The 144,179-nt window shown below is 44.3% G+C and overlaps 3 protein-coding genes across 6 annotated transcripts; 2 read left to right on the top strand and 1 right to left on the bottom strand.

The window, feature by feature from the left end:
• Positions 1-36,279: 36,279 nt before the first annotated feature.
• Positions 36,280-52,679, bottom strand: ARV1 (ARV1 homolog, fatty acid homeostasis modulator). Its single transcript, XM_066595915.1, has 6 exons — positions 52,628-52,679; positions 46,308-46,434; positions 45,588-45,707; positions 38,459-38,612; positions 37,753-37,977; positions 36,280-36,589 (listed from the first exon to the last, which is right to left on the bottom strand). The coding sequence occupies exons 2-6, from the start codon at positions 46,431-46,433 to the stop codon at positions 36,495-36,497; spliced, it is 720 nt and encodes a 239-aa protein (XP_066452012.1). The 5' UTR covers position 46,434; positions 52,628-52,679; the 3' UTR covers positions 36,280-36,494.
• A 123-nt stretch (positions 52,680-52,802) lies between these two features.
• On the top strand, positions 52,803-124,086 carry TTC13 (tetratricopeptide repeat domain 13). Of its 3 annotated transcripts, none has more exons than XM_066595912.1 (23): positions 52,803-53,038; positions 66,254-66,348; positions 67,942-68,017; positions 70,313-70,383; positions 70,769-70,834; positions 72,538-72,630; positions 77,874-77,990; positions 79,733-79,843; positions 80,784-80,866; positions 82,245-82,386; positions 83,483-83,657; positions 85,511-85,667; positions 87,599-87,729; positions 98,121-98,253; positions 100,578-100,670; positions 101,547-101,630; positions 103,285-103,369; positions 106,295-106,401; positions 109,946-110,081; positions 112,779-112,858; positions 118,661-118,739; positions 119,458-119,537; positions 120,212-124,086. In XM_066595912.1, the coding sequence occupies exons 1-23, from the start codon at positions 52,831-52,833 to the stop codon at positions 120,324-120,326; spliced, it is 2,517 nt and encodes an 838-aa protein (XP_066452009.1). In that variant the 5' UTR covers positions 52,803-52,830; the 3' UTR covers positions 120,327-124,086. The 3 variants fall into 3 exon arrangements, with proteins under 3 accessions (XP_066452009.1, XP_066452008.1, XP_066452010.1); XM_066595911.1 differs by having other exon boundaries at positions 106,292-106,401; XM_066595913.1 differs by lacking the exons at positions 109,946-110,081; positions 112,779-112,858; positions 118,661-118,739; positions 119,458-119,537; positions 120,212-124,086 and adding an exon at positions 106,513-106,646 and having other exon boundaries at positions 106,292-106,401.
• On the top strand, positions 90,616-95,007 carry LOC136620872 (uncharacterized). 2 transcript variants are annotated; one of them, XM_066595914.1, is made up of 2 exons: positions 90,616-91,887; positions 94,517-95,007. In XM_066595914.1, exon 1 carries the CDS (start codon positions 90,664-90,666, stop codon positions 91,387-91,389), a length of 726 nt encoding a protein of 241 aa, XP_066452011.1. In that variant the 5' UTR covers positions 90,616-90,663; the 3' UTR covers positions 91,390-91,887; positions 94,517-95,007. The 2 variants fall into 2 exon arrangements, 1 of the variants encoding a protein (XP_066452011.1); XR_010791183.1 differs by lacking the exon at positions 90,616-91,887 and adding an exon at positions 93,276-93,820.
• Positions 124,087-144,179: the final 20,093 nt, after the last annotated feature.

The following is a 144,179-nucleotide window of genomic DNA, read 5'->3' as shown; positions in this document are numbered from 1 at the left end:
AGCCCGCCCACCACCACCCCCCTGCCACACCCCACTTAATCCTGGCCACATTCCGAAAACCAACTAAATAAAACCGCGCTACTAGGTCCGCAGTTGCCACCACATTCCCACCAACGCGGTTACTGTTAAGGTACATATTACCAGTCTGACTGGGGCATGCACTGTGGGCCGAAGCACACCTGTATTGTATGTGACGTTAGCTCTGCTGAGCAGGGCACTGCAATGGGATACATTTATGTACCGCTGATGGGTTCCAGGGAGCCACCCATGCTGTGGGTCCACAGGGACTTCACATTAGGGATTTGTACCTGCCAGTGTCTATGTATTAAAAACCCCAGTCAGACTGGGGCATGCAGTGTGGGCCGAAGCCCACCTGCATTTAATCAGACGTTACCTCAGCTGTGCTGGGCAATGCAATGGGATATATTTATGTACCGCCAGTGGCTTCCTGGGACCCACCTATGCTGTCGGTCCACACGGAGTTCTAACTGCATGTGTCTACTTATAAAGAACCCCAGTCTGACTGGGGCATGCAGTGTGGGCCGAAGCCCACCTGCATTAAACCTGACGTTACCTCAGCTGTGCTGGGCACTGCAATGGGATACATTTATGTACCGCCGGTGGGTTCCAGGGAGCCACCCATGCTGTGGGTCCACAGGGACTTCACATTAGGGATTTGTACCTGCCAGTGTCTATGTATTAAAAACCCCGGTCAGACTGGCGCATGCAGTGTGGGCCGAAGACCACCTGCATTTAATCGGACGTAACCTCAGCTGTGCTGGGCAATGCAATGGGATATATTTATGTACCGCCAGTGGCTTCCTGGGACCCACCTATGCTGTCGGTCCACACGGAGTTGTAACTGCATGTGTCTACTTATAAAGAACCCCAGTCTGACTGGGGCATGCAGTGTGGGCCGAAGCCCACCTGCATTAAACCTGACGTTACCTCAGCTGTGCTGGGCACTGCAATGGGATATATTTATGTAACGCCGGTGGCTTCCTGGGACCCACCCATGCTGTCGGTCCACACGGAGTTGTACCTGCCTGTGTCTACTTATAAAGAACCCCAGTCTGACTGGGGAATGCAGTGTGGGCCGAAGCCCACCTGTATTTAATCTGACGTTAGCTCTACTATCCGGGGCACTGCATTGGGACAAACTACAGGAGTAATACAGCGCTAATGAGACGTGCACAGCTACGCTAGCATAGGAGTCCGCTGTAGGCCCGCGATTGCTGAGGGTTTGTGCAGAGGCCTATGTCCTTGGTGCAGTGAAAGTCCGCTTCCTGCCTAGGATTGCTGAAGCTGTGGGCCGAGGCCTATGTCGTGGGCGCGGTGCAAGTCTGCCATGTTTGGCCGCTCAGATCAATTTTTTGTTCATGTCTTGGGCTTCCTAGGACCCCCCTATGCTGTTGGTGCAAAGTTAGTTCCCATCGCGGTGTTTGACCTGTCTGGCACAAAGGCACTGACTGACTTGGGTAGAGGGCAGAGCGCTGACAGCTTTTCCCTTGCAATGTGGATTGAGCTATGCGACACCTTGACAGAATGAATACTGTGTGGCACATGGATTCCCCATTGCTATGCCCACATTTGCAGCTCCTAATGGAGGTGGCACAGGATTGGAGTTCTCATTGCTTCTGTACAGAATTGTGGGCTGTCGCCCCGCCCCTTTTAAAGAGGGTCGCTGCCTCGCCCTGCCAACCCTCTGCAGTGTGTGCCTGCGGTTCCTCCTCATGGCAGACGCACTTATAAATAGACATGAGGGTGGTGTGGCTGTGAGGCCAGCGTGTGGCATGAGGGCAGCTGAAGACTGCGCAGGGACACTTTGGTGTGCGCTGTGGACACTGGGTCGTGCAAGGGGGGGGGCGGTTGGGCAGCATGTAACCCAAGAGAAGAGGCAGGGGTGTGTCCCGCAGGCAGTGATTGTGCTTTGTTGGAGGTAGTGTGGTGCTTAGCTAAGGTGTGCCTTGCTAATGAGGGTTTGTCCGAAGTAAAAATTGGTGGGGTGGGGGGCACTCTTGCCGCTATTGTGGCTGAATAGTGGGACCTGGGAACCTGAAATGCAGCCCAGCATGTTGCCCCTCGACTGCCCTATCCATTTCTGTGTCGTTTCCAGCACTTTCTTGGGTTTTGCAGATTTTCACAAATGAAAACCTTAGTGAGCATCGACGATATACAAAAATGCTCGGGTCGCCCATTGACTTCAATGGGGTTCGTTACTCGAAACGAACCCTCGAGCATCGCGAAAAGTTCGACTCGAGTAACGAGCACCCGAGCATTTTGGTGCTCGCTCATCTCTATTCATGATCTCATTTATTTGAACCACCTTGTACCCGAATAGTACAAACTGCAGCAATCTTTGTGCTTCAAAAATGTTTTTGAAGAATTTAGAACTAATCATGACAATTTATCATACTTGCTGGTGTGGCACAAAGAACTGCTGATACTAAATAAAAGGCCAAGTTCTTGGTTATTGGTAAAACATGTGATGTAAGTCTCGCCGGTTTTCACTTGCAACATCCTTCTTGTTAGATAATTAAAACTGTTAATTTATTCCCCTGCCCAGCTGACACGGTTGGCCCTTTTATTTCGTAAGGTGCGGTGTTGATACTTTTACAGCAATGATGACGAACATTACTGAATGCGTTGTGATATATCATTACATTCTTTAAGTGCATATCCTGTTTTCTAATTATCGGCTCTGCTTGTCTTTCAACACACATTGTTACATGCAGGACATACTACAAAAACCTCATGACTAAGCAGATGTCAAAACTAAGTGGCAAGGTCACATGCCTACGTTTAGCAAGGGTTATGGTCATGTTGACCGAGGTCATTGTTTACTGCAGAAGCAAATCAGGAGACCAAAGATATCTCTTTCTTGGTTGGTTTGTCCTTGTCATTTTGGTGGCATCTGCTGAGAAAATACAAGGTCAAACAAAGAATGGATTTTAAATTTTAACTTTACGGGCATATTATTGCCTAAAAGTTAAATAAGTTGTGCCTGGCTGCTTTTAAACAGGTGGTATTAACAACAGACAAAGCAGGGGCAGTGGCAGAAGCAACACCAATAAATATATATACAAATACACCAGCTAGTTATCTCCAGCACAATAGCTGCAACCTGAGGGCTCCTGCCCACTTGCGTTTTTTTTAACGCGAATGTCAATGAGGCTTTCTAATATTAAAAACGCATCACAAGTTGGTGCTTTGCGATTTTTGTGCGATGCGTTTTTAACATTAGAAAGTCCCATTGACATTTGCGTTTAAAAAACGCAGCGATATCGCAGCGTTAAAAAAACGCAAGTGGGCAGGAGCCCTCTGGGATATGGTCCAGCCAAACTTCACTAACACAAGATGAATAATCAGCACTCTGTAGGTGAATATATAACCCCCACTATAGTAGATTGGACAGCTAGGTAAAACACAAAATACCCAAGGGAATCTCCACATATGACTCCCAATGAACCTTTTTCCAACAACAGAGGAACCCTAAGGGATAACAGATATGCGAGCCTAATAGTGTCATAATGTAGCTTGGATTGACATTGTGCCACCAGTCCATCTCCACATCACGGCCATTATGCCACGACCCTATCATGGCTGTTGAGCCATGACATCTATGTTCCTAAACTTGTACAAGCCTTTCAGAGTTCTAAACCAACCAACTCTAACTTCGTGGTATGCTCAGCCAATTCAAGTGAGCCTGATTATGGAGTAGTCAGAATAGATGGCTGTTAGACAAGTGCTATCCATGGGCATCCAGCAGCTATCCCTGGGGTATGGGCATTTTATAACATGTCTGTCTTCCCTGGAAATAATTCCGTTGTTTGTGACAGTCAGTGCATGGGTGCCAAATGATACACAAATATCAGGAATCGAACCAGGGACCTCCTGCTCTCCAGTCAGTGGCTCTCACTACTGAGCCATCCAGTTTATGGACAGTACCCTCGCATTACTATCAGCCTTGTTCCATGATCCCAGTTATTTAGTTCCAGCTTCCTGGTCCTCACCCTGCCTCTGTCCCCGATTAGGCGTGTGATTAATCTGCTTCACAGCACTGTTTGAACAAGCTCCACGTTGCCTGCTCCTCCGATATTTCTGCAAGACCTCCTGATATTGACTTCTGGCTTCCGCTCTGAGTATGCCACCCGCCCCATCCATTTGCACTGCAAACCGAGACCTTCTGTTGCTGACTTCTGGGTTCCTCTCTGACTATGCTACCCACCTCATCCATTTGTTTGACAAACTAAGACTCCCTGTTGCTGACTTCTGGCTCATCCTTGACTACTCTCTGGACCTGCGGCCATTACTCTCTGGACCTGCGGCTCCAGCCTCGTGCCCGAAACCGCTACAAAAACACTACAAGGGAAATAGACCGATTCCAATAGTTTTTCTCAGCAATAACAACTGTTTAATGGGGTTCTGTCACTGACCAATTCATCTTTGGGTAGATGTAGTTTGGAAGATGGAATAATTTCACTGTGCATAAAGTTCAGCTCCAACAAACCTATGGTGTGATTTGTTCTTAACAGGAGTCAAGCTTATGGGCTAAATGTAGGTGACCCGTTGAGTCTGGGGATGTGTATACTTGCCTCCCCCATCATTTCCCTGGTGTTACTACTGTAATCTCCCACACAGTGCTATGTGGCTAAATAGTCTGCCCGTTCTAATTTTATAATTGGTGGACAACTTAGCAGCACCGTTCATTGCACTGAACTGCGTCTTTCAGCGCTGACACCGGTGGAACGACAGGAAAGGTAAGTATCACACTAAAATCCCCGGACTCAGAGGATCACCTACTTTCAGCCCATAAGCTAAGCTCATAGGGCTAAAAGTAGGTGACAGAGTCTCTTTAAAACATAGTGTAATTATTCTATATAAGGCTTTGTTCACATCTCATTTCAAAACTACAACAGCTGTATACGTCAGGAGTATCTCTCAGCGTATACATGTGACAGAAAGCTGTGAAGTATGCCTGTGTGTAATTACACAATGGAATTGTATGTCGCAAGTGGGCTCGCATTTTAAGAAAACGTATACCTCGCTGTATCTGTTTTTGCGTGTCTGCATAGGAACGTGTAGCAGATATACCAACACATTGTTTTCCCATACTCTATGTGGGCCTATAAGCCATTTGAGGCATACATCCAAGAGTACTCCCAAAGTATACCCTAGGGCTGTAGAGACAAGATGTGATCAGAGTCTTAGAATCAACACCTACACCAAAAAGTTAACGCAATATTATATTTTTAAAATATTCATATTGGATATCTCCGATTTATGCTCAAGGCCACAGCAGCTGAACCAGGGCAGTTTGATTTCTTGAGCCTTAAAAGAGCCTATAGCACTAACCTATCCCCTAATCATCTGGTCTCTTATGTTGGAGTATGTACACTCTTTGTAAGAAAAATATCCAGCACCTAGAAGGAAATGTGTTTTTTTTTGTAAAATTCAGCATGCAGTTACATCTCAGGCAGATATGCAAATGACAATAGATTTATGGGGTGATTAGATGTATAGTCTTGGCACATGGGGCCCTGAAAGTGGTTCCATCAAAAAGCTACTTGTGGGGGATGCAGAGCCAACTGATGGTGGAGCAAGCCGTGCCTTGAGAGAGCTCCCGCGGCAACAGCCAAAAATCACAGCTTACCGGCACAAAAAGCTGAGCAGACAGGCTCAATGGGGCGCAGGAGAGCACAGAGCACACCGGGGCACCCGTCGGGATGTGACAGAGGCGGCCTGGATCATTTCTTGCGGCCGCAAAGAGAGGAGTCCGCCCGCATCGGAGGATCAAAGATGGCGCCGGCGGAGGATAGCGGGAAGAGCGGCGGCGCTGAAGGAGCGAGAGGTCCGGCGGGGGCGACCTGGGAAATGAGCCCTGAGGAGGAAAGCATCGGCCAGGAGACGGAGGGGCCAGGTATGGAGCGGCACTCACTGCTTCTGAAGCCCCACAGGGAGCGGAGGAGAGAGAGCAGCGGCGAGCTTCTGGGACAGCCTCATGCAGGTCAGACCATGCCCCCTCACACAGCAGCCCCAAGCCAGGTCCCTAATGCAAACAGCCCAGGCAGCCAGAGGGAAGCTAGGGGAGAGTCACGCAGCCCTGCAGACACCCCACCGAGACATTCACACGTCCCTAGGCACAGCGCCAATCCCCAGCGTAGCCCCACTGAATTCAGCGAAACAGGAGAAGAGTGGGACTGGAGAGCCCATCTACGCTCCCTCCCCACTAAAGGAGACCTGGATGGCGCTTTACTCAAGTTAGAGGCGTGCCATAAGAGAGACATTTCAGCCTTACAGAAAGATATAGTCCACGTGGGTCAGCGCCTGACAGAGGTAGAGGATCTCCAAGACAAAATTCTTGATACTGCCGAGTCCCACAGAAAAGTTATCCAAATGCAGGCAGCACAGATTGAGGAGCTATTTGCGCATTCCAATTGCTGGTGCGGAAAGGAAATAAAAGGGTCTCCTTCAGATCACTGGGGGACTTGCCGGGATTTTTAGGTGCCCTCGGACTCCCAATGATAGCGCTCCCAGATTGGCCCCGCCAGGAGGGGGCGCTGGCTCCTGCCTTACGCTCCCCATGGCAGAAAGTCGGAGCTAAAGAAAAGCGCTGATTAATATGCTTTATTATAACCCAATGCATCGTTTTCCTGTCTGCTAGGGTTCTTGTCTGCTTTTTGTTACAGGTTCCACCTTGGCAAGAATCCTTCGTCTAAAATTTCTTGTTACATGCCGGTAATGCTTTAATGTTTTCACTATATTCCACATTGCTTCCAGTTGGCCAGAGCCGCTAGAGAGAGCGGCTTCACTGTCGGTTTCCCCGCGCCCTCATAGGGGCAATAGCCTGCGCGCTATACTGAAATGCTACTTCGCATTCTTTGCTTGTTTAGTTTGAGAGGTATTAAGCCTCACGTTTTGTTGGTCTTCCCCCTCCCCCCCCCTCCTTCCCTATATTTCCCCCTGGGGTGTGGGTCCCGGGATATAACAAGCTCTTGATCGTTCCTCCCACAGATGGCTAATGTGTCCTTGTGCACCTACAACGTAAAGGGGTTTAACACACCAGAAAAGCGTAACCAAATTCTCTATCATTTACACAGGAGGGGGATCATGGTCGCCATGTTGCAGGAAACCCATTTCAAGGCAGATGGCATTCCGTGCCTCTCTTCTAGATACTATACCACATGGTTTCATAGCCCTCACCCCACGAAGAAGGCAGGCGGGGTCTTGATGGCGCTCCACAAGTCTCTCCAGCACATTGTCCTAGACCATGAGACAGATCCAATGGGCCGTTATGTATTTGTTAAGCTGGAGGTTATGGGGGTAACGCTGACTTTTGCTAACGTCTACTTCCCCAACCAGGGACAAGTTCCGTTTGGGATATCCACCCTGAGAAAACTGGACGCCTTCGCCGCTGGATCCAGAGTGATACTGGGAGGCGACCTCAACCTGGTGATGGACCCGGAGGTGGACACGTCGGTGGGTAAGTCCCCCATCTCACACACGGCACGTAGGGCCCTAAAGAGGGAATTGGACAGGATGCACTTAGTAGACATGTGGAGGATTCTACATCCGGTTGTCAGGGACTACAGTTTCCACTCGGCGGCCCATAACAGCTATAGTCGCATCGACCATATCCTAATCTCACACAGTCTCCTTGATCATAATCCGGCGTGCTCCATGGGACATATCCTATGGTCGGATCATGCTCCAATATATGGGGAACTAACAGACATGGGTAGGCGACCGTGCTCGAGTCAGTGGAGACTCAATCAGAATCTCCTTAATGACTCCCTTTGCGTAGACGAAATCAAGAAAACAATAGCTGACTTCGAGGCGACCCACAGAAACGACACCACAGGCCCCCCGGTTAAATGGGAAGCCCTTAAGTGCATCATTAGGAGGGTATTCATTTCACATGGAGCTCGCCTCAAGAAAGACAGATCGGCCAAGATGCAAAAACTCATTGGAGAACTGGCCACAAAGGAAGCCCTTAACAAGGGACATCCTTCGGACGCAACTAAGGCGGAAATCTCCGTGATCCGACACCAAATCTTGCAAATTCTAGATCAGAGATCCATGGGAGCTAGAGAGAGACTGCGCAGAAGTGTCTTCGAATATGGAGACAAGTGCGGGAGGTGGCTATCCAGGACATTGCACCCGAGAGCTCCCATAAATCACATTCCCAAAATACAGGCACTAGGAAGAGTAGTTCACGCTACGTCTGAGATTCTGAAGGTATTCCGCACATACTACAACGACCTATACAATCTGAAACAGGACACTGAGATCGCCAACGATGCAGGGAAAGAGGACACATGAGACTACCTTAATAGTTTCGCCCCGAAACTAGCGGACTCAGCTGCGCTTGGGGACTTGGAGGAGGACTTCTCGCTCCCGGAACTTTCTGGCTTAATAAAAGAACTTAAAATGGGCAAGAGTCCAGGCCCCGATGGGTTCACCTCTAAATTCTATAAAATATTTAAAGACGAAATCTCTCTGTTGATGTTGGGGTCTTTCAACTAGGTAAATAGGGGATGCTCCTTCCCATCCCAGGCCCTACAAGCCCATATAGTGGTTCTACCCAAACCGGGAAAGGACGCGACAGTATGTAACAATTATATGCCCATCTCACTAATAAACATAGACATTAAGTTATACGCCAAACTAATTTCGACCCACCTGCAACCCCTTATCCCAAAGTTAATTCACAGGGACCAGGTGGGGTTTGTCCCGGGGAGGGAGGGCAGGGACAACGTTATTAAATCCACGTCCCTAATATCGAGGGCCCGGGGTGCGGGGACCCCGCTCTGTCTCATGGCCGTCGATGCTGAAAAGGTGCCCGCTGTCCCCCTCCCTTTATATTTTAACGATGGAGTCGCTGGCTAACGCCATCAGAGGGAATGATTCCATCAAGGGAGTCAAGGTCGGACACGCGGAATACAAGCTATCTCTGTTTGCGGATGACCTCCTGATTTATCTCACCTGCCCAAGTGTTGGCATTCCGGTCCTCTTACAGGAGTTCAATAGGTTCAGCAAAGTAAGCAACTTTAAAATCAACCTCCAGAAGACAGAACGTATCTGTTTCCCAGTCCGTGGAGCTTAGGCTAAAAAAGGCAGTTCCCATTCAAATGGTAAAGTAAAGCCATAAAATACCTGGGCATCCAACTCCCAGCTGACCCCTCACACACATTCAACCTAAACTATAAACCATTCCTTGAAAACTTGGAAAAAGATCTGAATAATTGGAACCCATTGTTCCTGTCCTGGAGTGGCAGAATTAACACAGTCAAGATGGTGTCGCTCCCAAGGTTTCTCTACCTGTGCCAGGCCCTCCCCACCCGGCTTCATAGACAATTTCTAATGCACATACGCTCCGTAATCACCAAATTTGTCTGGCGAGGGCGTAGGCCCGACTAAAACATAGCACGCTGGTTAGAGCAAAGGACAGGGGAGGTTTAAGCCTTCCGGACTTCACCCTGTACTACAAGGCCAACATAGCTAAATGAGTCCTCGACCTCCTCAAGCACAGCAAGTCCAAACTGTGGGTCATAATGGAACTAGATTCAGAACCAGGTTTGACCCAAGGGATGTTTTGGATCCCGGGGGGCCTGCTCAGAGACTCTCCCAGGGTGTCTCCTCTGCTGAGGCTACTGGGGGAGGCATGGTCGGGTTTTGCTAAAAGGGACGGGTTGGTCTCAATCCCGGGCCCCCTCACGCCAATTCTAGCCAACCCCCAATTCAAGGCCTTCGAGACGAACAGATCCTTGCTGTTGACACCTGCGATACAGGTACCACGCCTGAGAGAAGTGACACGCCAATCGGGGATTAAACCTCTAGCGGAGTTCTTTAAGGGGACTTGGGCACCGCCAGGAGCGTGGATGGTATACCTCCAACTGAGGGGTTCGCTGGACTCCCTGACATCCGATCTGAATCTATCCAGGGCCCTCACTCCCTTCGAGGAAATATGCATGTCTTCTGCTTCACCTGGGCACCTTATCTCATTACTATACAGGCTAATGCTGGACCGTGAGATGGGGGACGAATCTCCGAGGTTTACGGGAGTATGGGAGGACGAGTTGGGGAAAAGCTTCCCTGCTGCACACTGGCAGAGGGCCTTCATTTTAACACACAAGGTTACAGCCCATTCCAGGTTGCATGAGATAAACTATAAGATTCTGTCTCATTGGTATACCACCCCGGACAGATTACACAAAATGTTTCCCCAATCCTCTTCCCAGTGCTGGAGGTGCTTGAGCGGAAGGGGGAATATGGTACACATCTGGTGGGAATGCCCCCCGTGGCGGCGCTGTGGAAGGACGTGAAGGGGCTATACAATGATCTGTCGGGGGCGGGAGTGGTGTTCTCGCCTGAGATGGCCCTACTGTCTATGTTTCAGGGGTCCATTGCCCAGACGAGAAAAGGCCTACTGAGATTCTTTGTATTGGCGGTAAGGTTGATAATCCCAAGGTTCTGGCGAGCCACCTCAGGCCCCACCAGGGCTCATTGGGTCAAGGCAGTAAACGCGCTGGCCAGATTCGAGGAGATGAGGGCAGAGGATGATGCTACGTGGGGAAGTTCTTTGCAACCTGGTGGCCATGGCTGGACTTTAGATTGTCCCCAAGACTGGGGGAGTGGATCACCCGATAGACAAACGCGTCATAGGTACGCAGCACCCTGACATCGCCCCGCGAGACGAGCGGGAAGCATTATCCCTGTTCTGGCACTGAGGAGGGCGGTTACACTCAAATCGGAACCCCATATCCCTGGAGGAATCAAAATAGGCCGCAAAGCTCATGCAAACAAGTGGTCAATGTGATAGCTCAACCTTTATCCCAACCTACCCACACCCCATCCCCCCACCCTTTCCTAATTGCCTGCTGAGCTCTTCGGAGTCCTAACCTTGGTTAATTCTTCTGTCGTTTATCTCCTTGTTCTTCTCTCTACCACCTCATGGACCCCTACCTTGAGGTAGGAAAGATTCCCGTTAATAAAAAGAAAAGTTTGGGCGGAGGCGGGCCAGCTACAGTCTCCACTGCGACAGGGTAGTGGAGAGGGAAAGTGGGCGCATCACCAAGTATGTATACATTACAATTGCATTTTTGCCTGAGATGCACCCCATGTTTGTTCTTTTACATGCCTTCCAGCCTCAATAAAAACCTATTCAACAAAAAAAAAAAGCTACTTGTGTGTAGTGGACCTCTTTTTCCACATGTTACCAAAAGACATGCCTCTACAACGCAATCAAAGAGATTTTGCCCACTTAACAGAATTAGAGGAGGGGGGTGTATTTTTGTAATACAAGAAATTAGATGGTGATATCGACGAATCGCCATCACCTAGGTCAGTCTGACCAGACTATTAAGAGGTGTTGGGACTGGTGGATACATGGGGGCACACAAGTCAACAGGGGTCAGGACACCCTCGACACACCGCCTGTAGAGAGGATTGTCTGATCGTCCAATAAGCACAAGCAGCTACAACTGTTTCTTTGCCCACCCTCCAGAGACAGGTGGCACCATCGTTACAGGCCCTTGTGTCTGTCGGAACCATTTCCAGGTAGTTGGCTGACGTACATTCGGTCTGACGGCGCCCATTACATGTACTGCCTTTGACACCCACCATCACCTACGTTTGCAGTGGTGTCATGAGCAGCTAAATTGGACTGCTACGTAGTGGATCCAGGTTGTCTTTAACATTGCATTCGGGTTTACTTTTGGCACTGATGACAGCTATGCTTCTGTCTGGAAACCTTGGGGCGAGTGCCTCAATCCTGCCTTTGCTGTGCAGTGGCACACTGCCCTCACTGCTGATGTGATGATCTGGGGGGGAGGGGGGCACAGCATACAACAGTCAGTCACCCCTACTAGTTGTAAGAGGGACAATGACAGCTCAGCGATATGTTCAGGACATCCTGCAGCCACATGTGTCCCTCTCATTGCAGGGTTTCCAAGAGGCATTTTCCAGCAGGATAATGCTTGGCCACACACACAAGAGGGTCACAGGAATGCCTCCACAACATTGCACACATCTGTAGTGTTACGTTGTGCTCCTGGGACCTGTAGCTTTATGGGTTTCCAGGAGCACACTTCCACTGGTGTGGAATGATTGAGTTGACTGGGTGTGTATTGCTCCAGTCAACCAATCACCACCGCTCTTCTGCACATAAATGTCAGCCCATCTTGAGGGTGCTGGTCATTTATCTTTCTCCTCATTCCTCCCAGAACACTGGTGTATGGAGTCATGCATGTTTTGCTTGGTGTTGCTGCATGCATGAGGTTCTAGGTGAGATTCCCTTGTCTGCTGGTGTGAACAGTGTCCTGTTCTGCTTGTATGCTGTTTACCATCTAGAGTGAGCCAGGCCCCAAGGTTCCATCTCTATTGGAATGATTGCCCCGCTTGCAGGCAGGATTCCCTGGGGTTTAAGTTGTTTGGTTAGAGTAGGGACTCACGAGACAACGAGGACCCTTGTCGTGGGCTCATGAGCTTAAGTATCTTGGCAAAAATATGAACCAATACCTCGTATGTACTTTATCTATTCCATCTGCTTACGCGTGTTGGTTTCTTGGTAAGTGTTTTGGTGTTTGTCACTCATTGTTGGATGTTTACTCACAAGCCCCATTTACTGTTCAGTCTGTTTCATGTGCATTCCCCTTCTGTTCGTGTTTGTCCTAGGCGTGGTGTGCATTATGCTAAGGTCGGACCTGACGCTAAGGATGGACCTGGACGGCCTGTCCAGTCATCAGATTTATCACCAATAGAACATATATGGGAGCATCTAGGATGCCAACTTTGACAGCCTATGAGTTTGTACATATCACATCTTGCATTCAAGTTAGAGGTGGTACAACAGGGTACTAGAGCCTCGATGTCCACTTGTATCATATCTTGTATCCAAGGTAAAGGTGGTACAACAGGGTACTAGAGCCTCCATGCCTGCCCGTATCACATCCTGTATCCAAGCTAAAGATGGTACAACAGGGTACTAGAGCCACCATGCCTGTACGTATCACATCTTGTATCCAAGCTAGAGGTCGTACAACAGGGAACTAGAGCCTCCCTTCAAGGGTTCCGTTTTCCACAATAAATCATCCTTTTATTATGACATTGTAAGCACTTACTTATATCAACGTTACAATCACATTCCATTCCATAGTTTCATTCCATTTTGACAACTACTAGAGGAGTGATGGGTTTTGACAATGAGTGTATATCAGGAAATTATGAAATGAAGCAGGTGTTAGAATTCTGTGAAAACCATTAAATATTAATCATAGGTAATTCATGCATTGTGAATACAGTCATAAGCAGAGGGATAATTACACCAAGACAGATGCAAGTAAATAATAGATGACAGGAGTCTTAGTTAAATAGCATCTTGGCAGCACAGCAACTCATTCCGTAATATCAAATCTGCAGACAACAATCTTGTACTACAACTTCCTACAGGAAAGTAACAGCTTCCTCGGATACAACAATTTCCTTCAATATTAGACATGAAAGATGTCTTATATTTTATGCTGCATTCAGCTTCTACTTAACCCCTTAATAGCACAGCAATATTTTTCATTGTTTCCTCTCTGAATTCCGAAGGTCATTTTTAAAATTTTTCTGATAACATACCGGTTTGAAGGCTTATTTTAAGCAGAATGAGTTTATTTTTTACATGAATGGGACAAACATGCAGTCTCAGAACAGTCACTCTAAATAATACAGCGCTCTGAGTAGGTGTAAGCATTAAAACACTCCAGACTGCATAATGTAAATATACGTCATGTGGTCGTGAATGGTAATGGAGCGGTCTTGGCAGTGGATATACCCAAAGAATGGCACTTGGACACTGCAGCTTCTGATTATCTGCAGCGGACAGGTGATAGCTGTTCCAAAACAAAAACTGGGAGGACTTTGGGGCTGCAACAATCAATCGCTGGGGCCGAAGATGGGCAAAACATTCACCTACCATTAAAAAATCATATTGTAATGACTCCTTTAAGGCTGGGTTCACACAGGGCGGATTTGCCACGGAAATTCTGTCTGGAATTTCGCTGCGGCAAATCCGCATGAGGATTGTCAAAAATCTTGTCCACACGGGACGGCCACTCCGTCGCGGCAAAGCCAGCAGAATCTCTTTAAACAAGTGTGAAAAAGTGAATTGCAACTCAGGATAAACTGAATTTAACAGTGTCTGAAAGGATCGGAGCTCTTCAACCGTTCCTTCCCAAATCACAAATATGTCGTCTATAAATCTCCACCACGACTTTACAGATGACCAATGTGCTGAAGTATAAACAAAATCCTCTTTAAAGACCCTCATATACACGTTGGTGTAAGTTGGGACCCCATGGCTGTGCCCTGCCGTTGTCGGTAGAATACCCCCCCCCCCCCCCCCCAAAAAAACAAAATAGTTATTGATGAGGATGTACTCCAGCAGCGACAGGGCAAGCCTTGCACAATGTGTCGGGATACTTGTTCTCTCCAAATAATGACCAACAGCTTCTAAACCTTTATCATGTTTGACAGAGGTATAAAGTGCCACTACATCAAATTCACTGATGCTATGCAGGAAACAAACCACAGCATGTTCTATTTGGTTGCATGATCTCGCATCACAGACCCATTGTTTTCAAGCAGCACCGGCCCCACTGAAAGCAATGGAAGAACTCTGGGTCCTCTGCCATGGCTCCGACGGCTGCAGCGGGAAATTCCTTTAATCCCCGCAGTGATGTGAGGCTGTTTTCACATGAAAACAGCTCACATCCACTGGGCTTTCACATGGATGGCAAGTGCAATATTGGACCATGAATCACGACCCTATATCACTCACACCAGTGTGAAGGCAGCTTAACTGTAATGGCAGTAGGGAATCAATTAGGATCAAGTGTAACTAGAAATTATGGTCAGAGAATATACTGAATCAAGTGAGAATTTAGGTGGAAATGAAAAAAAAATATATTAAAACAATCTAATGCTGTAAAGAGTGGAATGGACTGTTCTTTATAGTTCATTCACAAAGTTATTTTTGGCTTATTAGAACATGCTTTTGATACTTTCATTGAAGTCATTGGGAAACAATAATTTATAGATTCAAGAGGTCTCTCTTTGCCTAGGTTTGATGAATCTATTGGAAGTGTGTAATGATATCTACTCTGTTGGGGTGACCAACGAGAATATAAAATCAGAATTATGTGCTGCAGCCAAGCATCTAGAAACACTGTGGAGGACTAACCCAATGATGACATACAACCTATGTTAATTAATGCAATTACGCAAGGTTTGTATTGTGCAATGAATGGAAATTTACATTGGCACTGTAGCAGTTAAAATACATATCCTGAACCACGGTTTAATAAATACTTCATAGAGAATGATTCCTGAGTGATTAATAATTGAAAACATTCTGCTTTGGGATAAATGTTCTGTCAGCAGAAACAACATGGGTTGCCACCGTTGAAGGAGGCACAAGCACTCTTGCGCCCTAGCTCAGTCTGCCCCTGATGCGGTGCCTCGTAGTAAGCTTGTGGCAGTAAGTTTGTGGGTTGCAAGCTTATTTTAGCCAAAATATCAACTAATACCACATAATTACTATTTTGACGGTGCAATCTGGCCTTGAAATGTTGGGGGAGCCTGGGGTGTCAGAACTTTGTGTGGTACAGTTAGAAAGCATGGACCAGCTCCCCTACTTTAATAGTATGGGCATAACTTATATGTTGCATGGCCACCAACTACAACTACTGGTGCCCTCAATTACCCTGCTCTGCCGCTAGCCGATCTCAATCTGTTGAGTGGCCAGAATCACATCATCCTTCCTGCCACTGATTTGAGATGTAGAGCATATGTCCACGATTGACCTGTTTTTTAAAGGGCCAATGTGAACACCTAACCCCAGCCTATCCCATCGATTTCTGCAACTAATCTGCCATGTGTGAAAATATGCTTCATCCTCATGCACCCTGAAATTGGAGAAAGAACTTTTCTGATTTTCGAAAAGGCTGGGAAGCTTGTAAGTAGGCTTTAACTGCTCTACGGACATCCAGATTATGTAGTCGTTGCGGTTTCTTATTACTAAAATTTTGTCAGAAGGAAGGTAGCACTATCTCCTGACCCATATGGAAGGGGGACACGACCTTTGGTAAAAAATCAGGAGTGGTTCTAAATATTACACGGTCTTCTAAAACCCTTAAATAGGGTTCTATGCACGAAAAAGCCTGCAACTCGCTGATTCTTCTTGCGGATGTAATGGGAATCAAAAAAGCAACCTTACTAGATAGATTTCTTACAGAAATTTGCTGAATGGGTTCAAAAGGAGGGTCACAGAGGCCCCCCAGAACCACATTAAGATCCCAAATGGGTGTCACCCCCCCCCCCCCCATACAAAAGGTTTTATCCTGTCTGCTCCCTTCAGAAACCTTTTTTTCCACCTATTTTCTATCAGTCTGGTGTCAAACGGCACTGAGGGTACTCGTTACGTACTGCCTCAGGTACTCGTAACGTTCTAGGGCTAAGACCCTTATCTAGCCCCACCTGAAGAAAATCTAAAATCTTAACGTAGTCTGGAACATCTGGCTTACACCATGCGCAAAATTTTTCCCAAATTTTGTAATAAATCTTTGAGGTGACTACTTTCCGACTTTTGAATAACGAGTCAATCACCTTATTGGAGAGTCCTTGTTTTCTTAGCCTCTGCCTTTCAGCAGCCAGGCCGTCAATTTTAACCAGTGGATTTTCTGAAAGAACACTGGGCCTGGGAATAACAGATCCTCCCTGAGGGGTAGTGCTATAGGGAATTGTATCGTCAAAGAGTTCAGCATGGGATACCAAGGTCTCTTTGGCCAAGCTGGAGCGATAAAGATTACCATAACACGACTCTACAGAATTTTTTGTAGACATCTGGATATTAGAGGGAGTGGGGGAAAAGCATACGCCAGAGACAGCTCCCACCCCTGGGATAGCACATCTAGTTCTAACAGGTGGTCTGTCGTATCTAGCAAAAAAAGTCCTGGCACTTGGAGTTTTTTCTGTTTGCAAATAAGTCGATTTGAGGATGACCCCACTGGTCCGTGAGATAGCGGAACACTTCCAGGTTAAGGGCCCAATTTCTGGGATCCAACCTCTCTCTGCTCAGGAAATCCGCTACTCGATTTAGTGACCCCTTTAGGTGGACTGCTGACAGAGATGGGGTGTTGTTTTTTGCCCTTTTACCCGGACAGCAAATCTAAGAAACCTCTGAGAAGCTGTATGGATAGGGATGTGAAAATACGCATCTCTTAAATCTATAGTGCACATAACATGAGCGAGACCTATTAATGGGATTGTGGAACGTATCGTCTCCATCTTAAAAGTAAAATTATTTATATAAGTATTAAGGGATTTTAGGTTCAATATAACTCTAAAGGAGCCATTTGATATGGGAACCAAAAATAACCGTGAATAATAACCCTGGCCCTCTTCTTGCACAGGGACAGGTACAATGGCTCCCAAATCAATTAAATTAACACCCTCCTCCAATCGCTCTTGGAAACCGGGAGACTGCATAGGGGTTACACAAAATTTTTCGGGGGACTTAGATGACAATGCTAATTTATAACCAGACGAGACTATCCTCAATACCCAGGGATTTTGGGTAATCCGATGCCAATTCCCTGAATACTGAAGGAGTCTACCCCTCACGGTACACTCTATCTGGGATCAAGTTTGGAAGGAAAGCCAGAGCCTTTCCCTCTGCCCCCTTTCAGGTAAGACCACCTACCCGACTTCCCCTTGTTTTTCCCTCTTGGGTAATAATCCCTCCTGAAGGGTACTGATTTTTTTGGAAGATAATCTGTCGGGAAGCCCATTTTTTTGTCCGCCGCCTTCTCCATAAATTTATCCAGGATTGGGCCGAAGAGATACTCGCCCTGGAAGAGGATTGTGCACAATTTACTTTTTCCCATCTGCTCCCCCGCCCATAACCTGAGCCACAGAGCTCTCCTGGTGGAGTTCCCTAGACCAATATGTAAAGAGATATGTCAGCAGCACACTTCAAATACCCATAAGGGATGGACTAGATATGCAAAGCCACCTGAAAGATCCTGATCCGGTCAGATCTGTGAGTTCCAAGATGAAGTAAATGTGATGGCAGCATACACGGTGCTATTTCAAAGAAGGTTTTCCCTTTATTTCTTCCACAAATGGTTACAACGTTTCGACTTGCGTCTTTATCAAGTATAAACTCCCCCCCATATAAGACACATATATATACAGAAATATACAATTACATGTCAAATCACAACTTGCTATAGTGTGGTCTCTCCTCCTCCTTCCACGCCCGCTGCATGTGATCGCTGTCATGGCGTCCCTCCGTACCAGCCCAGCGTCTCCATTCCTGTACTGCGACTGCGCAACCTCAGGGATGATTCTTGTGCCGTCCAAGATCCCGCGAGAGCCGCGATTGCACTGCGCATGCGCATCCCGTGGAACGCAACCAGCGTTCCACGCTTGTATCATTGCTATCAATCATAACTACATTATGCCTGGATGACAGTCAGCGGAACTTCCATCATATTATACTGCTCTATCAAGGAGCGATTATATCTAGATTTAACATGGATATAGTTCCATAGCATAGTCATGCATGCATAATGCAAGGGACACAATCCATATAACGGAATTCATCATATCTCATGAACATAAGTACCACATATTAACAATCAAGTCATATAAAGATGTAAGATATGCATTACGCATTATGCTCATATTATAGTACACAGTAATGAATGAAACATAATATGTGTATCATAGTCAAGGTATGATGGTACCTAATATACAAAAAGTTCCCTAGACCTGCGCTTCTCACAGCTAACCTGACAGATTTCCCTGATGCGTCAGCTAAAAAAGCTGTAGCTTTTTTGATCAACGGAACACATTTGAGGATCAAATCAGAAAAATGTCATCTACATAGCGGTGCCAGGAGACCACCCGGTGCCAGTGGGCTGACGTATACACATGCTGTTCTTCAAACATGTCCATGTATATATTCGCATACGTCGGCGCCACATTCGAGCCCATGGCGGTCCCCTGGCACTGCCTATAGAACCGATCCAAGAACACGAAGTAACTCCTAGATAGGAGAAACTCCAACAATGTCAGAATAATGTGTTCACTTTCCACTGAAAAACCTGCATGTAAGATTTTTTGTCGCACTGCATCAATGCCCTGTTCATGTGTTATACAAATATACAGGGAGCATACATCTAATAAGGCCAAGATGACACGTTCCGTGACCTTAATCTCACCTAATTTGGAGAGAAAGTCCCCAGTGTCCCTGATGTATGACCTGCCCATAGATGCAAACTTATTAAGGACCTTATCCAGAAATATTGAGATGTTGGAAAACATCGACCCTCGGCCCGATACAATCGGTCGCCCTGGGGGATTACTCAAAGTTTTATGTATTTTGGGCAGTACATAGATCGTAGGGACACTGGGGAACTCCATATATAGGAAGTCAAAGAGTGCCCGGTCAATATTCCCCTCTGCTAGGGCATCCATTAAAATTGACCGTAAAGCAGACTGGTACTGGGCAGTAGGATCACAGGGCAACAATTCGTACACTTGAGTGTCACTCAGTTGTCTAAGAATTTCATTCTCATATGCGGATGAGTCCATCACCACCACCGCCCCACCCTTATCTGCTGGCTTGATGGTGATGGACTCATCCCTAGACAAGGCCTCCAAGGCCTGACGTTCCCTTTTCTTCAAGTTTTGTGTACATGTAACATTAGACCCATGTTGGCGCAATCTCTGAACATCACGATTAACCAACTCCACAAATGTCTCGATAGCATGGTTTGTGGATGGAGGCATGAATCGACTCCTGCTGCGCAACCCCACCTCCTCCAACCTAAAGGTCTCATTAGGGGTGGATGACGCATCAGGAGTAGATACCATCTTCCCTGGTGTCCGACAAGCAAAAAATGATTTGAGCCTCAAGCGTCTAAAAAACCGCCTGAGGTCCAAATCTAGATCAAACCAGTCAACCCTTGGGGTCGGACAGAATGATAACCCTTTACTTAATACATGTTGTTCTACCTCTGTCAAATGTCGAGAGGAGATGTTCACAACCAGGTTCACCCAGGAATCAATGGTGTCCGTTTGTTGTTGGAGCGGGTCGTCCTGTTGGTCAATCCTCTTCCTCCTCCTATGATGCTTGCTTCCCCCCTTTCCGTAGGGGCTTGTTCGTTGTTCTTTCCTCCTACCACGACCTGCTGCTCCTTGACCTAAAAAAATAGCTGGTTTGTTTACATCACTATTAGCATCATCGGTGGATTAGGACCCAGCAAATGTAAACCCAAACTGGGCTGTGTCCGGGTCCTGTCTCCTTTTCACCAATCTCCTATTGCGTTTAAATCTCTGCGCCTCTGGGTTACCCTTAGAAAACTGCCAACCATACACCTTGCCTCTCTCATAATCGTCAAGGTCCCTGAACCATTTGGTCCTCTTGACTGATTCGATGTCCTTCAAAAGAGAAGTCTCTTTTTTTGATGACCAGACCCCAGTCTTCAGACGTAGTTTTCTCTTTAATCTGGTCCTCTATGTCTTTAATGGATACAAGGCATGCAGCCGCTTCAATCTGCAAATATTCAACATTTAACAGCATGAGGTCTAGTGAGAATCTGTTAGAAATGTTCTCAAATTTTTGGCAAAACAGAGCATTGTCGGGTAATAGCGTTGGTCTCAGATGTGAACGTAGACCTCGCGATATACGTTTAACCTTATAATATTCCGCCAACGTGACCATATGCAGATTCAATGAAATATAGCGTCTTTTCTCACTTTCCCATTTACGCTGTAAACCCTCTAATGATGGAGTACTCAAAAAGGTGCCATCAAAACTTGTACTAGCTAATATCCTGGTAGAATCAGCATCTGAAAACCATACCATTTGGGAAGTCTCTGGACCACCACTCTCCAGATTCAATTCCTCCATACTGTCCAAAATTGTAGGTGCACACTAACACGGATCCAATGCAGTCCAATATGTAAAGAGATATGTCAGCAGCACACTTCAAATACCCATAAGGGATGGACTAGATATGCAAGGCCACCTGAAAGATCCTGATCCGGTCAGATCTGTGAGTTCCAAGATGAAGTAAATGTGAGGGCAGCATACACGGTGCTATTTCAAAGAAGGTTTTCCCTTTATTTCTTCCACAAATGATTACAACGTTTCGACTTGTGTCTTTATCAAGTATACACTCCCCCCATATAAGACACATATATATACAGAAATATACAATTACATGTCAAATCACAACTTGCTATAGTGTGGTCTCTCCTCCTCCTTCCACGCCCGCTGCATGTGATCGCTGTCATGGCGTCCCTCTGTACCAGCCCAGCGTCTCCATTCCTGTACTGCGACTGTGCAACCTCAGGGATGATTCCCGTGCCGTCCAAGATCCTGCGAGAGCCGCGATTGCACTGCGCATGCGCATCCCGTGGAACGCAACCAGCGTTCCACGCTTGTATCATTGCTATCAATCATAACTACATTATGCCTGGATGACAGTCAGCGGAACTTCCATCATATTATACTGCTCTATCAAGGAGCGATTATATCTAGATTTAACATGGATATAGTTCCATAGCATAGCCATGCATGCATAATGCAAGGGACACAATCCATATAACGGAATTCATCATATCTCATGAACATAAGTACCACATATTAACAATCAAGTCATATAAAGATGTAAGATATGCATTACGCATTATGCTCATATTATAGTACACAGTAATGAATGAAACATAATATGTGTATCATAGTCAAGGTATGATGGTACTTAATATACAAAAAGTTCCCTAGACCTGCGCTTCTCGCAGCTAACCTGACAGATTTCCCTGATGCGTCAGCTAAAAAAGCTGTAGCTTTTTTGATCAACGGAAGACATTTGAGGATCTCTTCCCTGGGAGTCTTCAACTGAAGATGGGATTCTAACTGGTCGAGCCACAGATACAGAGCTCTTGCCACGGATGTGGTAGCTATGTTGGCTTCAACAACGGTGGTTGCAGATTCCCACACCCCTTTTAGGAAGCCCTCCATTTTCCGCTCCATCGGATCTTTAAGCTGTTAACTATCTTCAAATGGAAGCAACGTTTTCTTTGCTAATTTAGCCACTTGTACATCAACCTTTGGAATCGTATGCCAAAGGGTAGCGTCCTCTGTTGAAAACGAAAGCCTCTCTCTAAATTCTTTTTGAATGGAGGATCCCCGTTTTGGCTTATGCCACTCATCTAGAATCATTTTAAGTAGATTCTTGTTGACCGGAAAGCACTTTTTGCGCCCGGTTCTAAGACATCTCGTCTTGCACAGATCTCAACTGTGGCACTTCAATAACTTCCATCGTGTTCCGTACCGCAGTAATCAGCTCGTCTAAATCTTGGTTTGAGAAATAATATTTTTTCTCGTCCTCGGGAAGGGGTTTCGAAAACTCTGATGAATCGTCAGATTCTTCAATCTCAGAGTGTTCAGGTAATGAAACCTCGTAATCTCTAGTGCGGGGTCTTTTCCTGGATGGCCCTGGCTGGGAGTCAAAGGATTGTTCCTTCAGAACCTGAACCTCTTCTCGGATCATCTCTTGGATTCCTTGTAATAGATTTTGTTGCTCGTCTCTCACAATCTTAGATATACACTCTGAGCAAATTGGTTTCCTTCTCCCTATCTGTGCTGCCTATGGCGCCTGCCGGGAGAAAATAGAGCCTGTGGATCATGGAGGAGCTCCAGGGATTCAAATTTGGCGCTTTATTCCACTGACGCGGCGTCTGACGTCATCGCGCACGACATGTTGCCACTACAACCCCAGAATCTGGCCGCCACTAGACTCTGGGACTGAAGCGCAGAGCAGACGCACCAGACGCTTAGTCTCCTCCACTTTGCAGATGCTGCCCAACGGATAGAGCCACCACGTGACCGCCTTGACCTGACCGGATCCCCCGCGCCCCGGTGAGTACCATATGCCGGCCCGCAGCAGCCTCCATCCACAGCACGGAGAACTCCCTCCTGTGTCCGATTGGGACAGGAAGAAAAACACTGGAGTTAGTCGGTGGGAGGTGGCCTTTTAAAGAACTCTTCTTCTTCGTGTCCCAAGGAACACAGGCGTGGCAACCTCCATGTGTGCTGTCAGGATGGACGCGATGGAAATAAAGTTTTTCATCAGACTGCATAAAGCTCTTCTGAAATGGGATGTAAATTGAACTTCACAATCTGAGAAAATATGAAGTGAAAATTCATGCAACTTGAAAATATGTACCACAAACAGATGTGCCAGGCGGGAAGCAGAAAGTAGACTAGGAGGAGGAATAAAATGAGGCATCTGGGAAAATCTATCAACTTCCACCCAAATCACAGTGTGACCAGAAGAATTAAGAAGATCTGTAATAAAGTACATGGCAATATGTAACCAGGGTGACTGTCAGAGTGGCAGCAGGAGAAGTAATCAGGTGGGTGCTGTAGTAAAGGCTTTTTCCTGGCACAGATGTGGCATGCAGAGACAAGTTCTTTTATGTTTTAATCCATAGTAGTCCACCAGTAATGGTGAGAAATAAGTTCAAAAGTCCTATTATAACATGGATGTCCAGCTAGTTTAGAGTCATGGACCCAAGAAAGAATACGAGATCTCCCAGCAGCAGGAATGATGGTTTTTCTTAGGGGAATGGCATTAGCGGAAACACATTTTTCAGGATTGATGATTAATTGAGGTTGGAAGACTGTCATCTGATACATCAAAGGACCTGGACAGAACATCTGCCTTTGGATTCTTCTCAGCTAGATGGAAATGTAGGAGGAAGTTGAACCTGGCAAAGGACAAGGACAAGAGAGCTTGACGATGATTCTGATGCTGGGCTGAATACGTATATGTGAAATTCTTATGATCCATGTAAATATAAAAATTATGAGGAGATCCGTCCAGTAGGTGCTTCCGTTCTTCCAAGACAAGCTTAATCGACGATCACCAATGGGATAATTTTTCTGAGCGGAGGCAATTAAAATTCTTTTGGTACAAAAAGGCTCCTGCCCCTAGGAAAAAAAGCATTGACTTTCAGAAAAGAAAGTTTCAAGGTGTTTGAGTGGTAAAGAATGGGGCACTGGCAAAAGTCTGTGTAAGCTTGGCAAAGGTCTCTGCTGTTTCAGAAGACTTATTATAAGGGTTAGCATCCCAACAAGTCATGGCGGATAGTGGAGCAGTCAAAGAGGAAAAATGTGGCATGAAGTGGTGATAATAATTTGTAAACCACAAAAATCACTGGATGCCTTTCAGACTCTGAGGTTTAGGCCAGTTGGGAACAGCAAACAGCTTTGATTTGTGCATACGGAGGCTTTGAGCAGAAATAATGCATCCAAGGAAGGGCAAACTGGATTTTTCAAAATGGGCACTTTTCAAACTTGGCATAGAGATGGTTTTGGAGTAGACGCTGTAGGACTGTCTCAACATGTTTACAGTGTGAAAGATCAGAAGAAAATATCACTATGTCATCTCAATAGGCAATTACTGAGGAGTGTAGGAAGTCTTGGAACACATCATTCACAAATTTGTGAATCAAGGCAGGGGCACAGCAGAGACCGAAATGCATAATATCCATCTCTTGTACTGAGTGCAGTTTTCCACTCACATATTCCGATTAAGGTTATATACACTATTGAGATCAAGCTTGGTAAAAATGGTAGCCCCCTGTATTCTGTCAAACATTTCTGAAATTAAGGGTAATAGGTATTTGTTCTTTATTTTGACAGCATTCAGCCCCCTGTAATTGATGCATTGTTGCAGGAAACAATCTTTCTTTTTTACATAGAAGAACCCTGCGCTGGTGAGGAAGACTTTCAGATGAAACGTCTCTCAAGATTCTCCTTCATATTCTCAGACTTGGGTCTCCGAAAGAGTTAATAGATAAACTCAACCTTTAGGAGGTGATGCGCCTGGTAAAAGGTCAATTGCACAGTCATATGGTCTGTGCGACGGCAGGGTCTCAGCCACATTTTTACTGAACACATCTGCATACATAGCATATTGTTGAGGTAGACCTGGAAGCTCTGGAGGAAGTTGTGGTTTAAGGACTGGAGCAACAGAGCACAGACATTTATATAGCAGCAAAGAGATTTGCCCAGTATGCCAAGTTAACTGGAGAATGCAGGTGAAGCCAAGGAAGTCCCAACAAGACAGAGTTTATGGGCCTGGGTAAACCCAGCAAGGAAATCGTCCCACTACGCAGAACTCCAATTTGCAGATTGAGAGGGACAGTGACAAACCTAATGACATTAGACAGAAGCTCCCCATTAACAGAAGTGACAGAAATTTGCTTCTTCAAGGGTGGCGTAGGTATCCTGTGCTTGACCACCAAGACCTGGTGAATGAAGTTTACGGCAGCAATGGAGTACACACATGACTCTGTATAGAACTAGGAGTCACCACAGGTCAGGGATGCAGGAATCAGGAATTTTGGAAAAGACTCAGTATCACCTAGGGCAGCCTTTCCCACTGACCCTAGGTGGCTGAGCTTTATTGGGCAAGATCTCAGGTAGTGTCTATCATCACCGCAGTTTTGCGTTCACTCTCTGAGGTGTTCCTCAGATGATAGCTTGGTTTTTTCTACCTCCATAGGGTCTTTAGTGGAAAGAGCAGGAGGAGGCTGAAATGAATAAACTGGGAGCTAGATAAATTTCGTTTTTGTCACAAGAGACTTCACATAGGTGTTCTCTGAAAAAGATATCGATTCTGGAGGCCGAGATGAGGTCCTTCAGGAACAAGGGTAGATTTCTGCCATTCAGCTAATCTTTTATTCAATCAGAAAGCCCCTCCCAGAATGCTGCCTGGAGTGCCTGGCCCTTCCATTCTAGTTCTGCAGCCAGAGTACGAAATTGTATGGTATACTGGCCGACTGCCCTAGACTCTGGGTGTAAGCGCAGTAAAGCAGATGCAGTAGAAGAAACTCAGCCAGGTTTTTTTAAATACAGTACAGAATGTGGCCAAGAAATCCTGAAGATCAGTAGTTGTGGGACTCTTACACTCCAATAGTAATGTAGCCCAGACAATAAAAAGATAAGAAATGCAATTTTACTGTGATCAGTAGGAAATTGTGCAGGTTTGACTTTGAAATGGGTCTTGCAATGGTTCAAAAATCCTTAACAGGACTTGGGGCCTCCACCATAACGTGACGGTTATGGCAGCTTATGCCCAGTGGCAGGAGCGGAGACAGAAGGCAGAGATGTAGATTGGGCCACCAGATGAGTCAAACTGAGTGACTACTTTTGTAGCAATTTCAGTAGCAATGTGAATTGCAGCTTGTGTAGACTAAGCATTTTCCAAGGAATCCAGGCAGGTTGCGAGTCCGCAAAATCTGCAAAACTTTGGTTTTGGAATGCGCAACCATGCATGGCTGGATCCAGTGTTGCTGTTTGCAGTGCCAGTGAACTATGGCCTAAGCAAACGGTCAGACAGATAGATGTGGTTCCAACATGTCGCACACCAGTTTGGTTTTGGGGGGCCATCTAAGGTGACAGCACCTGGGGAACCCCAGTTTGCACGCTTGACCCCTCCAAATGGGATACAGACTGTGATGCATGGTGCCCAAGCTGTTAGACACACAGATAGTCCTAGTAATGTGGCTGCTGATACTACACTGGCCCGATGCTTGACAAAGACCTGGATACAGGTTGAAACATTGCATCTGCTTGTTATGGAGGAATAAAAAAGTGAAGATTTTTCTGCACCTGTACATGCTGCCGCAAGTTTGATTTTCTTACACTGGCCCAAGGTGTGGTACCTGTAGGTCAGAACAGGCTTGCAGTGGAGAAACAGGGTGAAATCAGGGCTAGGAGCGCAGGTACATTAACAAGGTCCAAGCCTAATGTCAGGGCAGGCAGCAAGCAATAGAAAAGTCCAATATACAGAGCCAAGGTCAATGAGCACAGAAGTCAGATTAGCCAATAAACAGGCAAGGGTCAGAAACAGAAATACGTACATATAATTACTTAGGCATCCTCCATGAGGCCTGCTTGTGAGCAGAGTAAGAGAAGCGTTGCACAACAGGTGATAATTGGCTGTATCTGCCTGCAACCCCAGTAGCTGGTGAGCAGCAGTGATGTGCCATGACAATATCCAATAGACTGCAATACTTTTGTATTGCAGTATATTGTATAAGCGATCAAACAATCACAAATTCAAGTCCCTTAAAGAGACTTAAAAAAAACAACAAAAAAAACTTCATTACTTATCTTTTAATTTGCGGTTTGTTGTACAGCTAGCCTACTATGGCAAAACACTGTAAAAATGAAACCTGTACAACAATAATGGAATTACCCTATCACAGTGGTGACTTAAAGTAAAAGGTTTATTTTTTATTTCAACGATTAAAATATACACGTAGGGGCACAACACATAAAACAAAACAAAAGTGATTAAAGGACGTGGAGTGGACCATCCAACCACACCATTAACGGTCACTCAAGGTAAGTGTCTAATCACACTGTTACGTGTGTGGGTGTTAAGATATGTGGTCCACAATGGCCACAAAGTTTCCGGTCCTGCTTGTGGCCAGTTAGGCAGGGGGCCGAAACTTGATTGTATAATAGCGCACCGGTTGTATAGAAATGAAATGTCTCCGGTTGCTATTTCTTAATATTGTGTAACCCACACGTCATAAATAGATTTGATTATAGTGACTCGAATATGCGTTTCTTCACATTCGTTACGAGAAGGAGGATTTAGAGATACTCGTCCGGCTCAAAAGTAAAGAGACGGAATTTGGTCTAAGCCAAGGGGGACATCTCTCAAGGATTCTGAAGATGTCAGATATATTACAGGATTATCGATGAGAGAGCCTCCCAAGGATATAATGTGGCCTCCCTTCTATTGAAAAGGGTCGTATTTAGAAGATACTAGACCCCGGGAATTTAAGATCCCTTTACGTATTTAATTTCTCAATAATTTGTTGCTCATCGGTTTGTTGCTCAGTTTGTTGCTCGACGCGTTTCACCACTCAAGTTGGAGTGGATCATCAGGAGCAATATAAATTGAGATTGGATATTGCTGATAATATTGGGGGGTCTAAATAGACCAGTCCGTAAAGAAACTAGTGTCCCAATCTTTGGAGGACCAGCTGTTGCAGCAGAGATAGTGAGGGCTGAATACCACCTAAAGAGAGATCCTTGATCCCCCAGTGTCTCATATAAAGTTGGACACAGATGTAAGGTTATCAAAGGTGTCTCACCTCAACGTCAAAAGAATGACATTGGGTATAAATGTATATCATAAAATTTTTTTGAAACGGAAATAGTTGAGAATGTCCACAGGATTCAAATCCTCACATGAGCATAAGACTATATAAGTATCTTATTGAAGTGAGTAGAATATACTGAGTGACAGGTCTCAGTTTCAAAATTAGACAGCCAACTGGTCGGCGTCCCATGCAATATGCGTGGTGGGGCGCCGTACCAATGTCTCAAAAGTGTTTTGTCTCCGTATCTCTCAGGGTACGTGTCTCCCAGAGGAGGGAGATGCAAACACCTTGCTTCTTGGTGGTATTCCTCCACTCAAATCTGCTTTTCCTATTTCGATTACAGGAGTGAGCTAGTCAATTTCCAGCCTCGATGTCGAGGCCCTCTATAGTTCGATCCCCCACGACATAGGTCTGAGAGCTACATCGCATTTTCTAACACAAAGAGGCCGGCATTTACAACAGCACAGTGAGTTTGTCCTGGAACTGTTGAGTTTCATCTTAACACACAATTATTTTCTCTTTAATAGAAAATTTTTCCACCAGCTCAGGGGCACCGCTATGGGGACGTCTTGTGCCCCCACTTATGCCAACTTGCTCCTGGGCTGGTGGGAAGAGAAAATTGTGTTTTCCAGTGACATGCCGTGGTCCACATATATCCTAACATGGATTAGATACATTGATGACATCTTAATACTGTGGACCGGTACCAAACGGCTTTTTGATGAGTTTGTGGTCTGGCTCAATGACAACGATCTAAACTTACATTTCACAGCCGCGATAGATAAAAACACGATGACATTCTTGGATATTAGCATCAAAATTGAAACTGACGGCAAACGCACTAGTGATTTGTATCGCAAAGAAACTGCCACTAACAGCCTCTTAGCCTGGGACAGCTATCATCCTTTTCCACTACGACGAGGTATCCCTAAGGGCCAGTTCTTAAGGGCAAGACGCAACTGCTCTGATGACAATTGTTTCAATAAAGAATGTGACAAACTCCAAAAGAGGTTTCGACAACGTAAATATCCTGTCGAAATCTTAAATGCAGCCGAACAGCATGCTCGCACATGCGATAGGAGCTCTCTCCTCATTCCAAAACAACGGTTAGACAACAAGAACGAAATGAGGATAATCGGCACTTATGATACAGGACATCAAGAGGTTTTTAACATGCTCAAGTCGTATTGGGAAATCCTCCAAAAAGATGCCGATATTAAACAGTATATTTCTGATCTTCCTAAAATCACTTATAGACGGGGCCGCAACATTCGCGACCACGTGGTCAAAAGTTATCTCAAACCAACAACCCCCTGTAAGAACTGGCTCTCTTATGCGATACCAACTGGGACCTTCAAATGCTCCAAGTGCCTGGCGTGCAAATACATTCTGAAAGGCAATTCCTTCACCGCAAGTGCTACAGGCAAGAAATATGAAATACGCGAATTCATAAATTGCCTGTCAACACATGTAGTCTACTTGATTACATGCAGTTGTAAAAAACAATACAATGGCAAAACGCGACAGCAACTGCGACGGAGAATATTGGGCCATATCGGCAATATAGAGAGGAAAGAGATCACCTCCGTAGCGTCACATGTATGGGAACAGCATAATGGAAACGCCAAATGCTTAGCATTCCAAGGAATTGAAAGAATAAGATCGGATGGCAGAGGCGGCAACCTTGATAGCCTGTTGCTCCGCAAAGAGGCTAACTGGATTTTTCGGTGTGAAACTGTACAACCAGTCGGTCTAAATGAAATCCTTTCATTTAACTGCTTCATTTGATAGATGGGATACATAGGGCCTTCCAAGTCTGACAACCGTAACTCTGAAGAAACCGTCATCCATGATCGTCATGCAATACAAATTTATAAGACCACACGTGATGGTCTATAATCTACCCCTAGTAATTTTACGGGGTGCATTCTATCGTTTATTTATACTTTCTATCTATATCAATTATCTACCACTTACCTGAAATCCTTCTGGGTCACAAATGTAAAATTAAACAAGCATCTTCAATATACACTATTGTATTATTGTAAGGACCAACTTAATACAAATAACACGTGATACGGGACTTTTTTCCACAATGACTTTAATGAGTACGTTTTCTCGTGTTTATTACTAAGCCCCCTGAGCAACATACCTATATCTTGCCGGACCTATAACCTTCCCCCATCTTAGGGACATAGGCATCCAACTACTACTGATCCGGATGGTCCCCTACCAGTGAGGGATAATCATGATGAGCTATCTAGCCCACCAAGTATAAGGGATTACATAAAATGAGGCATGATGCTATGCAAATACTGGTCCGAGAGGCAGTTTCACACATACAACATGCCCACATGAAGCAATAAGCGTGCTGACGTCGGTATAAGCGGCGTTATGACGCTTTACCACGCAAGGCTAGGACCCATGACACCGCTGGAGGTCCGTGTGCATCTCTCGGGACGTTGTACGTCATGACGTCATGACGCCGGACGCCGTGCGTCATGACGTCACTTCACACCGACGTAGCGGTGCGGCCCACGACCGGGGGCTGACCCCCCTATGCGTTCCACGGGACATCTAGTACGCCGTGATGCATACCCAATCAGCGGGGTGGCCCGCGTCATAGGTGGGCGGTCCGCATGCGTTCTCTGGGCGGCCGTACGGTGCGCTCGGACACGCGGCACGGCGATCGGGTGTGATAATTGTGGGGCTGACATGCCCCCCGGCCTGCCTCTCCCCCCCCCCTCCCTGTTACAATTGACCCCATGGGTTCATGATGTATGCTACGGGGCCGACACGCCCCCTGGTGCGGAGCCAGACCCTCATTGGTCTCTGGACACCCGGGAGGTGTGGCAGAAACGACAGGCCCTCTCTGAGGTCTCAGGTCTGTACCGATCGAGCCCTTACCGGACGATCGTATATACAACCCATTACCACTGATACATATCATACTCCCAGGACCCTGGATCCGGAACCAGACCTGAGTACTGGTTCTTATCAATAAACTACTCTCCTTCTCCCACATAAAGTGTAAACAGAAAGGTGTATCCCATTCTGATAGGTTAATAGGTCAGGTCACACCCCCTAGGGGGATGGACTTGGACAATATAAGGCAAGCACTGAGCATTCAGAGCTCATTCCCTAGCCTACCATCCGGGCTACGGACACCAGCTTTGTTATTTATTTATTTTTTTTTTTCTTGTATCCATCCTTCTCTTCTGTCAATTTTGACAATTTGGGAAAAGAAACTCGAGCGGGTATCTTTAGACTATTTCCACACGAATGGGCTGGAAATTGACTAGCTCACTCCTGTAATCGAAATAGGAAAAGCAGATTTGAGTGGAGGAATACCACCAAGAAGCAAGGTGTTTGCATCTCCCTCCTCTGGGAGACACGTACCCTGAGAGATACGGAGACAAAACACTTTTGAGACATTGGTACGGCGCCCCACCACGCATATTGCATGGGACGCCGACCAGTTGGCTGTCTAATTTTGAAACTGAGACCTGTCACTCAGTATATTCTACTCACTTCAATAAGATACTTATATAGTCTTATGCTCATGTGAGGATTTGAATCCTGTGGACATTCTCAACTATTTCCGTTTCAAAAAAATTTTATGATATACATTTATACCCAATGTCATTCTTTTGACGTTGAGGTGAGACACCTTTGATAACCTTACATCTGTGTCCAACTTTATATGAGACACTGGGGGATCAAGGATCTCTCTTTAGGTGGTATTCAGCCCTCACTATCTCTGCTGCAACAGCTGGTCCTCCAAAGATTGGGACACTAGTTTCTTTACGGACTGGTCTATTTAGACCCCCCAATATTATCAGCAATATCCAATCTCAATTTATATTGCTCCTGATGATCCACTCCAACTTGAGTGGTGAAACGCGTCGAGCAACAAAGTGAGCAACAAACCGATGAGCAACAAATTATTGAGAAATTAAATACGTAAAGGGATCTTAAATTCCCGGGGTCTAGTATCTTCTAAATACGACCCTTTTCAATAGAAGGGAGGCCACATTATATCCTTGGGAGGCTCTCTCATCGATAATCCTGTAATATATCTGACATCTTCAGAATCCTTGAGAGATGTCCCCCTTGGCTTAGACCAAATTCCGTCTCTTTACTTTTGAGCCGGACGAGTATCTCTAAATCCTCCTTCTCGTAACGAATGTGAAGAAACGCATATTCGAGTCACTATAATCAAATCTATTTATGACGTGTGGGTTACACAATATTAAGAAATAGCAACCGGAGACATTTCATTTCTATACAACCGGTGCGCTATTATACAATCAAGTTTCGGCCCCCTGCCTAACTGGCCACAAGCAGGACCGGAAACTTTGTGGCCATTGTGGACCACATATCTTAACACCCACACACGTAACAGTGTGATTAGACACTTACCTTGAGTGACCGTTTATGGTGTGGTTGGATGGTCCACACCACGTCCTTTAATCACTTTTGTTTTGTTTTATGTGTTGTGCCCCTACGTGTATATTTTAATCGTTGAAATAAAAAATAAACCTTTTACTTTAAGTCACCACTGTGATAGGGCATTTCTATTTAAATTTGGAGACTTCTACTCTGCCTCTTCTGTGAAACCCAATAATGGAATTACAGTTTTTTTCCCCATTCCCCCTCCCCCCCTTCAGAATATAATTAAGTCCCGATGTACTCATCATACACCCTCTCAGTCTAAATTGACATACCAGTATAAATTAGACCCCAAACCAAACTCCTACTTCTTACACCCCTAGAAAAATATTCCAAAGCATGTATTTTCTTAAGTAGGGTCAACTTTGGGGTTTCCACAGTGCTGGGTACCTCAGGGGGCTCCGCAAATACAACATGGTGTATGAAAATTACTTCAGCAAATTCTGAACTCCTTCCTTCTTTGCCCACCCATGAGTTTGTGTACACATATCCACATATGGGACATCCCTGAACTCGGGAGAGATTAGCTAGCACATTATGGGGTGCTTTTTCTCCAATTGTCCCTGCTGTGAAAATGCAACATTTAGGGCTAAACCTACCTATTACTGGAAAAATAGTAATTGTAACAAATACCATCAAACCCCTGTGGGGTCAAAGCACTCCTTACATCTCTTAATGAATGAACTATTTTTAGTCAATTAGTTTCCAAAATAAGTCACTTTTGGGGTGGTCCATTGTTCTGTGTACTTCAGGGGCTTGCAGATATGACATGGCATCGAAAAAAATCATCACCATTCACTGAGCCTTTGGACACAGCGATTTGATTTTCAGCAGAAAAAGCCGATATTGGCCAGTCAGATTTAACCATCCAATCACAACGATCAGCTATACGTAATACCCCCCAAACTATGGGTAAATATGGCCTGCTGTCAGGGTCTGAAGCCATCTTTACTTGGTCACTGGGTAATCAGATGCAGTGATTACTTCTGTACGGTAAATATATGGCAAGTTGCAGGAAGCCCGTTGCAACTGATGTAATCGTTCATCAGATGTCAGGAAGAGGTTAAGTATGAGTCTGCACCTCAAGTCTGCCGCTAGATATTTACTGACCACTATTTTGTGACCTTTAATTGTAGGAACTAAATAATATTGCAATTAAGCATTTTTGTGTTCAGCTGGCCATACATATAAGATTACTATTGGACGATCAGCCAGCCTACAGCTATTTTCCATGACTCCACCATAAATGCCCGTTTTGGTTGACCTAACAAGAATGTAATGTCTAAGATGAGAGCAAGGATAAGCATCCGCTAGAGATTTTTGCTACTGCTTATCTCAGAAGAAACAACAGTGTTGGATGGCTTGAAGTCAGACTTGTTCAATCCGATTTCCCTACCTATGGTCAGCCAGACACTACAAACATAAAAAGGTTAAAGTTTTAACTTGAGATTACAAAATAGCACCACTCAATGTCAAAGTCCATTGGTTAAGCTGTAGAAGGGGGCGCTACAGTAGAGTTCTCTGTCCTAGGAGCGGGAGACAGATGTTGCATTACTTGGGAGTCAGGGACCTACCTGAGCGAGGTGATGTAGCTTCCTCCGCAGAGAACTTGGCGTCCACGTCATCCGCCCAGCTCACCAACAGTTTCTCAGCCACCGATTTGTCTCCGGTTCCTGGGTACCGATTCTTTTCGGCATTCACCACTGCAGGAAGTAACCAAGCTCACTTCCATCAACTTTAAATAAGAGTTTATTTGGTGATGCGTGGCTTTTCCATGTGTGTGCTGGGGAGGCACACTCCTTGGAGTCAGGACGTTGTCCTCACCTCTCTTGCTGTTACTAGGCCTTGGGCTTACTCACGCTGTCCACACTGCACACCAACTCAGACTGGCTTACTCCTAGGGGTTGGGCACCATTCTACCTTTCATACCAAGCCCTGGTTTCCAAAATAACAGGGACTTCTGGCACATTGCACCAGACACGGGTTGTCTCACCCAGCGCCCAGAGGGTACAGTTCTTATATAAAACATTGCTTAAACCTCACTATTCAAACACACCACATATTTTTTTGTATATTCCAGCCACTTCCATCCAGTGCTTCCCTCAGTCTGATGCTTATCAGGCACCATGCTGAGGCTGAGATTTTTTACTTTCAGTTTCATCAATCCCATGATGCATCAGCAAAACAATAGTTAAGGCTATACCATTCTGATGGAGGGGAATATCATTTTTTTGATACTTGTATAGTTTTGTTGCCGGAGGGCTCATTTAGACGACTTTTTTTTTTTGCGCACCAATAGACATGCAAAAAAGAGCGCCGCTTGCATCTGCCGAAATTGTGTGACCGGGCAACTTTTTTAATGCGCATGAAATTCGCCCATTAACTGTAGCAGCTGCTCCAGAAGAGAGTGAATACGCCCAGCAGGGCTTCAGGATTTCCTCATAGTAGGGAGAGAGAGCAGAGCAATGGAGATTTCCCCATTGTAGGGAGAGACGGAGCAGGGTTATGGGAGCGTTTGTATAGGAACTAGAGATGAGCGAACGTACTCGGTTCGGGTGTTTTTGGACTCGAGCACCGCTTTTTCCAAGTAACTGACTACTCGGACAAAAAGACTCGGGGGGTGCCGGCGGTGCGCGGGGGGTTGCAAAGGGGAGTGGGTGGAGAGAGAGAGCTCCCCCCTGTTCCCCACTGCTACCCCCCGCTCCACCACGCCGCCCCCCGAATTTTTTCGTCCGAGTAGTCAGTTACTCGGAAAAAGCGGTGCTCGAGTCCAAAAACACCCGAACCGAGTACGTTCGCTCATCTCTAATAGGAACCTATTGGTTCTTTTGGAAGCGCTGTTTTTGCGCACCCAAAAACATGTGTTCTAATATTTAAAGATGGCATTTTATGGATATGGTTAGCCATAACTAAGAACGCCTGAGTGGGTTTGAAACATGTTTCTATTATTGCTGTATCCATGTGAACATTACTGTATTTTTAAAGGGGCTTTCTTAATAAAGGAGATCAATTTATTCAATATCCTGAGCTGGATTTTGTATTTTTTACATTTTTGAGCTCTGCTATAGAGATTGGGAGGTGAGCTGGCTTTTCTAATTTTGGCTTGGTGTCCTCAGTTTCGTTGACAGCAGATGTCAGGAGAAAGAAGGATCTGGCTTGTGGGATTTCAGTACGCCTGATTCTTGGCTTTTATTTTAACAGGAGATGAGCATCTGCCAGATGTGTCTGACATCGGCACATACCTCATGTGTATGGAGGAAGCTGTTGGCTTTACAAACTATCAAATGGTATGGCCTACTTTAATGGAGGACTTTACGCTGTTCCTAAGGTGTAAGCCAACTGTCATGTGACTGCTGCTACCTAAGTGTATACTAATTAATGCAGGTATATGGGAAAAACTAATAAATCAGTAAGAGTAGAGTGGGATGGGTAGGACGAAGCAGAGATTAATATTTGCACACTTATGTGTGCCAAAGTGATCAAAAACAGTTCTCCATGGACTTTAAAATGTTTGACTACAATAGGAACTAACAACTCTTAAGCACAAACCACCGCTCAAACAGGATTAAAGGCAGTAAATAGCCAAAACGTATCCACATTTATTAACTTAGTATAATACATATAAAACACTGAGAAAGCTGGCTCCGTTTTTGAATGTTTTTGACCCTAACAAAGTTTTTTGTATTTGAACATTGTTGCAGCGTGTTCCTCAGAACACAAATGTGTTTAAGTTGATCCATCACTCCAGATGGTCATGAGAATCTTTATATAGTGGCAGGAGATATTGATGTTTACTATACAGTCCAGTGAACAGAAGAAAGCGCATTTTCCAAAAGCACTCCGCAGGCAATAGCGACCAATGACAGCATTCGACTCACATTTAAGGTTACTAAGGGAAACAAACAAAAAAATATTTTTACACAATATGTCATGTGATGCTAACGTTAATATAAATGGCACTAATACTGGCAGTACATACATAAGTTTTCTTTTTTATGAAATTTTGTACTTTTACAGTACTTTTTTTTTTTTTTTAAGCATTTGAGAATTAAAAACTTCTACATTAAACATATGCAAATCTACATCTTTAGGTTTCCTATTGATCAACGTAAAAAAAAAAGAAACATATACGTCAAGCAAGTTTTGTGGAAACAGGCCCCTAACCTACGTATTGTGCCTTGTAAGTCACAACCAGCTTTGAGTGATGGTTGGGAGCCGCCACATTCAGTTCAAAAATAGGGGAAAAGAAGAAACTGTAAAATTGTTGCAAATATTTGTTGATAAATATTTCTGTGTCAATTTTGATCTTGGTACTATGGCATCTGAAGTGGCAATGTTTGGTGATTAGGATATGTCTGTAATAATGTCATATGGAAGTCCACATAATCATAACTCAGAACTCCCATAGTGAGCCACACAGCAAGGGGAGACGAGTCACATGGGACACCGAAGCCACTGGGTGGGTACCACTGGTATCATGAATGGATGAGATTGACCAAGACCTCACTGCTATATTTAAAAGGGATTATGCCATCAGATTTATGCTGCCGAACCACGGGCAGCATGGGCTCGAGACAGGGATACCTTTTACCCCATAGGTGTTTTATTCTAAAATGCTGCTTTGTTTCAGAATAAGTGCTCTTCGAAGTTTGACTCAAAGCTGAACCCCGAGTCACTGAGATGGGCCATGCTGGCCTCTTTTCACTCGCTGCATGAAGAGTGACAGCTATCTCCCCTTATGTGCATAGGGAGAGAGCTCGGTCTTCATGCAGCTGGCGGGAAGAGGATGGGACAGCCCACCCTGTGACTCGGAGCTCAACTCTGACTCAAACTTCAAATGTGCATTTATTCTGAAACGCCGCAGCTTTCGGTATAAAAGCCTCACAGGAGTAATAGCCATCTCTGTTTCGAGTTCATGCTGCCTGTAGTTTGGGCACCATGACTCTGATGGCAGAATCCCTTTGAACTAATACATTGGAGTTGAACTTTCCAATGTTCCCAGTTGAGTGTAGTTTTCAATGTGGCAAAAGAAAGAAAAAAAATATTTATTACCTCGGATTGCTTGAGTATTTGATGTAAGAACAAAAAGTGTGATGAGCCTGAGACACAACGGGGTGTAATCGTGTTCCCAAATGACAGCAGGAATCAGGAGGAGTTTCCCGTAACTGGACAGCAAAAGAGCTTTCAGAAGAAAAGCAAACTCCGAAGGGGACTTCAAAGTCTTTCCTCTCACCAGGAACAAAACAATGAAGATTCCCGAGAGGAATGCTGATTGTTCTATGGGGAAAATACAAACACGTCACATAGCTATGTGTGCATTTAAGTTTCTTCTTTCCTCTCCATTCCCTACGTGACACTGAACATTAACCCATCCATGCCCACCATCTGTGTGTGTGTATGTATGTAATTATATACCTGAAGCAACGTTTCAACCGCTACTGTGGCCTTGTTTCAAGCTCGACAAAGGCGGCAGCAGTGGCTGAAACGTTGGTACAGGTGTATGCATTGGACTACAATAAAGGAGACATATTTACTGATGTAAAGTTTACGCAATATTTTTGAATGCACCCCATATGCTGCTCTTCATCCTGACTGCTGTTTGGAGATACTTAAGATCTCGTCTAGGGAGAGCATCCAACACACATACTAATAGCCAACTTATGTGATATGAAAGTTTACATTTAGATGGAGATCAGACTGTCTGAAAATAAGTCTTGAAGGTGGGGGATGTCTGTGATGTATGATGGATTTACCGTACCCAGCGCAGCAATCCCAAACTGCTTATAGAAATCCCATTCCTTTGCATATCGGATAATGTCCTCGGGGTCTGTGTGGTTGCTGGATCCCGGCAGCTGTCGCCACCTGGTGTAGGCTTCACACAGCAGACAGAATATGCACAGCTTGCCGTGAATCTAGGGAAAAAAACAGGACGTTTTCTTATTATAACAGCTTAGTAAAGTGATGAGACCTCCATGCTGTAAAAGAGAACTCCCCCCCCCCATAATTCATATCACAGCAATATATAAACAGAGACGTGGACAGCAGAACAGAACCAGCGGGCGGTCTAGTGTGCCCACTGATCATACATGTACACATACATAGAAAGTTGCTAAATTATCGAAAATATCAAAGTATTGTAAGGTCATAAACGTACAGGGAAATATCTGCGGAATAGTTGGGGTATTAAGACCTTTTTTGTTTGCTTGGCTTTTTTTTTCTAAGGGTCCTTTCTCATTCGTTATTGGCTCGTGTTTAGACCGAACATTGTTCACTTTCACTCATCTGAATGATAATCGTTCCATCTAAAAGCACCTTAAGTCTTATGTTGGATTGTAGAGATAACACATCACACAGGCCGCTGATTTTAGGCGTATTGGCCAACTGTTGGATGTGTATGAGGGCTATGGTATAATGATATTGATAAAGTGTCCAACTGCCCATCAGCTGCCGATCAGGATACTGGGAAAGCTGAACTCCTCAATATTTCTAATCTCCCCTTCCTCCCTCACATCTGAGAGGTCTCTCATATGCATTTGGCGTCAGGAAGTTTTTGATCATGATGGCAATAAAATTAGCCAGGGACAGGGGGAAATTAATTACCCCCTGCAGGCGAGATTTGACACCAATCTTTTAATAAGAATTACTGGTTGTATGAAGGACCTAGCCCAATATGAATTATATTTTTGGAATCGGGTGGGCCAGACAATTAGAATGCATCTACACACAAGGAGGTATTGACCCGGAACACCTCCGCATAGCATATCCATGTACCTGGTTATAATTTACGTGCCATGCTTGATATAGCTGAATAGATAAAATCATGACCAGAAATATGGGGGTCATATATTCCCGATCAGAGGGTCTCCTGCAGAAATATGGCCAAAATGATTTTTCAAAGGGCGTATGCATCTAACCCACCCCTGCCTAAATTACCTCAGAGGGTGCGGGGAAGCGGGTGGAAGATGTGCTCTGAGGAGTACTTTATAACTCAAGGCTTAACAAACCCCTATGGTCAGACTTTGGAGATACACTACGGCGTAAGGCTTTCCCATTTCCTTCAGCGATTCCACACGAACAGAACCTTGGACTAAATATCCCACATCTGGTATCTTTCTAATATTTTCTCCTTGCTTTATTTTAAAATACTAGTTATTATTAGGAAACTATAGTGCCAGTGTTTCTGGTGGCACAATGCGCCACACAGCTGTGTTACATGGTACATGCATTATGATCCGCACACATCACACACACAGCTCTACTACATCCATCCTGACCCCACACATTACACACACAGCTGTAGTACATCCATCTTAATTTCCAACATAACACCCACAGCTCTGCTACATTGCACATTAATTAGGATTCCCCCACACCACACACACAGCTCTACTACATCTATCTGGATTCCCACACAGCTTTACTTACATGCATGCTGACCCAACACATGACACACACACACAGGTCTTCTACATCGTACATCCATTTACATCCATCCTGACCCCACACATCACACACACAGCACATGACACACACAGCTCTGCTACATCCTGATTCACTCACACATACAGCTCTGTTATTCCAAGCATCACCAGAAACTTGGATACAGTGATCACCCCTGGTCATGTGATTAACGACTCCACCCCACACATGAGATCACATGACAGTGACATCATCACAGGTCCTGGCAGTAGCTGCTGTCGGTTTATCCAGTATACAGTACTTACTACCAAAAACCACATAATGGCTCCTCCCACAGCAGTGACATCACAACAGGTCCTTCAGCCCACCGAATCTCTGTGGTGGTGGTAGGTCGGTGTCTTCTCTTAGGACTGCTGACTTGTGTCTAAGATAATAACGGCTTAGTTGTATTCTCATTTTGTTATTTTTGTCCTCCCTTTTTCAAGAGCCCTAACTGTGTTGTTCTTCTGTCGGTCAGACTCTGTTTTATATATGTTGCAGGACCTTCGATGATGTCACCGGGGAGGGGGTAGAGGGAGGGCGACTAATAAATCTGCAATTTATTGGTCGAACTTTGTCCAATTTAAAACGAACCATAAGTCCGAAAATTATGTTCATAATTAATAGTCTGGCTTGCAGCTTACCTTTAAAAACTGGTGGCGGCAGCAAGTGTGTGTGAGTATTGCAGAGAGCTGGAAGAGTTAGACCGGTTCAAGGGGTGATTTTAAGCTTTCGTTCTCCATGCATGAAGGAGCCTAGGAAAGCTGGGTACAAATCCACCTGTATCCCAAGGACTCGCACTTGAAATCCCACTAGAGTCATCGAATGAGGTTCTGCTGTGACAATTGGTAGCAGTGAGTGTGCTCTGATTAGTCTTTCCGTGACAAAACGGCGACAGAGGCGGATCGGTCGGGGTCTCCCTCCCCCCTTCCCATCTCTCCCTGACAGGGGCCTCCTGACTTTTCCTCAACAGATGATGTCGGGTGAAATAAGGATAATTCATGTGGAGTTTCAACACCGGATCCTGGAAATAAGCCACCACCAGAGCTGTATGGCAGTAGCTCTCTCTACTGTCTTTGTACAAAACACACAAATCACTTGGCTGATCCGAGATTTCATGTGTATGTGGAATTTATTAGAGTTAGCGGTCGGTCAAGTGAGTGTTTGGGCAACAGTTATTGAAGGTGTACATCTAAGGCCGCCTGCAGACGAGCGGGTTGGATCCGGCGGCGAGAATTCTCGCCACAGGACCCGACCTGAGCGCCTGCAGAGACGAGCGCGTACTCACCCGCGCCTGGCGGCCCCGGCTCTTTCATGTGCCGGCTGCCGGGGAGCCGGCGCATGCGCAGGCCGGAGCCGCCGGCCGGGTGAGTGACGTATCTGTGCGAGGCTCTGCGAGCCCCGCACAAAAATAGGACATGCCGCGGTTTGTTTGCCGCGCGGCCATCTGCATAGGAGTGCGTATTTTAATGCACTCCTATGCAGGCTTTGAGCGGCGGAAATCCCGCGGGAAATCCAGCCGCGGGATTTCCGCCCGTGTGCAGGCGGCCTAAGGCTTCTGGCACAGTACAGTTTTTTTTCGTCTGTGTGTAGTCCATTTAAAAAACAGACTACACATAGACAGCATATGGACCCATGTTGTTCAATATGGCAACACACATAAGCGTGTTTTTTCATACAGACACTAACTGCATAAAAAATTCATAGCATGTGCTATTCTGATCCATTTTACAGATGAGACTTGCCAAGTCAATGTGGGTAGAAAGCAAAATGGACAGCACATGGATGCCATTCATATGCGGTGTGTGTGTGCTGTCCGTTGTTTTGTTTTTTTAACATATGTATTAAAAAAATTGGGTTTGCTTCAGTTTTGCTTTTTGAAGACATAAAAAACTGATGGCACATGAAGTAACAAAAAACAAAAATGGAAACAGACTAAATATGCACCAAATACAGAAAAAACACGGAGCTGCAAATAGATGAAGACGTCTGATTTTTGCGGATGTGACAAGGACAGTTTTTTTTGTTTTACGCAAGTATGCATCTAACTTATGGGTTCCTTCAAGCAGGCGTATGCGCAAATACGAACCTTTCAGTGCAATATATTAATGCTATGAATGCAGTAGACGTGCACATTTTAATATACTTTTTGCACACGGGATACACCCACGCCCTGATTTAAACGACTATTTAGCCTAATGAGTTCCAGATGTGTTTTTTTTTTCACGAAATTGCACAGTGTATTACACTTTTACGTGCGCATTATGTGTGCATTTGTAGACTTCTATGGGGCCCTTTGGTTCGCAAATGCGCAAAACGAATATTTTTGGTATAACTTACCGTAAAATCTCTTTCTCGTCGCGTTCATTGGGGGACACAGCCAGACCATGGGGATATAGCCACTGCCACTAGGAGGCGACACTAAGCAAAAGTGTTAGCTCCTCCCACCAGGCTATATCACCCCTGCAGGCACTCAGCTAATTAGTTTGTATGCAAGCAGTAGGAACAGCCAGTGGGAGTACACAAAAATTATTCACACTTTAACGTAAACCAAGTAAAGACATACCAGTCTTCTGGAAATATATCTCGTCATCTGTGACTCGAGACCAAAGGGCTCTGCCCTGCTATAACGAAATTAATCCTTGGGAGGGTGCTGTGTCCCCCAATAAACTCGACGAGAAAGAGATTTTACGGTAAGTTATACCAAAAATATTCGTTTCTCGTCCGTATCATTGGGGGACCCAGCCAGACCATGGGACGTACAAAAGCAGTCCTGGAAATAGAAGGGTGGGAATTCCCAGAAAAAAAGGGGTCCCCAGCAGTCAGGGGACTGCCGCCTGTAGAACCCTTTCTACCCAATGCAGTGTCCGCTGACGCATATGTATGGACCCTATAGAATTTTGCAAATGTATGCAGGGACGTCCAAGTGGCTGCCTTACATACCTGTAATGCTGAGGCTCCATGCTGAACCGCCCAGGAAGCCCCCACCGCCCTTGTAGAGTGGGCCGTTATCCGGAATGGTGGTGACCTCCCCTTGGCTCGATAAGCCTCAGTCACTAGCGACCGAATCCACCTCGAGATGGTCACCTTCGAGGCCGCAGAACCCTTACGCGGCCCTTCCGGGATTATGAACAGAGTCTCTGTCTTCCGAAAGTCTTTGGTCCTTGCCACATAAATTTGTAGGGCCCTTACCAAATCCAACCGGTGCAGTGCTCTCTCTCTCGCATGTCCCGGTACCGGGCAAAACGATGGAAGTACAATATCTTCATTAAGGTGAAATGCTGATACTACCTTTGGTAGGAAACCCGGAACCGGTCTCAGCACCACCTTATCTTGGTGGAAAGTCAGGAAGGGCGGTTCGACCGATAGTGCAGCTAATTCGGATACTCTCCGTATAGACGTGATCGCCATCAAAAAGACCACTTTCCAGCATAGCAGTCTCAGGGGTACGTCCCTGAGTGGTTCAAAAGGGTGTGATAGCAAAGCATCCAGCACCAAATTCAGGTCCCATGCCGGAGTAGGTGGCCTGAACGGGGGTGACGTATGTGCGACCCCTTGAAGAAAAGTCCGCACCGCCAACCTACTAGCGATAGGTCTCTGGAACAGCACTGAAAGGGCTGATACTTGCCCTCTTAGTGAACCTAACTTCAGCCCGAATTCTAGTCCAGCCTGTAGAAATGCTAGAATGTTTGCTAGTGAGAAATGCATGGGATGTATCTGGCGGTCTTCACACCAGCTGAAGAAGCGTCTCCATACACGGTAATAAATTCTCGATGATGTCGGCTTCCTGGCTTGGACCATAGTTCGGATAACTGCTTCCGAGAATCCCCGTTTCTTTAATATCGCGGTCTCAACGGCCAGGCCGTCGAACGAAGCGACCTTAAATTCGGGTGGAAGATTGGTCCTTGTGATCGTAGGTCCTCCTGTTCTGGGAGTGGCCATGGAGCGTCGGCCAGCATTTCGATCAGGTCTGGATACCCTACTAGCCTCGGGCAATCCGGAGCCACCAGGATTGCTGGACCTCCTTACCTCTTGAGAAACAGTGACCGACCCCCCTGGATTCTCCAGAGACTTGTCCACCATCTCAGGGCAAGACGAACCCCTGGCGTTATGGGGATTCCCTGGTCCAACGTCCACTGCGACCTGTTCCAGTGTGCCAGTACATCCTGGAACCGGAAAAGCCAGCCCCCCACCCTGTGAATAGCGGGTGGGGGAAGACCCTCATGCTGATACTCCTGTCCTCGCGTCCCTAGGTGCCCTCCTGGACCTGACATGTCTGCCTCCTTGCTAGACACTAAGCTAAAAACTAATTAGCTGAGTGCCTGCAGGGGTGATATAGCCTGGTGGGAGGAGCTAACACTTTTGCTTAGTGTCGCCTCCTAGTGGCAGTGGCTATATCCCCATGGTCTGGCTGGGTCCCCCAATGATACGGACGAGAAAAATAGAGCATGTTCTATTCTTTTGCGTATGCGAGAAATGTGCGTGCAAAATACTGACAATAAACCCATTGATCCTATGTGTATTGTATACAAAAACACTCACAAATACACCCACATGAAGGAACCCTAAATTCAGTCTTACTTCCTTTTAACCAAATTGTAGACGAAAAAAAAAAAAACAGTGCGTAGGTGACTTGACTGGAGGGAAAAAAATGAAACGACTTTTCCAAACTATCTTGCTTAACCCCTTGAGGACCGCAAAACGTATAATTTACGTCACACAGTCGTGAAGGAAGTATGGAGCAGGCTCCAGAACCGAGATTGTTCCATATCTGTCGGATATTGGCTGTTTTTCATAGCTGCCAGCAACTGCCGTGATCAGAATTCGCTCTAATTGCGGCAGTTCTCAGTTTAGATACCGTGATCAAAGCTGGCCGGACATCTAAACAATCAGAGGGAGAAAGAGGGACCCCTTCCTGTGTCTCATTGAGTGATGGTCCTGCATTCCCACTACCACTCTATTCATTTTACCTATTTAATATATATTTATAGTCCTATTATATATATGGGAATATAAATATTATAACTACTGTATAATAATATAATTATTATTTATAATGGGACTATAAATATATATTAAATGGGGAAAATGAATGGAGCGGTAGTGGGAATGCAGGACCATCACTCATTACTTCATTCACACAGATAACTCGAGACCCCTGCTCTCACGATCAGTGGTGGTTGCAGCAGTCAGACACCGAGCAATCATACCTATATCACCTATCCTGTTTCTAGATGATAAACGTTAGTGGGTCGACATCTTTAAGGCCAGTTTCAGATGAACGTATCTAAATACATCTGTAGTATGCATCCATGCTGTAGTATGCAACTAATAAGCACAGATATCAACCCCCGCACCTTGAAAAAAATTATAGAATATTACTTTTACCATCTTGAAAATGAAGCATTAGTTTTAAATGTATGACTTACATTAATTGCTGTATTGAACAGGATGTGTCTGTACGCCTGCACTTTGCACAGCATGGCATTGATCAGAATAATGACCGGATCGTATTCGATGTACTTGTCCACCGGTTTCTGGCAGGATTTCTAAATGTATAACGGAATATAAACATTAAAAAGGTTAGTAATACAGTCAACTGTGCAACCAATTTTGGGAGTACTGAACCCTATCACTATACTGAGAAGTCTGAGCCTATGTTCCCTGGTCTGGCCCTTCTGAACACCCTGAATGGGATGAAGAACAGATTCCCAGAGAGATTAAATGTACTGCTTGAGAAAACGAAGGATGGTGCATAAAGCACCTGCCTGGTGACAAGTCACTGACACGGTACAACCGGTGGTCACCTGAAGTTTTGCGCACAAGTTAGGCTGCTTTCACACCTGCACTGAGGATTCAGCTTTCCTGCTCCATTCAGGGAGCAGGAAAGGAGACTTCCTGTGGCCGAATGGTTCTGTCTGTGGATGGGTGGACCCCACTGACTACAAAGGGGTCCGTCCACTTTCCGGTTTTGGGATAAAAGAAAAAGTGCTGCATGCAGAGCTTTTATTTCCTGTATTTGCAGCCGGATCTGCAATGGAACTTCCGGACGAAGGTTCCGACGCAGATGTGAGACCGGCCTTACCTTACTGGGGCCCAGAGAGAGAACACGAAGAGTAGTTTTCTACGGGCGCTCATTCACTACTCACACAGATCGTGATCTTCAACACGCCGTGCTTGTAATCTCTGTACAGTTCAGCGGACTCCTCGTTGCATTCAATGCACCTGTACAGCGGCCTTGGATTTACTTGCATGTTGTCCACATGTTCTTTCATTCTGTAATGCAATACACAATTATCAGAGACCTCATCAAGTTTCATTATATTACATAGTATGCTACTACAGCATCGCAACTTATGAAATAAACGTTAACTACAGAGACTCTCCCATGAAGGTGATGTTCCAGAATGGCCACCAAGAGACTGTCACGATGAGACAACCCCTTTAGGGACCTTTCATACGCAACAGCCTTGTGTAATATGCCGCCTCTGACGCCCCTGTGGTGTAAGCATTTCACAATGGGAGTCAATGGGTGATGTACGCAGGTCTATAGTATACTATTGCGTGTGTCAGGGCTATATACTTGTCATCAGTTTCCATGCATCTTTTTGACCTGTTAGTGACCACAATACGCCTTTTTACTGACCTCACTAATGGGCTTTAAACCTGCACATACATCTTTTTAAGGCAGTGGCTTGGATGACTACTGACAGCCCGGCTCCTGCTCTAACTGCCAGATAGAAAAATCAGTCACATAAATACACCTATTCTAAATAATGCACCCCAACTGCCAGATGTGGAGAAACCTCAGATCCTGGCTGTTAAACCCCTTACATGTCACAATCAATAGCTACTGAAGAATGTAAGTAAATTACATGGGGCTCCTTCTGTCACCCATCAGCACCCCGCAATGTGATGGCAAAGTACTATTGGGTTCCAATGGCAAACGGAAACCTGACAAAGGCCTCCATGCCGGCCCTGTAACTCAGCCTGTTAGGCCCCGTGTCCTGCAGAGTCTAATAGGCTGCTGTTATAGGTTTAGTAGAACGCACTACATAAGTAATGCAGTGTACTAGTCTAGTGATCAAACAATTGCATCTTCAAGTCCCCTTTTGGGACTAAAAAAATGTAGTGTAAAAAAAATTCAATTAAGTTTCATTTATTTATGTAAATGCATTTTCCCCACAAAAAATGTTTTAAATGGATAATATACAAAAAAATTGAAAAAACAAACAACACAGAATTAGTGTTATCGCATTCGTAACGACAAACACAATGAAAATATTTTGTTATTTATCTCGCATTGTGAACGTCGTAAAACGAGTTTCAAAAAGTAATGCGAGAATTTTTTCTTTGCCTCAAAAAATGCGATTAAAAAAACAATCTAAAAGTCACATGTACCCTAAACTGGTACCAACGAAAACTACAACTCTTCTTGCAAAAAAACAAGCCCTCACAGAGCTCCATCGTCCGTAAGATAACGTTATGGGTCTAAAGGCCCACTTAGACAGAACAATTATCGCTCAAAACCCGTCTTTTGAGCGATAATCGTTGTGTCTACCTGCACTGACATCGTGCAGTCTTCGTTAAGCCGTCGCTCATCGTTGTCTTTCTGCATGCTAAAAGACAACAATCAGCCTTAGGCCTCCTTTCCACGGACGGATTTCCGCTACGTTGCCCGCAGCTATTAGGTTCTATTGAACCTAATAACGCAGTGCTCACGGTGCGGAATTCCATCGCGGAATTCCGCACTGTGAAATCTCCCGTCCTCACCCGCGGCACTCTATTTGCCGCGCGTACAGTTGCAGTCAATGGAAGCCGTCCGCTCACGCTATCTTCCGCTGTAGCACAGCAGAAGATAGCGTGAAATCGCCTCTCCGCCCACCACCGCCGCGTGATATGACGCGGCCGGCGCGTCATGTGACGCTGTGGATGTGTCTTGTGACGTGGCCGGCGTGTCACATGACGCTGCGGCGCGTCACGCCGAAGCGTCATGCGGGACCCAGGACGCCGGATCCGCTGGTAAGTATGGGGTCTCTAGGGGGCGTCATGGCCGTGTGCAGCCGGCCTTATTAGGAGTTCACAGCACGATACAGCTGATACTATTGTTTCAGCTGTATCCCACTCCCTGAACACAGGCTGGGTATGAAGAACAGAGCTGTCCAGCTGTGTTTTGCTTACCCCGCTCGGAGCGCTCAGCTGTATAACAGTCGGACGCTCCGAGCAGACAACAGCTGGATGCAGAAGACAAGCAACTCCGCCTGTCTTCTGCGTACCCTGCTCGGAGCGCAAAGTGATCGCGCAACGATTATCGCTCAAAAGACATCTTTTGAGTGATAATCGTTGTGTCTAAATGGGCCTTTAGAATGCGGCGATGCAGAGTCAATTGTTTGTTTTTTAAATGTGTTTTTATAGTCCAAAATACATACTACAAACAGTGGGGTGACAGAAGGAAAAGGGTCTGGAGATGGGCGCAGTATGGTGAGGTGGAGAGTGTGGGATGCTGTAAACAGACAATGGTCAAATTGAGCAGTATAGTGGCTGAATCGGTATGACTGTAGGGAGCGGCTGGTTACGGTTAGCAGGGATTGCAGTCAGTAGAACAGGGAGCATGTCATCAGGCAGAGTACGGAGGGGTTTGGTGTAGGAGATATGGTATGCCTCCCTGAAGAGGTGCGTTTTTAGAGCACACCGTGATTCAAGCTGCACCACTTCATCCAGAGCATATTTGAGAGCGGTGTTGTAATGTGCGGCAGCCAGGTTGGGGCAGGAGAGGAGAGAGATAGGGGACAGAGAGGACTGTAGGGACTCAGCAAAAGCTTTGGGTGTGAACTGCCTGTACGTATGGTATGAGGAGGTGATGGTCCGAGAGCGGGAGAGGGGAGTTACTGAAGTGGGAAGCAGAGATGGAGGAAGACCAAATCAAGAGTATTGTCATCTCTGTGAGTTGTGAGAGACCAAGGGAGGAGGTGAGCGATAGAAGCTGAGAGGGAGATGGGGTCATTGGTGGGGGATGTTAAAGTTGTGTTGGTTAAGAGATTTGTGAGGGCGGCTGTTATGTCTCTCAGTGGCATTAGGGGGACTGAGGAGTTTTAAGAAAGTGAAGAGCGCGTGTGAACTGTGCATACGTGAAGAAAGGAGAGAGGGGCTGATGTGAATAGAATGCACCAGAGGTGGGCGCTGGAAGTAGGTTTGAAAGTAAAAAGTAAAGATGAGGATAGAGGCTACAGTAGTGGTGATGGTGGTGAAGTGCAAGACGTTTAGGCAACTGATGTGTCCTACCTGTCTCTTACCCTGTCTAACTACCATGTATAATTGTGTGGCCCACTTTATCCATCTCACTTTATACAGCTCACACATGTGCTTGCCACATGCGTGCCACTGAAGGTTCCACCACTTTGTAAGACTTTTGAAAAAAGTGCACATCCAGTAGAACACTGCTCCGGTCCAAATATTACAGCACCAATATTAGCACGTGCAGTCATCAATATGCCCTTTCCATCCCTCCCTCATATGCCATCCACACGACCTTTCCCATTTACAAAGTCCACGGTTTGCTTTCACCCACATCTATACCACATGTTGCCCCTTCTTCATTTCATCCATAGCCACACTGCACCTCCTCCATGTCATCCATACCACTTGCTATCCTCCATGCCATCCAGAACCATGCTGCCCCTTCCCCATGCTATTCAAAACTACACTGGCCCTTTTTTTCGGTGCCATCCAAAGCCACGCTGCCCCTCCTCCGTGCCATTCAAACCCATGCTGCCCCTTCTTCGTGCCATGCATACCACTTGTCATCCTCCGTGCCATCCATATAATCTGCAGTTCTCCTCCATGCAATTCATACTACCTGCGGTCCTCTTCCATGCCATCCATATTCCCTGTTCTACTTCATGCCATCCAGGGCCATGATGCCCCTTCACCATGCTATCCAGGGCCATGATGCCCCTTCACCATGCCATCCAGGGCCATGATGCCCCTTCACCATGCCATCCAGGGCCATGATGCCCCTTCACCATGCCATCCAGGGCCATGATGCCCCTTCTTCATTCCATCCAGAGTCATACCACCTCTTCTCTATGGCACCCATATCACCTGCTGTCCTCCTCCATTCCATCCATATCTCCTGCTGTTCTCCTACATGCCATCCAGAACCATGCTGTTTCTTCTCTATGCCACCTATACCACCTGCTGTCCTCCTCCATGCCATCCATACCACCTGCTGTCCTTTGCCCATGCCAGCCACAGTGTCCCCCTTTTAGGTCGGTAGCACACTTCTGTATTTGAGCAGCTGTTTTGCGTCCAAAATATGGAAGTGCCTGACCGCGGGTCTCCTGACCCCAACACCGAACATCATACATTCCTCCTATAATGCTCAGAGCTCAGGTCAGGAGACACGCGGTCAGGTCGGGACGCACTTCCGTATTATGGACGCAAAACGGCAGCCTAAATACAGCAGTGTGCTCCTGTCAGATGCAAAGAGCAGTTCCTCTCAGGCTCACTATCAGTTTCTCCTCTGGATATTGGCTATTACTACAGTTATCACTGCCGCAGATTATACCAGAAATGTACGCCTGTCGGACCTGGTGTCCATTTCTGAGAAGGTGCGCGGAGTTACCGGGATGCGATGAACATATGAAGAGGCATGCGCCGGGGAAAATCATACTAAGCCCAGCGTTGCAAATGCTAGGCTTAGTACATGTCCCCCAATATTAGTAAATGGAATATTTTACGCATATTTCCAGCATTATAGCGGCCGCGTCGCAGATGCTGCGTTTTGACGCTTGTATGAGCAGCCCCATTGAAATGAATGGGAGCGTTGTACAGCGTTTAGCGCAGGGCTACATGCTGTACAATAATGTCTGTGAGGGAGGCCTTACAGGGGACGTGTCGGCGAGCCTCGCGCTTCCTTACTAAGATCCGTATTCTTCATACAGTAACAATTCTGAAGCCCATTGTCTTTTCTTTCTACTTTGTTGTACCATTCCGGTTGTTCCTTCCAGTAATGTCACAGGCTCACGGCGTCTGTAATTCAATGCAGGCGGCATGCAGCAAGTACGTAATGATATTGGCGTGCATGTGCGTGTAATATGCGCCCAAACTGAACACGCTACAATCTTTCTCGTGCGCATTTTTCATGCAACATGTGAGCAATTTTATTTTTCCGGCAAAGGACCTCTGCGAGGTCTCGTCTTCGTTGGTGCCAGTTTGAGGTACATGTGACTTTTGGATTGCTTTCTATTGAGTTGTTTTAAGAGGCGGAAAAAAGAAAATTAGTAATTTTTGCGTTAGTTTTTAACCCTTTCCAATCCACTGTCCAACATCTAAGGACATTCTGATTGAAGGCTGTACAGCTCCGATGTCGGAAGACATCCGGCAGGGTATTCTTACTGTAGATTACTGGCCGCTCTGTTGTCGGGGGCCTCTCCAGCATGCCCGATACAGCAGTACTGGCTCTAGCCAGTAGATGGCACCATTGTATAATGGCAGAAAGAGAAAGCCCCCTAGAAAAACCTGAATCCAAAATCAGATTGCAAAGGGTTAATGGCTTCCATAGGAGCAATGCGAGTCTACGGATCTGCCGCGGGCTTCTTGTTTCCAGGCATACAGACGGGACTCAGAATGTAGTGAAAATTGAGACGTGAATGCTGCCCAAGACCGCACTCAGACTGACCTATTTGCATGCGCAATATGTAGAAAATAGAACGCGTTGATGTGATGGGTTCGTTAACTAGCACGAATTTGGCGTGCGCAATGCCGTCGCACACAAAGATACACAGCATGCTCTATTTTCCGGCACATTTGCGCAGAGAAATGGAACTAACCATTTCGATGTACAGGACTGTGGGGGTGGGGATTGTGTTTGTGTGCACCAATGTGCATGATTTGTGCACACAGATAGTATAGTAAAGTATGCAACTGTGTGCGCAAATACGCAGTACTCGCAAGATTGTAAGATGGCGGCATGTCTAGTTTTGGGGGGAATCCTCGCAGGGAATCTCCTGTTATTACCGATTAGATCTTTTTAAAGAAATAAAAAAAGAAAACATATAAAAAGTTGTTCTTTTTTTTAATCGCATCACATTCGCACGCCACACGAATTGTAGACATTGCGCACCTGCTGCACGCTGCTAATCGCTATGCGCTACCCTGGCGTATATGTGTGAGCGATAACATGGCTGCCTGTGGGAGATTTGGCGCTGTACCGCAGACGGGCTCCATTATAGTCAATGGCGTCTGCGCAGCGCAATCCGCTTCTGTCCTGAGGCTGAACCGTACAGCCGCAGGTCCTCATCACACACTGTAAGTAATCTCGGCCTCCTACAGCAGAGCCATGGGCTGTAATGTGTGTATGTATATATCTATGGGGTTCCCCTGCGGTAATACACGGCCTACTACCCCAGCTGTACCGGCACAACGGCCGGACGTCCTCACACCGGCGCCGGGTACACGACACACCCACCTCTCCTCCTGACAACCTGTCCCGCTCTGACAGCAAACACTTCGTCCACTACTTCCTGCTCAGTGAATGAAGCGCGGAGGCTCACGGGAGATGTAGTTTTGCTGGCAAGCCGCTGAACACACACAGCGCCCTGGAAGACTACAAGTCCCAGGCACCCCGAGGGTGCTATGTGTACACAACACACAGGCACAGTTCCTGGGACGATGAGGGTACCCGGCCTGCGTGCGCTGTGGGCTCCGCTGCTGCTGCTGGTTGCCGGGGCATCAAGGAGAGGGGTGACGGCGAGCGGTGGAGGGGAGAGCACCCTGCACCGGTCACTGCTCAGCCCGGACATAGGCAGGCATGGCGGGCCCGGGGGTTGCAGTCACAGGGACCCGGACTCTGACTCCGTGTGGGACCCGGAGGAGTGTGGTGAGTGCGGGGGACGCTGTTACTACGGGAGCCTCCTATGTGGGGCACGGGGCAGACCCGGGGCTCACCTGCTGCCCTTACAAGGACACACCTGTCTCTATGACGGGGGCTGGATCACTTACTATGGGGGAAAGTTTCAGAACTTTCTGCTGCACTTTGTTTCTGGATGTAAGAGCTCTGCTTGCTGTCATGTTCCCTGTGTGTGCGGCGGACAAGGGGCGCTCCTTGGGCTTCCCTTACATAGGGGGGCACAAAACTATCTTTAACCCCTTAGTGACCAGACCATTATTTTGCTTTAAAGGTCAAGCTGTTGTCCTAACTCGTTCACCTATTCGTATGAGGGCTTGCGGTTTTATTTTGTCTTGTGGTTTTTCTCTAACGGCACCCCTCTACGGCACTTATCATTTATTGTAGGACTTTTATTAATTTTTTTTTAAATTAAACGTTATTCTAAGGGCCGGCTCACTCCATGAAATACATGGATTTTCATTGATCTGCGCACACTAACGTTTTGTTTTTTTTAATTGCGTAGAATACGTTTGTAAAAAAGAACACAGCATGTTCTATTTTACCGCGTATTGCGCGAGATCAAGCCCAATTGTTCTCTGACCGCAAAATAAACGCTGTACGTGCACAATCACTGCATGTGAGCAGCGTTTAGACGCAATGTCGCTAAGGCCACTCTCACACATGCGCTCGGCAAAGCGCTACGATTTTGAGTGTGGTGTCGGGATTTTAGTTTCATTTTCGAACTTGTTTCCGACAGCGGGTTTTAGCGCACCCTATCGTTGTGATGGGTGATGAGAGCAGACAGCGCTGGATGGAGCATACCGATGTGTGGTTTCCTACACATCACACACGACTCGCTGTTGCCCCTGTGAATGCACCCTTAGAGCAGGAGCCTGGCTGTTGGTTGTCCCCAAAGCCATCGCCGTAAAAAGACACATGTGCAGATTAAAAGCCCATTAAAGGAGGTCGTAAAAAGGCTTATTGCTGTCACCAAGGGGTTAATGAGACTGTCGGGTACTTTGAGTCCTGCAAGATAAGCCTAAGGCCTCATGTCCACGGGGACAGGTCCGCAGCGGGTCACCCGCACGCAGGATCCGCACCCCATAGGGATGTATTGGACACCCGCAGGTAGTTAAATACCTGCGGATGTCATTTTCCCCTGAGGCGCGGATTGTGTGTGCGGGAAAACACCCGCAGCATGCTCCATTTTAGTGCCTGTCTCCCACGGGAGCGGCTCCCATACGCTTATATTGAAGCCTTTAGAAGCCGTCCGGATCCGCCGCACACCCGCAGCTGAATTCCTGCCCTCCGGCGCGGGAGAGTAGGAGTTCGGAAAAAAGAGTGTCCGGCGCATGCACGGGACACGCTGCCGGCGTGCTGAGCACCTCTGACCGGCCGAAGAAAGAAGATCCGGCCGCAACAGAGGGCAGATCCGCAGCGTCCGGACAGGTGAGTAATTCTTTTTTTTAGGCCTCATGTCCGCGGGAAAGGAGGAACCTGCTGCGGGATTCTGCATGGTGAATCCACGGCGGGCCTGATTTTCCCCGTGGACATGAGGCTTTAGAGTTCAAGAATGTACGTTTTAGGCCGGCTTCACACAAGTGTATGTAGAATTGTGCACGTCTTAGCGCAAAAACAGTTGCCCTACGGACAAAGTTTTCTCTGCGTACGGGACACAAACACACCGATTGAATTGGTTCCAGATGTTAATTTTGCAGCGGAATTCCAGTGTTTTATGCATCTCCTTGCATATTGCGCACCCCATTGCCTTCTATGGGGATCTATGGAAATTTTGTGGCACATCCGCCCCGTCTGGACCTTCCTTATACTTGCCCTCCAATGCCCCTCTCAAACCCGCTGCTGCAATCCTTTCTGCAGGGCGCTATGTAGTTGTGTCATTCATTATGCATGCCATGCAGTCTGTGAATTGCAGAGACGGGTTTGCCAGCTGACGCCGAGTGAATGGCAGGAGGGTAAGTATACGTTGTATATCCCCCGATCTGGCGTATGAACTACTTGAGCCCGGAAGCTTCCCTTTAACATTGTGCTGCTATGTATGAACAAATGCCCGCATGGCACTTCCTCTTCCAGACCCAACTGCTCTGCCACCATGTTGTGCACGCGATGCCCTCTGCTAGTAATCGTCTGTATATACTCATGCGAAATTTGAATAACACGATGCGCTTGAAGTCCCCGACACATTCATAAACATCGTCTATACAATTTTGGGCCCCCCTGTCTGTTACACTTGTTATACAAGGGGTTAATATATAGCTTAAGGTGCTTTTAAACGGAGCAATTACTGTTCAAACGAGTGAAAGTGATCGATAATCGTCCAGTCTAAATGCACGCCAACGACTAAACCATGCCCATTCACTCGTCCGTTCATTCAGTTGTTCTCAGTCACTTATACAGCCAGTGTGCGGGATTTCTTGTTGAAGGAGCCAACGATGTATCTGCCAGTATGAATGAGCCAGCGTCATTTGCTCATTCAAAGGAGAAATGGTTCTTCTAAAAGAACCCTTAGGCTGGGCTCACATGGGGTGTATTTACCATGGAATTTCTGTACGCACTCTCATGCCCCACACAGGACTATTATGGGGGGCAATGGGTTTGCATGGCAGCCATTAATTGTGAAGAGGTAGTGTGGGGTATGCCCAGTAGATATTTTGTTTAAAGGAAGGGGTTGCATTAAATTTGCAAGATAACTTTCTAATCGGTGGGGTTCTTACCGCTGAGACCCCTGCTGATTTCAGTGCCCCCCCTCCCCACGCCTCCTCCTCGCTGTGAGGTTAGCAATAGTCTATTAAAGGTGTTGTAAGAAAGAATACTCGCCTCTCTTCTGCCCTGGGGAAAGAGTTGTACTGGCCCTTGTATCGATCCAAGTCTCTGCTGACAGTGGAAGTCAGGTGGCAGCTACAGCTGATTAGAGGCCATAACATCACTGTCCTTTCTATTGTTCTTTTACACGATGAGCCAGTTGTTTACATCTTTTTTAAACTCTTAGGCCCAATGCGAACAGACGTATTTGCATTGCGGAATCTGGAGATGACGTCCGCCTCCGGATTCCGCAGCAAATGCTGCCCATAGACATGCTATGGAAAACTGCTTTTCCATGTTCACCAGTGGAAATCAGTTGCAATTTTCCACTTGCGTATGGAAAATCACAGCAAGTCCTATTCCAGCACGAATGGCTTCGATTAAAGCTGTGGGATCTGCGTCATTGCCTATCGATTGTGCAGCATTTTCTGTACTATGCCGGCCAGCACATCCGCAGTAAAGAAAAGACGACTGCGGTCTGATACGTAGGGGTCACCAGCCCGGCATCTGGTCAGATTCCACTGCGGGATCCAACCTGGCCATGTGCATTCGACCTTAGAACACCTTTAATAGACTATTGTTAAAAATATAATATACTGCAATACTGAAGTACTGCAGTATATTGTAGAAAAATTCACTGAGACAGAGGGGTTAACTGTACAACTTATAGGATTTACAGAGAAAACCCACGACTTTTTTGATTAATACTAAAAATTAACTTTTAATACAGATATTTAAAAATGTTTTTCCGATAGTCACATTACTTCAAGATAGATTAGAAAAAATCACGTTGAAAGAAAGCCCTGTTGAATTTTTATTCCTCAGGAATTTATCAGTACTCCACTTGATTGCAATTATGGCTGTGGAGAAAACTTGTACCCTTACAAAGTAACCGACTCCAATTTGGTTCATAAATCCTGGAGTACAGTGCTAAGGCTTGTGGTCATCTATATATATATATATAATTGAATGTATGTCTGCGTGTCTGTCTGTGTGCGTGTCTGTCTGTCTGTCTGTTTGTCCTTTTATGCGCTACTACACCATTCATCCGATCGCCATGAAACTTTGGGAAGTTGTTGAGTACACTCCTGGGAAGATTATAGGCATAGTACATTTATGCTATGATAAATGGCGCGCGTGCGAGCGTCGTCGACAGTTACGACCCCCCCACGTAGATCTTCGATTTCCATCATTGCCACTAATTCTCTCACTTCCCGATGTTGTAGAAACATGAAATTTGGCACGAGCATTGATTATGTCATAAATAGGAAAAGCTAATGGGTCCCAACTCAATTATTCAATTCTAAGTGCCAAAGAATTAGCGTCCAAATTTTACGTACGGAATCTAATTTTCTCGCTTCCCAATGTCATAGAAACGTGAAATTTGGCACGAGCATTGATTATGTCATAAATGGGAAAAGCTAATGGGTCCCAACTCGATTATTCAATTGTAAGCGCCAATTCAATTGTAAAACTACAAAATGATGCATCCGCCGAACGTTTCGCAAGACAATTGCTGGATATTGAGAATGCTGAGGTAACATGAAAGCTGTGCTGTGATTGGTTGCTATTTCTTATACTGCTGAGGTAAAATGAAAGCTGTGCTGTGATTGGTGGCTACTTATACTACTGAGGTTGCATGAAAGCTGCGCTGTGATTGGTTGTTATATATTATACCACTGAGGTAACATGAAAGCTGCGCTGTGATTGGTTGTTATATATTATACCACTGAGGTAACATGAAAGCTGCGCTGTGATTGGTTGCTATATATAATACCGCAGAGGTAACATGAAAGCTGTGCTGTGATTGGTGGCTACTTCTTATACTACTGAGGTTGCATGAAAGCTGCGCTGCGATTCGTTGTTATATATTATACCACTGAGGTAACATGAAAGCTGCGCTGTGATTGGTTGCTATATATAATACCGCAGAGGTAACATGAAAGCTGCGCTGTGATTGGTTGCTATTTTTTATATTGCTGAGGCAGAATAAAAGTTGCGCTGTGATTGGTTGTTATTTCTCTTACTGCTGAGGTAACATGAAAGCTGCGCTGTGATTGGTTGTTATATTTTATACTGCTAAGGTAACATGAAAGCTGCGCTGTGATTGGTTGTTATATATTATACCACTGAGGTAACATGAAAGCTGCGCTGTGATTGGTTGTTATCTAGATATATAAAAACGAATGAATGAATGTATGTCTGTCTTCGCAGCAACGCGCGACGGGTAAGCTAGTTCATTATAAAGGAAAGAACCATGGAGTGTGTGTGTCCCGATGTCACAAGGATCTATGACACTCCGTTGGATAAAGAGTTAGTCTGTCTATGCAGCAATTACTGTTCTGATACGGTATTTTCGAATGAAAATCTTGAACTTAATAACCAAAGTGTCTCAAGTGCTTTCAAGCATTTGACCAGCACCTACAAAGAATTTACACGTTCGTGGTGGGAGGTCCAGGGTCGCACCAAATACTTGGAAAACAAAATAATCCCACGTAGGTTACGTATACACACAATGCCACCACCTAGGCTACGAACTACATCGTTTATGCAAAAATGGGAAAAAGAAGCTTCTGAGTGTTCGTTTCGGTTCATGCAGCTTCTACTAGAGGAGGAAAAAACAACACATGAGAAGAATAGTAAACAACTAGAGGAAGCCATAAAAGAAACCAACAAAGTCTCGGATGAGACGGATTTTGATAAAAAAGAGAAGACGCTTAAGTTGACCATTGATAAATATACCAACTACTTAAAAGAAAGAAAGCATCATCAATTTAACCGCGACTTGCGTGATTTCTCCGAGAATAGGGTCTATGACCATCGGTCACAAACCGAATCGGAAACCAGCACCTCAGAAAGCGACCTATCTGGAAACGAATCCACATGTAAGGGACAATGCCATGAGAAATCTAGGTAGAGGTCCTCACGTGGGAAGACCAGAGGTAGAGGCAGAAATTTCAACCCCGTAGGAGATCGTTTTTTTTAGGTCCAATGTCCACCTACCTAATGAGGGAACGCAGAGGGCCACCCCAATAATATTAGAGGGAACGCAGGGGGCCACCCTAATAACAATTGAACCATCTGGACACACTGAAGGGTTGAGCCATACAGTAGTAAAAGTGATCACCAATAAGAGCACGTCATATACACAGAATCCAGGAAAAGATTTATGTATTATAAACGTATCTAAATGAACGCTATCTAAGGACGAAATTACAGTCCTAGAAAAGGCTTTATCGTTCGTGCCCACATAAATTCGATCTGTTTACCTGGGAAAAAGACTTGGCTCTCTTCCTAAGGAAATTGCGGTGGCAAAAGTATTACGCCTTACAGAATCGCAAGAGAATCTCTGAAGTAAATCTGGATCCCGTGGGTTTTCTCAGTGAATAGTATATTGTAGAAACAATTAAACTCTTGCAAGTTCAAGCCTGCCATTGGGAGAAAAAAAAGGAAAAATAAGTTGAATAAAATTTTTTTAAAATAAATAAAAAAATGAATAGTTAAAGAAACCTTTCCCCTATTTCTCATGTAAAAATAAAATATACATAATTGCTATCAACGTGTTTTATAAAAGTTCAAACTATTGATATATATAAGTATTTGTACAACATGGTGAACGTCGTATGAGAAAGGGGGGAAAAAAGCCACAATGCCCGAATTGCAGGTGTTTTGGGCAGCATATCTCTTCAAAAAACTGAATAAAAAGTTCTTAAAAGGGCCCTTGCAATAAGTGTAAAACAGAAGGGGATGAAAGTATTACATGTGGGTCTTAAGAAGTGAGCTGTGGCTTTGCCGTATAATGTGTGCATGTGATGTATATTGTGTAAGTACATATAAAGACCTCGCCGTTACAAAAACAGAAAAAAATGAAGTTGTTGATGAAAAGAAATATTTCTCTCACTTTTAAAGCCAAAATGTTTGCCTTCCTGAAGGGGTTAATTTTTCTCCACTGGTTTTGTTGATAGACCTTGTAAACTTGACTAAGTGGAGGCACGTTTTGTTTACCGGTTCTGGCTTCATATTTTATCAGTAAGTGATCATTTGAGGATTACATTTCACATTTTCACAATTTATCTTGTGATTTTAAAAATATTTAAAATCGTTCTCCCCGGCCACATTCCCTTAAATAGAAGTAACCGGCCGCGGGGCAGATGGGACGTTCCTGCTCTAATCTGTCTGGGTGAAGTCCTAACTGGCCGTGCCGGTGATGGATGTCCCCTAGTTTTATTACACATATTGCTGGTTAGGTCGGGTTTTGTTATGGCCACATCCACTTCTCTGGACTCTGTTTATAGTCAGACGAGGTGTCTTCTCACAGTGCGGCTCGGATATATCTTTAGGTTAGTCTTCCTCCTGCGGTAGGTCAGGAGTCTTGTACCATAAGCCTCCGCTCACAGTGATGCCACTACTTAAAGGGGCTCTATAGATTGGTGTAAAGGGCCTGACCCTGCTACAACTCTTCTCACAATTTGGTTAGTGCAACCTTAATGCATCCTGGGAAAACTAGGTTGTGTCTTCTTGTTCCATCCTAGGAATTGTCAACCAGGGATAGATGTGTTACATGGCATCTATGAACGGTGTTCGACAGACCTCTATTGATTATTATATAGTCTTGTTGGGTTTGTCATGGCGCCTAGCTTTTACTTGACAAAATAGCTCCGCATGCTACTCTACTTTGGGACTATTTTTCTGGATCTGCAGCAGAGGCTTCCAATAAAGCCTCTGATGGAGATGTTAACATCGCTTCATCACTAAGTAGTAATGGTGTCTGCCATTTCAGGTCCTTTAGGCCCCCAGTCAGATTCGACATGCGGAACCCCCTAGAGGAATCTGGCCCTGGCAGCAGCGGTGCCTGCGCTTATCTGCTTACCTTCGTTTTCATCTGTACTGCAGATGTTCCGTCGGTGAGCCATTGGGCATGCGCAGTACAGATTTTTTCTTTGAACTCTTGCTTTCCCTGCGTCATCACCTCACGATGACGCGGAATCAGCGACCTTTCCTCAATGACTTCAATGGAAGCCGTCCACGTGGAATATGTGAAAAATTGGAGCATGCTGCGTTTTGTTTTTTTTTGTTTTTTTGTTCCCCCCCCCCCCTCCCCCCTCCGCTCGCAGAAACCGCAATTAGTTTTCACAAGTGTTCAGGAAGAATCAATTTCCCATGGCATGCAATGGGCGCTATTTGCTGCGGATCTGCGGTGTGGACGCCCATCATTCCAAAGCAAATATCGGTCCATGGGCAGGAGCCCTTAGACTGAGGAAGACCTGGGTTGGCCAAATGCATCATCACTCAGCTTTCCCATAGATGCTGCAGGTCACAAGTAACAGTTACGTATAAAATTCAGGAGGGGTTGGAGCTTCTTTGCCCGAGACCGACGTTCTTCAGAAGGCTTAGCTAAAACTTCCCCCCCCCCCCCCTCCAAATAAATTTTGAATCGGCCCCACTGGTGTAGCCTAGTCACCGGGCCCCAGTGGTCACCGTACATGCTCTACCGCTGCTCCATTCAATCCCCTCAGTCCAGGGGGTTTAATGAGTAGCAGAGGGGGACAAGGCATCCCTATTCTTGCAATTGGTGGGGGTCTCAGCAGTGACACCCACCAATCACTTATCGATAGGTGATAGTCAATTTTGGGATAGCTTCTTTTAGACAAAGCCTTTAATTCTTGAGTGTCTCGCACTACTTGGATGTCAGTGAGGCAATGAAACAAAAGCATTCAAGGGTGGAAAATGTAGAAGTATTGGCATCCTGTCCTTTGTGGTTGGCCTATGATTTCCCTGCAGCGCTTGTTATGATAAATTTAGCAGTGAAAATGAAATCTTGTCTATGCAGACATAAGAATGCTCACCCGTCGGCAGCATGTCTCCACATGGAAATAGGGGGTGCTCTTCCTGTATCGGACGAACAGTCATAGTAATGATCAATGGTTCCCACGTTAATAGTCATCAGCCAAGTCAACAGCATAGAACGCAGGTCAACATGCTATATTGTCAATCGGTACTCTTTAAACGGGCAGAGAATTGGTCCACGTAAAGGAACCCCCCCCCCCCCCTTCCCACTCATCCACCCCAACAATTCTGAAAACTGGTGTCTCGTTTCCCCCTCTTCTGTATTTAGGTATAAGGTATTTAGCCAGTGATTGCCCTGATTGGGGCCGCGCCTTTTATAGAAGATGCCCTAGTAGGACAAATGCTTTCTTGATTCGCCTTTTTCGAATAGTAAACTGATCGTCGGCGGTTCTAGCAGCGGCTCACTGTTGACGAAGGCCAACGAGAAAGAGTTTCAGTCGTAGTTGGACGTCCTCTGAGGGCTACAATGCAGCATTTTAAAGTCCTTATTTCTGCATCCAATATTGCTTCAAACTTACTCAGTTGTGATAAGTTGACGAGGACGTCTTGAGGTCAAGCAGACAGTTCTGGGCGGACGTTAGTTTAGAACATTTGGGTCTATGATATTATACTAAAGAGCGACCTAATGTGATTACATAAGCCAGAGAACATTGACCGTGTAAGTGATCCATGGCCTTGTGAAGCAATAGAAAAAGAGATAATTAGATTTCTTGCCTCCTGTTTCCCGGCTTCGTGTCTGGTGAGAGAATCTCTACGTCCGCTGTCTTTATGACTGATACTGTCTGTCTTAAGAAACTGAGTATGTCTTGAATAAATGTACTGAAATTAATTTCTGGTCTTTGCTAACGAGCTCTGTGCGGCTGGTAATTATTGTACCCTGAATGTATAATGTCATTAACTTGGAGAACGTCTTCATGACCTTCAAGTCTTATTCACAATGCGACTTTATCTTCACATTTGTGTCCTGTCCATATTTGCAATGGTCCGCCCACGGCGCACCCACCCATTATAGTAAGTAGGCTTCACGGGTTTGTTTATTTATTCATGGACTGATGGTCTTGTTAAAGAAAACCAAACAAGACCGCTGCCGCATGTACTATTATCGTCTAATTTTTCGCATGACAGTCACCCATTCAAGTAAAAGCTAAAAAGTAACACACATTTGAAATCCGTTTCCACATTGATCCATGCTATACAATGCAACACTAGAAATGCGCAAAAGTGACACATGGAAGTAAAAAAAAGACATAAAAATACACTTAACCCATACAGATAAAAAGTTGTAAGTCATTAAAAAGACCAAAATCGCACAACAATTGTGTGTGCGATCTGCCGAAAATAGAACCCGTTGATATCCCTATTTTTCCCACACATTTCTCGCATGCTCAAAAATATAAGACATGCTCTATTTTGTGCGCCAAAGGACCCCCTCGAAGCCCTATGGGAGATGCAGAAATGTGTACACAATGCGAACAGAAATGCGCTATTCTGTGAGAAGAAAAAAAAAAAGAACCCATATGGACCTCATTTGGCTAAGTAGCCAATTAAATCCGGGTGTAAGGGGGTGTTACACGTGAATATTAAAGGCTTTGCGTGCGCAAAAAGTACAATACAATGTGCAAATCAACCTCGTTCGTAGCGCAAATGTGTTGCACTGAATCGGGCACATTTGCATATACTCCCTTCTAAAGGAGCCCTGAATTGGCCGAAAACAACCCAAAAATTAGGTGCCAGTAGAACTCTGGGATTTCTGTGTCCTTACTAGACATGGGCTTATGATTTTACTGTTGGCTTCATATAATGCAGAAGTAGAACTCGGTATGACGATAATGTCGTTGGGGCGCGTCCACGGGGGTTCTCTACACCCTGCGGAGCTGGATAGACCCAGAATACAACCTGGACTTGTACTTCATTGCACTCTGTATTAATATCTATCTATAGCGCTACCCTATTCCGTAGCGCTTTACAACTGGAGAGGCCTCTGTACATGTAAGCTTCCAATCTAGATGGCTGTATTGTCCATCCATGTGCTGTCCGTGTATTTCATGGACCACCTGTGGACCCATGAGGTTATTCACATGGGCCAGTTTTCACACGGCCCGATGATCCATGTAGGAGAGGACAAGGATCTATTCTGGTCCATATACATGGACAACCATAGCAATGTGCAATGTCCATGGAGGTCGGACCGGTATCTCTGTGTCCTCAGGTGCCAGTTGCCCCCGAGATTTTCAAGTGCAACTTGCAATATGGCCGTCTGAAGGAGACCTTAGGCTGGGGTCACACGGGACGGAATTTCAGCCGAATTCTCGCGGAATGGCTGCACCGAAAAACCGTAAGATTTTCGTGGGATAAATGCAGCTTCTAAACCCGTGGCCTTTAGTCGCGGGTTTTGGAGGGGTTTCACAGTCGGCATTCCGCTGCAGCTTTCTCTTCCCATAGAGAGGAGAGAGGCCGCTGTGGAAACGAGAAAAGAATTAACATGCTGCGGAATTAAATTCCGTGCCGCTTATCAGTTTTTCGTGCGGCTTGGCCGCAGTGTGGGGACGAGATTTTCGCAAAATCTTGTCCACTTTGCTGGCTAATCTGCCATGCAGACTTTTCAGACTGAAATTCCGCGTCAATTCCACCCTGTGTGAACCCAGCCTTACAGCAGCACAACAAGTCTTGTATGACCCGTACCAATGAGGGTCCGGTTTACACTAAATGATTAGCGTATACAGGAAAATGCGTCGTTGGCTCGCTCAACAAGAAATCGCTCAGTCGTTCACATTCGCCGTATAAGTGACTGAGAACGACTGAACGATTAGCGAACCAGGCAACAATGATTTTATGCCTGTTCATCGACTGCTTTTAGGCTGAACGATTATCGTTTACTTTAGCCTTTCTGAGCGATAATCCTTCCATCTAAAAGGGCCTTAAGCATCCTGATCTGAAGTGATTTTTTTTTTCTTTTAATTTTCCCCCCAATATCCTGGTGTTTTGTGTATGGGGCTCCTGTGTAGACTTAGCCTGGCTTGGCCGCCGTCATAGTGATGTCATGTCTGACAGTCTGGCTGTTAGGCTGTGCGTTGTCCTATATTAGACTTGTCAGATCTACATGTCTGTCTCCAATTACTAAGTATTGCCACAGAAATGAAAGCAACGAATGTGCATGGAGTTAAATTAATTAAACTATCTATATGCAAACGCTGCATTGAAGGTTTATGCATCTATATAGCACATACATATCCCTCAGCGCTGTACATCACAGTTAACCTATCATTATGCGTTAAGAGTCAGGAAGGAAAAGTGCACAAACAGGTAGGAGTTGAACCCAGGACCCCAGCACTGCAGGGCAATAGTTTTAACCACTGATCCAACATGGGGGTCTAAGTCCTGAACACCGCTGGTTTCTGCAGCAATAGCCCAAGCACTGTGCCCTCTTCACTGTTTACCAGGCACAGCCCTGTATATTTTGAATGGTAGGAGGCGCAGCGGGACCCCGACGGAGGCAGCTAGGCTGAAAATGCAGCCAAAACGTGGTTCTAAACTGCCTGTGTGAGGGAGGCCTTAGACTGATGATACATACTAATAAACAGTGTGCATTAGGTAGTCTGAGAAGCTGGTGCAGCCATCTTTGTTTCTCCATATCCGGCGGGACAGTTTAAAGTCCATGGTGCCATCTAAGGTTCTGTAGGAACACCGCTTTTGGCTATTTAAACTGAATCCCATAATGAAAATGTTACCTTTGTAAATGGGCGAGGGACTTGGATGTGTAAAACAGTATATACCCTGTTGGCATACAGAGTGTGTCTCGTGATATATTCACGTTAGAAATACACTGTGTATTTGCATGCAGAAAATTGCACTTTAGTACAGTACCAGTGAAGTGGATGGTACTCGCAACATAAATTGACCTGCAATGTGGATGTTAAATCTGCACCTTGTCCATTTCTGCTCTGGATCTTCACCACAGATTTCACCCCTTTTGATGCGCAGGGTATAATCTGTGGCATATCTGCAGCACATCAAAGTAATGGGCCCTTCTGCATAGATATATCTTTTTGCGTGCGCCTAAATACCAGCGTATTAGCATGCAAAAGGGTCAGAATACGCAGGGCATAGCCTGAATAGGCTGTATATTTAAGGACTGAAATCCGCTCACGTCCCGGTGAATGATCCCTAAATGAAAACCATGCCGCCTGCCTGCAGTCACATCTAGGGTTAACGTGGAAGATTTCCTTGGACACTGTAGAACAGGGGGAACTTGGAGCTGTGGAACAGGAAAATGAGCCTCTGTCCAGTCCAAAGTTATATTATGAAGGTAGCTGGCGCCAAACATAGAGTTATAGTTACTTTTCCATGCGTGCATTTTTGCTCTATTCTTCTGTTAATGTTTGCCAAGAGCTACTTTATGGAAAATGTAGCAAACGAATATTTTTGCATGAGATACGTGGATGTTTTCTACAATGTGTACATATATATTTCACCATTACTGAGTTCTCTGGGTAATTGTCACTACACTTCTTGTAATGAAGCACATATTTTATTTTGTAGATTCAGCGTTTTTTACCTTCCGTGAAATGGACTGCGAGCCGAGAGGATCCCCAGCTTGTGAATCCATCATTTCACGGAACACAGAAAAGATCTTGGTTTGTATTCTGCTTGTAGAGGATGTTTGCCCAGTCTAAAGCTGCACAGAAAGTAGAATAGCTTTGGGGATACTTTTACTTTGTTTTAATACAGATTGTTATTGTATAAGGGCTTATCCACACTTGTGAGAATCTCGCGCAGTGAGACGTACAACACTTGCCCGATTATGAAGTGTATTCTTTTGAATAAACTCGCTCACGTGAGCCATTCTTTGTTTATTTTTTAAATTTTCCTCTTAGCAATGCTGCGAGGAAAACCTTTTCAGCATGTTCTATCTTTTGGTGTTCCCTTGGAACATCTCGCTCGTTTTCAGTGGGACATTAAAATACACTGCATGGTGCTTGCATGCTGTGAGATGTGCATGCGAGTGCTGATTCCCATTGAAATCCATTAGAAACACACCTGAGGATCGCAATTTCACAGAAGTTATGCAAGGTGTTTTTGAATGAAAAACGTTTGGCATCTGTGTCATAAACGCAGTTGGAAAGGGCCATATCTCGGCCCAAAAGACGCGCTCGCCCCAGTGAATGTAGAATAGCTTTTCTAGTTGCCCTTCTGCTCCCATCCCAGGGTATCCCGGCTGTAACAGCGGACGGTGCCTGGAAACCCCTTTTCAAAGGTTGGCTCATCAAAAAAAGATTGTTCAGGGTCCAACATTTGCCCCCCTTCACCCATGATCAGCTGTTAAGTGGAGCTGCTGCGAAATCTATAGCTCTGTATATTCACTTGAATGGGACTGGGCCTGCAGTACCGTTCCTTCTGCTATACCTTGTGCAGAGCTGTGCTTGTTCTGGCTTGCAGCAGCTCCAGCAAACAGCCAATGATGGAGCCTAAAAAAAATGCCCAATAAGACCACCCCTATCCCCCATAGGCACTTCTAGGTCATATGAATGTCATTGCAGGGACCACCAGCTTAGGAACCTCTCTGAGTTAGAGCAACTACTATCAAGCATTCTCAAAAATCCTGAAAAATCATTTTGCATCCTCAAAAATCCTGGAAAATCATCCTAGGGCTTATTTTCAGGGAAACCGGGTACTATTCAAGCTTGTCTTCTGCTCTGGTAGACCTGGCCTTTTTTATAGTGTATGTAAGGTATTGCGTTGTATATATTTAACCATGTGAAGCCATGGACCTTCTACTGCAAAGTGTTCATAATGAGTTCCGCTCCTGAATTATTTTTGTTCATTAGTTTTTACATCTATGTCCCCCAGTAAAGGAGAAGACGGAAGCGGTTAAAAACTGCTTCTCCCTTCTCCTCCGGGTTCTCAGCTGTGACTAACAGCCAAGGACCTGACCTGCTTCTGCTTGATTGCAGGAGCAGAGGCTTTAATCCAGTATCGTACATCTATCGGCGGGGATTTAAAGCCCATGACCAAGTGTCGTATACTTACCCTGCTTGGTCTTTTAGGGGTTAAATGAATTCCTAATATAAGGAGTAGCAGGCTCTATTAGGCGGTGTACCATAGATGACCTTACTTTACAGAATTTTGCTGCGATTAACATATACCTTTTAGGGGCTTAGTCCATTGATCCTGCTGAATATTCTTAAGTCGGCGTACATAATGCAGTTATGGCTTTTCCTTTACTTCAGAGTCAGGCTAAGACTCTGGCTGAGCAGAAGAGATTGCCATTTGTCACGGAGGATGATGACACAAATGAAGAACTTGGTAAGTCGAGAGAAAATAGAAAAACTTAACTTTAAACACGCCTGGAATATGTTGGTAGCATTTATCACTAAAAACGCATGAATTTTATTGTTTTGTTTTTAATATTACACCTCGCAAACTATAAGGCTGCTTTCACATCTGCTCTGGGGATTACACCTTCCTGCTCTGTTCGGGGAGCAGGAAAGGGGAATTCCCATGGCCGAACGGTCTCTGAATGGAACCGAATAACGCCTGCTGGACCTCAATGGCTGTCATGGGGTCTGCCTGGCTTATGGACGGAAGAAAAAGCGCTTTTTCTTCCGGTATTCTCAGCCGCATCTGTGATGGAACCTCCGACTGGAGCTCCCAACGCAGATGTGAAACCGGTCTTACTTGAAGGAAAATATTACTTGTTACAAAGTTGTCCATAGCCTTCAACCGTCATGGGGTGTATTTGACCCCAGGCTTGTTCATTACTGTCCTACACTTTGAAACTGGTACCACCTAAAGGTTAGCACTCGCTAACAGCCATAGTGTTCTGGGGTTTTTTTTGTTTGTTTTGGGGTTTTATTTGAGGGGGGGTAAGGGGGGTGACTGTGCTTTCCGATGCGCTGGACATGTGGACATTGCATGTTCTACTCTCATCCATTAAACTGACCGGAATATGACATACTGCAGTTTATTTGTTTATTTTTTTATATATAGACAAGGTCCAATTAAAGATAGTCAATTTGCCACAGCACTCACAACACCTTAACTTGAAAGGAAGGATGATCTCAAATGTAAGGTGCACGCTCAACACGATCCTGGACCCTGGATCAGATGTACATCAGCCAAACGAAATAGAGAAGAGCAGCACTCCAGGGAATTAAGTTAAAGCGATGTCTTTATTGTGCCCATACAACGTTTCAACCCTAAGCACAAGGGTCTTTGTCAAGTCTTTGTCAAGGGTTGAAACGTTGTATGGGCACAAGAAAGACATCGCTTTAACTTAATTCCCTGGAAGGCTGCTCTTCTCTATTTCGTTTGGCTTATAGACAAGGTCCATGTAGAAAATGGCTTGTCTGCACCCCTATGACTTTATTGGGTCTGAGTTCTGTCTGAGTTTGCTCACTTACAAACTCGGACAGAACTCTGATGTAAAAATCACCGTTGTGAATTGGGCTGTTTTGCCGGTGGTGTGATCATGTCAGGAGGAAGGTTTGCATCCAGAAGAAACCATGTCAGAGGTCTTACAACTGCCAGAACATATCATAGAAAAATGCCCTTTAAGGGACCGTGGGGCCTTCTCTTCTGGTATATTCAGCGGTCATGATCACAGCGTCTCGTGGGAGTTCTGGGGTCTAATTTGATCATGAGTGATAACTGCATGGAGTTTGTATGGCTGTTCTTTCCTCCCAGATGCCATAAGTCTGCTAATAAGTTAATTAGTTTCACAGGAAATTGGCCTCAGTTTGTGTATGAGATGGGGAAATTTAGATTGAGCCACATTATGAGCCAGAACTAATGTGAATGGTGATACTTTCTGTACAGCGCTGCAGAATATGTTGGTGCTGTAGGCCGGGACAGAATATCGCTAGCGATATTCTGCTGCGGGGTACATGGGGGAAGCACTGTAAGGTCTCCGCGATGAGAATCGCGGCATATCGCAGCATGCTGTGATTTTATTCACGCGAGCGGAGAATTCCTATGACGTCGGGCTGCGCTTTCCATAGTTCTCCTATGGAAAGCGTGTCATGCGAGTTTCGCAAACCTTTATCGCAGCGGATCGTGCAATGACGACTCACCCGTGGACAGGCAGCCGTATAAGGAACATTAAGCTAGAAGCCCTTATAGCTGATGGCTCTCATGTTAGGATGTTGGATGTTGGGAAAATGCATGCTTTAATTAGGGGATGGGATATAATGGCCTGATTATCTGCTGCTTTCTTCACCAACAGATGGAACCTGGGCTGCAATCCAACATCTTGTGCATGGGATAAAAGTTGACGTTTGGGGTATCAGGCCAAAATTGCAATACGAGACACAAATCTAGTCAGCGATGTGTCCGCGGGGTCCTGTGCTTATAGTTGGATTAAATAGATTTCTGTAAAAATGTATTATTTATTATAATCTTATGTAAGCCTTGTTCCTTCCTCTTCCTTCTCTGTGGGGGTTTGTAAAGTGTCTTGAACAGTTCAAGCCATTTTCTAAATAGTTTTGAGATCACTTCTTACTCATAGGATTGTTTGTAATTGATTCCTGCTAGAGAACAAGATACATTTTGGTCATTTGATTGTCGGCCATTGACTGCATATTTTCTTTCCTTATGTCCCAGCTATAGGATATGTATTAATAGGCAGCGGCCTGCATGATGAAGCTATAAAGCACTTCTCCTCAATGCTTCAGGTATGTTTTGAGTTATTTCCATCTCTAAGCCAAGAGCATCTTATTATCATTTTGTATCTATTATTGCTGTATTATCGACTTGCATAGTTACTAGTATTAGGATATAGTTATCGCTATCTGCAAAGGGGTTTTCTAGGCAGTGCCTGTTGCAATACCCCAGGGTCAGAGTGGAAGCGCTGCTCCGACCCTTGTGTAATGACCGGTGCTTGTAATTGCAAGCGCCGGCCACTACACAGGGATTGGGGCAGCGCTTCCATTCTGACTCTGGTGCATCCCGGTGGGAGCTGTCTGGATAACCCCTTTAACTACTGAGTTGTTGCAACATTAGATGTTCCTAGGAAAAAGTATATTAAACAATTATCTTGGTTTTCATGTCTTGTAATAGGAGGATGCAAATCTTGTAAGTGCTATATATGGCCGAGGAATAGCTTATGGTAAAAAAGGACTTCAGGTAAGTGCTGCAATGTGTGAGGTGCATTAAGGCTGTGAAATCTGTTGAATGTAAGATATTAATATTTTAATTTGTTTTTTACGGAGTCCTCCATATAAAAGAATTGTTCTGTTTATGATGAGCCTCATTTGTCGGGAGGATCTCCATAACCTGATGGTTTTCTTCCCTGTTCTGCTGTCTTCTGTTAGATGCTCAGCTATCCACTTTCATGCCACAGCTTGCAGCATCAAGTCACTTTGAACCTGTGTAGTTGGGAATCATAAGCAATTATTAATCAATTTCACCTGCTTTGGTGCAAGTCAAAGTGACAACAGGTGGACTGGAGAAGCAACAGCACGATGCCCCCTAAAAGGCAATGGTTTTGCATCTGGTGGCCACAAATAATTACTTTTCTCCTTCCTGACTGATCCTTCTCTAGTTTTGAGATTTGCCATGTCCTTGGAGCATAAGGCTTTACCTGCAGCCCTATCGTGTTGCACAGGTAGCCCTGCTCCTCCATAAACGTCGCAAGAATGCTTGCTTTGTCTCCCATTACAGTCTCAGGAGCATGGAGCAGATTTAGGATATTGGCGTTACATGAGGAGAGTTGTAGAAGGGCATCAGTACTAGTATCTGCTCCTTTGTGCGAGGAGGAGCCCTACAAGACGACCTCCAGCAGGTTACGAGTTTGCATGTATCTGACCAAACTATCAGAAATCGGACTCCACAAAGGCCTAATGTCTTGTAGTTGGAATTTGAAGCTCAGTTAGCACTTCCCAGGGAACACCACAATTGGCAAGTCTGCCTTCAGTGCCCCCAGATGAGAGCAGGTTCACACTTAGAGCGGTGAGACAGGCGTAAGAGTCTGGAGATGCTGTGGGGAATGTTATGCTGCCTGCCACATCATCCAACATGAAAGGTTTGGTGGTGAGCATGGTGATGGTCCAGGGAGGCATGTACTTGGAGAGGCACAAACCTCCACATGATGGCCAACAGTACCTTCACTGCTGTTAGCTACCGGGATGACATCCTCGGAGCCATCATACCGTATGCTGGTGCAGGACACTGCCCGGCTTCATGTAAACTGTGTATGTAGGCAGTTCCTGGATGCCAAAGACATTGATGCCATTGACTGGCCCTCACGTTCCCCAGACCAATCCAATTTAAAACCTCTGGGACATGCTGTATCGGTGCATCTGACACCACAAAGTGTCCAGAAGCTCACTGATGCCTGATCCAAAGTTGCCATTATGAAATCTACAGACCCCACCAAAATGTGCGTGTGAAGAAAGTCTGTGCACCTATTACGAGACAGAAGGTCCCAAATAGAGAATTAACATAGTGACCTGGGGTTCAGAGGGCTGTACTAGCTTCAATTGTACTGCTCAATTGGCTAACTGGGTGATTCAGTATGAAGCCCATCCCTAGCTACCGAGGGCTTTCCACTGGTTGCCCATCACTTGCTGAACTCATGAGGCATTGAACAACTTCTAAATTAAAGTATTCTTCAGTTTCTCCACATTTGCATTAGTGGTAATAAGTGGTCACTGTCATATTTTACGCAAACCTTTCTGAGAGGGCACAAGTGTAATACTTCTAAGGTGCTGCCAGACAGCAGTGCGTGGCATTCTTGCCATCCTCTAATGCTAGTAACATGATGCTGCTCTGGATTGGGTTTTATTTGCCATTGCTCACCATTTATTTTTCTTTGCTGCCTTTTTAAGGATATAAAGAATGCAGAATTGGCGTTATTTGAGCTGAGCCGTGTTATCAGTTTGGAACCTGATCGCCCGGAAGTGTTTGAGCAGAGGGCAGAAGTGAGTGCTGTTGGAGACTTTCCCATATTTTCTAGATTTTCACACTTGTAGTGTATTAAGGAACAGTAAGGGTATGTTCACACGGGACTTATTTACTGTGTATCCTCAGTGCAGGTGTCACCCTTCACATTGCAAAGGGTGAATTCCACAATCGACTCTGTAGCAAAGCATTGACACGCTGCAGAATTTAAAATCTGCAGTCTATGTCCAATGAAGCTGTGGATTCCCCGATGACTTTTTTTCAAACTGTGTGGTCCATACTTTTTAAATCTTGTCCACACGGCTTGTACTTTAAACGCTGTGGATTTTCCTTGTGGAAATTTGACAAAAGTTTCGCCCTGTGTGAACATACCCTTGAACTTCTGAATATTGTTTTTGTAAAGAAGCAGAGCAACTTGATTGCACACAACTCTCTACCGCAGGATCTGTAACTTCCCACATGAGCTAGACACAGCCAAGGTAGATGGAATGGCGCACTCCTGAGCTTATTCACTAACTACATGCTATTGACTAGGGTACTGGGTACTTGATCAGTCTCGACAGGCATTTCCTGCAAATGTAGCACTACCATTTATTGGCATCATTCTGAATAACCAGAGACTGAAAACCTACCGTGATCATTTCCTGCTCACAGAGTTTGTTACAATGGTGTAATGGCCCATTTACATTGGACGAGTATCGTTTAGAATTCTTAAAATTCCCGTGACCTGGCGGAAATTTGAACTATAATCGTCCCGTTTTAAACACACGCAGCGACTGAAGGAGAGTTGTTCAGTTTCTGCATGCAGAAAACTGAATTTCTTACCTTTCGGTGTAAACAGCCATCGTTCACTTTCGAATGACTGTCTGCTTACAGTGAATGGAGGCGGGTGGTGGGGAAGAACACTCCCCGTTCTCCTCCGCCTCCGTGTTGGCAGCGCTGTGAGCGATGGCAGCGATACTCACCTGTGTAACTGCACAATATCACTGGGACGAGTGTCTGGTATCGTTTGCCCCACAGTTGGTCCCGTGTAAATTGCCTTAAAGGAGTTGTCCGCCGGCGAAACTGATTTTTTTTTTCCCCAATGAATGCCCTGTAGTGGAGAAGCATCACACATTACAGCTTTAACCATGAAAAACGATATTTTGCTCACCTTTTTATTCCTTTTCTTACCTTATAAAGTTTGCCTGAAGGATTTTTCAAAGATGGCGCCGCTGGGTAGTTCCCATGATGCACTGCTGCCTCTCTCTCCTCAGTGCGCGCTCCCGATGACACCGGCCACATGACTGGAGGACCGGCATCATGCACGCTTCATTGCTTTGAATGGAGCCAGCAGCCGGCTGGCCCCATTCAAAGTAATGAGAGAGCAGGGAGAGCAGTGCGATCTGCTCCTACAGCTCTGACAGCAGTAGCAGGAGATTCCTTCATCACTGGACACTGCAGTGTCACAGCCTCCAGTGATGAGGGAACATGCTGGGGAAGATGAAATAATCTACTGCTACACCTGTCAGAGCTGTAGGAGCAGATCCTGATCTCTAGCAGCACTTTCAATAGCTGACGATCGTCGGCTATTGAAAGTGAAAGTAGCACCAAGCATGCCCTACACACACATACACATGCCCTACACACACATACACATGCCCCCCCCCCCCCCCCTTCCCCCCGGACTTCTGACAGCCCGGCCGACACCAGCAGCACACACACCCTCCCCCCCCCTTCTGCGAGAGCCCGGCCGTCCACTTACCCCCCCGGGACTCCTGACAGCCCGGTCACCACCAGCAACACACACACCCCTCTCCCCCCTGCGAGAGCCCGGCCGTCCACTTACCCCCCCCCCCGGGACTCCTGACTGCCCGGTCACCACCACCAGCAGCATACACACACACACCCCTCTGCCTCCTCCCCCCCCCTGCGAGAGCCCGGCCGTCCACTTACCCCCCCCCCCCCCCCCGGGACTCCTGACTGCCCGGTCACCACCACCAGCAGCACACACACACACACACCCCTCTGCCTCCTCCCCCCCCCCTGCGAGAGCCCGGCCGTCCACTTACCTTACAGATGCCAGCAGCCGCGCGCCCCCTGGGAGAGGTTCCCAGCAGCTGAAGTTCTACTGCACATGCGCAGTAGAGAGCAGAAGTGAGAAGCGCGTCCCCGACGTCCCGTCAAGACCTGGAGCCGGCCCGACAAGAAAAGAAGATTTCTTGTCGTAACCAGGGACGACCGAGGAGCAACACAGGGGGGGGCACCCCTACAGGTAAGTCAATAACTTCTGTTTGCCTCATTTACCATGCACAATGTATATTACAAAGTGCATTGTAATGGGCAAACAGAAGTAATGAGATCTAATGTTTATGGCCGGACAACCCCTTTAAGTATTCCCAGAATACCAAGAAAGAAGACTCTTCTTGCTAATGTGATTAGCTCTAGATTGTAACAAACCCTCAGCTGTTCGAGCAGCACTAGATAACGACAGGTTTTCACCCTCTTAAAGTGCATTTAGACGGAATGATTATTGTTAAAACAAACGGTTTGATTGATTTCAATGAGTCCTCACAGGCATGCGCTCGAAAGTCTTCTAACACCGCGATTTCTGAGCGCTGTGTGCTCTATTTTGGCACATTTTAGTACACCTCATCGCAATGATGGGGTATGTTAAAAAGCGCTGTGAATGCTGTGACATACGTTTTTGAAACTGGCTGTAAAAATCGCTGTGTTTTGCCGACACTGTGTGTGAGAGTGGCCTTTAACGTACGCGAACGAGAATCGTTCACTTCTTGTTCATCGTTCAGTTTCCGCACGACTATAAATCATCGTTGGCTCGTTCACTTGTTCCATTTAAACACTTCTCATTCAGTGTTTCACATAGGGAATGAACACTGCCCGAGATTTGAACGAGTCAACGATGACTCTGCCTGTCTAAACAGGCTGCACGAGCTACTGATGATGTCCCCAGCTCGTTCGCGCATGCAAATGAGAATAATGCAGTGTAAAAGGAGCATTAGGGACCTTTCATGCATGCTGAATATTTTTGCATGACTTGCCTAATGCGCCGTTAACACGGAACGATTATAGTTCAGATAATCATTGAAACCAATGAATCTGTACGATAATCGTTCCGTTTAAACCCGAACCAACGAGAGAACATTGAGCAGGAATTGTGAGGCTCTCGCTTGTCGTTCAGTTTCAGTCAGCATGAAAATCACTGAAACACTGAAAATAAGTGCCTGAGGACTGCACGATTCTCAACGATACGCAGCTTGTGTAAAAGGACCATAAAGACGCAGACCATTCTGCAACAAAATCCGCATGTATACAATCAGGCTATGGAGCAGAAATCCACCGCAACAGATTGATCTCCATTTTAGGTGCGTCTTGAAGAAATATTCCGCATGCGTTAAAGGTTCTTTAGGGTTCTAATACATGTGTACTATTGGCTAGCGCATGCAGTATAGCACTAATTGCCGGGCTGCACTTACAAGTTCAGCTTGGGAGTTATCATGCCAACGTGAGCGCTAGTGTTGGTGTAATAACACCCTTAATGTAAGCCAAAATGTTTTCATCCATTAATTGCTAGCTGAGCTCATAGGGACAGTGAATAATTTAAGCAGAAATCAAAAGTTGCTTAACTTTTATTCTTTATTTAATGAGATTTACTTGCCTGCATCTTAACAGGCACTGTCTGCTCCACTGCACTTCTCCTCTGCAGCTTCGGCACTTGTTTGTAGTCTTCAGCCAGTGCTTCCTGGTCAGGTGTTTCAAAAACCCCGCCTCCAGGAAACGCTGGTTCTGATTGGCTGAGCCACGGCATTTGGGAACCAATCGCTGCATTGCTCGATGAACCAATCACAGCCGTTCAATAGTTTTTTGGGGTATTTTTGTTTTTTAATTGCAGCTAGGGCTTATATGTTAAGCCACCCCTCACCCTGAAAATCCTTGCTAAAGAGCGCTACAAAGCTTCACGGCTTTATAGCGACACAAAATCGCGGTATCGCCGCTAGAAAGCAATATATCGCACAGAACACAGCTGTGATATTGCTGCAATTTTCTCGCAGCGATATGTCTGTCGCCGGTGTGCAAGAGGCCTTATTTAAGGAGCCTTCACATAGGCCAATGTAAACTATATAGTGAACAAATGATTAATGAGATCAGTGCATCCCTTATTAATAGAGATTAGCGAGTATACTTGGTAAAGGCAATTGCTCGAGCGAGCATTGCCTTTATCGAGTACCTGCCCGCTCGAGATGAAAGGTTCGGGTGCCGGCGCGGGGGAGCGGTGAGTAACGGCTGTCAGCAGGAGGGAGCGGGGGGGGGGGGGGGGGAGGGGGAGAGGGAGAGAGAGAGCTCCCCTCCGTTCCGCTCCGCTCTCCCCCGGCACCCGAATCTTTCATCTCGAGTGGGCAGGTACTCTCTAAAGGCAATGCTCACTCAAGCAATTGCCTTTAGCGAGTATACTCGCTCATCTCTAATTATTAACCAAGATGTGCCGCTGGCAATGATTATTCTTGCTGCTACATAAAAGATGCAATCAGCCGTCAGACGAGTATTTGCTTGTTTGTTGGCTGTTAGCTGCCCTGCTTACTGTGGGCAGTGATCTGGAACCAGCATTATATATTTGTCTGCCTTGAGGCTACATTGCCGCGAGCATGAATCTCGCGTGAGTTTTACGTGTTGCGAAACGAACTAAACTTGCTCGAATATAAAATCCATTCTTTTGCATGAGCGGTTTTCCTCACAGCAATAAAAAAAATAAATCACTGCATGTCCTTTTTTTTTTTTTTTTTTTTCACGCCCCTCGGAACATGTTACCCATTGTTTTCAATGGGGCAGTCAAACACACTGCATGCTCTACGACGTGATATTTCCCATTGAAATCAATGGCAAACACTTGCTGATCCTCTAACTTGCGTGAAACACGCACTGGATGATCAGAAGTGATGCAAGGCGTTTTTGCACATAAAATGCACATTGACAAGCGTGATATCTGGCTTTTAGCTACCTACCCGAAGTGAAGCGAGGCATTTTTGACACAAAAAATGCCTCCCATCTACGGGGACAATGTTTGTTGGTGATGTGATATCGGGTTTCACGGCCTGACATTGCACTCGCCATGTATGAACTTGAGAGAGTTGATAGAAGAGACCGGTGTGGGTAAATATCTGTTATGCATGCAGAGAACACATATTTTTAGCTTTCATCTACATGTATGTGGGTATACCCGGTGTTACATGGGTTGTATTGGACTTTTTTTTTTTTCTTCCTGCAGATTTTGTCTCCGCTGGGTCGAATTAGTGAAGCACTCAGTGACCTCACTAGAGCCATTCAGCTGCAGCCATCAGCACGGCTATATAGGCACCGCGGTACCCTGTACTTCATATCTGAGGTAAGAGCAGGAATAGGAAGATTCTGCTGCGGATCTTAATGCTCTGGAAATATTTGATTACCGCTCACAGTAACTGTTTAAAGGGCGATCAGGGGATTTTCTCTCTCTGAGGCTGATCTCACAGGACGGGGTTTGCATTGTGGAATCCGCAATCGTTACCCGCACAGACACTCCGTGTATTCCGCATACATTCAGAAAATGGAACATTTGTTATGTCCACTTGTGGAAATTAAATCACAGCATTCTCCATTTTCTTGCGGATTCCACATGGACTGCTTTCATTGAAGTCAATGGAAACCGTCCAACATGCAGCCCTTCCACAATTGACCAAAAAAATGTGAAAAACGAAAATCTGTACTGCGCATATCTGACGGTGAGCCGCCGGATCCATTCGCAATACAAGTACGCACGAACGCCGGCCAGAGTCATGGGCTCCATAACTGCGTACAGGCAGATTGCTCTCCAAACAACTTGAGAGTTCATTTGCTACACCCCAATATTTTGACTCTTTAAAAGGCAAAAATGATGTGAGATGAAATTGTTCTCCAGTCCTACGAGGCTAGAAACAGATGTGCAGTGTAACATCATTCTTAGGCCTGTCTTGAAGATGTGTGATCAGTGGGAACCAGACTGCCAAGTCCACCATCGACATGCAGAACGCAGTGACTACAGTCTGGTTGGATGGCTACTGTACCTGACCCGTGGCCACCCATGTGTATGTGCGACTATGTCCAATCAACTTAATGGAACTGATCTGCAATACAGATAGTCCCCTACTTGCGAACATTCGATTTACGAATTTCGCAAGATGTGAACAATCTGTCCTGCACAGTATGATATAATGCTATGGCATTACATCATACTGTGCGGGGACCGGGCAGGCTTCTATCAAGCCTGATAGAAGCCTTTCCGGTCAGATCGCAGGACACTGTGCGGTTGCTAGGCAGACGGGGGGCCTTATAAAAGGCCCTAGGGCTGTCTATGCAGAGCGCCTATCAAGCCGTGCGCTTGATGGGCACTCTGCATAGCAGCCCTGGAGCCTTTCAGGAGGTCCCCGGCTGCCTAGCAACCACACAGCGTCCCGCGATCTCATCGTGTGACGCTGTACGGGCCCCCTGAATGTCGGGTGCAGGCTGTTTCTTACAGCGGGCACCCGGCGGCAGCAGTTCCAACGAGCCGCGCCGCTCGTCAGAACTGTTAACACTTTAAATACCGCTGTCAGAGCGGTATTTAAAGTGCTAACAGTTCCGACAATCGGCGGGGCTCGTCGGGACTCCTGCCGCCGGGTGCCCGCTGTAAGAACAGCCGGCAACCGTTATATGGAGCGGGATCCACCCGCGATCCCGCTCCATACAACCATTTGTTCGGACTTGCGAACAGCCTCCTGGAACGGAACCTGTTCGTAAGTCGCGGACTAACTGTACCTGACACAGCCACATGGAAGAGAGTGATGCTGTTTCAGGTAAGGGAGTAAAGTGGGCTTTGGACTTCACCAGCCTTGTTCTGTTGATCAGTGAGGTTCTTGAGGGTTAGGCCTCCACTAACTGCATGTTGACCAGCAATCCTTGGGACAAGCCGTAAATGATATCTCCCCTCTTAATGTTTTTACAATGGTTTCAAACACTGGTAATAATGAGAAGTATTTTCTTAAACATGGAGACGTCTCTGTTTTTGTTTCTGCATTTTAATGAGTTCACTAAACTTCTATGGATCATTTAATAAGCTGCATTCTTTGACTTCAGGATTACGTAACGGCGCATGAAGATTTTCAACGGTCCCTGGAATTAAATCAAAACCAGCCCATAGCCGTTTTATACAAAGGTCTGACGTTCTTCCACAGAGGCCTGCTCCAGGTAATACTATGGAAAAATCGTAATGTATGTTTCTTGCATAATTGAAACTAAGGCGGCTGCACACGACCGGGTTAGATCCTGCATGCGGGAGCCTGCAGCAGAATCCGTCCCCGTGCCCAGCTGCCATCCACTCATACCTCTCATTACTTCTTCTTTTCTGTACTGCGGATGGTCTGCATGGCGAGCCGTACAGAATTAATTTTTTTAAACCCCTGCTTTTCCCTTGTCATCACCTAGTGATGACACAGAATCCGTGACCTATCGGCAATATCAATTGCGGAAGGGCTGCAGGTCAGGCGGCTTCCATCCACTTCAATGTTAGCCGTCCGTGCGCCACTTCTGCGAGCAGAAAATCGCAATTGATTTTGGCTCGTATGCAGGAAAAAGCGTTTCTCAATTGCATGTTATAGGCAGTATTTGCCACAGAATCTAGAGGCGGCTGCCTGCTCTGGATTCTGCAATACAAATATGCCCGTGTGCAGCCGGCCTAATGCAGCGACTACATGGACACTGCATGATATCAAACAGTTTTATGTGTTACCATTTTGTACATTATTACTAATGCAAACTATTTATTTATTTTTGCAACTTCGTTACCTTAAATGGAGGGATTTTGGATTTCGAATCTGTGCAGTATTCTTGCTTGAGAAACTCCTAAACAAGTATAAAATCAGTAGGTCACATACTTCACTAAGTTGTAAATGATGGCTCCTAAACTGGGAAATTGTAAAGAGGAAGAGAAAGTGAAGCAGACCTTGCAATTCTGTGCATGTAGCTATGTGCTCTATATATTTTTAGACCCTTTACTTACAGCTGTTGCATGTCAACATCCATTATGGGATGACAAACCAGAACCAGTGAATATACAGCTGTCATGCCCCTCATACAACTACAGTGAAGAGGTTTAATAGCTTTACATTTTTGACATTCTCTTTTGCAGGAAGCTATTGAAACTTTTAAGGAAGCCTTGAAGCAGAAATCAAATTTTATTGAAGCATATAAAAGTCTGGGTCAGGCCTACAGGTAAGTGTCCCTTGCTGGATTATTCTTCATGATGCACAGTACACAGACAGATTCTTCACTCCTCAAGTTCTGTAAACCATCATCCCAGTGACACGGGCGTTCATGTTCTAGTTATTCTCTGCCTAGTTATTCTCTGCCTATCTACTGTTGTCAATTATTACCTTGGCAAATAAGGAACAGAAAGACGATGTTAATGGTCAAAAGATTAAAACACTACCAGTATGTCTTTAACCCTTTAAGAACGCGGCCCTTTTTTTCCCTTCATTTTCCATCTTCCTCCTCACTTTAAAAACAATCATAACTCTTTTATTTACCCATCAACTTAGCTGTATGACGGCTTATTATCTGTGGGACGAGTTGTAATTTTCAATGGTCTTGTGTTAAAAAAAAAAAATGACATAACTGTACTCTGTGGGTCACTATGATTACTACGATATCAAATTTTTAGATAATGTTTTATTGTTTTGGAAAAAAAAATTCTTTAGGAAAAAAATTTAAATAATGTTTGCTGCCATCTTCTGACCGCCATAACATTTTTCATTTTTGTTGTGGAGATAGTAATGCGATGGCATGTTCTTTGCAGGACATCCTGTAGTTTCCACTGGTAAGATTCCGAACTACATATGACTTTTTGATTGTTATCTATTAAATTTTTTCTTTTGAGACAGGGCGACCGAAAAAGCGCAATTCTGCAATGCATTTTTTTTTTTTGTCTGACGACTTTTACGATGTTCGGTAAATAATGCATAACATCTGTAGATTGTACTTTTACAGACGCAGCAATACCAAATATGGTTTATGGTGTTTTTATTTAGATTTAATTTTTTTTTTTTATTCTAATATGGGAAAAGTTTTGGAATTTTTTTTTGTTTTTTTGAAGATCCCCGTAGAGAACATGAACTTGTGATGTTTGCTCACTCCTTTAGTATGGTGTAATATCATAGTATTACATTATACCAAAATCTGACATGCACCCATCCTTACAAACAATTAAATGTGGGCTAAATGATCAGCAGAGCAAGTGACATGGGGAAGACAACTGCATTGTGGATAATTGCAGTTAATAAATGCACAGTAACTGTAAAGAAAGGCTGTAGTGATGTATGGACCATAGTTAAACCACTATTTAATTTGGGTGTAAATTTAATGCTGACCCTCATAAATCATGGGACTATATTTATGCATATGCTAGGACTCCCGTATTGCATTAAAGCTATTTAAAATATTGTATTTTTCACACTATTCAAATCCACATTCCCAGTGTTTCTAATGACTTACATTGTATTTTAGTTGAAAAAATGACATTCTCCTAAAGAAAGACGAGCCAAAGACCGTGTAATGACTTATCTGGTATAATTTGGTGCATGTTTGATTCTAGAGAACTTGGTAATTTTGAAGCGGCCATGGAGAACTTTCAGAAAGCATTGATGCTGAATCAGAATCACGTGCAGACCCTTCAGTTGAGGGGGATAATGCTCTACCACCATGGCAGCCTGCAGGAGGCGCTGACAAACTTCAAGGTGAGTCCTTGCGGATGTTTGTAAATTGTATAGTTGCGACATTCAGTTTATTAATGATGGGAGCATTATTGTGGGATTCATGGAGTGCAGGTCATCAATAGTTGGAGGGAGTCTGCCACTTGTGATGCCCATTTATCTGCTGGTAGCTACAGCAGCCCAGTTTGGTATTATAGGCACAGTTACCGTTGAATTCAATGGAAGTTGTGCCTGTAGTACCAAACTTGATCACTGCAATACGGACTATCTGCTTCCTGCATTGTCCACACTGACAGTGCATTGGGCAATCAGTTGATCGTCAGAAGATAGAATACTTCCTCACCATGCCCTGCCACTGTGCTACATTAGGTCCATCAGACCCAGCAGCAGATTACTGCATGGTTGTTAAACTGTCCAAGAACTATGGTAAATGCACACAAACGGCTGTAACGTAATCAGAAAGTACAGCCTACAAACGGAGTTAATCTTGTGACATTTATAGAAGAGCACAGACTAGAAGTATACGCAGAGACCCACACTAATGTGAGCATATGTATTACTGTCACACATGCTCAGTGGCACCAACCAGAAAGTTATATACTGTATACGTTGGTACATGTGATGCATATATTCATTATTTTTTTTCAAAGTGTTTAACCTTTTTCTGCCCCATAATGCATATTTATGTCATGGTGGCCTTTAACACAAAATGCTGCATATCGATAGCATGTGAACTCATCTGTGCTATCAATCCGATGATGCATCAGCACAGAATTAGCTAGAAGCTGTACCATCTCTACCTGCCGGAGGGACAGTTTAATTATCATTACCTTTTTATATTCTAAATAAGCTACAGACCATAATTATACAGTCAGGAGGATGAGCTGTGATCTCCTCTATTAGAACTGTGTGACTGGAGCTGCGTGATAATCAGTAACTTTGATAGGAGTATTTGCATCCCCCTCTAAGCAATTTATATGGTAGACTCCATGTAATAACATCACACAGATATATATATACTGGTAGTCTAGCTTTGTAGTGAATGAAAGGAAAAGGAAACCGGAGTCGCCCTTTTAAAAAAAAAAAAAACCTCAGTTGACATTTTTTTCTCTTTTTGTAGAGATGTCTTCAGCTGGAGCCATATAATGAAGTGTGCCAGTATGTGAAAGGACTCAGCCACGTCTCTATGGGACATTTTTATGAAGGAATTAAAGCTCAAACAAAAGTGATGTTAAACGATCCATTGCCTGGTCAGAAAGCAAGCCAGGAATATTTAAAGGTGAAGTACCTAAGAGGTAAGCCACAGTAGAGCAATGGTTCATTCTATCCACAAATATAATGCAGCACTCAAATATCTCTTGGATGCATTACAAGAACTTATACTGCTGAACCTCATCAATGTACTGCAATACTCAGCATTTCAAAGGGGCAGGTGACGGATTATCAAGGCAGACTAACCAACAGAAGCCCATCACAAAATAAGATGTGGAGATACAATGACAGGTATACAGATAACCACTGATTGCAGGATGCCCAAGTTCTCCATATTTGTATGAATTTTTGAGAATGTAGATGTGTTGTTTGCAGATGCTTTTTACAATATATGTTTGGTTGATAAGAGTGATCGTTTCTCCTGTGTTAGGGATGTCACTACTTTTCCAGTGTCTAAGGATAAGCAAGTTTGATGTAGAATACCATCTTCATGTGATTTTCAATAATGTTTCTACAGGAGTGCTACACTTGAGTGCTTTATGAGTCAGATAGAAGACTTGCTTCCATTCTCTGTTGCAAAATTTTTGGACCAACTCCCTTTCCCATGTTTATTTGGAAACTAGCACAATCGTGTAATAATGCATATATAGGCTTTAATCCTTTTAGTTTCTTTAGAAAATATATGCAATAGATTTAGGTTGCCCCAGAGAAGTTGAGGTTTATATGTATGAAGGAAATGCTGAATTTGTTACAATTTTGTATTAGTCACCTGGTGTCAGATGATATTGAGTATTAAATTGCTCAAAGGGAGCGAGGGATTCATTCATTAATACATGTGTGAGTGGAGAGTTGTCTAATGTTCTCCATTTTCAAATATTCAGATATGGGATGGCATACCGAAGCCGGTCTAGAGTAATCTACTCTTTCAGAGGGTCTTGTGATTTTTTATTTTTTTTTTATTTGATTTTTTTTTTGAAAAGTCGTACAATTCTTTCCATACTCTAGGATATTTGTGTTAGCAGAGGCAAAGGTAGGCTGGTAAAGGCAAGCACCACAAGGGAACTAGAAGAAAAGATGTAGTCAAAATACAGGAAGCTAAGTGATGTTCAATATGGACCCAATTTTTCTACTTTTCAGACCTCCACCATAGGGCTAATTCTGAAACAGGTGTTGCTATATAATGGTCTTGGATATCTGGGAGGCCTTGACCTTCTGCCCATCTGTCTTTACGAAGTATGGTGCTGGTCACCCGATGTTTGTTGTGCCAAGACAAATTGAGATCGGATTCATCTCATGTCTGTAAAAATCATTGTGGTTTAGGGAGGCTACGAAATAAGTATAGCAATATTGGCAGTAAAAGCATTTTTACGGTAGCGATTCCTCCTTACCATGGTATCTCGAATTTAGTCTTTGGGAGGCTTCCTGCAATTTTTTCAACATGGGATCAAAATTGTGTTGATATAGCTTTATGTAAAGCTGTTCTAGTTATTCCAAGGTATTTTATACCTTCAGTTTGCCAATCAAAAGTAATATAGCTAGTCAATCGGGATATTCATAGCTAAAATTTTGGATTTTTGTGTATTTGTTTTATAGGAGGATATCTGTCCAAGCTCTTATGTTCTCCAGTGCATTATCAGGAGATCATATGGGGTCTGGTGACATCAAAATGATAAAGCAATATTAAGTTGGGAGAGTCATCAATCCTTTGGTATTCCTTTTAATTAACTCTCCTGAGAGTTTGGGCTACATGGAGCTTCCCTTTAATAAAAATATATATGATATAATATAATTAGACATATACACACTAGTGATGCTTTATAAAAATATATATGATATAATATAATTAGACATATACACACTAGTGATGCTTTATAAAAATGAAACAATCTAGCAAAAGAATGTAGAAATTCTTCTATTTGCTTCCTTTCTCTTACAGAATACTCCCGGTACTTGCACTCCCATCTTGATACTCCAGTCACAGAATATAATATTGATGCTGATCTGCCTGGAAATTTTAAGGATCATTGGGCAAAAAATCTCCCCTTTCTTATAGAAGATTATGAGGAGCAGCCAGGACTACAGCCTCACATAAAGTAAATGCGTCATGATATGTTTTTTTTTGCATCCTTGGGCATGTTACTTTATATTAAATTGTATCCGTACATGTTCTGGACATGTATAAAATATGACTTTGCCAAAACTCCATGACTTACATCTCGTAAGGACTTATAGACTTGTAATGTAAATGTCCCATTACCATACAAGATTGATATATGATATACAGATTACATATGAATATAATTGGACATAGGGCGAGAAAAGTCTGTACTCTCTGGGCCCAAACTTTTCATACAAGGTGAACAAGTTATGGGGTGAAGTTCTTCTTTTTTATTCTTTAGTTTATGATTAATCCTGCCAAATACCCCTATGAGCAATGTTGTCTTTCCGCTACATTATTCTGTTACAAAGCCCTTATATCAGTCTTAAAGGAAGCCCGTCAGAAGTTTTATGCCCCCAAAGTAATTATATAGGTACCAGTTAGATATTGCACAGTGGTGCTGCAACTCAGAAGCAATGTCAAGCAAGGCAAACTGGGCAGGATTGGATCCAAGATCCTAGGACATTTTCCTGGTCAAATTACGCTTACATACACACACACACTCCCCAATTTTTTGATACAACTATTTTTTAAGTTTTGGGAAGTGTTACGTGTCCTTAACCCTTTATGCAGCAAGCACAGTAAATTTACTGCACTTGGTCTTGGACTTTAATCCCGGTTGATAGCAAACGTATGCTGCGGAATTAATGATCCTGCAATGTAGCAGGAGCAGATCAGGTTTTTTAACTCCTTTCCAGGCTGCATAGCACTCAATTAGTTCTATGTAGTGAAGGGAGAAAGTAGAAGTATTTACTTCCATTTTTCAACTCTGGGATCATGTGACCACGAGTTGCCTCTTGGCACAGCAGAGATGCAGGTGCCTAGCAGAGCCAAATCAGCTCTGTTAATGACTACAGTCACAACAGGGGGATGTTTTCTCCTGTAACTGGGGCTCCTCTGGTCGTGACTCCTATGGATGCCCCAGCTACAGGAAAAAAGTGTGAAATAAAAAAAGGGAGAATGTGAATGACTCCCATTGGCCTTATATGACCTCATGGGGGACATAGATGGTTAAAAAGAAAAAAAAAACAGTTACAAAAATAAGTTTAAAATAATTACAGAATAAAATATATACATATAAAGAAAATGCCAACCAAAACCGTCGCCGTATGTGCTCTGCAATCTAAGGCTATGCATGTTATATATCAGAATGTCCAAAACAAAATGAGGAACCCATTCCTGTACTTTATTTATTACAATTTAGTATATTTACGCCAAAATAAACAACTATAAATTTAAAAAAAAATCGTGTTAGCTTTTTACCTTTAATAAAACTAAAAAAACGATTTAAACAAATAGCCCCACATGTCACGGGGAAAAAATGTAGCACAAATAAATTTGGTAACTGAAAAAATCAAAATAGGGCAGTAAACTCACCACCACCAAACATCCTGGCCCTTAAGGGGTTAATACAAGTCATCTATGGACCTCAAGTAGATTTACTTATTTGCCGGAAGAATTGCTCTGCAAAGTACGGTTTTTGGACTGTATTCTGGCCACAATGGCTTACATGGCCTGAGTCTTACACAACAGTAGAGGAAGATTCAAGGAACATCAGTGACGATTGGAGAAAGTCAGCTGGAAAACGATGTTGGCAGGTTGAGGTTTGACCGTCCTCCATGCACTATTAATGTGCGGTATAAGCCAAGATGGAAATGATTGCGGTCATAAATTAATGACCATAAAGTTATTATTGATCCTTTACATTCAGATATTCCAGTAATGGGAAGATGTCAAGTCTTCCTCCACTCCTATTATAAACGGTCAGTCGGATTGGTCAAGCCGTAATGAGCGGTCCACATCTTTGCCTTTTCTCAATGTAGATAGTTGCAGAAAATAACTAACTTCATTTACACATCTTTTCAGGGATGTTTTGCCACAGAATTTTGAAAGCTACAAATTGGAAATACAAGAACTTATTTGTGTAGCGGATCGTTTAGGAGGCTTAATGCAGTATGAAACATCTGGATTTCTTGCGAACAAGAGGATCCACAGAGGTACTGTATAACAGCAGGTATATATGATGAGAAACGGAGTTTGTGGAATGGGAAGGGTCTGCGATTACCAGACAGTTGGCTATACACATAGTAAATTGTGAGCTGATTATTACAGAATTGTCCAATATCCCATTTAGATGGGACGACAGTCGCCTAGATCAGTGGTTCCAGAACTTTTTCTGACATGGAGCCCTTTTGGAAGCAAAAGTTTCTTGTGGGTCCCCAAAGCGGGACAGAGGGTGTGGTCAAGGGAGGGAATAGGGGCATGGCTTATTACAACATATTATTTTTACCTCCGTCGTTATTAAAAGGACAGGGCCATTTATATAAAAAAAAAATGAAGGAACACCGGAGCACTGGATGGGCTTTTGATATACATTATATTTAAAATTAACATGCTGTAGAATTAAATCCGGCTCCACATGTCAATATCCACATGAGTTTTGTGCAGATTTTTTCCACAGCGTGTGGATGAGATTCACAGCTACTGTGAATTCCACAGCAAATCCGCCCCGTGTAGTAATAGTGATCTCCAGTAATAATAGCGTCCCCTTTGTTGGTGGCGCAGAAGTAATAGCATCTTCTATATTTGCCCCGGTAGTAGTAGTGAACCCCCTATATTGGTAGCCCCAGTAGTAATAGCGTCCCCTATACTAGCCCTAGTAGTAATGGTGTCCCCCACAGTTGCCTCACTAGCAATGGTGACCCCAACAGTAGCTCCAATAGTAATGGCGTCCCCCATATTGGTCCCAGTTGTAGTAGGTGACCCCCTATTGCGGCTCCAGTTGTAATAGGTGACCCCACCCCCATTGCGGCCTCAGTAGTAATCTGTTACAGGGTTCCATGAAGCAGAGTTTGGGAAACGCTGGTCTAGATGATTGCACGAGCGCTGACCTCTTTGCTAAGGTCGTTAGTGCTCGTGCAGAGTGTGTTAGACAAGCGGACTTCTCGCTGGTTTATTGCTCAGTGATGAAGCACTGAGCATTTACACACTGCGAGAAACCCGCGATCCAGCAATTGTTTTTTAACGCCAAGTGCAAGTCAGTGATAACTGGAAGTGAACGAATAGTAAGCTATTTTTTTGCATTTACAAAAAACGTTCAAGTGAATGCTAATTGGTCAGTTTAAATGCAGCCTACTACTAACGAGAATCATGCACTTCTGATTCGTTGTTCAGTTTCAGCTGTTGGCTCGTTCACTTCTTGTTGCGTTTAAACACTCCTAGTTTAGTTTTTCATATAGGAATGTGAAGACTGAACAAGAAGTGAATGGGAACTGACCAATTTTCAACGAGCAGGCTTGCGTGAGCGCGAACGAACCGGTGATGACATCACCAGCTTGTTTGCTCGGGCAAAAGAGAATCATGCAGCTCTTTGTGTGTAAAAGAGCTCTAAGGGCTCCCACACACTCGCGCTTTTTAACACTACGTTAACGCTGCGTTTTTGTAACGCGAATGTCAATGGGACTCCAATGTTAAAGTGCATGGCAAGTTTGTGCTTTGCGATTTTTGTGCAATGCGTTTTTAACATTAGAAAGTCCTATTGATATTCGTGTTAAAAAAACAGAAGTGTGTGGGAGCCCTTAGTGTTCAGTTTTCTTGTAGCACCGCCACTTGGGATTTTAAGTGTTACACAGTGTCTATTCAAATTGAAAAGATGTCATTGCAAGAAGTAGACATGTTATTTCCATCTCTACCAGCTTGATCAGAACTCCCAAATGTGGCCTCTTTTAAACATTCCTTCTTTTCTCTTCTTGGCCTTCACTCCCTCACTTCTAAACTTTGTTTCCTACTTCTGTTGGAAACTACTCTAGGAAAAGAGAAATATTATTTAGCCCAACCATTGGTATTTAAAGAGACTGTTAGCTACTTTTAGCTCAGTGAGCTAAGCTTTTGGGGCTCAAAGTAGATGACCCATTGAGTTTTTAGAGATGTATGGTTTATACTCCCACTTCCTAACATTCCCCTTATGTCAGCGCTGAAATGCATTGAGCAGCATGCTAAGTAATCCGCCCGTTCTAATTTTGTAATGGGCGTATTACTTAGCAGTGCTGCTCAATGCATTCAGCGGCAGGAATGACTGGGAAGATTATTATAACACTTGCATCCCCAGACTCAGCGGGTCACTTACTTTCAGCCCATAAACTTGGCTCCTAGGGCTAAAAGTAGCTGATAGAGACTCTTTAAGGTATAATACTTATTTCCAGAGCGTCATCCCGACGGCCCCATTACATATGGAGGTTGCCCTCTGACCCAGGTAGGGACAGGAAGAGTTTAAAAGCACCTCCCTTTCCACCCGTGCTTCAGTGTCTTCCTGTCCCTACGGTGGGACAGAGGAGCAGCTCCAGAGCTGCAGGAGATAGGAAGCTGCGGAGGCAAGAAGACTTACCGCAAAGAAATACTTACCGCACGCTGTGCGGCCCCCCTGGAGGGGTAGAGGTCGGGGCCGCACACTCAAGAGTCCCTGCATCCCCGACCTGCGCCGCCGACGGAGCCGTCAGTCGCCTAGTAGCGCTGGTCTCCCTCGCGCGGATCGCATGTTCGGGCCGCCGCTGCTGTGATGGGATAGTTCCTCCTGGCAGGGGAACGGCAGCGGCGGCCTCCCTGGACCTCGGGCGCATAGCGGTGACGTCATCCGGCGTGGTGACGTCACGCGCACAACGTAGGGGGCGTGGCTACCGGCGAAAACCCGGAAATGGCGCCAAATTCGAAAATCCTCCCCATAAAAGCAGGCTAAACTCCATGGAGGTTCCTGCTGACTGCCAGACAAGTGTATGTGAGTATGTCTACCCGCGACAGCTCAGCACGTGAGGGAGAGATTGACACCCTACCAACTGTAAGTAGGCTATACGCCAAAACATGCGCAAATGGTCACTTGTACAGCGGATGCATATGTTCCCTTTCTTGTCTCCCCTCTCCCCCACTTTCATGGGTAGATGGATAAGGAGGGTCCAAAGAAAATGGACCCGAGGAAAAAATCGAAAAAATGCGTCCTCTGCAACAAAAGGCTCGAGGAGAGCTATAAAAAACCCCTATGCGAGGAATGCACGGGGAAAATTCTCGCAGAGGAGAAAGCAGCATTCAAATCCGATATCCGCTGCATGATAAGGGAAGAGCTGCAGGCTTCCATGGCGTCCCTTCCCCAGGCCCAGCCAGGTCCGTCACGGGTCCCTAAAAGACCTAGACAGACCGAGTCGGCGAGTTCGATCTCCGGTGAATCGCTGGAGCTCCTATCCGAAGGGGAATTAGAGGACCCACCGGTTCCCATACAAGACGAGAAGAAATATTACTTCTCATCAAACGACATTGCGCACCTCATCAAGGCGGTGAGGGAAACAATGCAAATTGAGGAAGATAACCCGCCGAGAACAATCCAGGATGAGATGTTTGGCGGCCTCCGATCTAGAAGAAAGATCATGTTCCCAGTCAACCAGACGCTGCAGCAAGTGATCATAGATGAATGGCAGGAACCGGAAAAAAGGATCACTGTTCCAAAAGAGATCCGAAACCGGCTCGCATTCGCTACCGAGGACGTCCGCCTGTACAGGGAAACCCCCAAGGTGGACATCCAGATCGCAAAAGTGGCCAAGAAGACCCTCTTGCCCTTCGAGGACACCTCCCAGCTATCCGATCCGATGGATAAAAAAAAATCGACGGATTAATGAAGAAAGCCTGGGAGGCAACATCCCTCACCATCGAGGCTAACATAGCCTCAACCTCAGTGGCTAGATCCATGACGCTCTGGCTAAACAGGCTAGAAGCCTCCATAAAGGATCGGGCCCCCAGAGAGGAGTTGGCCAGCTGTCTCCCCCTCTTAAAAATGGCTACCGCCTTCCTGGCTGACGCATCAGCGGAGACGGTAAGATACGGGGCAAAAACCGGAGTCCTCAGCAACTCAGCGAGAAGGGCACTATGGCTGAAGACTTGGGCCGCAGACATTACATCCAAAAATAAGCTCTGCGCCATCCCCTTCCAAGGGGAATATATGTTTGGGCCCGTCCTGGACAAAATCCTGGAAAAAGTCGGCGACAAGAGTAAAACCCTGCCTGACAGACAACCTTTCAGGAAACCATCCTTCCCGAAGAGGACGCGCCAGCCTCCTCCCGAAGTTAAAGGGAAAGGGAAGACTGGAAGATGGTCGTACCCCAAGGGAGGTCGGGGTAAGGAAGTCCAACCCTCCCCTGAACAAACAGGGGGTAGATTAGCGGGCTATCTAAGCCAGTGGCAAGGGGTAACGTCTAACCCCTGGGTACTCCGAATAATCGAAGTAGGGTACCAAATTGAATTCCACTCGCTACCCCCTAGGAGATTCCTTATAACCTCCCCGGGGTCCCTACAGGAACAAGGGAACCTCATAAAAGGCGTTCAGGAACTTAAGGACCTAGGGGTCATTGCGCAAGTCCCCGATCACGAAAGGGGTGAGGGATTCTATTCCCCCCTATTTCTAATAAAAAAACCGAATGGTTCCATTAGGACTATATTTAATCTTAAAGCCCTAAATAAATTTATCTCGTACAAAAAATTCAAGATGGAAACAGTAAGATCCATCGTCCCACTAATAGATCGAGATAGTGTAATGTGCACCATAGATCTTAAAGATGCATATTACCATGTCCCAATAACGGCAGCCCATCACAAGTACCTGAGGTTTGCTCTGCGGGAGGGAGACAAGATCCAACATTACCAATTCACGGCCCTTCCATTCGGAATCTCCACCGCCCCTCGGGTATTCACGAAAATCGTAATAGAGATGGTAGCCTACTTCAGGCGGAATCAGATCCGCATATTTCCGTATCTGGATGACTTTTTGTTGGTGTCAAGGACGGCAAAGACCATGCGTATAGACCTATCCATGGTCTTATCCACCCTAAACAGTTTAGGGTGGATAGTTAACAAGCAGAAGTCCGACTTGAACCCTGGTACACAAAAGGTGTACCTGGGAGTATTACTAGACTCCCACATCCAGGAATCCCGGCTTCCATCATCTAGGAAGGAAGACCTCACCCAAAGAGTAAAATCCTTCTGTCAGGCTACGGCGGTTTCCATTAGAGAAACAATGAAGGTGCTGGGCATCCTGACGGCTTGCATTCAGATAGTCCCATGGGCACAAGCCCATACCCGGCAATTACAAGGATTTATCCTTGCCAACTGGGACAAACGGCAGACATCCCTGGATAAGAAGGTGAGCCTGTCCGTCCGAGTCAAAGAGTCCCTACGCTGGTGGACCTCACAGAGGAACCTAAGCAAAGGTACCTCTTGGTCACAAGAATCTACCGTACCCATCACAACAGATGCCAGCAAAACGGGATGGGGAGCCCAAGTAGCCGACCAAAATCTACAGGGGATTTGGGACCCCCAAGTAGCTAAATGCTCATCCAATTTCAGAGAACTAAGGGCAATCTGGGAAGCCCTTCAGGCGGCAGAACCCCTTATAAAAGGAAGGCATGTCAAAATCCTAACCGATAATATGACAGCTCTGTCATTTGTTCGTCACCAGGGGGGAACGCGACACCCGCACCTGCAACGACTGGCAACAGAGATACTCCGCTGGGCGGAATCCAACGTGCTGTCCCTCTCAGCGATCCACTTAAAAGGGTCCACAAACGTCGCTGCCGACTTCCTGAGCAGACAGAGCATCCATCCAGGAGAATGGGGACTGAATCAGCGAGTCTTCGACCAACTAATCTGCCAGTGGGGAGAACCGCAGATAGACCTGTTCGCCACGAAGAGAAATTCAAAGTGCCAGGACTTTTACTCGCTGAACCCCAGAGACAATCCACGCGGGGTAGACGCCCTGTCCCAGAGCTGGGACATGGACCTAGCCTACGCCTTTCCTCCCTTCCCACTGATCCCCCGCACCCTCAGGAAAATCCAAACCAGCCGGGCGTCAGTCATACTAGTTGTCCCTATGTGGGACAAAAGGCCCTGGTATCCCCTGCTAAAAGCCTTGGCGATCCGGGGTCCATTCCTACTACCAGCCGTAGAAGATCTTCTCCTCCAGGGCCCACTAACATACCCAGGGGTCGAGAAATTGAAGCTAGCAGCATGGATGCTGAAAGCATGATACTGCGTGGGAAGGGACTCTCCCATAATGTAATTACTACCCTAACAAAAAGCCGTAAACCTATCACGATAGCTATCTACGATAGGATATGGAAAAAATTCACAGAGTTCTGTAAAATAGAGCCAGGGAAAATCCCAGGAATTGACATTCCCGTAATCCTGGAATTTTTGCAGGCAGGCCTAGAAAAAGGCCTTAGTCCTAGAACCCTTAAAGTCCATACAGCAGCACTAGGGTCCTATCTAGATTTTCCCTTGGCAGAACACCGCTGGGTGCGTAGGTTTCTCAAAGGGGCAGAACGGCTTCGACCCTTTGTTAGAGAAACCTTTCCTACCTGGGACCTAAATATAGTCTTAACTAGCTTTTGCCAATCCCCCTTCGAACCCCTCTCACAACTCTCCTTGAGGCTGCTCACACTAAAAGTTACCCTTTTAGTTGCCATAACATCGGCTCGGAGAATAGGGGAATTGCAAGCATTACATTGTATTGAACCATACATGGTAATACAAGACGACAGGATTACCTTCAAACTAGACCCAGCCTTCCTTCCGAAGGTAGTGTCAAAATTTCATAGGGAGCAGACGATCACTCTGCCCTCCTTCTGTCAAAATCCCCGTAACGAGAAAGAGAGAGAATTTCATAACCTAGACGTTAGGAGAGCTGTTCTAGCGTACCTAGAGGCCACCCGCTCTTTCCGTAAAAATAATAACCTCTTCATTCAATTTCAGGGGCTGGCAAAAGGAAAGACGGCAACTAAGAGCACCATCGCGAGGTGGATCAAGACCGCCATCCAAGAGGCATATAAAGCCAGGGGTCTCGACCCTCCGGGAAAAATTAGAGCTCACTCCACTCGCTCTCTTTCCTCCTCTTGGGCAGAAAAAGGCCAGGCGTCTGCCGAGCAGATCTGCAAGGCGGCGACCTGGTCGAGTATACATACATTTACCCGACATTACAGGGTTAACGTCCAGTCGGACAAAGACCTGAGTTACGGACGTAAAGTCCTTCAGGCAGTGGTCCCACCCTAGGGCCACGTATAATTTGGTATACTCCATATGTAATGGGGCCGTCGGGATGACGCTCTGGAAAGACACGGATTACTTACCGGTAGTCCCTTTTCCAGGAGTCATCACGACGGCCCATAGTTCCCTCCCCTTTAAGAATAATTTATGTTCTTTAAATGTAAATATGACCGAATAAAGGTAAAATTTGGTTTAGTAAACATTGTCCACCGTAATGATTTATAAGTCACTGAAGCACGGGTGGAAAGGGAGGTGCTTTTAAACTCTTCCTGTCCCTACCTGGGTCAGAGGGCAACCTCCATATGTAATGGGGCCGTCGTGATGACTCCTGGAAAAGGGACTACCGGTAAGTAATCCGTGTCTTTTTAGACAGCTAAAAAGGTATGTGGGTTGTAACTCCTTAAGGACTAAGTGCGGTAAATATACGGCGCTTGGTCCTGGCCTTTAATCCTGGCTGATAGCAGAAGGGGTGGCGTGGGATTAAAGCCTCTGTTCCTGCAATCAAGCAGGAGCAGGTTAGGTCTTCAGCTGTCAGACACAGCTGAGGACCTAGAGAAGTAGTTTTTAAGTTTCTGCCTTCTCCTTTGCAAGCTACATAGTGCTCAATGAGCACAATGTACTAAAAAGTGGAAGTCTGTCACAGAAGAGCTGCAGGGTCCTAACAGACCCAGATCAACTCTGTTAGTGACTGTTTTTCTCTTTAACTATGGTTCCTATGGATGCTCCAGTTACACTGAAAAAGTATAGCATAAAATGCTATGTGAATGACCCCCAGAGGTCTTATGACGTCATGTGGGACATAGATGGTAAAAATAGTTACACAAAAAAGTAAAAACAAAAGTACAAAAAAATAAAAATACATGTATAAAGAGACTGGCGATGACGGCAACCAAAAGCATCACTATATGCGCCCTGCAATCCAAAACTATACAAATTATATATCAAAACATCCGAAACAAAATGAGGAACCCATTCCTGTACTTTAAACATAAAGATAGTATATTAACGCTAAAATAAAACTATAAAACAAAAAAAACTGGTAAAAAAAAGTCCTTGAAAAAAGGATATTCAATAGCCCTTTATGTCACAGTAAAAAAATAATTTTGGTAGCTGAAGAAAAAGGGAAAATAGGGCTGTAAAAGCACCATATGGGTAAAATCCCTAAAAGTGTGTGTGGTCCTTTTTTTAGGAACTAAACACCCAGTTCCTCAAGGCTATAAATTAATAAGGCCTAATGTCTCCCACGCATGAAATGCGCAGATCAATTATCCCATAGGGAATCATTGACCATAAGTATTTAACCGCCATGGATGTGATTTATTTCGATTTACGGATTTCACGCACGGGGAAAAAAAAAATCATGCTCCATTTTAACGCGGCTCACGCGTGGATGAGGGGCATTGATCTCTATGGGTGCGGGAGATCCTCAGTGCATCCACAGATTTGCAGATGCACTGCGGATTTGAAGGCTAAATTCAATTAGGAAGGTGAGGAAAAGGCTGGGAGATGGGATTGCGTTTTTTTTCACGTGCGGATGATCCGCAGTGCATCCGCGTGTGAAAAATCTGCGATCTCCCACAAGCCAAAAAAAAAAATGTTTTACAAAGATTATCCGCTGCAGAAATCCACATCAAATGTCCACGCAAACCATATTATGCCCGTGGATGAGGCCTAAATCTTAATCGATCTCTAAATGTATGCTACTTTCTAATATACTTTGTTTCAATTCTCCACTATTTTCAATAAGTATAGAGAATATTGCACTTAGGCCTCATTCACACAGACACTGTCCGCATGCAGTGTAGCCGCATACATAGATCGCGTGAACCGGCTGATTCTAACTACTTTGTAATAGCCCGTTCACACAATCCAAGGTGTGCACTGCGTGCTTTGTGCTTTCCAGCTCCTATAGAAGTGTATGGAAAGCATGCAGCAAGGATAGCTCAGGTCCCATCTTTGGGCGCACCTTGGAGCTGACAGGCAAGTTTGCATGTCTAACAATCGTCCATGTGAACGCTTCTATAGGAAACCATTGATTCCTATAGAAGCGCTTTCTGTGCCCACCTCTTATGCGTGCGGACAGCCCCTGTGTGAATGAGGCCTTATTCACTCACAGCAAGCATGTAAAGACAGTGCATAAAGATTTACAGCTATTTCTTCGGCTGACACATGGATACATTACTTTCCAGTCTAGACAAACCTCTGTGAGCGAAATACATCATCCATAACTGCTCAGAGCTGTCTGCTAGTTTATAACAATATATCATTCAGCAGTCCAGGCTGTTATGTTCTCATAGCATTGCCTCGACTAGATACAATAGTATCAGCCTGGAGCAGAACTAGTCATATAGTAGTTTTCTGTGAGTTAAGACCTTCATTTACATACACAGGATGAAAACGAATATTTTATGCTGCTTTTAGACTGAACGATTGTAGTTCTAATGAGTAAAACTGAGCGCTAATTGTTTGTCATTGGCTGCGTTTAAACTGAACAAGAATCGTATGCTTTTCGTTTCAGCCGGCATAAAAATCAGCGTTCGTTCGTGCACTAATTGCGCAGTTTAAATACTCTACCCGAGCGTGAGTGAGCTGGTGATGATGTCACTAAACTCGTTCACTCGGGCAAACCAGAATCGTGCAGTCCTCATCCCGTGTAAGATGAGCATTAGGCTCTGATCAAACCCCCTTCTTAGTAAGGTTGTATATTGTGTCCATAGGTTCCTATGCACCCAGCATGTGCCAAAAGGGTGTCCTACTGGCATATGCTGTGCTGCTATGTGTCGGCATATGCTTTTATCCCTGTATAAAAAACCATGATCTACCACGATTTTCCATGCAGTGGGACACAGTAAAACAACTTTTTAAAACAATGGGAGTCAATTTTTAAAATCCAGTATTATATGCTGGTACAGTGACAGTGGAGGAATATTCCTAGTGTTTACCATTGAGGTGCTTCCAAAAGTAACATGTGACTAGAGTCTTAAAATGATCAGGAACTGAAATACTAAGTTTGTTACAAAGTTTTCTAACCTTTTGTGTATGCTGTTAGGCTTTATATATAACCTGAAAATCTTTAATGTAAAGGCGTAGACCTGCTGAGCAAAACGACTGCGTCCTTCACTCCCTAATAGGTATTTTGCAATTTTATATTGATGCTCAAACTCCTACATTATCTCACCATATTCTGTCCCATTATATCCACCCCAACACTCAAAAAAGGGAACCGATGCAAACAAAAAGAAAAAGGAAAGCTGTTGTTGGATGTCCTCCTCTTTTGGGAAATTTATTGAAGCCGTTTGTCTATTTCTTGCAGCTATGGGGCTGGCGGCCCTCGAAGTCATGCAGGCTGTCCAGAAGACATGGATGAACTCCAAAGTGCGAATTAATGGGAAAACCAGGCTAATGCAGTGGAGAGATATGTTTGACATTGCTGTTAAATGGAGAAGGTACATTGACTGGAAACTTGGCATGTTCTATCATGGTTAAACTCTATTCCTTATGTCCCAAATATAAGATTTTATTGATGATTGTAATAGAGTGGGATGATTTCTAGTGCCAGTCAACCACCCAAACATTCCCTGGGCAATCTGCAATGAATCTAAACTGCATCTGCTGGTGCATTACAAGCCTACATTCCTATTGGCCGTAATGGTAAATATTGCTATGAGAGGCTGACAATGAAGAACGATCGCTGCACTTGCACTTTTTCAAAGACAGTTGAGTGACCTGTTTAATAATGAATGTAAAACAGACACGAGTTATATTAAATTGTATCTGCAAAACAAAATACACATAAAATGTACAACTTTTAGTGAAGAAATGTAGTTTCTTGTTCAACTAACCTCCTGCTGGTGGGGCTGTTGCACCTTGTATATCTTTTAGTTTGTTTGCAAGGGTTTAATGCAGAAGGCTTTCTGGTCGAAGCAACTTTTTTCTAATTAAAACATAAAATCAACTGTTTTTTGCAGTAAAACTCTGTGGTGTATTATTCCCATGTGCTGCACATCAGATCTGAGGAATTCTGTCTTTAAATCAGTTTTAGCAGCTCACTGGAGCTGCTCTGAAGACGTCTGAATTGGAGGGTGAAGATCTAGTTGACTCCGGCATTGTGAAATAGTTATGTGGTGGGGTTCTCGTAGTGTACAGGACCTCTAGACCATGTTGGAGGTTACCACATGTCATACGTTACTTCATATCGGAAGTACACAATCCTTCTTGCCGTCCATTATTCTTCTTCATTTTAAAGCGGCATTACTTCCAGACCGCTGCACAAATGAAAACGGGATTTGAATATATTATATATGTAAAACAGGAACAGTGAACATCTACTAAATGACTAAGGTGGTTTCACATGTGCTCTGGGGATTACGCTTTCCTGCTCTGTTTGGGGAGTAGGAAAGGGGAAACCCTGTGGCGGAAATGTTCCATCTCTGGATGAAACCGAACAGCGCCATGCAGACCCCATTGACTTAAATAGGGTTCGCCCTTTCCACCCAGCTGTCCGAACTTTGGGCAGAAGAAAAAGAGTGGAATGTAGCCCTTTTTTCTTTCGGTGTTTTCAGCCATATCTGTGATGGAACTTCTGGCCGAAGGTTCCGACTCAGATGTGAAACCGCCTTAACAAAATGATAATGGGAGAAGGAACCCTTCCCACAAGGATCCACAGACTACAAGGTAGGAGGAAGGAGACATAAGGCAAGGGTAGTGGCAACAGGGTTACTGTAGATTTTTCTGAGGAGGTAACTTACTAGGTTCTGTAGCTTTCCAAGGTGGTGGAGAGTTTGATATGATGGGTTAGCAAGTTCCAGAGTATAGATGATGCATGGGAGAAATCTAGGAGATGATTATGTGAGGAGCAGGCTAGGGGAGAGCAGAGATGGTGGTCTTATGCAGATCAGAGTTATCGGGATATTAGGTCAGAGATGTATGGAGGGGACACATTGTGGGCAGCATTGATGACAATGTGAATTGGGTTATCTGAACAAGGAGTAGCTAGTGAAGGGATTCGCAGAGTGGGGAGGCAGGGCAGTAATAAATTGGGAGGAGAGGTGAATTAGCTCTTTATCATGTGCCTAAAAACCTGCATATGACACACACTGAACACCTCTCTACCTGAGAATCCTACAGGCATAATTTAAAGTGGCAGCTGAAGGGAATTATGGGTTCTCCTCTCCCCATAGAATAATCTATTAAAAAGTAACTTCCAGCATTGAACATAGCAAGCTTTCTTAACTTCGGTCCTCAAATACTCCCCAACAGGTCATGCTTACATGATTTCTTTGGCTGGGAACGTTGGTTACACTAAACAAGGCCTACGCATGGCAACCAATAATGGCTCGAATCACTCGCCAAAAAATGTGTGGCTTCTGGCCCTTGGGCATGGAAACAAGTTCAGGCAACCACACAGTGTTTTCATCCATAGTATTGCTATGGACAAGCAATTGCTGATAAATAAGACCCAATGCTATGTTTGTTGATCAGAATTGGTCCGATTTAAGGAAGAGCAGTTCTGTACTGCAGTTCTTTTCTCCAGTTCATAGAGAAGAACCCAAGCAGTTACCCATGAGCAGATGATGTGAACATGCTCACTGGTAAAATGAATGATTCTGCTGATAACATTGTGTTTATTTTTCACCATTTATGTAATTGTTACCCTTTTATATTTTACTGCGCATTGTATTGGTTGCTATTACATGTATTATTTTAGTCTAAACCTGACTTGTCTGTGATGGAGACCTCCAATGTTAATGATTATGTCTTATTTTGGTAGGGTTGCGGACCCCGACCAGCCAGTGCTTTGGTTAGATCAGATGCCAACTCAGAGCCTTATTAGAGGATTCAACAACCACATCAATCTCATCCGGTAACTACTGAGCATTATCATCTAAATCAATTAGGAGGCTTTCACGACTACACTGGGGATTCCGCTTTCCTGCCTCGTTCATAGAGCAAGGAAGGGCAAACCCTGCGGGGGAACACCGCCGGGTGGACCCTGTTGGCTGTAAAGGTATACACAGACTTTCTGCCCAGCTGCCTGGATTTGCGACGGAAGAAAAAGTGCTGCATCCAGTGCTTTTTCTTTGGATATTTGCAGACGGATCTGCGATAATATAAAACTGGCCTTATATTAGCTAAAATAGAAGTTCAGTTCATGCAGAGGCTCATAAAATCTTATGAGGGTTATTTGTTTGTATATTCTTCTATTTCCTTCTGCATGATGATTTGGTAGGGCAGTAACTTTTTGGATCATTCTGTACTGATAAAATGTAGTACCATTTTGTACTGTTGTAAAAAAAAAAACACCTAGTCATAGGCTGAAAAGAAAAGGCCAGACAAGTGCCTGAAGCTTTTCGGATCATTAGGTGTTCTGATATGTTGATCTCTGTTGGGTGATAGCCGGATCGCATAGTGAAACTAGCACTTCTGCTTACACTTTTTAGTACATGGCGCTATGTAGCTGGGAAAGGAGAAGGCAGGAGTGGTTAAAAACAACTTCTTCCTTCTCCTCCAGGTCCTTGGCTGCGTCTGACAGCTGAGAACCCGACCTGCTCCTGCTTAATTGCAAGACCAGAGGCTTTAAATCCGCACCATATTTCTGCTATCGGCTGTGATTAAAGCCTAGGACGAAGCACTGTATATATTTACAGTGCTTGGTCATAAGGGGTTAAAAAGACTAAGTGAAATATGTCCTATTATATAAGTTTTATATATGATAATATTTGATGTATGTGTTTTACAGAGGTCAGGTTATCAATATTCGATATCTTGAATATTTTGAGAAGATTCTCAGCTTTATAAAGGACCGGATAATGATATATCACAGGTAAATATATTAACTTAGTAAAGCATGATCACAAATATTCTGAATCCTCTAGTTACCCTTAGACTCCTATTTTACACGGAGCGATTTACATAGCAGATAAATCATTCGCTCGTAAATCGTACAGTCGTTCACATTCACTGTAGCAGTGAATAAAAGCTACTAAACTCGGGTTTCCCAAAGTGTGCTTCGATTATCAGGGGCTCTGATGGAGGGTCTAGGTCCTGCTCTACTCACCACTGTTGCAGTGTCCGGATAGGCTCTAGTGAGGAACTGAACAAACAGGACCTGTGGTTGGCATAGCAACGCGGATCACATGAGCTGGCTCCGATCACGTGATCCGCGTTGCTATGCTAACCGCAGGTGCTGCTCATTCATTTCCTCACTACAGCCTGTCTGGATATTGCTACAGCGGTGAGCAGAGCGGGTGGCAATGGGGTCACCTATTACTGCCGGGGGGGCCGCAATAGGTGGGCTCATCTATTTCTACCGGGGCTACCAATATAGAAGGTGATCCATTTCTGCCGGGGGCCACCGACATAGGGGGTGACCTATTACTGCCGGGGGCCACCGACATAGGGGGTGACCTATTACTGCCGGGGGCCACCGACATAGGGGGTGACCTATTACTGTCGGGGGCCACCGACATAAGGGGTGACCTATTACTGCCGGGGGCCACCGACATAGGGGGTGACCTATTACTGTCGGGGGCCACCGACATAAGGGGTGACCTATTACTGTCGGGGGCCACCGACATAAGGGGTGACCTATTACTGCCGGGGGCCACCGACATAGGGGGTGACCTATTACTGCCGGGGGCCACCAACATAGGGGGTGACCTATTACTGCTGGGGGACACCGACCTAGGGGGTGACCTATTACTGCCGGGGGCCACCGACCTAGGGGGTCCACCTATACTACATGGGACGGATTTGCAGGGGAATTCACAGTAGCTGGAGCAGCCAAGTTCGATAAGATTTTGAAAATCTCATCCACATGCTGTGGAAAAAATGTTGCACAAAATGCGTGCAGATACTGACATGTGGGGCGGGATTTAATTCCATAGCTTGTTAATTTTAAATATAATGTGTTTCAATAGCCCATCCAGCGCCCCAGTGTTCCTCACAATTTTATTCTTTTTTTAAACATCCCTGTCCTTTTTGGAAAAACAACGCAGGTAAAAATCAAGTTGTGATAAGTCACACCCCTAACACTCCCCTGACCGCAGTCTCTGTCTTGTCAACGTTTCTTGGGGCTCCACAAGAAACTTTTGCTTCAAAAAGGGCTCCATGGCTGAAAACGTTTGGGAACCACTGGACTAAACAATCACTGTTTACACACAACGACGTGTAAATTGTCAAATGATGATTTTTATGCCTATATTAAATGAACGGCGAACAAGAAGCGAGTGAATTCTCGTTCGTCGTTCAATCATTGGCCGTGTTTACACTGAATGAATAGCATTCAATTTCGTATGATCCAACAATTTATTTTTTAGCGATTCGTTCTGTATTATATGACCCTTACTCCATAAAACGGAGTGTTGGCAACCTCCTCTTTCGTCTTCATAACGCGGTATTGTTTCTTTCTTCGGTCCTTATTTCTTGCTTAAATAAAGAACATAAAATTGTTTGTTTACCAAATTGTTGTATTTTAGTGCCAACAATCCTAGAGGTCTTTCAGAAGTTAAAGAAGCATTAGAAAACGTCCATAAAGTAGAGGACCTCTTGCCAATAATGAAGGTAACATTTACCTGTACATTTACTGCTGCACCAATCTGCCCCAGAATGTAAAGATACTAGAGTGGATCCAGCATGGCCTTACAAGGCTGGAATGTGAGGGCAGCATATGGAGCAAAAAAACAAAGCACAGCATAAACATTGACATATAATTGAAAGTTCTTGAAAAAATTGAAATCCTTTAAAGTACATTTATTAACCATTTGTGTTCCACAAGAATTATGTAAAATACAACAATAGCAAGGGGATTGGAAGTCTATAAGACCTGAACTTAAGTATTATTACTAGGCCTTTCCGCTTAGAAGAATCCAGGTTGGGTCAACTCTCTCGACATACACTAGATGGATGAAAATTAAAAATAAATTATGGCTAGCTCCTGTCCATTTTAATTCCCTCTTTTTAGTATAGTCTTTGTGACCCTCTGACTGTTGTATTGCTGAATTGTTGCCTCTATCAGAGGTCTTATTTCCACTATTTGTCGCATTCTTCTGAGTCCCTCCTCAGATTCACCGACCGGGGAGGAATACTTGGGCAAGGGTCTATCGGATGATGTGTGGAGACTTGTTTGACAACGAGTAGCTGAAACTTCCTTGTGTGTTACCAATGGGGAAAATCAGTAAAACTGCTTTTTCTTTAGTATCGCATTCTGGAACTCCTCAATAAACTCAAACCAGCTATTTCACTGATGCTTTGGAGGTGTGCAGAGTCCAGGGGTTCTATATTTCTTATTTTCTGTGACAGTTTTTTTTTTTTTTTTTTTTGTTGTTGTTGCGTTCAACCTTTTTGAATGGAAATACTCCAGGTTCTCCACCATGTTTTGGGGTATGATTTCCCACTTTCTACCTGAACATATTTTCTCAATAGTTTTCCTGTTAAGTTATGAAAGCGCTCTACTAAGTTATTGCTGCACATACTAACTACAGCAAGTTGTTTGATAGCTGGAAACGATCTTCTTCCCTATATATCCTTGATTATTTATTAATTTTTTTGCTTGGTTGAAAAGTATCAGCATACCATTTGACAGTTAATCAGGATAACGTTAACTAACTTGAGGCTGTTTGGAATAGGTGGGATACTTATTGGATAATTCGTAATCAAAGTTGTTCTTCTGTTCTCAGCCCTTGTGTGTGTCTCATTGTCTTTGGACTATATAGGGTGATAATATATATCACCCTATATATATTTTTCTCTTTGTACCTACATTTGCTGCTGTGCTGGATGTTATCTTTAAAGATTATGCCCACCTCTCCTTTCCCTCCATGTGTACTCTTCTCTTTTTCTTTTTTGTTGAAATAGTGGTTTACATTGTTTAAAAAAAAAAAAAGGCATTTCAATAAAAATACAATTCAGGAAGGGGAGTGCCTGTAGAGAGGAGAGTGGGAGAAGGAAGGACACACAGGCAGACAGAATTTGTACAGAGATGTAGCTGCAGATTGTAGTAAGTGTTTTATCTCACCCCCATCCTACTCTGTTCAGTACTGCTGTATAATTTCTTCTGTGCTTCTGCTTGTGTGAGAGATCTAGAGGAGAGGAAATAGTGTTCCCCTTTCTCTGTATTTGCTGTGTGCGGGGAAACAACATAACAGCTAGTTTGTTGCCACTAGCTCAGGGAAAACAGAGAATTAAAGATACAGCCTTCAGAGGGGAAAACTGGTGAAAAATGTCATACAATGTCCAGAAATACCATTACTTTTCTTGTGCATACACAACGGCATATTCTGAAAAGTTACACATACTTTAATAGTGATTCTTCACCTAAATTTATTTATAAATCTGAAGCCTATTACTACTTGAAATGAATGGCTGCATACTGGAATTGCTACCAAACCACTTTTTTCTATCTGCTCAGTTCAAATCCAGCTTTAGGGTGCATTCAGACGACCGTCTATCGGCTGGGTTTTCACGCCCAGCCAATACACGGCGTCTCTCTCTGCAGGGGAAGGAGGCTGGAAGAGCTGGGAGCAGTGCTCTGAGCTCCCACCCCCTCTGCCTCCTCTCCACCCCCTGCACTATTTTCAATGAGGAGAGGCGGAACGGAGGCGGAGCTAATTCCCGAGACTTAGCCCCGCCCCCGTTCCACCGCCTCTCATTGCAAATAGTGCAGAGGGGCGGTCGTCTGAATGCACCCTTAAAGAGGTTATTTGGTGATGTAAATTTCTTACCAGAGGTAACAGGTGCAACTGACTGTCCCGGTAAGAAATTTAAATCACTGGATAACTCCTTTAACTCTTTCCAATCCATTTTCACTGCCACCTGTACGCTCCTCAGATCGTATTTATTTTGGGTGGGAATGCACTTTGTGGATTCCTTGGAAATACTCAACAGAAGCACATAAAAATGACCCGTTACAATGAATTTATTATCAATTTTTTTGAAAATGTAAGTGAGTTATTATATATATATATATATAGTGACTTACTAAATACCTATCAACTATACTGTCTTACATTACACAGATGCCTAGCATAGCTATCATTGATCATGGACAAAGAAGGAACAAAGAGGCTTGGAAGCAATTGTGTCAGGCCTTTCTCACTCCTATCACCACAATATGACCTTGCTGGAGAAACTGTATTCATGCCATATAAAAGCACGTTCTAGTATCGTCCATTGAAGTAACCTTTCTATATGATGTACAATAGCTGATCGCATCCTAACTTTAAAAGTCCTTGTTATTAAAATATTAATTGCTAGTCCAAGTCTTGATTTTCTCTTTCTCGGGTTTACTATATTTGTCTTCTTACCCTCCAATTTAGTGGTGAAAATTGGACTGTTATTAGGTGGATTATGTCATTTTAGGTATATTATTGGAATTGTTCCTAAAGAAATCTATTTATTTACATCACATTTTTTTTATTTTTAGGATGAAATTAAATAATCTGTTCACCTATAAATTGATAATACTTATATCTTACTTTTTGAAAGCAGTTAAACAGCAAAACAAGAGATGGGTTCACAGTGAACACAAAAGTGCCCAGCCTCAAAGATCAAGGGAAAGAATATGATGGCTTCACAATAACTATAACAGGAGATAAGTAAGAAACACATTTCTGTATCTGAACCTCCTTTTATTTATCTTCAAAGAGGCATTCCTTTTCTTAAGCCGCTTTAGGCTTTTAACTTTTTTTTTTTTTTCTCTTCCCAAGGTTTAAGAAAACAAATTCATGATATGTGACATTAGCGCAATGAGCTTCTTCATTGTCCACGTGTGTGCATATTGTGTAACCTGGTTGTATTTTACGTTGGATTTACAGAACATTAAAAAAATTGATTTTGTTTAATTTTTCTTTTTTTTATATTGTCTGTGAGGTGTTTAAAGCTAAACTTCTCTTCTAAGGCATTTCTAAGAGGATAGCGGCTAGAAAGGCTCCGGACTGCAGCTCTGCATATATTGCATTCATACAGATTATAGATAACCTCCGTGTACAGAACATGATTTTTCTTTGCTTCTCATAGCAGTTTGGTTTCAGGTTATTATTCATTATTTCTCTTATTAAACTAGTAGACTGCATGTGGGATTCTATTGTATTCTTTTAGAACAGTCGTGAAAAGAAATAATCTCTTGCTGGGAAAAATTAGTATTGCATACATTTAGTTTAGCGCTGCGAGCACAAATCCGGCCCGTTTCAGACGGCCATTGTTGGAGCCACAAGATCCAGGCATTACAATACAGCCGCGTTTTACCATCTAAAATTGATCTTTAATAATAAATTACATTTCAACAACAGGTATTTTTTAGGTCCAAAACATGCTGACTAATTACTTAACCCCTTAGTGTCAAAGTCTGTTTGCACCTTAATGACCAACCAGTTTGTAGAGCCATAACTCTTTTTAATCTTTTTGTCAATATACCTATACGAGGGATTGTTTTTTTTGCGGGATGAGTTGTACTTTTTAATAGTACCATTTGTTGAACTTCCTACTGTTTTGTGTAAGGTTAGAGGCAAAATTTAGGTATTTTCACCCGGGTGTGCATTTGTGCGGATTAAATGTACTAACCTTTTTCTCTGGGTCATTATGAACATAGCAATAACAGACCTCTGTTCTTTTTTTTTTTTTTAACATGGTAAAGGGGGAAAGGTAGAGTTCTGGCATTTTTTTTCTTTTATTATTTCTATGGATTTTGTTTTCTTTTTGTCCCACAATATCACAATATTTTATCATTCTTATAATATACTACTGTACTTCAGTATAGAAGTGTATTATAAATCCTATGAAGTCCTGCCTCATAGGCCTCGTACATGGCAGACCAGGAGATCATACTGAAGCTTCTGGATGCCGTAGCAAACCTATCGGGATGACATCACGGGGTTCTAATGGGTGACAGAAGGAGCCCCCTTCCTCGGTCACATTGACCATGGCATGTAAAGGGTTAAACACCTGGGATCAAAGGTTTGTCTTGTCCCCACTGTTTGAGCAGGTGCAAGGCTGTTATCCAACAGCTGAGCACCTGCTTCCCCTGGCACAGGAGACCCACGCCAGGCTTCTGATGCAACTTCGTAAAAAGACAGTACATCAGAAAAAAGCCAATTAGAGACCACCATCAAAAGCAGTATGGCCAGTCATTAGGGGGTTAATATATCTTTTGTCAGAACTCCAAATCTCCTGCATAGATAGTCGAATGCTAACATGTTGGCCGCCTGCATTAAAAAAGCTCGAACAGCTACAAAGATGTATCAAGAAATTAAACTGCATAGAACATAGAATCTATTGTACTTAGATGAAAAATTTGAAGATGTTCCAAGGTGGCCATTCACTATAAGGTGGAAAAAAATCTCTTATGGGAACAATGTCTTGGTCTTGCAGAGATCCTTTAACCCATTCTTGCATTTGGCTAATCTTTATCTTTTCACTTCTTTGACAGTATAACTTTCACATATATTGACGTAACTTATGAATGAAGTTAAAAGGCCATTCCAGGAAAAACACATTTTTCTATCCCTTTCCAGTCTTACCTGATTGTCTTTTACACTCTGGGCTCTCCTCTGTATATTGCAACCACTTCCATGCAGTGCAGCCCCTGTCTGATGCCTATCCGGCACCATATTGATGCCGCTTTCACATCAATCCCATGATGCATCAGCACAGCATTATGTGATCAGGTACAGGCTATACTATCTCTACAACACTACCATTCCCTTTTGTATTCACCTAAATAAGCCACAGAACATAATTGTACAGTCAGGAGGATGAGCTGTCATTGCCTCTAGTATAACTGTATGACAGGAGCTGTGTAATCATCATCAGTAACTTTAATAGGAGTGTCTGCATCCCCAGCTAATCAGCTTCTGTGGTACGGTTCACGTAGCAGCATCACACAGACTGAGAGGCTGACTAGTTTCATACAGCAGAACCCCAAGTAAATCTGAGCTGGTCACAAATGAGATCACATGAACCTCTGAGGAAAAAGAGGCTGGGAGTTTCAGATAGAAAAGGAGTTACTAACCAAGATCATACTAGCCAAATTGTATTTACTGGTGGGCTAATAAAGAATGAAAAAAAAACACTGGAGTTGCACTTTAAAATGCTGATTGTTTCCATTGTAGAAAATATAGCAAATGGTCTAATTTTTTTGGACACTTGAGATGTAAACTGGGAACCAAGTGCTTGTCGTGACTAGCTGATATCCCAGTGATTATGGCTACAAATAAATCGATCTTAAAGGTGTTGTCTGAGGTGAAAATAAGGGTCCCTTCCCCAGAAATGGCACCAATTTTCTTGTAGTTTGTACCTGAAGGACCCCCTGCTCTATTTTGGACATTTTGCCACACTGTTTGTCCCTACTAAATTAACTATAGCATCTCGTCTCCACCCCTTACCACTAGCCCACCCCCCATAAACAGAAACATGTGGCTCATAGCGCTTCTTTTTGGTATAATGGTGGAGTGGATAAAAATATAGTTGACAGCTACAACTTTTTATGGCTATTTAACTGTGCAGTGGAATAAACCTAATGGGAATACATTATGGTAAGTATTGCGTGCGGGGTAGTGTGACATTTTCCTAGTTCCTAGATATCCAATATGAAATATGTTTTGTGAATTAATCTTTTAAAATCTGTTACTGATGCAGCAGTTTTCCTTGTCAAACGAACTAACAGCTTGTTCTGGCAAGCAAAAACCTTACAAAGCTTAATACCATCCTATGGTTTCAGAGTTTTACCTTCCCTAAAGGGGTATTACCATCTCATTAGTCTTACTTCAACATGTTCGAAATCACAAAACAAGGTCTTCCCCCATAAGATGTTCTTTCCAAAATGCTCCGTTCTCCAGATATCGCAGCTGTTGATTCCTCTGTTCTCCAGTCGTTTACTAAACGTTACCAGAAAACCAGACCAGCTCTACTATGGAAAGAAATAGCAGGGCACAAGGGTGACGGCTGGTGGCCGAGGTGAAAGCCAGTGTGCATGCGCTCCTGAGATCCCGGCCATCAGATTTGGATGAAAGAAATGCCCAAGTGCCGGCCTCCTCTACTGTTTCTTTCCATTGTTTTGCGATTTTGAACACCCTGAAATAGGATTTCCACGATGGGAATGCCCTTCTAATGTCCACTTGTGATGTTTTGAATGTTCTCTTTCAGAATCGGTAATATATTGTTTTCAGTGGAGACACAGACAACAGAGGAAAGAACACAGTTGTACCATGCAGAGATCGAGTCTCTTTATAAGGATCTCACAGCCAAAGGAAAGGTTCTGGTTCTTTCCGCAGAACTCGGAGTGAGTGCAATTTTATTTATTTTTAGGTAAATCTCAAAATTTCCCACAAATACTGAAGCCGATCTTCTAGAGGAGCTGTCGGCCTGACATGGTGGTGTTGGTAAATGTTTCCATTCTCCAAAGGGGAACAAGTCTGGTGCACCTTCTCTTAGAAATCTGTTCCTGTATTATTCCCCATAGCAGTTTATGTATAAGGGCTCCTTCACACAGGCGTGTTTATGTATGCAGTGATTTCAATGGCCTCACTTACATTTCCTTTATTTGTGCACACATGGGGAAAAAAGGAGCATGCTCCTCTTTAGTGTACACTGGAGGTTCTCATAGAAGGCTACATGGAGTGGGGGCGCAAATGGGAACACATTATGCAAGGAGATGCACAATTTCAAAGGAAAAAGAACACATCTGTTACTCAATAGGGAAAATAGCCACTTAAATCGGGGTGTGCTTGTCTGCCAATCGCAAATGAACATGCCCTGTGGGCGAATAAAAGTAGAAACCGTCGATACAAGGGCAAAAAAGACTTGTCCATGGAGTAGATATGTTGCACTAATACGTGCACAATTGTGCATATGCCCATGTAAAGGAGCTCTAAGGCTTATGCCAGCTTCACGCAGGAGTAAGCGTATTTACACGTACATTTGCGCTGCATATTTGCACGATGGGCATTGTGTTTTTACGCATATGTGTGCATATTTTACTGTATTTCTTGTGTGCATATGTCTTGTGTATTTGCGAGCACAAAAAAAACACGCTAGCATGCTGCCATTGATTTCAGTAGGCAATTAAAGTTAATTAGTCTAGCGTGCTATCTTCATGCACAATACTCCCGAAAATAAAACATAAGGCATATTTTTTTCCGTTAACGAAAAAACAATACAAACACAAAATACGCTTGTGTGAACGAACCCATTGAAATCAGTGGGTTCTATTCAATGTGTATAATGCGGAATAAGTTGGCGTTATAGAAATAAAGATTATTATTATTGCGCACGCAAATATTGCACACATAATATGCATCACAAATATGCTTGTGTGAATAAGCCCTCGGGGCTCGCACGGTGATATCGCATCTGATTTGTCTGTGGGCTCTTGTCCAACCTGCACGACGCAATCGTCTCAGAATCCAAAACTGTTTGATTTTTGGTTTAACTCACTTGTAACTTTGCCATCATAGATTGCACTGCAGGTTGGGAACGACTTTTCTACAACTTAACTGTTTAAAAGTCGGATATCAACCCTAAAACAGTCGCACAACAGCGGACAAACAAGTCGGGCAAATTGTACTTTTTGAACGTGCAACTTTTCTGAGACTTGATTTTTCATGACCAATGTCACCTGTGTAGCCGAAGCGTAAAGGCCCATTTACACCAGCCGATGATCGCCAAAAAATCGCTAATCGGCGATCGTTTTAGCGATAATCGGTGCTTGTAAATGTGTGCCCATCGTGCGCTTTTCAGGCACTGTTAGCTGATTGTTAAATTCAGGCTAACCTAAAAATCGTCATTCACTCTTATCAGAGGTTCTCCACAGGGAGTGCTGACGGCATTGTTTTCCTGTGGAGCACAAAGGATCTGAGCGCAGATAAGAGCCCTTGGGCTATTAACTGTGTTCAGTGAAGGCTTTACACACGTAATTGGTACTTAAGTAGCTGAGTAGGTACTTAATAATACCTTATGCAAAATGATCGCTCAAAGCCGTCACTCACTGTCGTTTGAGCGATGTTTGAGCAATGATCTGCTGGTGTAAATGGGCCTTAGGCCGGATTCACACAAAGCTTATGCGTGAGATTGTGCTGCAGTTTTGTGCATTGGGCGTTGTGTATTTGTGCATGCAAATCATGCACGTTTTCTTGCGCAAAACAACTCCCAGCCGCAGTCCCATGCACTGAAATGACTTACTAGCTTAATTAGTTTTATTTTCCTGCGCAGCTGTGCATGCTATGTATTTCTTTTGCGCAGTGGAATTGTGCACGCAAAATACAAGCTGGTGTATGAACCTATTGAAAGCAATGGGTTTTATCCACTATGTATTGTGTGCGCAAACATGGTCGTGTGAATCCGGCCTAAATTGACAACTGAGTGTTACCATTCTCTTTGCTGTGTCCTTTCACAGTCTGAGGTCGGCCTCACACGGGCATATTTGCATGTGTGCACATTGATTTCAATGGGTTCATTCACATTTCGGTGTTGCAAAAAAAAAGTTCTATTTAACCTTTTCCATATACTTATTCTAAAAAACGAGTGTTACTGTTGACTGGGGATAGTTTGCCAAAATGATGCCATGAATTAAAATCTGTGCCAGCGAGCTTGTTATTGCCAAACCTTAGAGCCCATCAGCTGTCTGCGCTCTCAAGGTGACTGCAAAGTATTGTCATATTTATAGACCTGCCTACATTTTAGCTTTGTGCAGATCTGATTTCATTGTGTATTTCAATGCTCCAAATCCCTACCGATGCAGAAATGAAACAAGGCCATCTTCTATTATATGCATCTGAAAGTAATATATCTGGGTTTGTCCTAATGCGTTGCACATGTCAGGACACGGATCGAACTATCTGCTGACAACTTGTCTTGACCAGGAAAAAAAAAGTCTGTGCATTTCTGTGACACCGCACCGCAATAATGTATTGCGGTTTTCAATCTTGCTTTTGGAAAGCTCTCACTGATGCTAGGAATGCTTCTCATCTTTGGTTTCTAGGAGGCAGATGTTGTCTGTGAACTGATTCTGTCATTGGTGTATTACTTCTACAATTTAATGCCGCTCTCCAGGGGATCCAGGTCAGTGTCATTCATCATATAAAACTAGTTGGAACGCACGCCATACTACTCATATATAACACTTATTTTCGTAGACTTTCTAAAAGGGGACTGTGTGATGGTGGTGGTTTACAGTAAATGATGGAAAAAATCTGTTGCCTTTTAAACGGAGACTGAGGCTGTGTTCGCACCGATTCACTACAGATTTCACCCTTTCAATTGCATTCGAATTTGAAGGGGTGAATTCTGCTGAAGATCTGCACAAAATTCCATAACAAAATTCGCAGCAAATCGGCGCAGTGTGAACGCATCCCAAATCTGTTTCACATATAGCACTTCTATTATGCCGTAGAACAGGTGGAGAAATCCACACCAAGATTCGCAATGATTTTCACATGCAGATTTTATTGTGGATTTTGCATCGGATTTCACCTATTACATCGTAATAGCAGACATTCACAATATTTCCACATGAGCATGTCTAGAATCCTCTGCGCAGTTTTTTTACACTGTAAAGGCGGCTTCACACGGATTCAGTTGTGCACGCAATACACAGAGAACAGAACCCTTGATTTCAATGGGGCAGCTCCTATCCTTTCTTTGCGTGCTCCACTTTTGTGCGCATTTAGGCACCCTAGGTCCCCATATAACCTTATGGGAGGTGCACGAATGCACACCCAATGCGTGTGAATGTGCAATACGCTGCGCAATTCTGTAAAAAAACAGGCTAAATAGCCAATAGCTGTTTGTCTGCTGTGCGCAAGCAGTACGTTAAATACGCAGATACATGTGCAAATCTACCTCGTTCTTAGCGCAATTATGCTGCGCTGAATCGTGTACATTTGCACATACGCCCGTGTGAAGCCGCCCTAAGTGAATAGCGTTTGTTAAACTCCATTCACTTGAAATGTGAATTTCAGTCTTGTTCCCCCAATAGAAATTTTACATCAGATGGTTAATTTCGGAGCAAACCCTGAAAATAAAGGCGATCTCATGTGCTGAGAAGGTGGATGCAGTTCATTGTTCCCGGTTATCAGCAATTTAATGCTGGGAAGAGGCGGATTGCTTTATTCTTCAGTGAAATGGTTGATGAGAAGTTCAGAAAATGTTTTCTATGATCTGAGAACTTCTAGAAACACTTTCACATTTGTCAATTAAGACTGTCTGTATATTGCGGTCATAAAAGGGACTTATTCTGATGCTTTTGCCTTTTTATGGCACTGCATCCGAAGCCTGGCCTGGGAGACCTGTGCCAGGGACAACAGGGGCCCGGCTGTCTAACAGCCGGAACCTACTCTAATGGCAAGGACGTAAGCCTTTACGTGCAGTGGTCAATGGACTAATGTGATCATAGGGTCCCAATAAGTTTCTATGGCACCGAAGGCTTGAAGATGGCCTCTGGGTCTGCCATCTACGGCAGTCTGTGAGGCTCGGCCTCCAGCTGAGCTTCATAGGACCGTGTAATACACTGTAAGGTATTACAGTTTATTATAAAAACGATCAAGGTTGATTAACTTGTTACTTTTTTTTGTTAAGGAATTTGAATCTAAAAAGGGAAAAAAAAACTAAAATAAAACAGTCACCGCCCCACCTTCCCCCGGTTAGTATTTAAAAGGGAAAAAAGCGCAAAATAATCACAACAAATTTGATATTGCTGCTTTTGTAATAACCCATGTAAAAAAGTTAGTACATTATTTAACATCACATGCAATGCAATGACATCATTGAATGGGTGTGATTGGCTGAAGCCACGTGCGCCTTCAGCCAATCACAGCCATTCAATGCTGTCATTGAATGGCTGTAACTGGCTGACGGCGTGTGTATTAGCTTTCTGGAGGCGGGGATTTCAAGCCCCGCATTCAGAAAGCAATGCTGCGCCGGGGACGAGGAGCGAGCGACATCCTGCCGGAACGCGACAGAACGCCGGGGGAGGTGAGTAATGATTTTTTTTTTTTTTACACTTTTTTTTTGGTATTACCGGCGTATAAGACGACCCCCGACTTCAGAGCAGATTTTTCGGGGTTCAAAAGTCGTCTTATACGCCGGTATATACGGTAAACGTTTAAAAAACCCAACCTAGGTAATTTTGCATAGCTCACCCCACTAAAAATGGAATGGAAAGCAATCAAAAAATCGTACGCACCAAGAAAAGTTACTGTTAAAAGGTAAAACTATAAAAAAAAAACTCTTCCACAGTTGATGGGGCATGTTAGGGGTCTTTGAATATGGCAATAGAAAAAGATACATTTAAAAAAAAAAGTGGAAAAGTTACAAAAAAAATTATATAAATTTGATATCAACGTAATTATACTGATCGGCTGGATTAATTTTACATATTGTTTATAACGCATGGTAAATGCTGTGTAGTATAAATCAAATGCCAGAATTGCAGCTTTTTTAATCTTGCCTCTATATAAAATGGCATCCATGAATACTAGAGGTCCTCCTACGACACAAGTCCTCACAGGGCTCCGGCAATATACAAATACTACGGCTCTAGGAATGCATTAACACAAAAGCAAATCTTAATATAACCGCATAAACTTGGTATCGCCAGAATCGTGCTGACCCGGAGAATAAGGTTATCACATTATTCCCTATGCTGTAAAATGAAATCCAAAAAAACAATGGCAGAAATTTTTTTTCCCCGATCCACCTAAAGAAATTTTTTTTAGTAATAGAACACGTTATATGTAACCGAAAGGATGCCATTCCAAAAAATACAACTTGTCTTGAAAAACACAAGCCCTCATGTGGTTATGGCGAGGAACAATGAAACCGTTATGGCTGTAGGAATGCGGTGATGAAGAAAACTGAAAAAACAAGTCTGAGGCAGTTTTAGTGTACATCAGGGCCGTTAGAACAAAGTGTGAACGTAGCCCCATATCAGCAGCTCTTTTCATAGGATACACTTTTATTAGCTGTTGGTTTAGACCTAAAACCTTCATAAAAAGATCCTACATGAAACTATTGCTCCATCGAGAATGTTCTGAAGCAGCCCTGAGCCACTAGGGATCGCAGCGTGTGATGTGAGCTTCATAGCCTGCAGCATGTGTTACTACATACTGTATACTTGGGGTCAGTGTGGGCCTAATAAAGGGAACCCAGACATCTTTAAAGATGAAGAAGTCGCTGCCTGTGCAGTTACTGGGGCAGATTTACTAACACTTAGACAACGCAGACATAGAATTGTGGCCCTTTATGGTTCAAAAATATTTTATTAGCTGTATCGGACAGTACAGTAGAAAATCGTTGCAGGGTTAGTTGTGCATCCGTCAAATTCCTAATCACAGACCTTTCTCCCTGATAGTTCCTCCGCCACCCACCCAATGTCCCAGCTATTTTTATTTTTATTCGTGAAAAATAAAATATAACAAAACAAAGTAATCCAAAATCCCCTGGTGTAAATTGCGACCCATCCTGGTCTGGGGGATTGAGGTAATATCGGGGTCTTCAGGGTTTTAGAGCAGAGCACGGAAAACCCTGAAGGAAAGATTGGGGGAGTAGGGGAGTAGAAAGGTAGAGAAAGGGAAAAGAGGGGAGAAGAAGGAAAAGAGAGAGAGAGAGAAAGATGTCCGTCCAGTCTATAAACACCTATCAGTAGGTTCGAATTATGGCCCTTTACACAGGCTGATAAATCATTCAGAATGTTTGTCATTCAATGTAAATGCCCCGGCTGAATGACTAACGAGAATTCATTCGCTTCTTGTTCTTCATTCAGTTTCTGAAAACTGAACGAGAGATCGGCCCTCGTAAACAGGCCGTATTACTTATGAGCAACTACCTTTTTACTGGAACTATCCCCGGCTGCTCCGTAAAAGCACAGGAGCGATTATCGCTGGGGCGGCCTATCGGGCATCTGCACCTGAATGATCGTCCTGTGTAAAAGGGCCCTTACTACTACATTAGCTTCCTGCAAAGGGATGTGCACCCACCTGTCTTTTAGGGAAAGAACAGTGTAAGCCTCTACAGTGGTATAAATAGCGCCTACGAGTTTGAATTCTTAGTTTCATTCTGGTGAAAACTATTGAAACTTTTTAAATGCATTTAAATGCCTCATTGTTGCTTTATTGCTGGTAGGATGCGCTCTTATAATATATAATACGCTCGTTCTAAAGGATAAACCTGTTCTGAGTGTAACATATTCTGTCGTAAGGGGACATTGTGATCCTGAATGCTTTACTGCTACCAGTTCTAAGAACTCTAGCAGGTGCAAACATCTGGGCATTCACAGAGTGTTTCCTTGCTGTATACTCCACAGTCCAGAGTGTTGGCACAAGAGCAGGGTGTGTATCAGAGGCCATTGGGAATCTTCGTTTTAGCACTTTGTGAGGCAAAAGTGCACAATTTTAAAACCATCTGCTTTCCAAAATCTAAAGAGTATTTTTTTTTTCCCTGCCATTTTTGTCTCCTAATATGTGTTGCCCTCCAACTAATAGGGTCCAGAAGCTAGTCTGATGTTTTTCAGTACAGAAGTGACTTTAAGGTCCTTGAAATCAAAGACTTTGATTTGCAGAAGTCTGCATTAAAAAGGGAGACCCCGATTATTTCAATCCAACTTTTTTGATTCGGAAATATCAGATCTTTTTGGAGAATTCTTTTTAAAGTGAAGCTACAGTCTTATATATATGTTTTGCACAAATAAGTAGTACATGGAACTGTGCAATAACTTGGATTGGATGAAACTGGCAGCTTCCTCTCTTTCCAGCAGCCCGTATTGGCCTTTTTCTAATCTTCAAGCTCTCCATGGACGTTCAGAAATCTCATCGATCCCCAAAAATGTCTAAAGTAATAAAGTGAATACAGGGTGTCTCAAAAGTGTGGTAATGCCCATATAGAATGAAAACTGGTTTGGCAGATGGCGATCTAATTTTGCATGCAAGCTGTGGGGGAAGGGGGAAACCTATTAGTCCATGACACCAAAATGACAGCCATTTTGAATGTTGATCTCTTGGATTCAACTCTAATTTTCAATGGGAATGTAGGTGTTATAATGTTAAATTTTTTTTCCTGTGGCTTACCTGCTCCTGCAGCCACGACGGGTCGCCACTGTGCTACGGCTTCTTCCTTTGCATCCCTAAATTCTGACCATAAGCCTTGTGCATACTCCCGTCCAGTTTCTTAAAGAGCCAATGTGCGCTCTCTTTACTCATCCACCTTCAATCCTGCACTTGCTATACTAGACATCCGTTTGCTAGGGTGAATGCCTAAGCAATTTAGTTATATTCCTTCCAGTTGTGAAGAGCCCTCGTTTGTGTTCCAGGTTCTGACCCTTTGCCTGTATTTGACTATTCTGATCTCTGTGCTCCTTGACTTCAGTTCCGTATCCTAAATATTGCTAGTCTGCCACCTGTCCTGTTTGTGTAACTCTGCTACTATTCCAGACTTAGGCCTGTCTCCATAATACACACCTGTTCAGGCCTACAGGTACCACACCTTGTCCCAGTTGGGCGTCAGTTGCCACACAAATGGGACTGTATGTGTGTAACTGCTTTGAGGCCCCATAGAAAAGCTGGCATCACACTTGCAGGGCCCTAAATTTGAAATTCTCTGCCAGTTTGATATATCACACCTACCTTTCCATTGGAAAAACTAGGCAGTGTTCACACTGAACAGGTTTGCAGTGGAATGTCAAACGTTCTGAAGCTGAAAGTCTGCATGAAAACTCGCATCCTCTAACTTGTAACTCCTCTCTATACTTGTATTACTTATGTGATGGACACACGGGTTATCTACTAGATCGGGGATTAAGAGAGCTTTCATTCTTATTACTGAAATGCCAATGTTATTTAAAAAGTTTTTTTTTTTCCCTCTCCATATTAGTGTGGTTGCTTATTCTGTAATTATGGGCGCTTTAATGGCTGGTGGCAAAGAGGTTTCAGGGAAGATTCCTAAAGGAAAGGTATGCCTGTTTTCACCATTATGACAATCTATGCTTTTTCAGAACCAATTCCTGCACTCAAATTTCCACCTAAATTGTAACACTGGCCATATATTGGTACATTAAAAGTTAGTGATGGCCAACATACGGAAGTTGTTTTATTTGTAACGATGGTGCCACCTGTCTCTGGATGGTGGACAATCTAACAAGTTAGAGCTGCTTGTGCTTGGTGGATGATCCTCTCTACGGGTGGTCTGTCAAAGATTGTGTGTGTGTGTGTGTGTCCCAGTACCACCTAACAGTGTGGCCAGTGCCGTCCAGGGTGGTCAGCCATTTGTCAATATAACCATCTAGCTTCAGGCATTCCAATAATGCGACGACTCTATTAACTGGGTGAAATCTCGTTGCATGGCAGAGGTGTCTAGTGGTCAGCAAACTCTACACAAGCAGAAGAAGAGATCACTACACACAAGGAGCCTCTGAGAGCATTTTATAGGCCAAGGGGGGAACCACTTTTAGGCCCTCTGGTGACAAGTTTGTTCATCTAATCCCACCACAATTCTGTATATATTACATTGAGTTATTACATTTACATTTGTTTCGTCTGAGTATGAACTTCTCTCCTCTTTTTTGCTGCACAAGTTGTTTTTATGCTTGTAGACACAATTATGCTATCAGGCTCTTGGAGTTCACATTGCAGCAGGTGCCTATGAGCTAACTGCCGTAACTTTGTTTATAGCTGGTGGATTTTGAAGCTATGACCGCACCAGGATCAGAAGCATTCAGTAAAACCGCCAAAAGCTGGATGAATCTAAGAAGGTAAATAAATAGCTCTTCAATGTGTTTTTAAAATGAAAGCTATAAAAAATAAATGCAGGTAGAGCACCACAACATACTAACTCTGTGCCGCAAATGGTTTTCAGGCACTTAAAATTGTTTAAATTAAAGACAAACTTTGCCTTTAAAAAGTTTATCAACATTTATCACTAGAAAGAGAAGCTTTGTTATCTTAGGGGGGGTTTCCATTGACAGGCTAACCAATGACAAGTATGTCCAATGTGAGCAGCCGGTGGTATCCAGTTCTTCCCCTTTTTGTATATATCATACTTGATTACTTTTTACAACCATTTGAAAGTATGTTGTGTTTTGTGCACCATGGCCATTTTTTGTTTACATAAATACACTATCCAAAGTTGCCTTCATTGTGCCATCAGAATAAGTCCTGAAGTGGTGCCAACAGAGGGCACTGCTTATGGGAGAGGCAATCAGAATGCTTCCTTTCACATAGCCATAGAAAATAGAATGCTAAAGCTTTGTCTCCCTGCTGCTGCCACAAGGGGGAGCTCACTGCATACATATTTATATAGTTTTGAAGTCAATTGGAACTACAGATAAATACAAAAGTAGCAAGTGGTGGGATACACAGTACATAGAGATCAACTGCATATAGACATGTATTAATATGCATCATGACAATGTGGTTTTGTTCCTAGCTTGCCTGCTTCTTACAAGAGCCTTCCATCTGTATCAGAATCGTTTCCTACGCTTCGAGCGATGATTGAAGTCTTGAACACTGACTCTTCCCTTCGCTGCATCAAGAAATCATGACTGGTTCTATATTTATATAATGGAAGGGGATCTTTTTGCTTAATAAATTATTTTAAATTTTTATTTCTTCCTGAAAAAGTGCAATTTCGAACAAAATAGGTTGTTTACCACTTTTGGTATTTTTACTTTAAATACATTTTCATTGAAACTTGAACGGATATTATGTCACTGAGCGGTTCAGAGACCAAACCAAAAGGTTCCTGATGCGAAATCAAGGAAGCTTATGGCCCTCTCATGTTGCTGATCAGGATTGAGTTTTGCATTGATGATTGCAGTTGATTCTTTTGTCTGTTGTTCACTTTCTTTTGAATGACATTTATGTTTTAACTATAAACCTGTTTCTAGGTTACACCAAGCAAATTATTTGTGTCTATACAGGAAGTAGGGAGAATGATAGTCTTACGTTTTTGCAGATTAGTAAAATCACCATGGACACTTTTTTTTTTTTACTGAATAGCGCCACCACTGGGCAGGTACTGAGCAGAGCATTGCAGTCCTACCCCCTTCAAGTAAATGGAGCTAAGCTACAGAATCTGCACAGTGCTGTAATTTGCCATATCCCATATTTATGGGAAACCCCATTTACCAAGCTTTTAAAAAACTCTTTAAAAACTTCTGACGTAGTGATATGTTATAAGTTTTGTTTGGTGGAGGTACAGGTGTTGAGACTTTCACAAAGTTAACAAACACAGTGCTCAGATGAGCGCTGTGCTTGTTTTGGCAGTCATCGTAAGAAGTGTACTGACTCAATAGACTTTCTATGGAGTCTATAAAACACTCAGAGCATAAGTGCTCAGATAAGCATTTTTGACCTTTTTGGGTTTTAGCAATTGGTGGGAGTTTCAACACCTGAGCCACCACCAATCAAAACTTTTGACATATCACTGTGGCTTGTTGGTAGTTTTTAAAAAGCCCAGTTACACTTTAAATTGGCCAGTCTTTCAGGTGTCAAACATATTGGAAAGTTGGTACAGGTCAAACACAAGTTGGGAATGAACTGTGTTACGGGGTAGCCTATCCCTGTTAGGTGGGCTTTCCTTCTTTGAAACACACTTCCTGGGTTTCCCACCCCCTTCTGTACAGTGACTATAGTTTACAGGACGTGCCTATGATATTCACAGGGACAGTGCTTTGGCTAAGAGCTTTATGAGTTCACTGGAGGAGATTAATCAAAACTGGTGAGAAGCAGAGGCGTTGCTCATTCAATCAGATTCAAGCTCTTGTTTTACGAAGACCTTTTGTACGGTGCAAAAAAACCTGTTGCAACAAGCAAATGTTCCTAACCATTGTGTAGTGTAACCATGTGCAATGATTGTACGATCAGCAAGAGTTCACTCATTTGGTCATTGATCAAATTGTTATGATGACCTAAAAATTATAATTTTTTGGTGGTGTAGCCTTACGGATAAAATGTGCGTCTGCTAGTTGTTGGCAGTAAGGAAAGGCAAGAAATCTCAGAAGGGATGGCTATTATGAAAAAAAATATTTAAATATTAATGCACCCTTCAAATCATGCTTGTTTCTACAAATTTATCTCAGTGTGTAAAAAGAGCCTTAGTAGCAATATGATTGGTTGCTGATGTGATCTGTTGCTCAATTTACCCTTTATACCAGTTTTGATACATGTTTCTTCTGCCAAAGGTTACTTGTGACTCGGTTGATTCAAGTTAATGACAACCAGGTTTTAAGCTGCGGTACTGGAAGTTCTCTTCCTCAGCAGCTTATATGATTGTAACACAGCAGCATTTAAGGGTCTGTATTATAAAGCCATCCCCTTTGGTTCTAGCAAAGTGAAACTATATCACAAAAAAAACATATTCTGATCTAAGCTCAGTTCAGTAGAACTGCAGGAAAGGGGGGTATGTAGCAGTAACTGTAGGAAACCTGTCCAATCAGAGAGAATGGGTATTTATATAATCAGGAGACGTTCATAGCAGTTGTCCACGTTGGACAACATTTTTTTTCATCCCATTCAAGTGGTCTACCAGCTACTAACTGATCATATGAGTGTCCAAAAATAACATTTATTACGGAGGTGGAGGTCCTCCAAAGCAAGAGTTACTATTTGTTTCGGAAGCCCTCTCCTCCAGCTAATGCCAGCGGTTCCTGATTGACCAAACATCGCACCCCGCAGTCCCTACATATGGGAAGTGGCTTGGCCAACGATGAACTACTTAATAGGGTGGTTTTACGCACAACGTCTTTTCAAAAAAAGCAACTGTTTTGGAGACACAACTAGAAGTGGATTAAGAAGGAATAGGAAATATAGAGGAAGGACTTGTACTTCTCCTTCCTGCTGGATTGACCTCTTGACTTTGGCTCAAAAACTACAGCCTTTTTCAGAACAAAAAACAGTGAGCGTGTGAAAGCACCTGATTTTGTGCGATCTCAATGATTTTTTTTTGTTTTCACTTTTATATTTTTAGTCTCCATCTAAGGCAGTTGTGGAGAGTTAATTAAAATAAAGCTATTTAACTGCAGATTATTAAGCTAAGCTGTAAAGCTCCTCATACATGAGATGGCCATCAGCCAAACACTATATATATTTATTTTTGGTTTGGCCAAGCTCGTATATTTTTTTTTTTTTTGTATGCAGTGAGGAGAGAAAGCCACTGGCAGAAACTTATCTCTCGAAAACAAACGAATTGGGCAACTGAAATTAATCTGTTGGTGGGGGATAATCGGAACCACCATACACATTAGATATTCAGTTGGTTCTAGGTTTGCTCAATCTACATCTAATGTGTATGGCCACCTTAGGGGTCGATTGGTTGGTTGGATTTCAACTGCCCAATTCTTTTCTTTGGAAATAAGCTGCTGCCAGAGGTGTCAGTTTGCAGCTTTCTCTCTTCCTACACACAAAATGCATGCATGCTCAACCGAGTGTGTATGGGAAATCAGGAGAGATGACTGTCGGTCAAACACTTGTATTGGGACATTTTAGGGTTATCCTGATGAGCAAGAGTAATGGAAGTGACATACATTGTTTTATCTATGTATTCTCCATATTTTTAATTGCATTTTTAAAGAAGCACTCCCCTGATTTTTTTTTTTCATTCATTATGTACCTAGCCCAGCAGTATATATAAATCAGCTAGTCTTACCTTCAGGTGGGTCAGGTCATCACATGGTGCACCCCCATCCAACCCTGAGAATTTCTAATCTTTATGTTCTCAGAAGGGGGTCACTACTAGAACTTCCTGTGGATGGCCTGCACCACACATGCTGTTCTCAGGGGGACAATTGCTTCTATCGCATTACTGCTGATGATTAGCGGCTCTTGTCACACAGTTATAAAGAAAATGATGATAGTTCATCCTCCTGACTGTATACATCTGGTCTTTTTAGCTCATTTAGGTGAATGTAGGGGTTAATGATCTTTGCACTGTCCACCCTGCAGAAATGGTATGAGCACAGCATTAGCTAGTGGCTATGCATCATGGGTTTGTTTTCAAGTGAAAGTAACATCAGGATGGTGCCTGATGAGCATCAGACCGGAGCCTAAATTGCATGAAAATAGTACAATATATAGAAGAGGCATCCAGAGTGTGACAGGCTACAGGGATGAAAAAATATTTTTTCAGGGGAGTGCTTCTTTAATCTCAGAGAATGAAAAAATATGCATAATTGGAAGCAGTAATTCAGTTTTTGATTTTATTTTGTATCTTTTAGTAAGGGCAGCTATCACTATTGTAATACAAAGAAAATGTGATTTTTATGGCTAGAGGATATGATTAGAGATGAGCGAACGTACTCGGTAAGGGCGATTTCACAATCGAGCACCGCGATTTTCGAGTACTTCACTACTCGGGTGAAAAGTACTCGGGTGCGCTGTGGGTGAGCGGGGGGATGCAGCGGGGAGTGGGGGGGAGAGGGAGAGAGAGAGGGCTCCCCCCTGTTCCCCGCTGCTACCCCCCGCCCCACAGCGCACCCGAGTACTTTTCACCCGAGTAGTGAAGTACTCGAAAATCGCGGTGCTCGATTGCGAAATCGCCCTTACCGAGTACGTTCGCTCATCTCTAGATATGATGCAACCATGAAATATACCTCGTACATGCTAAATATACTTGAATTTTAGTATGGAGAAATTTTGCAGCTGAATATTTGAAAGCACAATATTTTGATGGATGTTTCAACTGATGTCAAGACAAGAAATAAAGTTGAAATTTTACCTCAATAAATCTGTGTCACATTGTGTATTACCTCAAGACTAATTTTGTATTTGTACATTCCTGTATAATAGATTTTTTTTTTTTTTAATATTTTCATTTTCACTGTGTGCTTGGGGCATAAAACTATTGGATAAGAGTATTAAGGGGGTTGTCCAGCTTTGAAGATTAACGACTAAGCCTCAGGATAGGAGATCAATAGCTGATCGGTGGGGATCCACTGCCCGGGTCCTTGCCGATCAATTGTCTGTCAGACCGCTATGGTAATGTACAGAGCCGGAAGTAGACAGCGCCATATTCTTTGCAATGACCCAGTTTGTATTGCAAGCACAGTTCCCATTCACTTGAGAGGAAGGTGAGACGGCAGTTCCATGCCTGACCACTGCACAAAGTAAGGCGCAGTCTGCTCCATACACCGTGGCAACAGCCCAGCAAACAACTGATCAGCAGGGGTCTGAACCAGAGGACCACTTCCAGTCATCAATTCATGACCTATCGTCAGTGTCTGTAGTTCAGTCAGGGACAACAGTTCACTTCCACTATGCAAGCACTAATATAACCAATAATACACTTACCATACAGTGGTCAGATACCAGTTCTACACAGGCGCTTTGCAATGTCTTATCATGCTGCAGACAATACAAGAGACTACAGTACAGATCAGATGCAGTCCTTGACAGAATACTTAACAAATTGTGTGTTGTCTCTGCTAACATGTCTGATTTAGTGAATACTGCACTCCAATATGGAGCATCATTACTTAGTTGTCTGCATTGTGATGTTCCTCTATTATTCCTCCTTGAAATGTATTACTTAATTGACAAGTGGCAGTTACCATTCTCCTTTTCAAAGGACTATGTGCCTACACACTGATGGTGTCTAATGCCTGTCAGAATCAGTCTGCGTTGCAAAAAAGGTCTCCAGCCCTTATTCATAGCTTTCTAGGAGAAGTAACAGAGGAACATCACAACACAGTAGATAATCCTCATATTACTCTTGAGCTCTAATAAATAGTTATGTCAGAAGAGTTGATAGAGTGCCTCTATAAATCCAGTAGCTCTCACAGGTGGCATTCTCTCTGATTGTGGAAAATTCTCTTTCGTTTTCTTCTCCATCCAGCCCAAACCACCATGACTGCATCTGACCACTTCAGAGTTTACTTCCCTAGACATCTTTAACCCCTCATTTCTGCATCCATCCCAGCCTCTATAGCAACACTGATAAATTCAGATCTCTAAATTAATTTCAGACCCACGTGGTGTTACTAAATAGGTGACCCTGGCCATGGTGGTTTTAGTTTATAAATATGGACTGTACCATGTTATGGGGTGCTGCCTACTGATTCATGTTATAAATTTAAAAAAAAAACAAAAAAAAAAAACACTGGAGACCTGAATGAGGCTCATAGTCAAAAATGATCAATTTTGAATCAAAATATGGTAGGTTTGTAATCTATTGGTGAACATCAATAGTGACATCTTTCCGTACCTGACAGTAGTGAAAATTCTTAGCACTTAGCTGGGGGCATGTATTCCTGCCCAGTGTTTATCAATAAGTGGCAGCTGGTGATTCCAAGGTCCTGTACCTTAAACATATGGGTACCATAGTTGCTCTTACTAACAATACTAAACCAAACTAGGCCCTGCCATACTCCCTGCCCAGTGATTAGCAGTAAGTGGCTGCCTAAAAACAAGCGAAGGGGATCCACTTTTACTGACCATATCCCTGCTTGTAAACAAAACTAAATTTTAAAACCGAAAACAGGATGGAGGCAACAAAGTTGGCCACAGTAAAAGCACAATTGGGAAGACAGTCTAATTTGAGTAATTTTTCGGACAGGTGCGGCACTATTCCAGCAGTCCTGTCCAAGAGATGACACAAGAAAAGTTCAGTACGGTGTTAGCCAGTAGGGCAAAATGTGATTTGTTCTCAGTAAGAGAAAACAAGTAATCTTGTAGATATGATACCTTTTAATGGCTAACAAAAAGACATGATGTTCTAGCGAGCTTTCACACCTACTCAGGGTTCTTCTTCAGGCTTAATGGAACAAATCTAAAGACTTATTTATATTAAAACATATACACATGATCACATGGTAGGGTACAGACACGGTGAACCTAATTTGCACAAGCTAAATACCAGAGACAGGACAAAAGGGCATAGACATTGTTATTAATAGCACTTAGATACCAGGGATGGATGACCATAACAGTAAAATCAGTCCAGTGACAAGGAATGTGAAAGTTTATAGTCTGTAAATTGCTGTTATGAGGTCAACGTGTTATCTCTGCTCCGGGTTTCTCATATCTCATAATCTCCACTGGTGTAACCCCCGTCCACACCCCCCTCCCTTCCCATCCCCTCCAGGATTCGTACAATTTCTTATAGTATCAAAGATGGTTATAAACTTATATTCCCAAATTCTTCCATGATCGGCAACTGTTTTCAATGGGAAACCTCACTTTGCACTTGCATGTACCTCGCACGTCACACAATGTTTTTTTCTGGCCCCATTGAAAACAATGGGCAAGGCATTCCGAGGGAACACCTAAAGATAAACAAAAAAAACCATAAAATTTTCATATTCATGTGAGATTTGTGCATCTCTCATCGCACAAATGTCACACAGTTTTCACAGTTGTGTCAAAGTTGCCTCAGGTTGCCATGACTGTGACCCAATGATTACAAGAAGTCCAAACCTGTTGAACTTCTTGCACTTGATTGTTGGGTCACAATATTATGACTAATCGGTTTGCAATGTGGCACAACAATACTTTAATGTGTGGCCAAAGTCACTGTGTAGCTCTAATCTTATTAAGCGGTATGTTGACATATTTCAGATCCACAGCAGAACATTTGTGCGCATTAGAGAAGTGTACAGGATGCACTTCTATAGGAACCAATGGGTTCCTATAAAAGCCACCACATGAACTATTGTTAGACGCGCTGAATTTGCGCATCTAACAAAGATAGGACATGCGAGTGCAAACTTGCATGTCAGCTCCAAAGTGCTTGCAAAATAGGACCTGTCCTGTTTTTGCTGTGTGCTTTCCATACACTCCTATGGGAGCTGGAAAGCACGCACCTTGGATCGTGTGAACTGGCTACTTCAGAGTAGTTTGAATGAACCCGTTCACACGATCTTTACAGCAGTATAGCCGCGAGCTTTGCACTCAACTATACTGCGGGCTGACAGCGCTCGTGTGAAAGAGCCCTCATACGCAGATTAACCGCTGATGGCTTTGGGGTGTACATGTACACCCTCCAGTGTTAGGGCTTGTATGGAGCAGAATCGGGAGCCAATCCCACTACATACAGAGCAGGTGTTGGCTGCTCACACTGATCGTGGTTGTTAACCCCTCATGAGTCCTGAATGGCCCATACAATCGCGAGGGTGGTGTACTAAACTGAATTCTACAGGAAGCAGATAGCTTCATTCTGACTGTAGTCGCCAAGCTTGGTATTGCAAGCCAAGTTCCTATTACAGAAACCGGCTGAGTGGACAAACCCCATCGCCAGTATGACCAAGGCAATGGACCCTTGCCAATCTACTACTGATGACTTATCCTGAGGATAGTCCATGAATGGTTTACAACTGGACAATCCCTTTTATACATTACACTTCTCCAGCTAGTAATGTGTACCTTTTGAAGAGCCCCTCATCAAATACACTAGTAGGACATGTTTACCCAATACCAATGCATCGTCATCACAGCTGAAAATGTGTGCTCCATCCTAACAAAGCCTGCCAAAAATCATCATTCATCTACAGATTGCAGATCCTCATGAGTAAACTTGAACACTTATTTCGTCAGTATTATAAATTGTTTTACAGTGGAGTGTGGGATTAGGTGCTAAGGTCTGTAAACATTGCCCCTGTCTATGTGCTAATTCAAACATAATAGACAGCTCCGAGGCTAAATTTATATTTCTTTCTTTTCTGCACTGGGAATATTTTTGGCCTGTCTATATATAAACCTGCTGTGAGGAAAAACATCTGGAATTAGTGTCCCCGAAACTATCATTTCATTCCTTTAATCACTGCCAAGAAAGATGCCAACTGCTTTTTATATATTATAACCTTTTCCTTTTGTCAACATTTTCAAGCTACAATACCAAACATGGGTAAAGAATTACACTTTAGGCCAGGATCACACGAGTGTAGGCATATTTATGTGCGCATTTGTGCTGTTTTTACGGAATGGGTCTTGCACACTTGTGCTTGCATTATTTTACTATACTTTTGGAGTGTGCAAAAAAAAATGCAACAATGCTCCTATTTATGGCCAATTGGTGTAATAAGTTCATTATGTACTCTTCCTTAGTCAGACCTCATCTGGAATACTGTGCCCAGTTCTGGGCACCCCACTTTAAAAAAGACATAGACAAACTGGAGCAAGTTCAGAGAGGAGTTACCAGGATGGTGATCAGTCTGCAAATCATGTCCTATGAGGAACTGTATAGGATCTGGGAATGTTTAGCTTGCAGAAAAGAAGGCTGAGAGGAGACTTAAAGGGGTTGTCTCGCGAAATTAAGTGGGGTTATACACTTCTGTATGGCCATATTAATGCACTTTGTAATATACATCGTGCATTAAATATGAGCCATACAGAAGTTATTCACTTACCTGCTCCGTTGCTCGTCGCCATGGTTCCGTCTAATTTCGGGGTCTTCTTGCTTTTTTAGACGCGCTTGCGCTGTGCGGTCTTCTCCCTTCGGCTCTGCTCGGCAGCATCGGCGTTTGGCCCCGCCCCCTTGTACGCATCGTCGCGTAGCTCCGCCCCCATCACGTGCCGATTCCAGCCAATCAGGAGGCTGGAACCGGCACACATCATGGGGCGGAGCTACGTGATGCCGCGTACAAGGGGGCGGAGCCAAAACGCCGATGCTGCCGAGCAGAGCCGAAGGGAGAAAACCCATCTGCGCAAGCGCGTCTAAAAAAGCAAGAAGACCCCGAAATTAGACGGAACCATGGCGACGAGGACGCTAGCAACGGAGCAGGTAAGTGAATAACTTCTGTGTGGCTCATATTTAATGCACGATGTATATTACAAAGTGTATTAATATGGCCATACAGAAGTGTATAACCCCACTTGATTTCGCGAGACAACCCCTTTAATAGCTGTCTACAAATATCTGAAGGGCTGTCACACTGCAGAGGGATCAGCCCTATTCTCATTTGTATAAGGAAAGACTAGAAGCAATAGGATGAAACTGAAAGGGAGGAGGCACAGATTAGATAATAGAAAAAATTTTCTGACAGTGAGGGTGATCAATGGGTGGAAGAGGAGGTGGTGAGTTCTCCTTCAATGGAAGTGTTCAAACAAAGGCTGGGCAGACCTCCGTCTGGGATGATTTAGTGATCCTGTACTGAGCAGGGGGTTGGACCAGATGACCCTGCAAGTCCCTTCCAACTCTACCATTCTATGATTCTTTCCCTGTGCAAATGTGCAGGAAAATAGAGCATGCTGCTTATTTTTTTGCGTGAGCAAATTGTGCACACCAAATACGCACATGAGCACGAACCCATTGAAATGAATGGCTTCTATTTTTTTGTGTATTGGGCAGACAAATATTTTGTGTGCAAATCCGCTCATGTAAATCCAGCCTTATTATCCGGGGTGTTCACGTATGCTGCAGAAAGAATTAAAAGGGTTTTCCTGGACTTAAAAAAAAAGGTAAAAGGGCATACAATAATTAAAAAATGTAATACTTGCCCAGGCCGCTCCCCGTCCAGCGTTTTTATCGTGATGCGACAGTGCTACAAATTGCATGTATGTGAAGCCCATGCTTTCAATGGGTTCCTTCACATTAGCGATGTTTTGTAGACTGCTATATTGCGAGAGAGAAAAAAAGCCGCATGCTAAACATCGATGAGATTTGCTATATTTTGTAGCCCATGTTTCCATATGGAGCCTTCCCTTCTGTTGCATTGCATCAGATGAAAAGGCGGTTTTCGTGCGGTTTGATGCAACTTTTACAGTAGGTAATCCTACTGTTTCTCCTAAAATAAGCCCTAGCTGCATGGAAAAAACAATACATCATCTAAGAGGCACTGTCCGGCTCTGCCGCACGTCTCCTCTGCATCTCTGGCACTTGTTTGAAGTCCTCCAGGAGAACTTCCTGGTCATGAGTTTGAAAAACCCTGCCTCCAGGAAGTGCTACCTCCGATTGATTCTTGATCGCCGCGGCTCAGCTAATCACTGCAGCACTCTGTGAACCAATCACAAAAGTCCGCCCGTGTGCACGAGGCCTTAACCAATGACCAGATTTGGGGATAGATCTCAATATACCCCAATATTTACAAATAATTTTCCTAACCATTAAAGCCACCTGTACACGGCAGAGCCGTATTCCGCATGTGACAGCCCGCAGCGGAATCCAGCCCCGACCGTGGCTGCCGATGGTCCGCACAGCTCACCGTCACACATGCGCAGTACAGATTTTTTTTTATATTTATTTTTCCCCACGCCATCACTAGGCGATTAAGCGGGTATCCGCAACGTCATTGCATAAGGGCCGTGGGTCGGACAGCTTCCATTGACTTTAATGGAAGCCGTCTGCGTAAAATATGTGTAAAAATGGAGCATGTGATTTTTTCCTCCGCAAGGGGAAATCGTAATTCGGTTCCACTCGTGTGCAGGAAGAATCACTTTACCATAATATGTAACAAACAGCATTTGCTGCGCATCCACCGCGTGGACACCGACTAGGCGGCCTTAAGAATGCTGATCATATGTTGAAATAATTTATTGTCTTTGCTTTCTTCTTTCTGTGTCTTCAACTGAGATTGTGGCATGAATCCCACCCCATGAGCAATCCTGTGCATCTGAATCTCAGGATAACCTCTATTCACAAATGTAGCTATTGTTTTTTGCATCCATTTAACATATTTATCATACTCACTACATAACTGTCTCGCCCTAATGAACTGTCCTCTAGGGATGCCTTTATAAACATGCAGTACGTGATGACTGTCAAACCGCAGTAAATGGCTTCCATCTGTCTCTTTAGAAAACAATGTTTTGGTTTTTTTTAATTTGCATTTTTCCAATAAAAATGTTTATTTTCTATTTGCGTTACCACATTTATTCGCCGCGCAAGGGAACTTTAAGATGCGATTGTTTGATTGCTTACATAATACAATACACTATGTAGTACAGTGTATTATCTGAAACTGTGAGTTCTATCAAGGGTAGTAAGTAGAGATGAGCGAACGTGTTCGGCTCCGCCCCTTTTCACCCGAGCACCGAACTTTGCGAGCAATTCCGTGCTCGGGCGAAAAAAGTTCGGGGGTCGCCGTGGCAGCGCGGGGGGGTGCGGCGGGGAGTGGGGGGGAGAGGGAGAGAGAGAGGGCTCCCCCCTGTTCCCCGCTGCTGCCGCCCGCGCCGCCGCACCTCCCCCCGCCGCCCGGCGCCGGCCGAATACTTACGCGCGGACACTGAAGTCCTCGGATAAGCCGGTGTCTGGGTGCGTAAGTGTTCGTTAAGAACACGTTCGCTCATCTCTAGTAGTAAGGCATATAAGTGTCACTGATGAAACTGACAGCACTAGGCCATTGTACATTGCAGACCTAGAGGCCAAAACTTAGTCTCTGGCTGTTGTGGCAGCCATTGCACCCCGCCATTGGATTGCAGGGCTGCCAATAGGGCAAAGGAAGGAGCCCCTCCCTCCCCACTGACAACGGCATATATGGGGTTATATTGCACAAAATTGGGGCTAGCTATCATTTATAGCCGACTCCCACTGTTGACGCTCTGGGTTCAGCTCCTGAGCCCACACAGCACTACCATCATATATTTATGGAGGTTTGCACTAAGACCTTGGCAGATGCAAAGTAGATGTACATTGCATGTTGTCAAGAGGTTAATAGACAAGGCTCTGTACCCTTAGGTGTATGAGGAGCTGGTTATACCTGCTGTCAAAGTAGATAAATTAATACCCATTATGACTTGGTCCTCCCTTTGGGATCATTTTACATAAAGATAAGAGCCCCATGTGAAGGCGCTAATAATTTCACACAAAGACATGATGAGATCCAAAGCATGTGACAATTTACATGACATTGGAATTTGTCATAAGGTCAGGAAGAACCATTAAAGGGGTTGTCCCGTGGCAGCAAGTGGGTCTATACACTTCTGTATGGCCATATTAATGCACTTTGTAATGTACATTGTGCATTAATTATGAGCCATACAGAAGTTATAAGAAGTTTTTCACTTACCTGCTCCGTTGCTAGCGTCCTCGTTTCCATGGAGCCGACTAATTTTCGCCGTCTAATGGCCAAATTAGCCGCGCTTGCACAGTCCGGGTCTTCTTCTTTTCTCAATGGGGCTCCGTGTAGCTCCGCCCCGTCACGTGCCGATTCCAGCCAATCAGGAGGCTGGAATCGGCAATGGACTGCACAGAAGCCCTGCGGTCCACCGAGGGAGAGGATCCCGGCGGCCATCTTCAGCAGGTAAGTAAGAAGTCACCGGAGCGCGGGGATTCAGGTAAGCACTCTCCGGTGTTCTTTTTTAACCCCTGCATCGGGGTTGTCTCGCGCCGAACGGGGGGGGGGGTTGAAAAAAAAAAAAACCCGTTTCGGCGCGGGACAACCCCTTTAAGGGCTCATATGCCCATGACCGTATTAGTAAATGCTGCGAGTCTGCCCGCAGCGTTTCACTGAATTTGTAAACAACGGCTGTGCCGGCAGAGACCACTGCACAAACCTGCATATCGCACACACACGGTCATGCGCAGTGTGACTATTTCTTTTTTTAATTCCCTGCCATCTTTCAGAGTGGGGATGCGTATGAAAGCACCACTTACACAATGTATTGCGCATGGAGAGTGTTTCATACACTGCCCATACCAATGTACAGGGCCCACACTGCGTAGTATGCAGAGAGATAACGCACGCTGTAATGTATTTCTCGTGCGTATCAATAAGCAGTGTTTACACGCACAAGTGCATGAATCAATGAAAGTCCATTGTGTTTCATTAACTCCATTCACCGTATATCACGCGGCCATGTAAAGCAAGCGCAATACATGGTGAAAACACGGTCGTGGACATGAGCTCTTAGAAGGTGATTAGAGATTTCAAAGACAGGAATTTGCCAAAGGTAAACAATTGGGATGGACCCACGTCATCTTTCTCATAAATCTGTCAAAACATCTGTTTTTCCAGGCTTTATACTATTATATCAGTAGTCAAATTGCTTAACAAAAATAATCCTTATAAATTATATACGCTATTCTCAGTATGGTGAGCACTAATTTTTATTGTGGGCAATTGTGATTTGTTTTCTTTTTTAGTTTTAGTTTGGACGCCAATGCCCTTGGGCACGATTTGTAGTCGTGAGTGGTGAGGTGCTGAATAATACACAAGAGTCAGATAGAGTGGGGAAAAATAGTATTTAGTCAGATACCTATTGTACAAGTTCTCCCACTTAAAAAGATGAGAGGCCTGTAATTGACATCATAGGTAGACCTCAACTATGAGAGACAACATGAGAAAACACATCCAGAAAATCACATGGTCTGATTTTTAATGAATTTATTTGCAAATTATGGTGGAAAATAAGTATTTGGTCACCTACAAACAAGCAAGATTTCTGGGTCTCACAGACCTGTAACTTCTTCTTTAAGAGGCTCCTCTGTCCTCCACTCATTACCTGTAGTAATGGCACCTGTTTGAACTTGCTATCAGTATAAAAGACACCTGTCCACAACCTCAAGCAGTCACACTCCAAACTCCACTATGGTGAAGACCAAAGAGCTGTCGAAGGACACCAGAAACAAAATTGTAGCCCTGCACCAGACTGGAAAGACTGAATCTGCAATAGGCAAGCAGCTTGGTGTGAAGAAATCAACTGTGGAAGCAATAATTAGAAAATGGAAGAGATACAAGACCACTGATAATCTCCCTCGATCTGGGGCTCCACGCAAGATCTCACCCCGTGGGGTCAGAATGATCACAAGAACGGTGAGCAAAAATCCCAGAACCACACTGGGGAACCTGGTGAATGACCTGCAGAGAGCTGGGACCAACGTAACAAAGGCTACCATCAGTAACACACTACGCCGCTGGGGACTCAGATCCTGCAGTGCCAGATGTGTCCCCCTGCCTAAGCCAGTACATGTCCGGGGGCCGACTGAAGTTTGCTAGAGAGCATTTGGATGATCCAGAAGAGTATTGGGAGAATGTCATATGGTCAGATGAAACCAAAGTAGAACTGTTTGGCAGAAACACAACTCGTCGTGTTTGGAGGAGAAAGAATGCTGAGTTGTGTCCAAAGAGCACCATACCTACTGTGAAGCATGCGGGTGGCAACATCATGCTTTGGGGCTGTTTCTCTGCGAAGGGACCAGGACGACTTATCCGTATACATGAAAGAATGAATGGGGCAATATATCGTGAGATTTTGAGTGCAAACCTCCTTCCATCAGCAAGGGCACTGAAGATGAAACATGGCTGGGTCTTTCAGCATGACAATGACCGCCAGGGCAACGAAGGAGTGGCTTCGTAAGAAGCATTTCAAGGTCCTGGAGTGGCCTAGCCAGTCTCCAGATCTCAACCCTATAGAAAACCTTTGGAGCGAGTTGAAAGTCCGTGTTGCCCAGCGACATCCCGAAAACATCACTGTTCTTGAGGAGATCTGCATGTAGGAATGGGCCAACATACCAGCAACAGTGTGTGCCAACGTTGTGAAGGCTTACAGAAAAAGTTTGACCTCTGTCATTGCCAATAAAGGATATATAACAAAGTATTGAGATGAACTTTTGTTATTGACCAAATATTTGTTTTCCACCATAATTTGCAAATAAATGAATTAAAAATCAGACAATGTGATTTTCTGGATGTGTTTTCTCATGTTGTCTCTCATAGTTGAGGTCTACCTATGATGTCAATTACAGGCCTCTTATCTTTTTAGGTGGGGGAACTTCTACAATTGGTATCTGACTAAATACTTTTTTTCCCCACTGTATTTTGCTTAACTTGTTGTAAACACGGTATTATTAAATAAAGCAGGGAGATGGGGTAATTTTTTTCAACACATATAGTGAATAATAAATTATACAAAATTTACAACATTAAAGATACTTGTGTCTAACACATTTATATCCTGGGAGCTTACTCTGATTTTCTTTTCTTCATACCACTTCATATTTACATCTCTTTTATTTTTCCTCTACTCACTGTCAAAGCTGACTCCCCATTCACTACTGAACGCCTGCTGTTTACACTAAATGATCATCGTTCAGGATTTTAAGTATGCATAAAAAGGCTCATGCACACAGCCGTGACGGACTCCGCCAGCAGAATCCATCACGGCAGCCCCCAAAGACCCCGTACTAACCTCCCAGATCCGCTGTGTGTGTCCTGCCTGACGCGCAGTACAGCGCATGACTCAGGCGATACTTCCGCTGTACTGACAGCGGAAGTATAGTGTGACGGCCGGCTTCCATTGACTATGGAAGCGGGCCACGCGTATTCCCGTGGCATTTAGAACATGCTGTGCTTTATTTCTCGCTGTGAAATTCCGCAGTGTGAACATTGCGCTATTGGGTTCAATAGTACCTAATAGCTGCGGCGTAACACGGAGGAAATCGTCCGTGGGCATTAGCCCTAAAACTGAACGACTGGACAATTCTCATTGTCATTCAGTTTCTGCATACTTTTACACAGGACGATGATCGTTCAAAACCCCGCGGGAGCCTGAACAACCAGAACAATAATGGCCCCGTGTAAAACAGCCTTTAGGCCTCATGTCCACGGGTGGATTTTTTTTTTAAACCCACAGAGAAAACCCGCAAATCAAGCTGCCCATAGGGAATCATGGGCTCCTGCAAAATAATTTAAACATGAGGATTTGTTTTGTGGACTTTTTGGTCCGGAAAACAAATCGCAACATACTCCATTTTTCTGTGGATCTCACACTGATGGCTCCCATTAAAGTCAATGGAAGCCGTCCAATCCGTGGACCACCCGCAGCTGACACTGCAGAAGTGCCGCGGATCCTGTGGTAAAGCAGAAATTTGAAAAAGAAAAACTTCTACTGCACATGTGCGCCTGCGCAGAAGAGCACATCCGCCGTACAGAAGAAAGAAGATCCGTCCCGGACACAGAACAGACCCTGAACAGGTAAAATAATGTCCTCGGCAGCAGGCAGGGTGCGATTCCGCTGCGGGCTCCTGCCCACAGAATCTGACCCGCCCGTGGACATGAAGCCTTAAAATACAATATGTTTAAGAATACGGTATTGATCAGGATGACACACAGTTACAAAATATAAGAATAGAATGAAAAAACAAATGACTGACACCTGCATTTTTGTTGATTCTCATTTATGTTAAATATGCTCCTGTGCACATCTTTTATTATGCTGGGACTAAGAGCATTTTGTACTCTTGAAATGCAAGTTACTGTGAGGAGTTGATGCACGGAGTACAAGTTTAATTCATCCTAATAAAGAAAATTGGATTTAATGTCACCAGTTTGCGCTGGAGTCAATTGCATTACCACAAAATTCTGTCCTGTGACCGGAGGTTGTAAGGAGAATATTGCCTGTAAATAGAGTTGAGCAAAAATGATCGTCCGAGCTTGATGCTCGTCCGCGCATTAGCATACTCAATGGTGCTCGTTACTCGAGCGAGTACCACGCTGAGTTCGACCCCTCCCGGCATTACCACTTCCTGCTGTGACGTGCCAGTGTGCGTACGTCCACAGCAGTATGTAAGAGAGAGAGAAAAAAAAAAAAGCTCAACACTCGGCGGGTCCAAAACAAAAATGCTCGAGTCCCCCATTGAATTCAATGGGGTTCGTTACTCGAATAGTGCTCTCGAATATTACAAAAAGCTCTACTCGAATAACGAGCACCCGAGCATTTTGGTACTCGCTCATCTCTACCTGTAAATGATCTCTCCATTCTGCTTATTTCGCATGTGGTTTTAGGAAGACCAAGATGACCGCTGCCTTTTTTAGACTATTGTAGAGGGTTAATTTAGTTGCTAAGCTATCAAAATACGAATAAATAGTTGAAATACAAAATGTGCGTTGGTTAAGAAAGATAGGGGGCCAGATGGCCAGAAATGACTCCTCTGAATTGTTCAAGGTTTCTGCTTATCTATGGTACATTCACAGATTGTCCTGGCCCCCAGTTTTTTCTTTAAAATAGCTCATTAAGAAGGAATGTATTCTTGCAATTATTTGCTGACCACAAGACAAGCCCTTCCTGACTGGGCGGTGGTCTACGGTCTTTATAATCCAGTGTATTTCCTTCAATAAACTAGAAGCCATTTTGATCACACTGTCTGGTCAGCGTGTCTTCTCCGAGCGCTTGTTGATTGCTTATACCAATTTGGGCCTAGGCAACATTAGCATCTGGTCCCCCTTGGAAGGACCCCCGACAGTTACTTGGCGACAGAACGTGGGGCGGAGTTTATTCTTTACCTGCAGCCGATATCTGACGACGCCAACTGCCAACACCACGGGACCAGGATCACGGGACCCCAGACTCCAAAAATCACCGGTGAAAGGTAGGCCCTTGTCTTGCCACTTCGATTCTGGGCTTCCCTGATTTTTGGGCTCATCGTTGGCAGAAGGTCAGTCGCTGCATGTATTTATAAGAATACTCCGCCATATTTTAACGTATGTGTTCATAAAACTGTAATAGACGGAAGAACTCATACCCTGTTGTTTTATGCCATGTTGCCTGAGGAAATTCTTGAAGTTTCTGTACTGATTGTTTGTATCACGTTGGCAATTATCTGTTTTTGTTGGCTTTGTTATAATATCACCAAAAGTTCCCTGAGAGGCAAGTGGGGGCTCCCCTTACCCTCCGAAGTAATCTGTGGGATTACTGGAAGTCGCTGTAAAACTATTCCGGGACAAGGAAAACTGTGTGTCCTCCTATAACGTACTGTGTGAAAATAGTGTCCTGTTTACTTCATGAAGAATAGTGGGCATATTGAGATGGGGGCAGGAATAAGAGAGAGGGAAGGGGAAGATATCAGTAAATGTGGTCTCCCCTCAACCCTCCGAAGTAATCTGTGTGATTGCTGGAAGATTTTACCCCCATTGAGATAATAGGAGTGAGGGAAGGGGAGGATATCGGTAGGTAAGCCTATACGATATCAGAGACGCCGGTTACAGACAATATGAGAAACGTCCAAGGCAAGGAGTATGCCTATATGGGAACAGCTAGAGAAACAGCAAAGGTCAGACAAAGCAATTTAGCCGTGGGGAAAGAATGTAGCGAATTGTTGAGAAAAGCAGGTGTTTTAAAATTCTGGGAATCTTCAACTAGCAAGTTTGGGAAAGATTCAGAGATAGTAAAGGTTAAAAGTATGTTAGATAGATAGATTGAGGCAAGTGTAGATAAGGCAGTTATCAGAGAAAGGGAATTCTTTTATAGTTTGTGTTCCTTTGGGACATAAAGCAAGTTCATGCAGAATCTGTGGATAATTATGTGACAAATAACCATTATAGTTTGTCTTGTATGTTATGTACTCTAATCTTTGTTGTACGTCTTAGTCTTCTTTGTCCTTTTTTTATGTGTTTAACTATTCCCCTGCCGTCTGTTTGATAGTCTGTGCAGAGAAATATACCTCTTATAATTACTAGGGGTTAATGTTGTTAGAGTCTGAATGTTCTGGCTGCTTTCCAAAAATCTGTTTCATAAGAGAGGTAAAATTCAAAGTCATAGAAGAAAGACAGACGTTGAATATATTATGTGAATTATATGGTTTTAAAAATAGAAAATATATATATATATATATATATATATATAGGAATAAATAGAGGGTTAATGCTTGATTTGTGAAAAGCCGCAGCTGCGAGTCGCCCCCCCCCCCTGTCTCCGAAGGGAGGGGGGGGTACAGTAAGGAGGAATAGAGTTTAGTGAGATTTGCAAAGAAGGAATGTGTGCTTCTCAAGGCCAAAGATTAGAGCGGAGAACCCTAGCGCAGACAGTAGCCTTGTTTGCTTGAACAGAATTAAATGCATTTGTTTGCAAGATGAGGACAGTTGCATCATACGCGTTACGTCCTGTGTGAACTCTTACCAGCATTTGAATGAGACTTGACTGCATGAACGGATGAGAGTTAATGACCCGTGCTCAGACTGTAATGAATGTAAAATGTGTGATGTAGGTGTTGTGTGCTGATGAGGTGTCAGTCAGCCACCCACCGCATGTAGGCGCTGTGTGCTGATAATTTGGAAGCCTGCCAACAAGCCACAATTATACTGTCTCTGAGAGAATGTTCTGTAGAAGAAACGCGCAAACGCCATACCTGTACTTATACCTGCTGCCAGACTCCGCACTTTTCTGGGCCTTGTTTCATACTGCCGCCCATGGGTCCACTCTGTTTCCTCTCTTATGCAACTACTCATTTCTCACCCTTTTACACTTTATCCTTTATTCTTTTCTGTACTGAATTTTCTGGCCATATGACGACAGTCTTGACACAAAAGCACGGAGGACAACCACGGCCACTTGGATACTACTCCATGAGGCTGTATCCAGTGGCTCGAGGAGCTCCCTCATGTGTTTGTGCGGTGGCAGCAGTACAGGCAATGGTTGACAAATCTTCGGAGTTGGTATTGAACTACCCCCTAGTGGTCCTCACCCCCCCATGACACCCGGAGCATACAAGTGCAACCCAAGCACTTATTTCTGGCCCGTCAAATCCAGCTACAATGTGCTCTTGTCATTCTTTTCACTGTTGCTACTGCCTTGAACCCGGTTACTCTTCCAATTAAGTACCCTAGTTCAAAGGGGGGGAAGGGAAGACATAGGTGATCTAGGTATTGCAGGTCAGCTATTTTTTTAAATTTAAAAAAAAAAAAAAAAAAAACATTTTTTTCTTTTCCTTCTCGCAACAAGGTTATGATCTATTTGAAATAGAATACCAGCCTGATTGTCTAGCAGTAATCAGTGCAAGGGGTTTCAGAAGTGCCAATTCAGCTGGCAGAAACTGAACCGCTTGAGGTAATGTTTAAAGGGCCACGATGCCTCACGTGCTTCCTTGTGCTGGAAGGTCCTGAAAGCATATTGGGAACTGATGTGATGGGACCCTTGGGATGTTGTATCAAACTTCACCCGTCTGGTGAGGCTCGTATACACCCCGGGTCTGAAAGTCACCCGACCCTCTGTCGGATGGCAGCAGACCAAGCGACACCTCTCCCTGTCCTCACTCTTACGCACGCAGAGGAACAAGCTCTTAGCCCCTTGGTCCGTCAGTACCCCCTGGTACATGTCCAGGAAGATGCAATTGCAGACACTGTCTCTTCTTTATGTTAACTTAAAGCCCTTAAAGGAATGTGTCTTCCCAGCCAATACCCCTTTTGTTCCCCATTAACAGAAAGTTTAAAGGGCCAGCCAGATTGTCAGTAATTGTTTGCATTTATTTTCAGAGGAAAGCAGTACTGTTGGACAGTGCTGCCATAAGGGGCACAGAATAGCCCAAAACCAGTTCACCAGATTCATGAAGCTGGTATTAGACGACTGGCCAAATCCCGAGGGCACCGCCCTCTTGTAATATGTTGATGACTTACTTTTTGTGTGTTTCTCACCCAAATAGTTGCCTCAATGCATCACTAAGCCTTTTGTGTTTCCTCCATTAGAGTAGAATGGCTGCAAAGCCAGCAAAGACAAATTTCAGTTCTGCAAATCTCATGTAGTGTTCCTGGGCCACTGCCTAGGTCCAGGTACTAAACACCTGACGCCGGAGTGCACGAAGGTGGTAAGTGACATGCAACTTCCCACCTCCCATGCTCAGTTGCGTACCTTTTTGGGACTGGACTCATACTGGCGGTCGTGGACACGCTCTGCCTCCATGACCATGCAGCCTCTGTACGACTGTTTGGGTTCACGGCCATTTGCCCTGACCCCGCAGGGAAAGTACAGATAACCAGTGCACCCGCACTGGAGCTGCCAGACTATGACAAACCTTTCCAGATGTACGTCACTGAGATGGCGGGACACGCCACCACTGTACTGACACAAATGCATGGTGACAAAAAAGCGACCTGTAGCATACTACAGTGACCATCTTGACGCGGTGGCTAGAGGGTCTCTATCATGCGTCCAAGCGGTTCTAGCAGTCCAGGCACTACTGGACAAAAGTTCTGACGTTGTCCTAGATCACACCATGGTGATCTACACCCCACATGATATACATGGTATCCTGACTCAGGTAAGCTGTAGACATCTGTCTCTTGCCAGACAGATACAATGAAACTCGCAGTGCATTCCTCCTCGAACATCTCAAGCCAAAGGTGCACCACCTTGAATCTAGCCACCTTACTTCCATTAGGTGACGTAGATTCAAAATGGGGGAGTAAGTACAGGGGATCAGTTGTTTTACAACTCCCTGACTGACAAACAGGAGGCATTTGACATCGGAAACCAGCATGACTGTGTGGCCCTCATGGCCCAGGAAACGGCTGGGTTTGCGCATGTCACAGACAAGCCCCTGCAGAGCCCCCAGTTTGAGCTGTTTGTGGATGGATCTAGATACCTAAATGACGAGGAAAGGTTTGTAACACGTTTTGCAGTGGTAACACAACAAGATGTCCTAAAAGCAGAATGCCTCCGCATGTCTCAGGACAAGAAGCGGAATTGCAGGCCCTCACTGAAGCGTGTAGAGTGGTAGAAGGTAAGACAGCAAACATTTACACTGACTCCCGGTACGCACTTGGCATAGCTCATAATTACGGCCCAACATGGAAGGCCAGACAGTTTTCTTTTACCTCAGTAGGACAGCCAATTAAGAATGGTGCAGCGGTGCAGAGTCTCACGGAGGCCCTACTTACTTCTACCTGACAAAGTGGAAAGCTCACACCAATTCCTACACCAGAGAGACAAGAGGCAACGCCATCACAGACCACACAGCAAAGGCAGTGGCCCTCAAGCCATGGAAGAAAAGAAGAAAAGAAGAATTTAACAATAACTTTGGACTTTGACTAAACTTTGGACTTTGATAAAAACTTTGGACTTTGATAAAAACTTGGACTCTGATATGCTAAAGACTTTACAGTTACAAGCCAGCAAAGAAGAAAAAGACAAATGGACTAAATATGGGAGCAGCAGAAATGGGACGGCGTATGGTGAACAGTCAGCAGAACTGCCTACAGAAGTCCCTGTCCCCCATGACAAAAAACAGCAATGACGTCAACACTGAACAAGAATGGGTGACACCTGGGTTCTCTGTAGCTGCTGCATCATCATCTGTCCAATTTTGCATGATCTTTGCCGTAAGCAACAGGGCAGAAGTAAATTTGCCACATAACACTTGCCTAGACCACGCTACCCATTTCAGGGATTGCAAATTGACTACACTCAGCTCCCACTTGTTAGAAAGTATGAATATGTGCTTGTTGTTGTTGATTTCTTTTCAGGTTGGAGACCTACCCTGTTACCAAAGTAAATAAGCAGGTAACCGCACAGAAGCTCATGAATGAGGTAATCCGCAGATACGGGGTACTAGAGACAACTGAGAGTGACAGAGGTACCCATTTTACAGGTAAAGTGATGCGAGAGGTGATGTCAGCCCTTGGGGTGGAACAAGCGTTTCACACTCCATACCACCCGCAGAGTTTAGACAAAGTTAAAAGATTAAATGGTACGCTTAAGTTAAAAGAAGTGTTGTTTGGCTCTATGCCAAGATTGGAGCTGTATCATCCACAGGCCCTACAGCAGGGCTATGACATAGTAGCCGGATATGTAAAGCACCTGTGTGACCAACTAACAGTAACCCAGAATCTAGTCTTTTTCTCCCATTCCAGACCTAGACAACCTAGGGGGATCTCACTCCCTACAACCTGGAGATTGGGTGGTCGTAAAGAGGCGTGTCTGGAAATCCCTAGGGCCCAGACTCAAGGGGCCCTATCAAGTCCTGCTGACCACACCTACTTCAGTAAAGTTGAAGGAACTGTTGCTTGTCTTGAGACTAATGGGACTTTTCACGCCCTACTTTGCCCCCCCCCCCCCCATGAGAAGGAAAAATGAAGGACATTTTGTTTATTGATGGACTTTTGGACTCCTCACTCCATGCTTCACCCTTATGAGAGGGTGCAAAAAGACAATGCCCAGAACCACTTTGTTAGACACCACCAAATACTGGTAGATGGACTGAACACCTCACGGGTGAAAGACTTTTGGACTTGTACACACACCTGGTGCCACTAGTTTTCCTAGTTTTCCTTTCTTGGCTGTTCCTGTTCCATCAAAAGAACTGTTTGCATGGACAAATGAAAATTCAGAAACCAGAGATAGCTGGTGGGGTAACACATTTAGTCTTTGAACCCTGCCAATTGGTTTTCTGGTCTAGGAGGTTGGTTCATGGGGATTCTACAAAGTATATTACAAATTGTGATGATTCTCTTATGCATATATATAGCTGTAAAAATAGTAATCTCATGTGTTAACAAATGTAGTGAGAAGGCTTTTGCTAAACTCTAACCCAGATGGACCTTGGGACCACCACATGACTCTAGGGAATCAGGCAGGAGCCGGCACCACTCGGGTGGAGTGCCTAGCATGATGGTGGGCCCTATGTCCAGAATGGGGAAGATGTAGAGGGTTAATTTAGTTGCTAAGCTATCAAAATACAAATAAATAGTTGAAATACAAAATGTGCGTTGGTTAAGAAAGATAGGGGGCCAGGTGGCCAGAAATGACTCCTCTGAATTGTT

The sequence above is a fragment of the Eleutherodactylus coqui genome, chromosome 3 (genome assembly GCF_035609145.1).
Source record: "Eleutherodactylus coqui strain aEleCoq1 chromosome 3, aEleCoq1.hap1, whole genome shotgun sequence".
Classification (NCBI taxonomy): Eukaryota; Metazoa; Chordata; class Amphibia; order Anura; family Eleutherodactylidae; genus Eleutherodactylus; species Eleutherodactylus coqui.
This window is presented reverse-complemented; position numbering and strand designations above follow the sequence as displayed.

Bases quoted from the DNA above. Each gene is read 5' to 3' on its own strand.
- ARV1 (XM_066595915.1), bottom strand. From the start codon at position 46,433: ATGAAAGAACATGTGGACAACATGCAAGTAAATCCAAGGCCGCTGTAC. The intron at 38,613-45,587 runs GTAAGTCATACA...TTTTTTCCCTAG, and splicing joins TGTTCAATACAGCAATTAAT to ATTCACGGCAAGCTGTGCAT. The intron at 37,978-38,458 runs GTACGGTAAATC...TTTTCCCCATAG, and splicing joins GTTTGGGATTGCTGCGCTGG to AACAATCAGCATTCCTCTCG.
- TTC13 (XM_066595911.1), top strand. From the start codon at position 52,831: ATGAGGGTACCCGGCCTGCGTGCGCTGTGGGCTCCGCTGCTGCTGCTG. The intron at 53,039-66,253 runs GTGAGTGCGGGG...TTTATTTTGTAG, and splicing joins GTGGGACCCGGAGGAGTGTG to ATTCAGCGTTTTTTACCTTC. The intron at 70,384-70,768 runs GTATGTTTTGAG...GTCTTGTAATAG, and splicing joins ACTTCTCCTCAATGCTTCAG to GAGGATGCAAATCTTGTAAG.
- LOC136620872 (XM_066595914.1), top strand. From the start codon at position 90,664: ATGGATAAGGAGGGTCCAAAGAAAATGGACCCGAGGAAAAAATCGAAA.